Source organism: Acipenser ruthenus, chromosome 28 (genome assembly GCF_902713425.1).
Source record: "Acipenser ruthenus chromosome 28, fAciRut3.2 maternal haplotype, whole genome shotgun sequence".
NCBI classification, from domain to species: Eukaryota; Metazoa; Chordata; class Actinopteri; order Acipenseriformes; family Acipenseridae; genus Acipenser; species Acipenser ruthenus.
This window is the reverse complement of record NC_081216.1, coordinates 23,342,658-23,474,045: the sequence shown is the minus strand read 5'-3', so window position 1 is coordinate 23,474,045 and position 131,388 is coordinate 23,342,658. Positions and strand designations below refer to the sequence as shown.

Sequence of the window (131,388 nt, the reverse complement as noted above, 5' to 3'; positions counted from 1 at the left end):
ATAAAGGCTACAAGTACGGTAAGTATGGAAGAAGTATTTTGTGATATTTAGCTTTATTGCACCTGGAATTTACAGGTTAGGAGCAATTCGCACTTATGCTAAACATCTAAGCCCATGTCTTAGACATACAGGGTGATTACATTGGCAGTCTGCATGCTGCTAAAGAAGACATCAATAAATATATATTGTTTGATTAGTTCTTAGTTGTGTTTTCGTTACGCTTCTTATCGTTAAAATAGCCTTTTTTCTGATGTGGCTCTCTGCTCACTGTAAAAAGAAGAGAGATGCGCTGATTACAACCTGCAGCAGGTGTCCGTGTAACACATGTCCTTGCATGTGAGCGCTTCGGTGTCTCTAGGACTGTAGAAAGAAAACTAGGAAGATGCCGGGGATGACAGACTGTTGTTTTTCACCTCGGGCGCTAGGAAGCTGAATTGGGATTTAGACATTGTTCCAGCTTGCTGTCTTCTTGGTTATAGATTTTAAACTGATCGCCAGGATGCTCTTGCTGTAGCTGCTGCTTCTGTAGTCCAAACTAGCTTGCCAAATCACAGCAAAATGCAGGGTTTTGCTGGACTTGTACCATAGAGAGGGGAGGGGAGGGGAGGGGAGGGTGGGGAGGTTTGTCTATTTACACGTTCAAATATGTGTAACCTTTAAACACTTTGAGTGGTAACTGGTGAGAGAAACCGTTATCATTATTTAACAGGCACTTAAATACAAGCACTCATTCAATACATTTCCAATAACGCAACCCTTGAATTGTGGAACTTTATGAGCACACCAAACAAATACGGTACTGTGCATAACTGGGTGACATTCTTATTCATGTCAGTGTGGGATAGCCAATGAAATCAAATGTATTTCATATTAAAATATTCACTTGCACACCTTTTGCTGTGTTGAAGACTGTTTGGTTATTTGTATAATGTTTTTTAGGATGTGGATACTGTAAACAGCACAATAGATTCCTGGTACCTAGTCACTTCCTGTCCTGTGAGTCACATGACCTGGTTGCAGTCCGACTATTGGATGAAGTCAGACTCAACAGCATGTGAAGTGATTAGGTATCAGAAAGCAACTTTTAAAGATGTGTTGTATAAAAAAACGAATCTGCTGATCTGCAGAACAAATATACAGACAAAGAACCAAGCAATCTCCAATGCAAGCAACGCCAGTGATAATGTTGCAGAGAGAACTGCCACCCCTTTAAGTGGCAACAGCTATGCAAAGTATATGGATGGTTGCTTGTTTGCTGAATGGTGTTGACTCAGTATTGAGGTTATAAACTGTATGTGATAGAGCATATTCATCCTGGGTCCTGTTCAGAGGCATATCTGTGTAAATATCTTAGCATTTGATTGAGGATTGACATGTATTTTTATTTGTTTAAACAGATTTTATTTGCAGCTTAACTGTTTGCACTGTATATGCTGTTTAGTTTTCAAAATACATTTTCATTTTATTACAGAATTATTATTATTATTATTATTATTATTATTATTATTATTATTATTATTATTATTATTATTATGTACCCTAAAGCTGTTGATTTCTGTATAAGCTTTTTCTCCTTCTATTGTACTGTGTATTAAAAATGTTGAATACAGTATGTGCTTCCTAAGATTTGAATGATATTTGCTCCAAGGGATATGTATACAAAATAAGCTAATAATTTGCACAAATATAGTTATGGTATACTTTTTGTAGTTTGTATTTTATGGGGCATATCATAAGAAAACCCATCCTTTTCTGTGTAAGTGCTAAGATAATTAATAGAACAGGTATGCTTGACCATAACTGGGTGGAGTATTGCAGTGGGGTTTTAGATGGGTTCATGTGTTCTTTATACAAGTGGCTGTATCGTCATTAAGAGCTCTTCTTAAAGCTTGTTAACTTTGTATCTAAAGTGTAATGTTTAAAAAATGCTGGCATATCAGGGCTGTGCCACTGATCTGATTTCTTCTACATGATGATAGGTTAGGGCTGGTGTATGTTGGCTGTGCACACATTTTTTGAAAAGACTGCTAATTGCAGATTTATTACAAATAGATACTTTGGCAATTGATAGAAAAGCTATAATCCTTTTTGATATTTACGTTGAGACTATATCATTTCCTATATAAAGACTTATGATGAGCAGACTTTTGTGTTGTGTATTCGCAAGATTTTTTTTTTCCTCCTTTTTATTTTGTGAAATGACAAATCCTGAACCTGTATTATTTCTTTAAATACTGTAGTATGTTGATTCTGTCCCATGGTGTTCCAGCTGTACAGTTATTGATTATAAAGGCAGTGATATCCCCCTGAAATGGCGGATTAGTGTCAGGGAAATGGAAAATTCACTGCTCTTATGTCACAACCGTGAATTATGACTTTGGGGTTCTCTTTTTGCATGAGCTAGGCTGCAAATGTAGATATTTCAGAATCTTCTTGAAAATAAATGGGTCAGTTACATTTTATGACTGTTTTGTATGAATGATATGAAGCTTCCATTTCTAACCTGTTACATATTCTCAGAATATCTTCGATTTATAAGAGGAGCAATGTTTGTATGAACTCTTTAAAATGTACGTGCATTTGCTGACTGCGCTTTATAGTACCTGTGTGTAAAGAAACTAAGCATTTAACACTGGAGACGTATAGAGCTATATTGATTATATAATTATATACAAATATATATATATATAAAAAAAGTATGACTGCAAAAATTACATTGCTATATTATCCCTTATGAAATCAATGATTTGTATAATAAAAAAATAATAAAAAAATTATACAATTTGTGTGTTTTTTAAAGGGAATGCCAAAATCTAATGTGTGTGTGTGTTTTTTTTTTTTTTTTAATGATTTATGAATTTCTATGAAAATGAATAACCTGTTTTGCATTATTCTGTCATGTAACGTCAATGCCCCAAGATACTGGTAGCTCTTCATTAGTCAGAATATTGAATCCCACCCAAACTGGCATTGCAGTTCTGTTTGAGAGTGACGTCAATTGTGTCATGAAGAGGCATTCATGTGTTACAGTTTAGGAGCTATTGCCTTAGTCATCACCTGTAACATCATTCTTGCCTCGAGTTCTTTACAATCTGAACCAAGACAAAAGATATTTTCCATTACTGGATGACAGATGGATGTTGCTGTCGGCGGAAATATCCGAAAGCCAAACAGCATAGATGAAAGGTAGACTTGAAGAGAACGTTGTATTTGTGTTCGTTCTAAATAAGGGCTTGTTAATTCAAAACAAAGCAGCACAATTACAATGGCACTGTTAATAGTAGGACTGTAATCTGTGAAGAGTGCTGTGAACAGCCCTGTCCTGCAGCCTCTCTCTGAATCCATTCTCCCCAAGGTTAATTCCAGTTTAATAAGTGGCACAGATACAGGCCGACACTGATTGATGGGATGCAGACAAGAGCAAGCCAGAAACATTTATTGTCTTAATTAAAAAAAAAAAAATGACAAGCACTTGCAGATCCTATAGGAAGGGATGTACTCTGTATGTATGTATGTATGTAGTTATGTATGTAGGTAGGTAGGTAAAATAATAGTCTTGTTAAAATATGTAGATAACAGCAGTACTGTCACATTCAAATATAAATAATCACATCTTAAAGGGAAAGTGGTTTTAGCCACAGTGTGGTTTCATTTAATTATATAATAAATCTGGAACTGGTAGTGCTCAAAACCAACTCCAGACATATATTATTGAGTGGTAATATATTCGCGCCATATCTATCTATAGATACACACACAAACCGGTACACCACTTTTCTGCTTATATAAAATGTGTACTCTATTTCTGAATTTCAATTTAATCCTTTCAGCACCACAGAGGCACAGACATCTCATCTGAAATCTCTAATCTTTAGATCCTCTGCTTCATTCTTTGCCCGCCTGCACACATTCACTTCATTTAAACCATTCATTTAATTAGTGAGTGAATAAATTACGATAATACAGCAGGTCAACAAACGCGCCCTTTCATTAGGAGCTCTGATGCTCCTTTCCTTCCAGGAGTAATAAGGCTTGCTGTTGTCCCTTCAACACACTCTGCTGTCCTTGGCTGGTGACTAATGAGAGAAAGTGTTCTTGACGGTTACCCGGGAAACGTACTTTTCTTCCTGTCCCTGGCTAATGACTTACAAAGCAATGCGCAAGGCTGCAGGAAACAAACAAATTCTAATAATTTCCAAACAGGCAGCAATAACCTTTTTAAAAACATTTATCTGCTTCAAATGTCATTTAGCAGCAGTGTGAGGTGGATAGGTGATCTTAAAACACTCCAGCATATTGCAATGTGCAATTATATATCAATCTGTATTGTAAATCTATATTTACTTTGTGGTAATGCAATAAAATCGGTGATGAATGCTCATTTTCCTAATAACATGAATCACTTGGAGTTGGAATTATTGTTATAAGTGCAGAATAAATGAACCATTCAGCCCATCAATGTGCACTGGGTTCCTAATGGCATCGATCAGGTCTTAAAGGATCCCAGTGCTTCAGCATAGACTACACGGCTAGGTAACCCATTCCATAGCCTCACCGCTCTCTGTGTGAAGAAGTGTCTCCTACCCTCTGTCTCCACTGCATTTCCAACTGTGTCCTCTGGTCCTGGTTTCTGTGCTGCAGCCAGAACGCAGTTTGGTTAGTTTATTGTGTGTTGGAGTACACCTTCTAAACGATAAAGCAGCTTTCATAGTGTGCACAGAATTTAGGAATGCATAATGTTTCACTTTGTAAGACGTTGTATCCCACAAGTTTTATTGAATATGCTAGTCATTAAAAAAAATAAGACCTTCCTTAATTAAAAAAAAAACAAAACATCATTTATTGGAATGACAGTAGCACTGCTTACGTCTGTATTATACAGTAGTTGTAATGTTATCAAGCTAACAGTTTTCAAAAGTGCATGCAGTTTCAGTTTTAAACATACATATATTGTGCTTTGTCTTTAGAATGTGATATACATTTTGCATGGCATTGTACAATATCCACCTAGCAATGGGTACCAGTATTTATTTACCTGGATCATTGTGCTATATGCATACCAGGAGTGGAAGAATTATTATTATCCAAGCTGTAGTAAAAACACTGCTTTCAATTGAGTCTCCTTGAAATGTTACCAGCCCTTCAATCAAGGTTAGTGCTTCAAGGGTGAAGGTGAACGATGGGGTGATTCTGTGCACTCAGTTGCTAATTTAAAGATCTGGTCTTGGTCTGGAGAGGAATGCTTTGGGTAAAACTCAGCCTGATTTATATGCACAGAATAAACCCTGGATGAGGCTAAAGCCTGTTCTGATAAATTACTTTTTATTACTTTTTAGTAGCACGTAGGAGGTCACTGTAGATAAAATATGTTTTTTTTTCTGCATTACACATCCAAATTCCATATTATTGTCAGAAATCTTGTGGAATTTTGAAGAATCTTTGTGAATTTACACATTATACAGGTATAGTGACTTCATTTCCTCTCACAGTATTCATTATGTACGGTGCTGTATGTGTTTAGCCTTTTCTGCTACATTGCTTTAACTGGTTCAGTCTGCACAGGAAATTACAATATTCTCATGGAAGCCTGGCTGTGCTTACAGTGCTGTACGTGGATTGAGATTCATTTTCTATTGAAGTTGCTTTTGCTTCTTATATATGTCTGCCTTCTTTATAAATCTTGCCCATGCATTCCTTTATGGGGTTGTGTTTGGAAAAAAATACAGCATGGTAAACAGTATTCACAATTTCATCCATTTTACAGATGTGGATACAAGACTGTACGTAATACACACACACACACACTATATATATATAGATTATTATTTGTGTTTATATTTAGTTTGATTTGGGATCATGTGAATGATATAATTTCACTGCTATGAATGTTCATTGTGGTTTCGCAGTAGTGCGAGTCTCTGCTGGGGCTCTTCCTGGGTGCTCTCACTCATACAGAGGGTGCCACATGGCAAGTTGTTTCCTGGGGTTATTCAGCATTTGCTGCCAGTGCTGGAGCCCGGTACCTGTCGATTGCATCCCGACAGCACAGCGCCCCAGGGACTGGACGTCCCCCACACAGGCCTGGTTCAGCACCTCCAGATCCAGGCTGGACTGGGACAGCAGCTTGTGGGGAACCTCGAACATCATCATCTCGTTCCAGACGGGGTTCATCTTGTGCTTCACCCTCCTCGTCTGCTTCTTCTTCAGCTTCGTGGCCTGATGCTTTAAAGCCAGCTTCACAGACAAATCTGTAAAACCCAACAGGGCGTGTTTTGAGCATTATTAGACAACACAGCTGGGTTAATTCTGCAGGTAAATATTGTCATAAAATAGGGTTAAACATCCCAACCAATAGTAATGCTGGCCAATTGTTCATGGTCTGTGCTGCTTTGTTAATAAAGTTGTTTCTTTTGATCTCCAACCTTGGCCTGAGCTGTATACATATCAAGGCATGGTGTCAACTGTGGGATGCGTAACCCTATATTATTACAACGCTAATGTCTGAAGATCTTAAGTCAATACCTACGATGTAAACTATTTTACTGCGCGGGTCCAAATAGAAATGCGTCATGTGAATTCCTGCTCTGTATGCGAACAGTTTCTGGATGCACAATGGCAAACTGGATGTACAATGCTCCAGTATGTAATAGGGTAAAGTTTGAAGAAACTATTTGAAATATTAGTGTATCCTATTGCAATAGATAACATCCTTTATGCAAACTTCACCCTTACCAAACTGGAGCGATGACTTTCATATGGTCCATCAGTTACAATGGCAGTGTATCTCCTGCCCACCACTACACTGATTAAGGCAGTAGTCGAATCATTTGTGTACTTGACTCTACCTTATAGTTTTGATCGAGTGTCCACACAAAACCCAATATTGTTCAGATTTTTAGCAAGATCTCCTTTGACCGAACACCTCTTAATTCCTGCCCAGCAAAAACACTTATCCGCCTTACAAAGGCATGAGTCACATCAGAGAGCAGGACACTGCGCACTTGGACTCACCGATGACATCCTTCAGCTTATCTGACTGCAAGCTCCTCGCTTTCATGACCACGACACCCAGTCTGTTTGCAGCAGGGAGGTAGCTGATGGAGAGGAGAATCTCGCCCACGGAAATGGCAGGATCCTAGAAACAGGACACCAGAGAAGTTGCTATTAACCAATTAGCCTGCAGTCTGATGCTGTGTGTGTGTGAGAGAGAGATAAAGAACATTATTCAGAAGCCAGGCCAATTGGATGCACTGTCCAAAATCAGAATCCATGGAAAATCAAACCACATTTCACACATTTTTTACTCAAAAACGGTGACATCACACCTTCCAATTCCATTGAATTTGTGATATTCCCATTTTACTACTGTGGGAATGGGAGGGGTACTTTGCTTCGTATATTCTGCATTTTCCTAATTCTTGTTCTACTGTTGTTTCTGCTCAGGATCATTCCTAGCCCTGCTTATTAACTATTCCAGCAAAAACAGCATCTGAAAAGATTCCTCGAGGCTGATTGTGTGGAAGTACAGTAAGGTCGGGAAGCCACTCCTACTGACATTGTTTTTAATTAAAATCCAAGAAAAGAAAGTTCAGATCTCTTGTCCTGTAATATCTATAGCTAAAGGGTGCATATACAACAGCCTTCCTTGCTAGTACAACATCCCTGACTTAGAAGACTGTTATCTAATCCTACACTGTAGTTCATAATTGGCACATCATTATGCATCAAGAGTATTTTGCCACCTCTGAACAAAAGCAAACATTTGTTAAATCCAGTGGACAATGCATGCAAATTCAGTGCTGCCACCTTGACAACAGGGCACCCCATTTGGAGATCAAGGAGCTGAACCTTTGTGTTATTCAGGCTTATTACAGTTCAGTACTAAGTGCACATATTCCGTTTAATTTTTGTGGTGACAGAACAAGGTGAAAAGATTCACCCTGACAGCCCTCTGGTGCTTAAAACCTGGTAGATTTTTTTTTTTCTGACAGCCATCCGTGACCTCTCAAGCACCGAGGGAAATGTCTTCAGATCTAGGATGAAGAAATCACGCTCCAAGAGCAGACTAAAGAGCAAGACGCAGCATGAACCCTCTCATTCTGTTTTTAGGGCACTCCATCGATTTCCACATCCCAAGTAGGTTTTTATTGAATTCATATCTAAGAGCTGGGCTATACATATTTCAGTAGGAGATTCACGCTAATGGGCTTTGATGAGAATTGAGTTGTACATCGGCAGCGAAGAGCAAATCAATGCTCTAGGGAAAAACAGCAGAGTGACGATGGCTGCTCGTATCAATATCTGTCTTTGAGAATTAGTCAGGAAAGAAGCAAGCCAATTCATTTGTGTTTTTTGTGTGGCCCCCGTTGAGCTCTGTGAACACACACTTGGCATCTGTACAACGATTGAGTTTCTAGATCCGTGGTCCTTACTGCAATGGAGGCTGACACAGTACTAATTACAAAACCTGCGTGATTTGTAAGCTGTGGAAGGTAAATAATGACAGTGAGTGTTAATATTGCAGAAAAATGCTTTTTTTATTAGAACACCTTTGCAAACATGAATGCATAATTTATAAGGTATCATCAGCTAGCTTACAAGCCATTAGTCGCTATATGATTAATTTGATGGGATTGATCGGATTGCTGTATCATGTGTCAACATATTGCTGCTGTTTTAACTTTGCTACACACCCTAATAATAAGGGAAGCTTGCTGGGCTGAGCAGTGAAGATTCTCTCTGAGGTGGATGGCATTTTTTATGAAACAAAAAAAACACCAAGTGCGTATTTGCTCCTACTGTATGTAGGGCTAGCTTTTATCTATTTAGTGGGAAAGCACATTCTGTAAATATAGAAAGGAATATTTTTTGTATAGAGCCCTGTACATTATTGATATCCTCTCTCTCTCTCTCTCTCTCTTTCTCTCACTCTCTCTGCCTCACCCCCTTCACCCCTCCCCCTCTCCCGACTCTCATGACGCAGGTTCCTCTCCCTCACAGCAGCCCTGCCCGCTGGAAATACAACGTGGTTCTAACTCAGGTATTGCAGGCTGCTGGGTGCATTAACGATGATGTATCCTTTTTCTAATATTTGTTAAAGATTCCATCCCTCTAAAGCGCGGGAGCTCCTACCTCAAGTGTTATAATTAAATAGCCTTGGAAGCAGAAGGCAGCTGAAGCTGTTCGATCCAAGCGTCCCCCAAAGCATCTGTGAAAGTCTGTGATTCTGAATACTGATCTCGTCTGAAAGAAATGTTTTTAACCCTTTCCCTTTTCTTACAGTACACTCCCTCCAACAAAATGGCAATTTCTGCATCTCCTATAATAATATAAAGAATAATGTACACCCAACTGTGCGTAATAAGGCTGTAATTCTATCGAGGGTCTCTGGTGGCATCACGTTAGCTCTCCTGTTTTATCAATGTCACCAGAAACCCTCAATAGAATTACAGCCTTATATGTACAGTTTTGGTGTATATTATTTTATGTAAATAATAATAATAATAATAATAACAAGCTTTATTTCTGTATCAAACATTTTAAATGCATTGCATATCATTCAATATGTTACCATCACATTATTCAGCTGGTTTTCATTGGACTTTATGAAGCAAAATTAGTTCAATCTATAGGGTGATGCAAGACTTTTAGCCACAGCTGTATTCCTACACTGTATAAATGAATAGATACACAATGCTAATGAACAGCGCACCTGTTTGGGAGGCTGCAGGTCCACCCAGCAGTCTGCGTCTGATAGCATGCCCACATCAGCCAGTTTGAACCTCATCACTCCCGTACTGGTGTGTCGGGAGAACTTGTCACAGTTGAAGAGGGACAGGGAGATCTCTCCCTCTATCCCGTAGCCCTCTGGCAGCGGAAACACCAGGGTTTCCTCCCACAGCAGGTGGGGTGTCACGCGGCGGATTGACGTCAGGGCCTCCCTCTTTCCAGACTTGGTGGTCAGGTGTCCAGTGATGTAGCAATCGTGGCCCTGGGTTGCACTGACGTTCTCAGCTGTAAAAAGAATCAGCATAGAAATAAGCCCAATTAGTAATGCATTTCTTTCACGGTGTGGTTATTTCCCAGCATTTCACAGTCGAAAAATATTTCAAGATATTCCATGATTAAACATAATATTTATTAAAGCAGAAAAAAATGCTTTTCACTAGAGTTATTATACAACATTCCTAAATATTTAAATGCTTACCTGAAAAACAATAAATGCTAATTTGTGGAATATTTCCTTTTTTTATGCTGTATTTATTTTTAAGTGATAAAATATGTACATTTACACTATTCTTTCAGAAATTGGAATACTCACAGACAACTACATATTACACAACAACGGGTAAATGTTACAGATGTTGTGAAATCTGTGATAACTGTTACCAGGATTCAGCCTCCCCTTAATTAACTGAAGAACAAAACTTGCAAATAATGAACACTTTGTAGTTGGTCTCTCGTGTAGATGTATGTATTTATTGCTTTACCTTCGATGACTGTGACATGCAGCTCTAATGTCTGGGTGTCGTATCGGAGAGAGAAGTGGAGCTTTGGGTTTGGGGTTGTGTTGCCGCCTGCTGTTTCTTTCTTCAGATCCCCAGAGATGGCAAAGGCTGCCTTAGAATCTGCAACGTTCCAATGTTGAAAGACAACACTAGTACCTTAAACCCATGGGTTTGCAATCCCGGTCCTGGAGGGCTATTCCACTCCAGGTTTAACAGGTAGAATGCTATAATGATATAGTTTAAGGTCTGGATGGAGTTTTAATTGGGTTCAATTAAACAATTTTGAACCGGGTTGGAACAAAGACCAGGAGTGGAAGAGCCAGCTTTGGACACCCCTGTTTGAACCCTCAAGGTGATGATATTTCTTGAAACCGCTGTTTTAAAATCGTGACCTGTAAAACAGAATAGCACTCCATCACTGCATTATTAAATTGCACTACAATTACACCTACAAGTCTGGAGCCACTGGAAAAAAAGAATTCCCAGCATAGAAAAGAGTGATTGATAATAGGCTTTTGAAGGACTCACAGTAGAGTATATGTAAGCCATGACCTCGCTCTCAAATGAGGGATGTTGAGATATTAGCCCAGCCAGGGGCTGGAGGACTATTGATCTCTGAAAGAGAGGAAGCTGACAATCAGGATATTGGTTGAAGAAACACCGTCCCTGGATTTAATTGTACTTCTTGTTGTTAGCCTAACTGATGCAGTGACTGTACACCTAGCTGTTTCCCCAACGATGTCTGTACTGAAATAATAGGGATAGAGGTAGGATTACCAAATGACTCCATGTACACCAGTCTATGAATTAAGACTTTCAACACCCTTTGAATGGAGAAGAGCATTGACCCGTAACATGTTCTGCTGGTAACCTTTATACTGCTTATGACTTGCAGCTGCCTTTTACTCCAATTAGAATGATAAAACATAGCAATGGTAGGCCCTGTTCTTACGTCGTAAGGTTTTTAGTTTTGTAGGGCGCGCGCGTTTTAATCACCAGTGGAATGAACCGTGCTGTATATCAACCCCAATCTGCTTTACCTTGCCTGGGGATGATAAAGACCTCTTCAGAGCCATCGGTTGCTAGGCAACTGTCATCAGGCTCTGCAGTGTTTTCAGCTGAAGGCTCGTCTGTTGTTTCCAAGGTGTAGTCTGTGGAGTTGATCACCTCCGGTGATGTCACCAAGGGTTTGGGCCTGTAGATTCTGGGAAACTTTAACAGAGTCCTGGGCTGGATGGGCTCAGTGGATTTCTTAACGCTGAACTGAGAATGAAAATGAAAAGAAAAAATCACAATTAAAGGATGAATCAATTCAATAAAACAGCAACTGCAATAACAACGCAAGATAAGTGTTCTTTTTCAGTGCTGTTATTTATAGCTGGATGACATCACTCCGTTGTCAGAAAATACAATCTATAACAACGACACCAGTCACTTTGTCCTGGAGACCAATGGAGACAGGACTTCCTGAATGAATGTATTACAATGTGCTTGCATTCATTATCAAGCCCTATGGGGGGGGAGGGGTTTGACAATCCTCACACTGCAGACAAATTGCACAGCTTTAGCAATCTTCGAAGTTCACCAAGTGCAATGCATGTGTCTTCTTGTGCAGCATTTGACACGTACCTGCAGCTCCCTGTTATATTATCACGAGAGCATTCTTCACTCAGATTCATGTCATACACCCGACAGATTTGGAACTAGCCTTTCTTCTCAGCCACTGATTTATTGTGCTGGGACATGTCAGGATTCTTAGTGACTTTGTCCACCCAGCTGGTAAATTAAGAACAAAGAGCTCTGTAACGCTTTTTAAATAGAACCATTTAAAAAAAAATTACTTTGATAGCATTGTCTGTGAGGTGGCATTTGTTTCAGCAAATTTATTATTATTGTTATTTGTTTATTTAGCAGACGCCTTTATCCAAGGCAACTTACAGAGACTAGGGTGTGTGAACTATGCATCAGCTGCAGAGTCACTTACAATTACGTCTCACCCGAAAGACGGAGCACAAGGAGGTTAAGTGACTTGCTCAGGGTCACACAATGAGTCAGTGGCTGAGGTGGGATTTGAACTGGGGACCTCTTGGTTACAAGCCCGTTTCTTTAACCACTGGACCACACAGCCTATTTTTGGGAACTCACAACCCCAAAAATAAAAACAGCCCTTGAGTCCTATTTATCTGTCTGTCTATGTATCTATCTAATAATTTCAAACAAACAAAAGCAAAAGATAAGGGCATCTAAGTGAAAGGTGCATAGCATACAAAGTACTTTTTCACAAGTGCTAAATCAGAAAGGCTGATATTATGGAAAATGCAAATAATGTTCTTCTTTCTATAAATATTGAATGCTGGATCTTTGCCCTTTGCAGACAGTGCTAATACAGGTGCTTGTATAGTTTTCTATAACACTGTGTGTCCATACAGAATACTGTTTGCTCACATAGTAGCTTCTTCACTTCCAGACCCTTTGAGTGGGCCAGTGTTTGCATTGCTGATCAGAATCGTGCTTCATCAGTAATAACAGCTGCAGTCCTAGCAGGGGAAAAGGCTAGCCTTAAAAACCATAACAAGTGCATAGTCATAAGGTACATCATTTTAATGATGCCTTGAATTAATGCATCATTAAAACACCACTGTATTATGTTGGGTAATTTCTTACACATGGTATATAAACTGATTGATAATATGAAATATGCAAACATGCATATTTGATCTTTTTCAAATCCGATTATAGGGACAAATTTATGAATAATGTATTCATTCAAAAAATAAAATGTTATCCAGGAGAAAGCCTTTGAGATGCAACATTTTGTTCATGAATTCACACCATCTTCACGTGTTTAAAAGAAAACACATTACCACTTCCAAAATCTAATTTATAATATACATTAAAGGGACGCAAGAATGAAATGTGAGATTTTAAAATAGAGCTAAGCAGAGCCAGGCATTTTGCTTTGAAAGAAACTGATTGAAAATCCCTTAAAGGCCACAGCGTTTACAACAGGAGTACTTTTAGAGTGGGGCTGTGCACCCCACACCAACAAAATCCAAGCAACAGCATTGGTTTACAGTGAAACAAACCAGGCAGGGCACTCTGCAATATAGCGTGTGTCTTTTCCTGCTCCTGAAAGGTCAGGACAGATATAAGAATGTCTTAAATTCAATCTGTACTGGCAATCTCTTGTTTTTTTCATTTTGTAATAATCTGCAGTGCTGATCTGCAACAATGGAGTTTCTTCATACAAGTGGATTCAGGAGAATGGAAGGTGTACAATATGGCTACTGGTATAGCCACAAGGACATGCATTCTGGTAGCCAAAATAATGCATCAGTAGCCATTTGTGGACTCGGATCAATGGGATTAACAGTTCCAATTTGAATTTGTTTCAGCTGTCAGGTCACTAACAAACAACTTGTAGTTTTTCTCTACATTGTCAAATAATATATATTTTTATAGCTCAGTGTTGTCTAGATTCTGGTGTGTCCACTGGCTTATCACATCAATACAGTATATCAGCTCACCACTTGACTTCCACATCTCGCAATGAAACAACTGGCAGAAATATAAAGGATGGAGGGTTTTCTGTTCGATTTACCAGGGTTATAATCGTCTAAAGCTCTTAATGGTAATGATATAGCAGCTGATACTAATGACTGTTTACACATGCATTGCTGTGTTGTAATTCTCTGTATTCACAGTTTCCTTATTTAAGGACTAAGAAGCAAAAGCTGTTGATCGGTAATTATACTCAGAACTGTTCAGATTGAGACAGGGGGCTTCCATCATTCTGCAGCTAAATAGAGACCATTCCTAGAACTGGTAAGATCCAGACAGAAGCATGAGCAGTTTTGTTAATGATGTGACATCTGTAAGTGTTCACTAAAACAGGCAGCTCTTTCAGAGAAGCTACGCTGCTGATTCCACTATTAGGGAATTGAATCTACTTTGCTAATGCATTCTGCGTATTGTAATGAAATGATTAATTACATCAGTTTTAATAATGATGTCCAACAGAAATATGACAAGATGAACTATTGATTATTACATTAGACTCCAGATCATGTTCTTCGGAACATCACTTCTGGTGACAGACATTAAAGCACACACTGATTGAAATGATTTAGACATGCAAAAACTTTAACTTACATTAAATTTGACCCACTTAGAAACTTGAGATGTAAACTGCTTTTCTAAGTGCCATTGTCCTCATTTTACTAAATGCTGCTTTGTAATTGTTTTGGAGCATTTTAAACTGGCATCTTAACTGTTATTTTGGTTTTCTCTTTAACTATATTGTTATGATAACAATAGTGAAGTCTAAATGTAATGCATCAAATTACACAAATACAGCTTGTGTTCTGATTTTTTTTCAAAGAAACATTAGTTTGGTTCTTAATTCTTAACTCGAAATGAATTCAAGCTGAACATATACACTTGCAGTCATTTTCTTAGAGTGTTACTGTACTAAAGCACATTTTTTTGGCTAAAATGCACCTACCCTTTAAGGTGATATTTCACTTGAATCGGATTTTCACTAAGTTGTGAAGAGTGTCACCTGGTGGATGTCATAATTAAAAGGAGTCCCATTTCTTAAACAGAAACTACATTCTGAAGTATCTGCCACAATTTCTTAATGGTAAGCCTGATTTATGAACCCAGAACAGCTATATAGCAACTAGATCAATTTATATTATAATGAATGCATGGTTTGTAATATAGACCAGTCATTTGACTGGAGAATGTTACTGCAAAATGGGAGTTTAAATTTAGTAAAATGTATGTAACCTGCTTCTCTAGTTTTTGAACCAGCATAGCCCCATACCCTCAGAGACTATTCCTAATAGTGCAATGTGCATATTTCCCATGCTAAATTCAGTTCACACACACACATCATTCTCTATGTTTCATTATAACCTTGTTCTCAAAATTATTCTAGAATACTGCATTATTTGGAATGCCGTGAAACAGGGTTATAATCGTCTAAAGCTCTTAATGGTAATGATATTTCAAATATGAGATTTTGCCAATGTTTTACTTTTTAATACGGATTTTTGATGCTATATCATACAGTACTGCTAAAATAAATAATACACAGCATAGATCAATGCCACTATGCTAGTAACAGTTTTGCAGGATATTAAATAGAAAGAAAAAGAACAAAAACACAACAAAGTTTAGTTTTCAGTGTTTTTTGTTTTTTTTTACCTGCTGTGCAGAATGAAACACACTAGGCTGGGTCTTTTCCAAATCCAATTCCTGGTCTTTTTCTGAGATTCCTTTTTTGCAAGACTTGCAGAGGAGCGAGAGTCCACAGATGGCAAGGATGCCCAATGCCGTCCCCAAAGTGGCTCCAAGGGCAATGACAGGGGCTGAGAAAATCATGTTAGAAAGGCTCTTAAAATAGATCTCTCTCCTTAATGCTTCAACCACATTATATAATGAGCCCCTGCCGTCCCAGAAAGACCAGTCCTTTCCAAAATGATTTTGTACAGGAATACAAACCCAGCTTTATAATACTATGGGAGTCAGATATACCATTGCATGCAGATTGAGTCTGAACCCAAGCAGCTCTCCTGGTCTGCTTGACTAAATGTTTTTTACAAGCCTGAGCTGCTTGGAGGCTGTGACGCTGCTGGAACAGAATGGAGGCAGTTTCATTGATGCTTTCCTTCCTCACTCTACCCCTTCCCTCTTTCTCTGTGCATCCCTGGGGATAGTGATGTGTAAGAGCCTAGTGATGTCATAAGGGAGGCAGGTCTTTACACTCAAAATGTTAACCCTTAAAAAGCCTACGCTAATAAAATAAGGAAGGAGTAGGAAGGAACACACACACGTTATGTTAACCTCACACACTTTGAAGCGTTTGACTCAAAGGAAGGGTAAAGCAGGTGGAATGAGGGTTGGGTGAATCAGCCTTACCTGTTGTCTTTCTGTACACTGTGTGGTGCTCCTGCCCAGCTGCCTGAAGCCCTGCTCAGAATATTAAGCATCTCTGTTCTGTTCTATTCTATTACACCACTTCCATTATACTGCTGATAGTTTCTCTCTGTTCTGACAACTGGCTTATAGAGTGTCCTTATCATATCATTAGAGTACAATAACCAACAGCAGCATGCTGAACATTGCCACACAAAACTAGCTCCATTGTTAACCCTGTGTTACGGATAAAGCATTAAGTCAGTGTTATTAAATCCACTGTTTAGCTCATTAAAATATAGACTATTGCATTTTTGTCCCATTAAGTATTTTTCTATAACATACTTGCCAACAACTGGAAACTGTTCAGCATGACGCTCGTCTCTAGGGGGGCGGGGACGGTGGGGGCATGGGGGGGGGTCATATGCATCATACACTAATTATCATATAGACGTATACTCCCCCAACTTAACACGACACGACCATCATGACAGTAAAAATAGACATAATGAAGCGTTCTTACCTTTGTATAAGTTAGTGATCAGCAGATGTGTTAGCCGCATGAAGAGCACAGCGTGTGGTTTTCACGAACTCTTCTGTGCAGAATAAATGATTTTTTTTTCTATGGGTAAATATCGGGACTTTCTTCCTATGCATCGGAACGCGGGACATTTGCTAGGAAATCGGGACTGTCCCGACCGTATAGGGACTGTTGGCATGTATGCTATAACTGTGCTATATAAATTTTAAATCTAAAAAACCCTATGCACCTGGTTAAGCTCTAGTTAAACCACATAGGTCATGTTCTGCAGTGCAAAGTCGAGAGCATTTTGTTGCAAGAAGACTCTTTAAATAAACACATAAACAATGTCTGATCGTTCCTGAACTTCTACGTAGCGTGAAAATCTTAACACGGTCACCTTTTACTATCACTATCGCCACCTGGTGGTAACAGGGCAACATAACTGGACATGCAGATACAGTTAAGCAGAGCAACTATACAGTCTTATTCCTGACTGCTCAAGATGTGAGGAGATGCCCTGTGGGCTTGTGGCTAGGCATAGCATTGTTTGATTGGATTGAGGTATGTGCCAAGGTAGGTGACTGAACAAACATAACCACTGGACCCCTACAATAAAAAGGCACATATTGCTAGTATTGCTTATTGCTAATACAGTATTAGCGTCCAAATATCATAGTATATTTGACTTTATATAATTATTACTCGCTGGAAAGAATAAACCGAGGGCGTTTCTATTTCTTACAAAACTCGTAAACAGTTTCCAAGTAACGTCACCCTGCACATTTAATAGCACGGTACCCCATTTATCAACAGCAGCACCAGCCCCGGCTCTCCATGTGCGGTGTATTTGATAACAAAGCAGCGTGGTGCTGCCCCTCCCGATGACGTCACGGCGGGGTGGGGGTGGCTAGAGTGCGCCAGGTTCCAAGATGGCGACGTCCACGGAGCTCAGCTTGGAGATTCTACCTTCAGATCCTTTGCTGTTGATTTTGTCGTTTCTCGATTTTAAAGATTTAATCAGGTAGGTTTCAAAGCAGAGACACTAAGGGAAAAATATACAAACTAAAACCATAGGAACATATTGGTGTGGGAGACAGAGACGGACACCCCACAGCAGAACATATTATTGTTTTGTTGTGCTTGTTTTTTTTCTTTTTTTTTTATTTACAGCTGACAGATTTATGTGTTTGATTTTTACACGGCCTGGCATATGTCATATAGTCATTATTGTAAATATATCATATTTATATCGTTCACGACCTGTTACACTTTTGTTTATGAGCACAAAACGTATAGAGTACACCATACGAGTACGTTATCTTTATAAAGTTCAGATTTAGAAATCTTCCTGTTTTGTGTCTGTCATTAATAAACGAAAGTTAGATTTACTGTATTGGAAACACATTGGCATTGATTTAGCACTGTATTAAATCTTATTTCAGCGGATCTATTATTTTGTTGACATTTTATTTCCGCTGTGCAGATCCCATTCAAAATGCGAACGTGGTTAATTAACATGAAGTCCTTAGAGAGATCGTGACAGGATATCGGTACGATATATACAGTGTGTGTAAATGCATTGTGTGGCCATGGTAAAAGCATGGGGGATTACTGTAGTACATTTTTCTAAGGGTTTTCTAACTGTGTTTCTGTCTCCAGCTGCAGTTATGTCAGTCGAAGGCTACAGGAACTCTCGAATCACAACCCGCTGTGGAAGAGGCATTGTCAGAAATACTGGCTGCTGTCTGAGTAAGAGGGTTATTGAGTTTGTTTTGTGTACTGTTTTTCATTCACATCATAAGCTAACCCAAATGTTTGTTCAACAGGAATGCTCAAGGTTATCTGTTTATAAAGGCTATCTGTTTATAAAAGCTGATTTTCGGTTTAAAATCCTTGTTTGAATGAACAGTTACAATACTAAAAACATTGTTGCAGTGGACCATAACCAATGTTTCTGTTTAAGGGTAAATGCTTTTTAAATTACCTATATATATATACACAACATATATGACAGAATGCTTTATCTTGGTGCAGTACATAATTGCATATGCATTGGCATACTACAAGAATTTTACAATCTGTAGGGGAAATGAGCCATTAATCATTTGAATGCTTTTTGATTGCAACTTGTGATAATGGACCAGGAGGATTTATTTTGAAAGACAGTATTGAAGATAATTGTAGTTAATACAATGTGTGTATATCATCATCTTCAGTCTTTTTCAATCCGCTGCTGGATGAAGGCCTCCCCAAGATTCTTCCACGTTGCTCCAGCATGTTTCCTAATTTCATCTTGCCATCTTCATGGAGGTCATCTTCTTGGTCGCTTTATATCTCTTGGGATCCAGTCTAGTATCTCCTTGGTCCAGCGATGGTCTGTTCTTCTTGCTACACGTCCGGCCCACACTGCCATTTCAGTTTTTTTGCTCTTATAATAACATCGCATACTTTTTTTTGCGCTCTTATCCATTCCTTCCTTTTCCTGTCTCTTCTTGTTATTCCCAGCATGCATCTTTCCATACTCCGTTGAGTCGTTTATAATTTGAGTCATTTTTGCATTGAGGGTCCAGGTTTCACATCCGTAAGTTAGTACTGGCAGCACACATTGGTCTAAGACTTTCCTCTTGAGGCATAAGGGTAGTTTCCCTTTCAGAACCATGCTTATCTTCCAAAGGCACTTCAACCCCATTTTGGTCTTCTGTTGATTTCGCACATTTGGTTCTTCATTGCCAAAACTAACTGTCCTAAGTATACGTAGTTATTGACTTATTCAAGATTGATCCCATTGACTTCAATTGCCTGTGGAGTGTTAGATTTATTAAATGTATACTGTGTGTGTGTCTATATATCTATCTATATATATATATATAGATATACTGTATATATATATATATATATATATATATATATATATATAGATATAGATATACTGTATATACTGTGTATATAGATATACTGTATATACTGTATATATATATATATATCGATATAGATATATATACTGTATATAGCGCCCAAAATATGTTGCTTTTGCATGCTTCTCAGGTCAGATAAAGCCCAGAGGAATCAGAGCTGGAAGGACTTGTTCAGAGAGTTTTACTCTGATTTAGGACGTTATATAGAGCACTATGCAACCCTGAAACGAGCCTGGGATGATCTGAAGAGATACCTGGACCAGGAATGCCCCAGGATGATCGTCTCACTGAAAGGTACTGCACTCCACTCCCTTCCTGAACCCCTTGTGGTTTTAAACAGCTGCTTATTGTATATAAAATATCTATAGGATTCAAATAACATACCAGAATATACTCAGCCCCCTTTATAAGGCTGTTTGTCAGTAGTTTTATATCTAGTGGAATAGCATTATGGTCCGCCTTATAACGAGGGAGCACTTGAAAACAGTACCTTAAATAAAACAATTAACATACTTCAGCTGTTTTTAAACTCTTCTGTCACAATCTGTTTGTAATGGAAATACTGAAAATAAAGTTTAAAAAGAGCGCACTGAGATGCAGAGAAGCTGCTTCTCAACCCTGTTTTCTTCAGTTACATTACGACATATATCTGGTGTTCCAGTAATTCTGTGGTAACATGCCTGTCTATTTTGTTCAGATGGTGTGAAAGAGGATGAACTGAACGCTATCGAAGCGCAGATTGGCTGCAAACTCCCTCATGATTACCGCTGCTCGTTTCGAATACACAACGGGCAGAAACTGGTCGTACCCGGGTATGGATATGTGCAGTCATTGGATTAGAGAAACAGTATTATTATTTACTTTTTGACTTTAAGTCGTGCACTTTCTACGTCACTTCACGTGGAAGGAGAAATTGGGAAATGTATCCCACCCGTTCAACACCCGCCTGTCCTGTCATTAACCAACCAGCTGTTTCCCCTTAATGACTGACATTCTTTAACCCAATCACACCGCTCAAGTGAAATGACCCAGAAAGTTAAACAGATCATCTAAAATTTTGAAAACATAGTCGGATTCAAAAAAAAAAGTACTTGCTTACTGTAACTTGTGCTTCTTTCAGAATGTAAGTGCACTGGGATAGGAGCACACAAAGCAGTTGAGAGGGGGAGGGAGGTTGTGAGTGATGAGAATGTGCCCTGATGTCTTCTCATCTGAAACAGGGTCGGGGGCAATTCCTGTTTTTCAATTCTGATTCCATTTCCAAGTCCTTTTTAAAATCAATTCGAAGGAACTGGAATTCATATTTTAGAGATATAATAATTGTTGTGATTTATTCAACTGATTTCATTTGAAGTCAATTTTAATTGACAAAACAGTGACTTCAATTTAATTCATTTATGCTGCCACTGTGAGAAGCTCGTTTTGAACAGAATATTGCTAATGATGTGTTTGCAACTGATTAAAAGGGAATGGGAATTGGAAAAAGATGGCTTGACTCCAGCCCTGATCTGAAGCAGTGTACTCCTATCTGACTGTGTGTCTCTGTTGGGTGGGGGGGGGCGGCAGGCTGATGGGGAGCATGGCCCTGTCCAATCACTACCGCTCGGAGGACCTGCTGGACATCGAGACGGCAGCAGGGGGGTTCCAGCAGAGGAAGGGGCTCCGGCAGTGCCTCCCCCTCACCTTCTGCTTCCACACCGGCCTGAGCCAGTACATGGCGCTGGAGAGCGTGGAGGGACGCCACCGATACGAGATCTTCTACCACTGCCCGGTCAGACAGCAGCATCGTGCCTTTATGTAGTGGATTTGATTTAATACTGCATCTTTATTTGATGCAAGTTTTTAACAAATTGTGTAGAACTAGAAGGAAACTAATCAGTATAATAATTAAACTTCACCTGTTCTGGTACAGTATCATTAAGTAAAACAGGCTTTTTTGCATTTGCACTTCTTGCAAAATTGTTACTTTTAGGGTTTTTTGGGTCATTCAGTGGTATCGGTTTGTCCTGCACAGTGGGATGCTGTAAAAAGTGTGCTAACCATTCTTGCAGTGCTGCAAGATTTCTCATGCTTTTAGTGTGGTACTTATTTTAAATGGTACAGCAGCACAGAGGTTTGGCAGTGAACACGGCCATACAAGGCTACTATAACTACAGATACCTGCAGAAATGTAGTACAGTATTTACTAAATATTGTCCCCTTGCATAGTGTTGGTGATCTAATGTAGTTAATTACAGAAGCTCTACTTTACCAGAAGATGGCACACTATGCAGCATATTGTACAGCTGTTACTGCACAAACAATAGCTTTTCTTGGCCAGTATGAGCTTTTTGTTCTGGTAAAACAAATCGTTTTTTCTCCCAAAAAAATCTGTTTAAAAAAATATTTTAATATTATTATTATTTTCCCTCTCATAGGACCAAATGGCCCGTGACCCTTCTGCTATTGACATGTTTATAACAGGTACATAACTGTTTTTTACTTTTTTATGTATAGAGTTCCAGTAAAATATTGAAGTAATAGTTTTGGAATATTTCTGTTACATTGCAAGCCCATTTTAGGGTATGTTGTGCTACTTGAGCTCCAATAAAATATTGTATTTTATGTATATATGTATATAGGTATGTGTGTATATGTATATAGGTATGTGTGTATATATATAAGTGTAAATATAAACATGTGACACTTTAGCCTTCATACAGTAAAACCTGACAGTTTAGCATTTGTAATATTTAGCGTTTGTGCTATAACTAACAATTGAGTGTTTTTCATTTCATGTCCGCTTTGTCATGTTTATTGACCAGTTGCAACTTTAAATTAACTTAAATGGATAGGTAATCATTTCAGTTTTTTTCTGTAGAGTCAAGGTTAACTGTATTGCTTTTCTGTACTCAAATGCATCCCTTTCATTGACTGCCTGGGCAGGGTCTTACTTCACTGAGTGGTTTACTTCGTACGTGCACAGTGTGGTAACCGGGGGCTATCCAATAATCCGAGACCAGATCTTCAGGTAGGTTACTGTCTGGCTTGACCACTCCGATCAGCCTAATGCATTGCGTCCTTTTCTGTATAATGAATGTAGACTAGCAGTACATGCTAGTCCAGTGATGGACATACGACTCCTATTGCATAGCAGTTTCCCCTATTTAACGTTTTGCTACGTGCTTGATTAGCCACAGTGTATAGTTAACATGCTCAGGAGTGTCTTGTTAAACTCATAGCGAACCCAGGATTGGATCAAACTGCTGTGCAACGGGAGTCTTATTCCCATCCCTTTAGTCTCGTAGGGTTATTTCTGTCTGATTTTAATGACATTGGTATTTAGATCTCCTGATGTTTAGATTAATTGAATAGAGCAAGTTGTCTTGGTCTTATAATATTGATAGTGACAAAACTTGTTGAAAAAAAAAAGAAGAGAAAAGTACCGGAGGCAATGCTACACCATATGGGTGTTATTTGTGCAATGTAGTAAAAATCCTGTACGTATGGAATACATGTAAACAAAGACCATGGACATGTTGTAAAACACTGCTGTCAAAGCAACAAACGGTGACTCTCTTTCACTTTTCTGAAGTCCTGTATAGATTCCCATTCCATAGCAGTTTGATCCATTCCTGGTTTGAGTTTAACTAGACACACCTGAGCATGTTACTTCCACACTGTGGCTAATCAAGCTCCTAGGGAAACCTGGATTGGGTGAAAATGCTATGCAATAGCAGTCTTATTACCTTCCCTGGTCTGATATCCCTTAACATCCTCCCTCAGGTATGTCCATGACAAGGAGTGTGTGGCCACAACGGGGGATATCACAGTTTCAGTGTCTACCTCATTCCTCCCTGAACTCAGCTCTGTGCACCCGCCTCACTTCTTCTTCACATACAGAATCAGGTAGGACAAGCTGCGTGACTAACACTGCGAGTCATGTTCTGATGGTAGCTCTAAGGTGCAGCGAAGCTGTCAAATGTCGTACAATCTGTGACTCAGGCCTTTGAGACAGACACACCTCGGCAGGATAGAAACACCTTAACTTCAAGTGCTGCTAAGAAAGATAAGAAAATAAACAAATTATCAACCTGCTGAACTGGTCAGAATAGTCTAGTGAGGTCAAGCGGAAAGCGACAGATTTGTTTGTTTTTGTTCAGGGTGTTTTTTCTCAAAAACGTTTAATCTTTTTATTAAGTAGTAATATTTAATGCCTCGTAAATGAATTAGCAGAAGAAACTATAATGCAGTATTTATTATCAGTTGTAGTCTTTTTGATTTAGGCTGTAGACCAGCGGTGTAGTCCAAGGTATACGCAGGTAAACAGCGTTTACGCACTTTTAATTTGGGCAATATAGAGTTTACCTACTTCTCATATAAGGGATACACAGTTTACTCACTTCTACTCTCCTGTGGTATGCAAATCATGGAATCTGCACATGCAAATCATATTATTTGCATACCACATGCTTTGCATAAAGAGATTTGCATAATAAGATATATTAATGGTGACCGTCTTTGTTGTGTTCAGAGAATGTGATAGCAGTGGAGTGGTGACAAAATTCTGCTCACCACTCATAATGTCCTCGCTCCACTCTTTTTTTCATTCCGCTCCACTGCTTGCAATTCACGCGCCGCTACCCCGCTCCAGACAAAATAGGCATGCTCCGCTCCACTCACATTGGATTAAAAAATATATATAGTAATAAATAAATAAACTAGCTGTTTTTTCTCACACTGTGTTGCAGATGAAAAGATGTAATGTACATTCAGAAATAAATACGATTATAATCGCGTAGCTTGACCCAAGAAAAAAATTTAATAAATCCCCAGCTATAATCAGCAAAGAAAAAAATCAACATAAAGTGCTCAGAGAAGTTATATAATTCAATTCAAAGACGCTTTGTCATTATTCTTGATTGGTACTGAAAAAATGCGTACATTGAAAATAGATAATAACTAGAAATAGAAATATTATCTTAAAATGAACAGGTTTTTAACAGGCTCCTATGATGATTTGTGTCAAATTAGCTTTATAATGGGTTTTTTTGCTCTAAGCAACCCACGAACACATATGAGTGAGTCTCAACGGGGCTAACGGCCCACCCTGTAGTGTATGAACTATCCTTAAGAGCGCAGAAAATGTAAACCGTGTTCACAGCGCTGTATTGGGGCAGAACTGTATAAGAACAATATAGGCTATGTGATAACCGCAGACTGATGGACACATGATGACGTTGCTCACATTTTTATATGGCAGCACCACAATCGGGAGGATATATATTTTTCCCTGCATAATGAATTATAAAGTGCAACACCAATCACATTGAATTTGTGTGTGTGTGTGTGTGTGTGTGTGTGCGTGCGTGTGAGTTTTCTGCGATTGGTTGTTTATATTCTGTTAATGTTCTGTTGTTAGGCACACTGCATCTGCAGGGCGATGCTAGTAGCCTTCACCCTAGCCTGGAAAAGGATGCAACTGTTCATGTGAAGCGCACTGCAGGGTCTGTGACTGTTCCCATGTGAACATCACCTGAGAGGGGAAATGACTGTATGTGGGGGGCTCTGGTTGGCTGGTGGCCATTAACAATGTATCATGTTTATCTGTTCAATGTATCTGTTCAACTCCACCAAACAGGGGCGTACACCCACTTTTTTATTTACCACTACATCACTGCTGTAGACAGGTCTGTTTTAAGGAAAAGTGTTGCAGAGGTGGTAGAAAGCCAGAAGGGCTCCAGTAAATTGGTTTCATGTTTCGCTATTTTTCTCAAACGCACATAAGTCAGACCAACAGTGAAAACGCCTTGGTTACACAACATGCCCTGAAAAAAGGGTTAAAATAATCCCAGGTCTTGACATCACAAGGCTCCAAAGAGTACATCATTTAAAATTCCTTTGTGGGAGTTACTCAGTTCAGTGTGGTTTGGTTTGTTAGAATACAATTCCATATATTCACAGTTAGTCATCAATCAAGATATTAAAATCCAGTGAAATCACCTACATGACCTCATTTGGAACTATCCTTAAGAGCGCAGAAAATGTAAACCGTGTTCACAGCGCTGTATTGGGGCAGAACTGTATAAGAACAATATAGGCTATGTGATAACCGCAGACTGATGGACACATGATGACGTTGCTCACATTTTTATATGGCAGCACCACAATCGGGAGGATATATATTTTTCCCTGCATAATGAATTATAAAGTGCAACACCAATCACATTGAATTTGTGTGTGTGTGTGTGTGTGTGTGTGTGCGTGCGTGTGAGTTTTCTGCGATTGGTTGTTTATATTCTGTTAATGTTCTGTTGTTAGGCACACTGCATCTGCAGGGCGATGCTAGTAGCCTTCACCCTAGCCTGGAAAAGGATGCAACTGTTCATGTGAAGCGCACTGCAGGGTCTGTGACTGTTCCCATGTGAACATCACCTGAGAGGGGAAATGACTGTATGTGGGGGGCTCTGGTTGGCTGGGGGCCATTAACAATGTATCATGTTTATCTGTTCAATGTATCTGTTCAACTCCACCAAACAGGGGCGTACACCCACTTTTTTATTTACCACTACATCACTGCTGTAGACAGGTCTGTTTTAAGGAAAAGTGTTGCAGAGGTGGTAGAAAGCCAGAAGGGCTCCAGTAAATTGGTTTCATGTTTCGCTATTTTTCTCAAACGCACATAAGTCAGACCAACAGTGAAAACGCCTTGGTTACACAACATGCCCTGAAAAAAGGGTTAAAATAATCCCAGGTCTTGACATCACAAGGCTCCAAAGAGTACATCATTTAAAATTCCTTTGTGGGAGTTACTCAATTCAGTGTGGTTTGGTTTGTTAGAATACAATTCCATATATTCACAGTTAGTCATCAATCAAGATATTAAAATCCAGTGAAATCACCTACATGACCTCATTTGGAATATATGAATTAACAGTTTTTTGTTTTTTTTGCAAACTCGTTAAACAGTTGTACAGGTCTGTATACTATAAGACCTTTGCCATTCAAACTGTATTATTCAAAATGAGATCACTATATCTTACTGTGTACCCAGTTTGAAAAACACCTTCTTATTACGTCTACACATATAAGCTAGGATGTCTTTTTTTTGGTTTGTTTAGAATCGAGATGTCGAAGGATGCCTTGCCAGAGAATGCATGCCAGCTGGATAGCAGATACTGGAAAATAACAAATGCAAATGGAAACGTGGAAGAGGTCCAGGGTCCAGGTGTTGTGGGTACGTAGAGGGATGTTCCCCTTCCACTACCTTCTCCTCAGGAAGGAAGTGGCAGCTCACATGAAAATGGCTGTATTGTGGGTGGACTAGTCATTGCTTCATTCAGAATAAATTACTTGTTCATTATTATTATCATTCAAAGAGGAAATAGGAAGGGTGTCTGCTAAGAAATAAAATCAATAAAGGAAGGAAATCAAGATTGCCTAGATAGCTGAAACATACATGCAGCAGTATGGGGTAGTGGTTAGGGCTCTGGACTCTTGACCGGAGGGTTGTGGGTTCAATCCCAGGTGGGGGACACTGCTGCTGTACCCTTGAGCAAGGTACTTAACCTTGATTGCTCCAGTAAAAACCCAACTGAATAAATGGGTAATTGTATGTAAAAATAATGAGTAAAAAATAATGTAATTGTATGTAAAAATAATGTGATATCTTGTAACAGTTGTAAGTCGCCCTGGATAAGGGCGTCTGCTAAGAAATAAATAATAATAAGCAAGATACTGGCTAGCAGACCTGGCTCACTTATAATTATAATTACAATGACAGCAGCAGTGTTTGCACAGGCATAGCTACAGCTTCAGAACGCTCAATGTGATTTCTAAGGTGAGTAAGAAGAAACTAGTGAACTTGGCAAGCGTTTCTGCTAGTGCTTTCTTCAGTCTGAAGAAGACAGCGGCCCAAACATCTGTCTATGCGACGTAGGCAAGCTAAAAGCTTTCTGTAAAGTGCTCTGGTGTCCAGGTGTGTTTCAGTGAGCAGGGTTGTGTTCCTTTTCCAGGCGAGTTTCCTGTGATGCAGCCTGGGAAGGTGCATGAGTATGCCAGCTGCACCACCTTCTCTACCACCTCTGGGCACATGGAAGGGCATTACACCTTCCACCAGCTCAAGAACAAGGAGGTGGTGTTCAACATCACCATCCCTCGCTTCCACATGGTCTGCCCTCCCTTCCGCAAGTCTGTGGTGCGGACGGTAGGTGCCCCTCACTGCTCCCCCTCCTGGAGGGTTGACATTCAACTAGATGGGGATACTGCATTCGTATTAGCACGTTTTTCAATCAATGTACTTCAACTTCTTCAAATTTGTGTTCCAGGGATCAGCAAGTGACGTCTCCCACACCTCGTGGAACGACGAAGAGAACTCGACAGACACGGATGATTATGAAGACGCAGAGCAGGGGGGGCTTGGTTTCCCTGCCCCCAGCGGTCACTGTCCACGGCGTATCTGATGCACTTTTATACCACAGGACTTTGGGAGTGGGGGGTGGGATCTTGAGACTACAGGGTGGCTGACAGAGTCTGTGATGCAGCTTTATACCTGCCTCTGTAACCTTTTCGTGTGTGTGTGAGTGTGTGTGTGTGTGTGTGTGTGAAAACTAGATTCCTTCAATACCTTTGGCCCAATTTCCCACTATGGGCAAAATTCCCATGTTATTCGATTAGTGTTGCCATTATTGTCACCATTCACCAAGATTGCAGAGTGTACAGTTTTGTTGTGGCTGGTAGGAAGATACTGCAACATTTAATAGTTTATTTATACCTCCAGTTTGAATGATACAGGTATGCCTGTGTTATCACTGCTTTGTTCAAAATGAATATAGCACAGCATCTCTGTGATCGCTATGGAGTGTTCCCCCTTTATAAGGCGTTCCTTTTATACTGCGGTACTGGTTATAAGGCAGCATTGTCCTGTCTTCCATTAGCAGTAGCACTCTTGTACTCATTATAAGGCGGAACACAGATAGCACAATCTTGTAACTGTGGCTCCCCATGGTAGCGTTATAAAGGGGAGCACTGTACTGCTTTTAAGACTTTACTGTGGATTTAAAAGAAACAGTAATTCTAAAATTGCTCATAAAGTTGTTTAACTTGATCTAAGCTGTTGTGAAAGACGTGCATTTCCTGGCACAGCCACAGTGGAAATTATAAAATATTTCTATGTAATTAGCGCTGTTTTTGAAAACGCTGTAGATACTTGCTTCAAATTAAATGGGGAGGGGAAATGATGGAAGGATTTGAGTCAAATGCTCCGGCTCTTCTTTCAACCCTCAAAGCCCACAAGACTTTAGACAGATCTTTTTTAAATTGAATTAAAAATAAAAATTCCTCATAGATAATTAATTATATACAAAAAGGTATTGCATTGATTAACTTTTGCATTCAACGCTGCTGGGAAAATTCAAATGACCAGGCGAAACACGCTTGATGTAGGAAAGGAAGTCTATGAATTGAGCTGTTTAATTTAGGGTTAAACGTAAACGTTTCCTTTCCATACAGCGCTCTTGTAATATAGATCGAATAGTCCAGAAACATTCCCCTTCGTGGATGTACATGAACAGTGGTGGTGTTCCTTTTATCTGTACAATCCATCTGAGCAGACTTGAAAATATACATATTCTTTGGTAATAGAGCCCACCATCTTGGTTAGTGATCTCTCTTTAGTATTACTATAGAAAGAAAACCTCCAGGTAATCTCTAGTATGGGAACTGGTGACCTTCTTAGAGGTATGTGTGCTCATAGCAACATTCAGTATGCAGTAATAGAGAATCTTTTTTTTTTTTTAAGTAGCAGTGTTGGAAATACATTTTTTCCAATACATGATATTTAAAATAAAAAAACACTGCAGGGAATTCCTTTTTCATTTTAAAGCCTTTTTTTATTACTCCTGTAAATATTTCATTCGAATGTTTCCTCCTGCCCCCACGTTTATCAAAGTGATATTGGTGTCGCTTTGTATAAAAACAACTAGCGCTATCACTGTAATGCAATTAATCTTTGAATCGAGTGATCAAGTGATATTCCCCAGTGTTGCCCAATAATAAATATCTACAATTCCCCTTAATGTTTATTTAATTTTTTTGCTAAGTGATGCATTTGTATTTGATTCATGTTATTGAAATGAATTGATGTTTTCTATGTATTTCCCTGCAGAGTTTAAATGGTGTGGTTGTGAAGTTTTCTTAGAAGGAATACAGTGCCACACCTAAAGCTTTCACATTAAGAGCTGTACAGCAGAGAGCAGTTGTTTCTTTAAAATATCTTACAATAGGAACCAGGCGTAAACTATTTTACCAGAAACACCTGCACACTACAATCTTTATTCTGGGTTTGTTATTGTACGATAATTAATCCTAAAAAGAGTAGTGGCTCATATTGTTAACCAGGCAGCAACAATACAATGCATCTTGTTCCCCAGGTCTTGCACAGACTACTGACCGTGTGCGTTTGCTATTGTACAGTGGGTTTGGAGGGAATAAGGTGCTGTATTTAAACAAATCCAGATGCACATAGGTATTGGAAATGTTATTCCAGACTCCAAGGGTTACTCCTGTGATAGGACTAATTAGTTTGATCCATTCCTGGTTTTACACCTGAGCTTGTAATCTATACACTGGAGCTAGTCAAGCTCGTAATGGGTGAAACTGCTATGCAATAGGAGTCTTATTTAGATCCTTGTAGTTGATTCTTGTGCAGTTTTTTGCAGACACACCAGGTCGTCCCTCTTTACTGTCTGTTTGCGTGTTGCTGAAACACTGGTGGAGCTTTCAGTGTTTGCAAAATAATAGCTGTGCTGGGAATCAAATCCCAATTTCCCCTTAAAGAATCCAGCTACTGTGTTTAAGATTTGAGTCAGGATTATTAGAACGGTAGAGCAGTGTTCTGGGCGTGTCTGTGATCCACCATTATACAATCACTGTAAGGTTCTTAAGAGGCAGGAATCCACAGCTCGGCACGTCTTGATTGCTGGATTTATTGATGGACTGGCGTCATCAGGTTTTTTCCAGTATCCAGCAATTTCAGTTTGTAAATAGAAAGTGCCATACTGGCATTAATACCCTTTTCTTTAAAAAAAAAAAAAATATTATAAGATTTGGATTTTATTATAAAATATTATCTGTGCTTCGAGAGCCGTCTCACAAAACTGAAAAATGAACTTTTGATGAACTCGCACTGGGGAAAACTTCCAGTAATTATTATTTATATCTGGAAAGATAAATTGCTTTTTTCAAAATAATATTTTCACTTGTTGTAGCATGACTGCTGTCAGTTACTCTTGTGATCTCTGTAGCCTAATGGAAGGGGATACTCTGATTTTTGAATTGTTTTTATAAAGCCTTTTCGTTTTCCTTTATGTACATTTGTGCAATGGTGTTAGAGTGAAGTTTGATTTAGGCATTTTGTTCATTATCACTGTTTTATAAAGTGTTCCTGTTTTGTTTTTCTATGTTGGGGTGGGAAATAAATCCTCTTGACGTTTCAATCTTTTGTGAGCAATGTTTTTTTTGAGAGAAATTAAATGGCACAAAACTATTCATCGGCGTAATTAAAATAACATGCAGAACTATAGCAGGTGTTGACTTAGAGTTACTGAGTTCGCTTTAAACATAAGGGGTATGTCAGCCTATACCCCTGCGGAGATGAGCCAAAGCTAACCCTAAATAAACCAGCTTGTCAGCATTTTAGGGTGTGTAAGTTTGACGCTGTTCAAACAGTTCCCTAGGATTTCATGGCAGGACAAACAACATCAAAACTACAGTTCATGAACAACAACAATAACCCTATGGTGCAGCTTTTGTAAAAAAAAAAATAAAGATACAGACGTGCTTTTTTTGCTTATTTGCAACTTTTGATTAATGACATCTTTTTGCTGGGAACCTAGAGGTTGTTAATAAGCAGCATCTACTCTGTGTGTGTGTGTATGTATGTATGTGTGTATATATATATATATAATACAGTGTGTGTCTATATATATATATATATATATATATATATATATATATACAGACGTGCTCAAATTTGTTGGTACCCCTCCACAAAAAACAAAGAATGCACAATTTTCTCTGAAATAACTTGAAACTGACAAAAGTAATTGGCATCCACCATTGTTTATTCCATATTTAATAGAAATCAGACTTTGCTTTTGATTTTTTATTCAACATAATATTGTAAATAAGAAAACAAATGAAAATGGCATGGACAAAAATGATGGGACCGCTAACCTAATATTTTGTTGCACAACCTTTAGAAGCAATCACTGCAATCAAACGTTTTCTGTAGCTCTCAATGAGACTTCTGCACCTGTTAACAGGTAGTTTGGCCTACTCTTCCTGAGCAAACTGCTCCAGCTGTCTCAGGTTTGATGGGTGCCTTCTCCAGACTGCAAGTTTCAGCTCTTTCCATAGATGTTCGATAGGATTCAGATCAGGACTCATAGAAGGCCACTTCAGAATAGTCCAATGTTTTGTTCTTATCCATTCTTGGGTGCTATTAGCTGTGTGTTTTGGGTCATTATCCTGTTGAAGGACCCATGACCTGCGACTGAGACAGAGCTTTCTGACACTGGGCAGTATGTTTCGCTCCAGAATGCCTTGATAGTCTTGAGATTTCATTGTGCCCTGCACAGATTCAAGGCACCCTGTGCCAGGCGCAGCAAAGCAGCCCCAAAACATAACCGAGCCTCCTCCATGTTTCACTGTAGGTATGGTGTTCTTTTCTTTGAAAGCTTCATTTTTTCGTCTGTGAACATAGAGCTGATGTGACTTGCCAAGACTTGACTAGTTATTCAAGGATCACTTCAATTTAAATGAATTATAAATGATACTGGGAAACCCTGGAGTTTTGCTTGGATTTGGTGTTCCATGCTCGTTGGATGAGCTTCATTGAAAGTAATTCCTATATGTCACATATTTACATAGTTAACAACTAGCGGTTTAAAATTAATGCATGTTTAAAATGCCTGTATGGGTGGCGTGAATGTAAAGTGGTGAGGGGTTGCTTTACAGTGCAGTACATCCATCAGCTACAAGTGTTTCATTGTGTTTCGAGAGATGAGGCCAGCGACAATAGAGTTCTTTCAAAGCTGACTTAAATTCATAACAACTGCAGTCCGATGTTGACAACAAGGGTGTTTATTTTGGGCAGAACAATCTTGCTATTGAGATCGAGCCTGGCTAAACAGCAGACCCTGTTGTTATCAAGTCTGTTACACCATGCACTAGCACAATGCCTGTAGCTCTGTACTTTGTCATGGGATCGCAGGTGTCCAGTGGCTGAACGTCTGGAACTGACCTGCTGTCTTGTTAACGGGGGCAGCTTCACGGCAGATTTCCACAGATATCACGCATCACGCTATAGAATTAACTAATTTTGCTTCATACGTTAACATATTGAATTACATGCCGCTTTGTAGTTTTTTCATACACTTTAAACTGACAAAAATGTGACATTTCTAAATCTAACTCGAAATACTGTACTGCTATTATGACTTCTGGTAGACTTGTGCGGTATCATTTTAGTAGTTTCTTTCATTACGTGGTGTTAAATAAAAGATGACTCAATCCTAAAATGCTAGGTGATGACAAACTTTTTGGCTATAGCTGTACACGTGACTAGGCAAAGGTGTGTTTAATCCACAACGTTTTAAACCGTTGTATGTGAACATTGTTTTTGTGTTTTACATATATAGGGAGTGGGGTGTAAACTGATGTTGAAAACAGTAAGAGACCTGATGACGGATGAATGCAAGGAATAAAAACACCCTAATGGTAATCGACTGACAAGAAGCAGCTTGTTTGAAGCAGGCAGTTTGTTGTTCTAAGCAGTTCTGTGTTAGTCTTGCACTGCATTCTTCTAATGCTTTCCGTTATTGCGTTTGACTTAGTCATCCTGAGCTATAATGAATCTCGAACCGTGTGAAAACTACAGCTTGCTGTCTGACACGTGATTGTGGCACACCTTCAAGATCCTTTTTTCGTTACTGAATACAATATAAATATAGAAAGTGCATCTGCCCCTCAAACTTTGGTATGTACTACATCAGTATGTTATTATACAGGGGGAAAGGTGTGTCATTTTTTTTTTCTCACAATCTTGCGTTGGCTGACGTACAAAGACAACCCAGTGCCCTGGGCAGGTTCTCCTTTTTTGAGGATATAAATTCACTGGATTCTGACTAACTGCAGAAGAGTAAACACGATTGGAAGTCTCCACTCCATAGCAAATATCATAGGTATCACAATGAAGATTTTATTCTGTTTGGCTATCCTTCTGCACACAGCTACCTCTGAAATATATGACATTGGTAAGATTATCTATCTATCTATGTATCTATCTATCTATCTTATCTATCTATCAGTCTCTACTATATAATGAGATTGAATTTATACCTTCAAGGGATAAAATGTCTGTATTTTTTAATCCTATTATACAGTAGTGTGCCAATTGATTAGAACAACTCGATTTGTCATTTTATATCCTTTATATACCTACCTGCATGAAAACCTCTGGATGTGAGAATCAGTGATATAGAAACACTCTTGTGAAAATGTTAGATCATTTTGTGCTTTAATAGGCATTTCAAACCACATTTAAAAAGTCACCATTTGTGTCTATGTTTCTTTTCTTTTATTAGTTTTAATTAATTCCATGCATGGCCTATTAAAATCATCAATTAAATTAGACACATTTGCCTAGTTTGACCATTTTCCAAGATTTCCAGTTCCAGTGGTTTGGATTTCATGTGCACAACAAATCACTTTTGTGCCAGCAGGGCCAGCACAAGTACAGCTCAATAGTGTGAGCATCATAAATACAAAGAGAGACCTAAATAAATATAACTGGAAAAAAAAAATAGTTTCATCACAGCATAAACAAACACAGATGCCACTGCTGCAAATTTAAAGCCAGGGAGGCATGGCTTGGTTTTTCGAAACACCAAGTGTGAAGCAACACAGAGCTTCTCCACCTCCCTTTCATCCACATTGCTCCAGGGTGGTTTAATTCTGTACATGTTGGCTTGTTCTTTATTTCCATTAAGAAAGCTTTCTTTTTTTTCACCAGTTGTTTCAGGAGTTTTCGAGTCTAATTCTACTACATATAATTACACCCAATCCAGAGAGTACTGTCTGTCACAGAATGCAACTTTAGCAACCTTAGAGCAGGTGACCAGAGCTCAGAACACCAGCTTCCAGACCTGCAGGTAACGTAAGCACTGAGTATGGTTAGAAATTAACACATTCAGTACCTATTAACACTTTCACAGTGTTTCATTTAACTTCTTTTCATTTCTTATTTTGTATCATTCTCTTTTGCTATTCATGTTTGCACCTGCTTACCAAATATTCCAGCTTTCGAAAAGCTGAACTTCTGAAGTGTGGCACGCTTTCGAAATGGCCACTGGGGTGTGTGTGTGTGAGTCATTTCAGCCACACCTCTGCAACTGTGATCTGTGAAGTCACTGGAAAAAATCTTTCACAACAGAACATTACAGATGCACACCATCCTGGTGGGTCAGAGTTCTCACTTCAGAAATTCAGCCTTCAGAGACAGCTTGAAAAGGTTTGAAACTGTTTTTGCTGGAATAGTTGGTAATCCTGGAAAATAATAATAATCTAAACAGAAGAAACAATAGAGAATGATAGAGGACACAGATAATGGGATATTAAAACAGAAATAAACACAGTACTTTGAATCATGTTTTAATAAAATCTTAAATACAAATAATCCAGCCTCTTACAGGAGGGTCTATTTCACCTTGATTACCATACATTATCTTGGTTAAATCAATTGAAAATAACCCAGAATATCTGCACAACCCACATACCAATGCACTTGCTCAACACTGTAATCAAATATCAATCAGAGACAAAAAACATGTTTTTGAAGGACCCTTCTATATTACAATTTAAATACATTGCTCTGTAATATCCACCTGTCATGTAAACTTAATTCTTAAGCATGAGTTGTTGGAGAACATGAATTAACCATTAAATAAATAACATGTAGCAGATTGCTATGCATGCGGATTGGCATAGCGAGCTAACATCCTAAATAACAAGTTGGAAAACAGTAAGTTTATGCTGACAAGCAATTTTCAAAGCTACCTCAGCACATGACACTAGTCCCATCTTTAGCACACAACACAAAAACATTACACACACAATACTAAGAAAGAGCTATAACCACAAAACGCTGTCCCTGTACTATTGGTTAAGTGCCAGGAACAGGGGAGTACAATGGGGTATCTAGTGTCCTGTAACCTGAAAAAACTTTGAATGTGCTTGAAGAAATGGAGTTTGTGCATTTTCTTAAATCTACTTACTCACTTTCTAAATTACATTGTGAGTGATTTTGTACTACACTATTTCTGAACCACATTCAGTTCAACTGACTTTGGCTCACCCTTCATTTTCATGACGTAACTTTTCTGTGGCAGGTTTGGATGGGTGGAAGAGCAGCAGATTATTCTTGCCCGTACCACAGCGAACAAGAGTTGTGGCAGCAATCATATAGGCATTATTAAACAACAGCCCTGTGGATACTACATTGCACCCAGTGCCTACTGCTACAAAATCAAAGGTAAGAGTCTGGCAGACTCTGAGTTCAGGGCCTGGTGTGTTCTGCTGGAAGCAGCTGGTTATTTGATTTTTAAGCTGGTTAATTTAGTTTGTGTGCTTTACTGTACTGCTGCACATGTTTTTAAAACCATTCTTTCAAACTTTTGTTTCTTAAAAGTCTCATTGCATACTCGTCAATTTCCATTGAAGGCCTTGAAAAAGACATTTGAGTTAGTTTTTCAGTCCGTATTTCTAAATTTAGCACCATTGTGTTTTATACGTATGGATGACGAACCAACTTTAAAAAAAAACAAAAAAAACAAAACATTCTTGGCACCTTTTCTAATTTTGTATTTTAATTTTTTCATACATTGTTTTCCAGTGGTGAGAGGAGTATTTCATGTAGATTCTCCGAGTGTTAAATACAGTCTCACTTTTGCGGAAGCCAACTCTACCTGTGCACGCCTCAATGCAACCATGGCAACGGAGAATCAGCTTCTAATCGCGCATGGTGCCGGGTTCGAGACCTGCAGGTATTTGGAGTTCAGTTATTGCAATAATGGCATCAACAAAAATACCAAAAGATAGAACAGAAGAGGACTAGTACAATATGGATACTTCTTAATCTGAATTCAGTTTCTTATAGTTTTTCCCCCATTTGTTTAGCCCTCAGCTGGACGCATCGTTGGTTTTTAATGCAACGTGTTCTGCCTTTCAGGGCTGGTTGGGTAGCTGAGCAGAAGATCTTCATTTCTCGGATAACGTCAACTAAATCTTGCGCAAATGGAATAACAGGGATACAAGAGTACCCAGGAACAAATATGACATCAGACGTGTTTTGCTACAGAAGCGACTGTAAGCATATATTTATGTATTTATGCTGCTCTTTTATTGTTGTTCAATGTTATGTGCACATCAGTAAGTGCCACAAAACACCATAAAACTCTCAAATAAATATTGTAAAGCTGGTTGAGATTGGCATCATAAGACGTACAATAATACAATGTTGCTTTACAGTTACTTTACAACTTTTTCATTTCCCCACCGTCCACACAGAGAGATGTCTCTGCGCATCTTTCTGATCCAGTTAACTGTTACAACCATTACCATGTATAACGTCTATTCAGAATCAGAACAGAACAGCACAGGAGATGACAACACTGAAGATGTTTTGGAATACAGTGGTATAAATCATTTGGGCTCTGTTTCTTCACACAGTGTATTTTACTGATGTATACGTGGTCTATCCTCCATTTGGGAACAGTACCATGACATACAGTGAAGCTATGCAACAATGTCTGTCCCTTGGGGATAGCTTGGCATCAAAGGAGCAACTGAGAAGTGCACCCACACCCATCTCTGACGGCATGTAAGTACTAAAACTGCTTTGCACTGCAGTGTGGGGGGAAAAGCACAGAAACTCCCTAATGGCCTTATGAGCTCAGTGGCACTCTGCAGTGCTGAAAGAGTTAACTTTTTCTTTGGAACTAGACTCACACCTAGTGGTATAAGTAGCAAAACACAACCATGTACAAAAACAAACAAAAAAATACTGTACAATTCATGGTAAATGTACCTCTGTTTGACAAACAGGCAAACACCCATCAGATCGCAATTGATTGCACCTGTACCAAAATCTGACAGCCTACCACTTTCAGACGTTACACAGGTCAAGTTCTGGTATGCGTACCACATTCTGACGATGTACCACTTTCTAACAGTACACCGGGATTTGTTTTGTTTCTTGTATTGATCTAAACCAGGGTTGGCCAAAGTTGTCACTTCCACTCCTGGTCTTTGTTCTAACTGTTCTAAATTTTTTAACCCTTTAAGGTACACAGGGAATTCAGCAGTTGTTCAAATGGTTTCTTCTTAAAATACATTCGAGAGCGACAGAGGAAACTGGATGACCAGATCCAACCTGTCACTAAATTTTAAACCTTGTTTCATACACCTCGTTGTAAAAAAAAAAAGAAAGAAAAAAGAAAGTTAGCATAATTTTATTTGTGGGAAACATGTGTCCCTTATAACCTAAATAGTTCATTGAGCCAATTAAACCCCATCCAGACCCTGAAGTAGTTTTATTCTATAATTGTACGTGTTAAACCTGGAGTGAAATGGTCTTCGAGGACAGTGATTGCCCACCCCTGATTTAAACCGGGGAGGATCTCATCTTGAATGTGGTCTATGACAGTCCAGCATACCAGTATTGCCTGATGCTAATAAGGAGGGAGGGAATCTGTGGGATAACTATAGAGTTGAAGGTGGATCCATCAGTATATTGCATTGTCTTTCCCCATGCAGACCCGGGTGGAGCAAAGACAATGACGTGGTTCAGTTCTCCAGTGGCAATCTGACAGTCACTCCCTGTGTCAATGAACCCAGCCAGCTTGCTTCAGCCTACTGTTTCAACCCTAACAGTAAGATTTATCTGTCCTACTTCCAATAACTATATGAAACCCTATTGGATATAGTATGAGCTGTTTAAAAGTTGCATAAGACAGTTGGATTTTAAATAATTGTCTTTCTTTTTTTTTTTTTTGGCAGGCACATATTTTATTCCAGTAAGCACCAACGATGACAAATGTAAGCAGTCACTACGCACTCAAATATAATACAATATACTCTCAAAGTGATTTCCCTATGTGAAGTGAACTTTTGTTTTCTGATGTTGTTATTTTAGTGTGGCTCAAGATTACCATAGGGTGCATTATCGCCGCTATATGTATCATCTTCATCGTGGTCGCCGCCGCCTACATAGGAATGTAAGAAAACACATTTCTAACAAATTTTAAGCATCTGTGTGAGTGTGTGTCTGTGTGTGCGTGTTATTTTTCAATTTTAAACACACTGATAAATGCACCTGCTACTTCTCCTGTAAGGTATACATTTTATTGTACAATCTGCTGTATTAAGTTACATATGATGTACGAATTGATATGATACTCGTATACTGTATGTATAACAGTCAGTAACGCATTTTATTTGTTTTTTTTTTGTTTCCAGGAATAAGTGCATCTGCTGTACCCGACGTAAAAAGCAAGCGCAAGATTCTACCCTAGAGAGAGACCAAGGCTATGACACAGCCAAAGGACTGTACCTTCCCAGATGGAACAAAGCAGGCATGTTCACCCCCAAAGATGACATGTTCCATCAGATTCCGTCATACCAAGACGCAGGAACCAAGCTATCTGTACGGAGCAAGGCCTTAAACACTGCCTACCGCACTCATCACTTCACTAACCACGGCTTTGAATCCACACCTGAGGACAGCAAGCAGAGCTTCGACAAAACTCACCTGGACAGCAGCCCTGCTGGTGTGAATCCTCAGGACACGAGCCCCGGTAACTCTCACGAGTACATCAACACTGCCTTTGACGGTACTTTTTAAGATGTCAAGTGTGACTCGACTCCGCGGTTAAGCAGTGATGACTTTGACAAATCAGCGACCTCTGGAATTGAACGGACTTCCCCCCACTGTAAATTATTTTTTTAAATGTATCCTACATACATTTGAAAGACTAGTCAAAATAGTCAAATTGAATTTTTTGTAGTTTGTTTTAGTATTTCGTGCTTCTTGAACGACACTTAAACCCTCTTGATTAAATCGGAGAAATGGTACCACTAATAGCAGCTAAGTACTAAATAACATTCATCTTCATCTGAGTTGTTGTACTTTTTAAAAGCCACTAATATTGAATGGTGTTCCAGGTTTTGCGATGAGCGGAGTCAGACACATTGTTTGTAAATAACGAGCAATGGCTCAAAATCCCATGTAATTGTAACCTTAATTCCAGCTGACATTTATGTTTGCTATGATGTACAGGAAATATGTGGAGTTCTATTACTAGGGTGTTTAAAACTAAATTAACTTGACAGACTATTAAGCTTTTTGGTTTTAGTTATGAATAATAATAATAATAATAATAATAATAATAATAATAATAATAATAATAATAATAATAATAATAACATGTGTTGTTTAAATACACTCAGAGAATGTAAATGAACAGAAACTGGTGTAATTTGCAGGCTGCTTTGTAATTTATTGTTTTTTGTATTTTTGTAAATCTTGGGCAATATGGAATAAAATGTGTGCATTGTTTGTTTCATACCTAATTTCCCGTGGTTTAAGTTCTGTACCTGGGTGTGTGTTGCAGAACCGTGCTTCACCCAAACCCTTCAAAATGTACAACAACACAGCTACTGAAGAAAAGGATGGTGTACATTACTGGTGTCATTCAGTCCTTATTAAAATAGTAACTACTGGTCACAGCAGTAAATACCACAAAACACCAGCAAAATGCTGTCATGCACAGTAATTGTGCTTTACTGTCAAACAGTTTAATAGGCAAATACTATGCAAGGCCACTTCAATTACACACTGTTAGACACACAAGTGGAAGACAGTTCTTTTAGGTCAGGCGAGATCAAAGTTGTTCCTTCCATTCCTGGTCTTCGTTCCAACCCTGTTCTAAATTGTTTAATTGAACCAATTGAAGCTGCAGCCACTGAAGTAGTTCTTTATAATGATCATTTTACCTGTTAACCCTGGAGTGGAACAGCCCCCCAGGTCCGTGACTGGACACCTCTGCTATAAATCCAGCCAGGATTTACTGGAATTGTAACTAAATACACACATGTGACACTGATTCTCTGCCCAAGCGATTTATTTATTTATTGATTGATTTGCAAGATGGATGTTTTGCTAAAGCTTTGCATGCGAACATAACATACGCCGAATGGCATGCAACAAAAAAATTTGTACTGTGGTGGAATTTTCTGCATACAACCGAGCAGGCACCGGTCCCGTACCGAGAGAACGATTGAGACAGAGACAAGTCGGAGCAACTCACATTTTATTAGTCTGCAGACTGGAGCATTCAACAAAGTAACACAGACTCTGCAAGCAACCGCAAAGAAAGCTCAAAAAACACTTAGTCAAACAGTACCTTATATAATCAGTTTTTGCACAGAGTTCATGACTTGTGGTAATTCTTATCTTCCTTATTCAGCTCAAACCAACCTTGTGGGTTTTCTTGTTACTGTTGTCTACCGACCTCTCTGATTGGTTGATTTTTCTAGTTGCTAGGGAGAGAGTGTCTGTGAGGTCCCACAAAGTTGATTCCCCTAATATGAGAATACTAACTAAGTGACTGGGGAGAAAAGAGGAATGATCGCTGTCTCAAAATATTATCTTTTGAGACAGTGTCCTTTTCTCATGTCGCTGACTCATGCACTTCTCGGAAAACAGGGCTGCTGACCCTTGGCAATATTCCAATGTGTTAGTTCAACATTTGTAAATCTAATACTGTGTTAACATCAAACTTCATATAATATCATTATTCAGGTTATACAAGTCACAGAAATCATCAAAACACATTGAATTAAAACTCTTAGTATGATTAGTCTAAATTACTACAATTAATCTGAATTTTTCTAACACAGTACACAAAAGATTCATAACGCACAGGTACAGAAGAAGGATCTGAGCGCAGGAGATGAAGTGACTTGCTCAGGATCACACAATGAGTTACTGGCTGAGGTGGGATTTAAACCCGGGACCTCCTGGTTACAAGCCCTTTTTTTAACCACTGGACCACACAGCCTCCTATCAATGTACTTGAGAAAATACAAAGACTTAGCAAGAACCAAAGTCATTGTATTTTATCTTGCTCTTAATTGTATTAATACTTGTACTGTGATTCTTCAAAATGTATTTTTGTTTACGACTGTAAGTCGCCCCGGATAAGGGTGTCTGCTAAGAAATAAATAATAAAAAAAAAAACCAATGCGCTTACCAAATACAAAGCATAGTCTCTTCCATTTCCACCTGTTTTGCGGTGTGAGTCGGTCTGGAAAAGTCCGTTCCTACCAAATAAAGGGGGTCTACTGCTTACTAATATGATGTGTTTGTAACGTTTTAAATAGTAAAAAGGGATTACATGAGTGACAGTGGAGATTTCTCTGTATTTGGATGAGTTATCTACACAATACTGTACTACAGTTAGACATAGTTAGGCTTGTCTTATGAATTTGCAATCTGTTTACCCCCGGGCTGGGAGGAGTTTTGAACCGACGCTCAAAAGCTTTTCACAGTCGGCAGACAGCTGAAGTTCGTGACGACCACAGTAGAGGAGCTGCTGGAGAGGCTGGTTAAGAGGCACTGTTTGGTAAGAATTTTTATTTCCCTATATTATATTAATTATAGGGCAGTCTAGATATGAAAAAAAAACATTGCGCTATATACAGTGTGGTATAATGTCAATGCTTTTTTTTTTTTTTTTTTTTACTAGCACAAACTACGGTAAGCGGTCTTCTGCTCACAATAATATAAACTAAGCCGTTCTCTAACAAAGATAACACTTATCTAGCCTTTTCTATTTACTATCAGTCGCACAGAAATGGACTTACTGACAGTGTATTATTTTACTGACTCGCCCTTATACAGTCTGTCTGCTCGTTTATTTATAGTGTACTTACTGTGTTCTCTCAGAATGCAGTGCTCAGTGACAGAATAATAGTAGTAACAAACGCGCACATGATTCAGCATGGTAGAGAAGTGTCCAGAAACACTTCACCTCACAGTATCCAGGGTTCTGAATTTATTATGCTTTAATTTATTTTCTTTTTACGCTTTTAGTGTTAGAAAAGGTGGACATATTATTGTCATATTTCACGATAGTCTTCACAAATAAATAATAATAAGCTTTACAGTTTATTATACTTCCATTTATTGCATATGTTAAAGTGGCGGGCTTAAATAAATGTGTTGTATAGAAATTCATCATTCCCGATCACTGTTTTTTTTTTTTTTTTTAAATCCTTTTACTAGCTGTACGAACAGATTGGCATCTCTTCAACTAAATGCGCTGCATTAGTAACGGTACTTCGCGGTGACAGCCCCCTATCCATTGTGCATTGCCACACCAGACCGACTACAAAGAAGTACGCTACAGCTACAGTACAAGTGCCTCATTAATAAAACATGTACAGTGTTAGCTGATTAAATAAAATAATAATAAAAAAGTATTCACTTTGCTGCCATTATTCTTTTGTGTACAACTTGCTTACGATTGTAAGTCGCCCTGGATAAGGGCGTGTGCTAAGAAATAAATAATAATAATAATAATACAATGCCTTCAGTGTTGGTAGACTTTACAATAGTTAATTAATCAATTAAAATAAATGATCAGTATTTGCTATTTTTTTTTTGCAGTTCTGTTGCTGTTATAAAATGTATGGTAGTAAGTATTAATAAATTCCGTGTACAGATGAATACAAGCGCTTTTCTGTTTGCACGATTATACTCATTATTGAGGGTGTAACTAATCTCGTTTTCTGACTGTGCCGAGTTAATTATTCTCCATAGGTGTCGCTCAAATACGGGTACCCTGTATTGGCATGTATACTTTTAAGCGCACTGCACACAGAGTCTGCCCCCTGCTTTTAAACAACATTACTTTAACACAAATGTCAGGTCCCTTATGAAAGTTTACCATGGTAAATCTGCACAGTAATTGTGAAGTTTTCCCACTTTCCCCATAGTTTACCATGTATATGCTTTACCATAGGCTTTACAGTGCTTACAGATGCTATGGTTAAATTTGAAGAGGGTTATCAAACGACCTCCAGTCCATTACACTGGTATGTTTGTTGCCAGGGTGTGATATAACTAGTCTTTATCGTGACTTTATCACACTGTATGACACATTAAACACCGTCTTCTAGTGCAGGAAAAGGAATTGGTCTGACAACAAAGTTCAGGAACACAGGGTGATGCCTGTGTGTTTTATTTTTACAAAGTAAATACAAAATAAACAAACAACAGGAGTACTAATCTAAACTTTTATCAGTTTTTAACTATAACCGGACAGCTACACTGTTTACCAGTGACCAAACCATATATACTTTCCAAGTATTGCAATACAGTACATTCTCTTAAGGTTCCCACACAGGTCTCTCCCCAGGCCTTAGCCTTCACATAGACACACCTGCTTTTATATACCTGCCTCCTTTATTACTGGCAGGTTTCCAATTAAACTAGAGCCAGGTGATTCTGATCCTGGCTAATTTCAACCCTGAGGCATTCTGGGGGATGTAGTCTTGAACTTCAAGGACTACACCTTTCCACCCCCCCTATTCTGCCTCAAGGGGTATAATGAGTCATCACTACAGTGAATGGCTTGCTATGCGAAGGTTCGGAAAGACAGCCAGCCTACACATGATTGTTAAATTAATAATCACACAATAGATTTGGGTGTTAAATGTGGATAAAGAAAGTGGTTTGTAATTTGTGCTTTAACAAAGGAGCTTATTCTCAATGCAATTGCAGCGTATTTGGTTTGCACCTGTTTCTTTCATTATATTCCAGGTAAAGACTATCTGAGCAGAATGAAGAACGTGGTGATCTGCATAGTTTTGTGTGTTTCCTTCTTCAGTGTTGGTAAGTTGGGTTGTTGTTTTTTTTACATGCTTAGCTAACCTGTTAAATACGTTCTTTCCACAAACTTCAGTATTGAAAAATAACATGTTAGACATGAATAACATGTCCGATGTATCTATTTCTTTTTCATTGTTTTTGAAGGATTTGCTCTGCAGTGTTATAGCTGCCAAGAATCCGTGGCATCCTGTATGCAGACTTGTGGAAACATGGAAGATTCTTGTTTGAAATTAAGTGATAAAGGTATTTCTTTTAAATGACTGCTTCTACAGTTAATGATAACACTTAACTAGTTGAAACTGAGGCCAGTATAACAATTTTGGTTTTTTTAGAGGTCGTATTTTTAATCAATGCAAACAGTTACATTTGAATTTACAATGTAATAAATCATTTGAAATATTCTATAACTGGTAATTGTTATCTACCACAACCTTATATATATTTATATATATATATATATATATATATATATATATATATATATATATATATAAAATTTATATAGAAATATAAAATATAGACACACACACATACAGTAGAATCAATTATCCAAACTAATTGGGACCAATACTAGTTTGCATAATCGATTTATACGGATAATTTAACAAGTATTAATAACAATTACTGTAAAACCATAAATATTTTAGATCAAAATATTTGGCGAATCACACCCATAAAAGCTATTTTGCTCCAGAAATGTTGGCGACCTATTACAATACACAGAGTATGTATTGTTAGTGGAATTTGATATTCGTGCCAAAATTTTATTTTATTTTTTTCATACACCAAAAACACAAGGAAAGGCTTGCAAATATTTATGGATTTACAGTACTCTGCCTTTAATAATGTAATACAAGTTCTTAGCTGAGAGTGCGATGCGATGTAAACAGACAAAGAATCAATGAAATTAATTATGTGCACATACTCATTTGTGCTCAATGTGTTTTTTTTGCATGTGTTCTGCTTTTCTATTACTTTCTTTATTGTTTTGTTAAAGGTGGAAATGTGCTTCGTCAGCAGTGTATCCGGTATGTGGATTGTGACTTTTCCAGACTTAACCAGCTGTTCCCCGGATATTCTAACTTCAGGTTCCATTGCTGCAATACCAATCTCTGCAATAGTGGCACGGTTACAGCCATGAGCAAGTCTCTTCTCAGCCTGATCACCGTACTCACTGTCTTTTGGATGTACTTGATGTAAATGTGGGGATTCCCGTAATGGCTTTTTTAATTTCATAACATTTGTTACTTTTTTTTTGTTCGGGAAAAGGATTAAGGATAATACAGCATGTCTGGCTATTTGATACTGGTTAAACAAAATGCGGAATAACAAACCTGCTTTTGACACGGCAATATTTTTTTTTTAATAAATAATTTCCACACGAATTAAATGTGATGGGATACTGTACCTTTCTGTTGTATTTAATATTAATTTATGTCACGCATTATAAAGTGTTACCCATATTCTTTACTCCTTCTTACTGGCTTTTATTACTTTTTGAAAACGAACAAATATCCGTGCGAATATTTAAATTGAGCGAATATCCGAACAATCCCGTGTTCGTCCCAGCACTACTATCATTTTAAATGACCATTTAAAAGTGTTTAACGTTGCACAGGATTTTATTTATTTTTACATGTCAACAATATAATTTGGGGAGTGAAATCTAAATTTGTATTGCAGTAAGCAACACTAAGGTCCATTTTACCAGGATAAAAACAAATAAACTGCTATAGTACATATAACAAATTGGTTCTTCAGGAGTGTATGGAAGGCCAACTGATAATCAAATATCAACCCACTATTGTCATGTGCTTAAAGCAAATAAATAAACAGCTTTTTAAAATAAAACAGTGTTGGTTTCATTATTTCAGCTGTCAGGCCACTTACATTTCAAGGAAGTCCATTCTGTTGTTTTGAAGACACTGATAGCAGGGAATTTGCCATGATGAAAAATCAGGACTTGCAAGCTACAGTAGCCAACATAAAGGTATATTGATTCCAAAAAGGGGGCTCATTTCTAAAAGTCTGATTGCAAAAACAGGGATACTTTCCAAAAAAAGGGCTATCGATAACAAAAACTGGGTTAATTCCCAAAAAAGGGGTTATCGAATTAATAGTTTTTGCACTACAGCGGTTTAATAATCAGATAAGGATGTGTATGTATCCCAGTCTGATATGCAAGAAATTTGCACTTTTCTGGTTTCATTTCCTCCTTGGAACACATTTTGTGTTTCTGTTCTAGGAATTCCCTTTCAAGAGTTAAACAGTGACACTTCTACCACATTTCCATAAACCACATGACCCGGGTATGTGCTCGAGTTGCACCCCCACACCTCCATTTCCATGTTTTTAAATTACTCGAGTTGGCTCCCAATTTGGGTGGGAGCCCCAATTCTCTGGTCCGATTTCACTCCTCGGGCTGGCCTGAATTACATAGCTAAATGTCAATCAAAAATATTGTAGGGGGCGGGAAAATTGAGATGTGAGACATGGAGGAGGCTCTGGGGACAGAACAGTCCAGCTGTAAGAATAGCCATTGTTGGAAGTACTAAACTTGGAAAACGTTTATACTGTGTTTCTTTCAAAACTGCACATTATTATTATTTATTTCTTAGCAGATGCCATTATTCAGGGCGACTTATACAGTTGTTAGAAAATATCACAATACAAAGTATCACATTACAAAATATCATTATAAAATATCAGCAGTTATAAAGTACAGTAAAATCAGTAGAAAATAAGGTCAAAATAAAGAACACAGTAAATAATTACATTTAAGAGTGAGTCTGACTAAGAGCAGTTAAACTTATAAGAGTAAAATCCATTAAGAGCATGTAGTAAGTACGATAAGTGGATGAGAACGATGTCAAATAAGAGCAATTACAAAAAACGTGAATACGGATACCTAGAAGAGGAGAATCAAATACAAGATACAGGAAGTAGTTAGAATTAAGAGCAGTAGTAGAATACGGGCAGTGCTGAAAAGTCAAAACTACTGAAATGATCTCCTGGCACAATTACTGTATGTTAAAAAAGAAAGGATAACATTTCACATGAAGCATCTCTAACTACTGTGTATTTACACAGTAGTTACACAGCAAATACATAGTTAGAATGTACTTAATGTGTAAATCTTTTTGCACGCTATAACCCTAACCATTACCCTTTTCTGATACAATTCTGTACTTGCATATATTGTGCATGCATTGTAACTATGCATAAACATTGTACCTGTTACTGCTATTGATTATTAGAGCAGGGCGGCTCTTCAAACGGTAATAATGAAGGTCATTTAAATTCTTACCTGGTATTCTTGAGACAGTCAGGTCTGGGATGAAAGCGACTACTGGGCCTTAGGGATAACTGGCAAATATTTACTTGTTTCAGTGACTTATCAGCAGGGAATATTCTCACATGACATGGATTTTTGTAAAAGTGGAGGGAGGCTTCAGGGTTTTCTGACTCTTTCGTTGATCTCTGCCTCTCTGTGTATCAATCCCCCTTTTCCTTCCCTTAGCTGATTGTTAATTTCCACTGCGGTGCGCCTCAATACGGTATCACTGAGATCTTTTTTTTTTTCCCCATAGATGCTTTCTAGATGGAATATTACATGTTGGTCAGCTCAGAGGCTAAATTAAAGTAAATATATATATATATATATATATATATATATATATATATATATATATATATATATATATAAAGTTCAGAAGTTAATGCGGTCCATGGCTGAGCTCCACAGCTCTCTATAATGAGAATTTAACATTAAAAAACATTAGTGTTGTTTGTGCCACTTCAAAGAATACCAGACTCATGTGGTGACACTTTAATTGTGTGGCCAAGAAAAATCACCTCACTGCTTCACTAATGAGGCAATTACTCAGAAGGTGCACGTCCTCAAATAAACAAGTTTGACTGGGTTAAAAGAAATTCAGTTACCTAAAATAGAGGTGCTACAGGCTAACTGAGCATTCTCTGTGTATGTACTGCGGTGCTTGCTCTTTCAGAACTAAGTTAGAGTTTTACTACAGGCTAACTGAGCATCCTCTGTGTATGTACTGCGGTGCTAGCTCTTTCAGAACTAAGTTAGAGTTTTACTACAGGCTAATTGAGCATCCTCTGTGTATGTACTGCGGTGCTAGCTCTTTCAGAACTAAGTTAGAGTTTTATTATCCCTTACAAACCACAACACAGATTCGTAGTAGTATTCAGGACAGCAACATTGTATTGTTACTTTGTTCTGGATAGAGGAACTGGTTGGGAGGTTCCTCCATAGCTTTAACACACCAGTCACTAAATGTTGATGTTTAACTGTGATAAAGAAGGCATTGGTTTTGCTACCGCAGCCCCACATATAAATGTGTGTCAAGTGTTTCACACGTCCTGCACCTGCCTCTTTGCCTGGGGGCGTTCTGGTCTGCTTCCAAATCCTCAGTGTGGAGCCAGCATGCTCTGAGAGGGGGGGGGGGGGGGGCTGTATGCTATGGTCAGTTTTTTATTAATACTTTATGCAGAATGTCATCTCCTACACAGGCCTGTGTCCGCACATTAGATTCGACATGATACCCAACATGATATTTTAGCTATTTGTGACGTGCTGTTTTTTTCTTTTATTTAAATGTTATGTTATATTACATAATTTTGCACGTTGCCATTTTAGAAAATGAAGTAACTAAATTGGGAGTTGTGTTTATTGGGTAACACTTTGTTTTGCGTGTCATAAATAAGTTTAGATTTGAGCTCATATTTCATATATATGTTGAGTATGTTTTTTGACTGAGACTTGATAGTTTCCTGCTACACTAAAAAAAAAAAATGAAACTGCAGGATCAATAATTCTTCCTCTTCTTCTTGTTCCTCACATTATATGAGTAGACTTTATAAATGTTGCACACATACCATTTTCTGAGGTTCCACTGTCTGTCAGATAATTAATTCCACAGTTTATCTGATCTGTTTTCACACAGAAAGCAACATCATGCTGACAGAGGGCGACATTGCACACCAAATGTCCAGGAGTGTTATAAAATGCAAAAACGGCCGCTGCTTTTGGCCAAAAACCTCTATTGGACTGGTGTAAGCGCCTTACATTATCGACACTTACTACGGTATGGACTTTTAAAGGGTATTACTATATTACTTACTACACCCCAGAGGTTGTAATCTTTTCTAGCTTTTTTTTTATTATTAGGTATGTATAGCAATAAAACAAACCAAGTATTATAAGTGCATTGCATTGCTTTTTCAAGATCAGATTTAATGATTTATGCTGCAGATCCCATCTGATGAGGAAGGCTGTGGTTTCTCAGATACTGTACAATATTATTTACTGCAGTGGCGCAGGGCTCTGTTAATACATTGTGCAGAAACTCAATTTGTTATTACATAGCACGTTTTCATATTTGTCCCAGTTGATGAGGACATACAAGTCATGAACAACGCCATAATCTGATTCCCAAACCTGCATCCGCTTCGTACCGAGGAAGGATGAAATTGACTATCTCTCTATTAAATCAAAGATCGGGTAAGTCTGTTACACCTTTCTGTATATAATTTTGCAGTTCCTGCGTTTGTTTCATAACAACCAGGGCCGTTGCTAGGAATGGAATTTTGGGTGGAGGTCTGACATCACAGGAAACAGTTTACATTACAAACATGATTTAACAGAGGTCGCCTTTAAAATGTGCATTTTTAAAAAGCATACCACCTCAATCTGCGTTTTCAACCATAACACCTGTGTAGACATTTTAAACCAGGTTGTGTGAACTCTGTGGAGTTTGAGAAGTTACCCTGCCAAAACTTTGAAAAATATGCACTAGATACACATATATGCACTAGATACACGGATAGGAATCCTAATGTGGTAGAATTATTCATACAGTGACTAAGGGGATATACAGGAAAGGAACATGGTTGCTGTGTGGCACAAAGTACCATTTATGTATTTATTTTTCCAGGTTTAATGACGTTTGATGTATTTGACATCCAGGACTCTGTATATTGTGCCTCTGACTATATTAGAGTTTATGATGGTGAAACTATAAAGTCCCCAGTCTTACTGGAGATTCCTCCACTAATTGCCAGTGGTAACGTCAGCGATCAGTTGCTAAAACTGGCTTCAAAGCTACTTATAGCACTGGTAAGTGCATTTAACATCAGACCTGTTGAACATTAAACTAAACTAGGAACCTCAGAACTTTCATCCACCAATCAGAAAGCTACATTGCAGGGCACAATCACACATTTAGATAGAATGTCTAGATTTAATAAAATGAAAGGGAAGGAGAGGACAAGATTGAAAAGGTAAATACAATATAAAAAGGTACAACAGTAAAAGGCACTCTTTACCACATTCTACTTTGATTCCAGGGAAATCTGTTTATCCTGCCACCACACTGTGGATTCACTTCCTGTGCAGCAGGTATTTGGGTCCCCATCTAAGTGCAACAAAGAGAGGGCGAAGATTCAGCCTCCGAAGCTTCGGAACTTTAGAATAGGTTTTAAGAAGGGGGCGAATACTGAATGGCTTTGTACTTAGCAGTATGACGATCGTTTTAAGATTTTTTTCTTTTCCGTTTCATTGCAGGTCTACATAACCATCACATCTTTTGATGTGGAGTATATGCCCGATTGCCACCACGACTCTCTGGTGTTTAAAGATGGGTCCACATCCCCCGTGGCAGGGAAGTACTGTGGTCCGGTTGGGTGGGCGTAGCACTCAAACTAGTCAAACGAGGTTTAAACTACCCTTTGATTGTTTTTCTACTTCTAGTTTACAATCATCAATATGTAATATTGTATCTTATCAAAGTTATTGTTTCTTTTTTATTTGCTAAGTCAACTTGCTTCTTTCTTACAGCTGCATGGAATTCCGTAGACGCTGGAATGTTTGTTTTTTTTTTTATAGTATTAGATCCTGTGTTTTTATATGTAATGTCGATCGTTGTACACGAAGGAGTGCGTACTGTCACCAAAAATGTCATTTCTAAGTGAATTCCAAGCCACTTCTGTATTTAAGTATTGCGTCAGCTACTTATTATTGTTATTTTGTAACCCCAAAGATAAGAACCCCTCTTGCCAAATCACAGTGATTATTTTGTCTCTCCTTTGTGAGCTGAGATATACAAGGTTGCATGCCTGACAACAATCCCATTTTGCATACCTGGCCCCAGGAATGTGGAATAAGCAGCCCTGTCTTATCTTAGCGCTGTATGTTAACAAATGCCCTCGGAAATCACGTTGGAACCTCACGGGACTCCTAGGCCCCAGTCCGAGGTAGTGTAGAAATATATGTTAAAAAAAAAAAAAAATGTTCCTGTTCTCATGTATGTATACTCAATAAAGGAGTTTATTCTTCAGCTCGACAAAAATAATTCAGGACTGAAAAGGTTAGCATACATTTTACATTTGGCAATTTACATTTGGTTTTACAAAAGACTGTGGCATCTGATGGATTTAAACATGATTATTTTTATTTATTTATTTTTCATCACATTAGATATGACATAAGCATAGCACACATTTGTACTCCAATGAGCAGAATCTAAGCTGTACTGTATATCTTTTTTTAATGGTTAGGGTTTATTCAAGTTGATTGGTCTGACACAAAAACTGCATAGGAACCTAACAGGGTGGTTATACAGTATAGTCAAACAGTGATGGGGGAGAAAAGGTACTGGCCAATGAGAAAGCACTGCCGTTTGGTAGCTTGAAGTGCCACTCAACATGCTCTCCATTGTCTCTGTGGGCCAATAGGAGCTGAGCGCCTCCTACAGTCCAAATGATGTCATTGATTAAAACCTCCCACCAATGCTTCTCCTTCAGTCCACAGTATATATACATACTGCTGTGCAAAAGTCTTAGACATGTTGCATTTTTCTACTCTGATGCATTATGAGCATCAGCAATTTACTCAAAGCCTCCACTAGTGTTTTCTACTATTATAACAGCCTTGACTCGCATAAAGAAGGAAAAACATTGAGTGAAATAGCTTGCATCACTTGATTTTCAAGGTGTGGTATCCGAAGCATAATCAACAAGTACAGAGAAACATCATCTGTAATTAACAAACCCAGGACTGGAAGACCCCAAAAAGCTGTCTAACAAGGATGAGAAATACTTGAAGATAATATCCTTAAGGAATAGAAAGAAGACAAGCATTGAATTGACAACAACTGGCAGAAGGCACAGGTGTTATTATGTTTTAATTGTTTTTTAAAATAAATAAAAGTGCTCCATATATTCTCTGTTGTGTGTAATAATATTTTTTCCAAAATTGACTGGAACATTTTTGTGAAGGGAAGCAAGCGCTATCTATCAACCAAGGTACAAGGCACATATGTGTCCCACAAATAAAATAATTTACTGACAAGTTGGATCTGGTCATCCAAATTGTCACTTTCCTCCTCATGATACTTGTTGAGTCTCTCTCAATTTTAAGAAGAAACCATTTGAACAGCCACTCAATTCCTTGTGTACCTTAAGGGGTTAAGAGACCACCTGTTCAAAGCAAGTCAGCTGCCAAAGATTGTACAACACCATATCAAATATAAAGGGGTGCATGCAGAGAATGAAAATCTATTAACATAAATGCTAAGACAACACAATTCAGTTTTGAATTGTGAGAAAGGTATTTTAGACGATAAATTATTCATAATAGGTTTTCTTTGTTTAAACATTATGAAAATATAAAAACTGAAAAACTAAATAAAATAGAATATTGATCATATTTTAAACCACATACTATAGAGGTCGTCTTGTACCAGAAATAACCCAAACCATACAGTTCATTATCAACAATATTTAAAATGAACACAATTATCAATGTTTTTTTAGAGATGTTTTATAAAATGGAACAACAAAAACAACAGATCAGTCTCATCAACATCTAATTGTTCTGAAGGAACTGCTTTATATATTTACACATTCAGTAACATCAAATCCAAAGTATGCTAATTATAATTAGTCCTGCTGTACCTAACGACTGTAAAAAGACAAAACCACATCTAAGAGGATTCAAAAGGAGTAGTTGTATCTTATGGGTCATTTTTTTCACGTTTACAGAGACCATCAATAAAATAAATAACCCCATCCCGTGTTTTCCTTTGTAAAACATGTGTGTTTGCATGTTTACTGTAGCCATGTTACAGTAAAGGCGTCCATTCTGAAATGAAATCTGTGCTACTCAATCCGGCGTGAGAATCTGGGAATGTGAAGTCGAGAAACAATGTTTCTCCCACCCCTGTAGATCACACTGTCCGGCAAAACGAGTCGAACCATCTTTTAAATCAAATACACAATAAAACATAGACATGCTGTCCCAAAGCTTTATCCCCCTTTGAACACTGATCCCAACTGCTAGAACATACGATAAAACTTTTTTTTTTGAATTCCAGTGTAGTCACAGCTGTCTGGTTGTTGTTTATGCTCTGCTTCCATCTTGTAATTGAATTCTCTGTTTGCCTTGGAAAGAAGACGCCCCTCTTTTGCCATCACAGAGCCTGTTTACCTGTACGGCTCCGTTCTTCCAGTTCAATCGAGAGTCAGCGTCCGAGTCCTGCCCAATCAGAGGGCCTTCAGTCTCGTGTGTCCGCAGCCCAGGGAGCACGACCCCATCACACATAGCCGGGTTTCACAGACGATCGCCGACAGTTTGGGCAGCCCCGTGTCCCGTTGGACTGTAGGCATCTGCAAAGAGGAAGACGCCTGTCAGATTACATGCAATTCTCAAAGAGGATCAGCCGTTCTGGAGAAGAAACTCTGCTTCAGATGTCCACCTCCAACTCTTCTAAAGGTTTATCAAGTTCAATTAATCCAGTCCTGGCAGCCCATGGTGGTTTTACACCCTATAACCATATGGCTCCATGTACACTAGGACCGTTTTGGGACAGTTTATGCTTTTCACACCCACAATGCACTCAATGTGTAGCCCTGTTGTGAAAGGTACCTGAGACAGGTCAAACGACCAGAATGCACTGCAACGTGAATTGAAAAGCCTGTCCAAACTGTCCTCGTGTACACAGTCATATGGTAACCTTAGTTTTCCCTATTCAATTACAAGCAGACAAAGCAGGTCACCCTTCTTACACACCACAGCGTTAGTAACGAGCCCTTTATTTAAAAGTTTCACTGAATATCACTATAGAATGGGGGAATAACAAGCTGGCTGATGTGCCTTTGGAAAGACATAGGAAACTGGTTTCCAATCAGTCTACCCTTGGATCACCCAACAGGAACCCTCTCCTGTTCGGTGGAGCCCCTACTTTAAGTGGAAGACGTGTGAGCAGGGCAGCGCCTGAAGCTGGTGGTTCTTCTCCCCAATGGACTCCCCGCACATCCCGCAGTACAGCTCCATCTCCTCCACGCACTCGTGGAACTTCACCACCTGCTCCCGCAGCAATGTCTGCTGCTCCTTGGAGCGGAAGATGCCCTCGTTCAGGCAGTGAGCCTTCAGGATGCACAGCTGAGGAGATACAGGGATAACAGACAAGGTTGGGGTCCTTCTTGCGCTGATTGCATCCGTGTGTCACACTTCTAGTCTCCCGTAGACGATTCAGTCTCTGAACGTTAATCTAAACTCATCTTGTTGCTTCAGTTTTACATATCAGTGCTCACTGAATGTGGCGCACTGCAGCAATGTTGAATTGCAATGTAGTTGATTGCAGTTGGTCTACAGGTTTGCCTACATGTAAAAACCCTGTAGGCTGTGCCTTCCTCCTGCAAGAGCATCATGCACAAAGCGTGTTGCTTGCAACCTTAAAGTTGTGTTATATGCAATAATAGAGCTCCTGGGCTGTTGAGAATGCATAACATACTTTACCTTATTTCCCAAACCTTCTGCTAACTCTTGTGCCCTCTGAACAGTGTCTAGAGCCTAGCAGAAGAAAAGAGATATAATATATTGATCCAACATTGTTAGTACAAAGCACAATACAGTACAATACAGTATCTCCTTAGCTCACTGAGGGGTAGATTCAACCAAATATAAAGTGTAATTCAGTGTGCACAGCTACAATGCTCTCTATGACTCCCCTTATAAAAGCTTTTCCCAGTAAAAGCACAGCAAAGTGTAATAAAGCATAGCGAAAGCATAGTAAAGCATTGTAAAACCCGGCAAACTATGGTAAATGCATAGCATAACCACGGGAAGGAGCATGGGAAAACTGCAACTTTTCTAAAGGCGGTGGTATCAGTTCTCCAGAGATACAGACCCTGTCGTGAACATCCTCGGCCTCACCTTGTCCAGCTCCTTCTGTATAAGCCAGCACTTCGCCACGCCCAGGTAGACGTGCACCTGTCCAAGCCGATTGCCGGTTTCAGTCATTATACACATGGAAGACTCATAGCGAGGGAATGCTTTCTAAAAAAAAACCAGACAGGTGCGTTATAACATTGCTATGGACAACTGGCATTCAATTCAGCCCACAAAAAAAAGCATGGCACACAAAATAAAGCAGCTGGGTTATTGAATCCCTTTTTAAAAAGACCTGCTCATAGGAGGTGAACACTGATGGTCTAACGCTATTTAAGTGCCATGATCACGTGCTGGAAATAGTACAACTTCAATGCGCCTCTTCATTCCCCATAATCACCCAGCAACGGTTTCTGTTTGGCATCCTAATTCCCAGGTGCTCAATCAAAATCACAAACCAGGACCTCCTTGTAAAGGGAGATCTAGTGAATATAAAGCACTCTTGAAAATGGATTGACAGTAAGTTTGGTCCCGTCTGCTTTGCGTCTTAGCCTAGCTGTGAACATTTGGAACAGCTCTTGATAAATCATATAGGAGGCTGTGTGGTCCAGTGGTTAAAGAAAAGGGCTTGTAACCAGGAGGTCCCCGGTTCAAATCCCAGCTCACTCACAGACTCACTGTGTGACCCTGAGCAAGTCACTTAACCTCCTTGTGCTCCGTCTTTCCGGTGAGATGTAGTTGTAAGTGACTCTGCAGCTGATGCTTAGTTCACACACCCTAGTCTCTGTAAGTCGCCTTGGATAAAGGCGTCTGCTAAATAAACAAATAATCTATTAATCTCAAAACGCTCAATAACGCACAGAATTCCAAGGTAGTGAAGAAGACAAACATTTGTCTGTCCCCCTGCACAGCCCTTGTAAGAAAGCATTGCGGTGTCAGTGGAGGGAAGCGAAGCGGCCATGTGGCTAGAGTGTGGACGCTGTACCTCCACATCGTTTCTGCTCCGGTGTATGTCAGCGAAGCACAACAAGCAAAGAGACTGGAGTGGCCGATCACCATGCTGCAGGGCGATCTTCATTGATTCCTGCAAGCACAGAATAGATGATCATACACTACTATTCTCTAGGTTAGGGGTGGCAATTCAGACTTGACATTATTAACCTGCAACTGACGACATGTGAATGCTTTTTTTTGGTTATAACACATATCATGTCTTTACCATTAAAAAGATGAATGTGTCGCTCCTAAATGTTTGTGTGGCAGTGTGACATACCACAATATATTGCACTATATATTGGTAAAATCACGAATACATTTTTTACAATTTTGTCATTGCAAATGGCATATGCATTTTTTGGTAAAAAAAAAACAAACAAAAAAAAAAAAACGAAAGAAATGAAAGAAAGAATGACTGAATAAATAAATAAATACACACACATACATACAGGGATATGAAATGTAATACTGATTGAAGCTCCATGAGATTGTAATGTACTTGTATTGCTTTTTTCAAATAATGCCTGCTGGGAAGTGATTAGATATACCAGCCTCACACTGAAAACAGTAGAATGTAATTCATTTAGCATTTTATTTCATGTTCACAGTTTCGCATGTTTTCTATCATGGTGTAACAGACAAAATTCTAGGTAATTTAATCAAATAAAATTATTATTATTATTGGGGTTTTTTTTGAAGCACACGACACATAATGTGAACAAATCAAAGAGAAATTGCCTGGTTGTTAGGTAAAGCGTATCCTGGAAAGGATTTCAGAACAACTTTTAACTAGTTTTTGAAACTTTTTTCACTTTGGGTCTGGTGAAGTCCTTCCCCAACAATGAAGATTCCATTCCTGTGCAGCAGGTATCGATGTGTACACACAACAAAGGAAGTCTGAGATTCAGGTGGGGCCCTAATATGTGCTGCACAGGAAATTATTCCATAGTGTGGTAGCAGGATGAATGGACTTTCCCAGAGTCAAAGTGAAAAAGACATCAGGGGCTGTACATAGCATCTACTGCAGAAGAAATGGTTGTCATGTTGAGTTTGAAAATAGGTTTTACAGCCATAGCAACAGCTGCTTAAAGGGTTGTCACTGAAATGTAAGGACACTGAAGTAATAAAAACAAACATAAATTCAAATCTAAATATTTTGAGGAGTATCCAAGCCTTTTCTGATAGTATTCTCCTGATAAGAGACATCAATTTCTGAATGCTAACTTGTTCCAGAGATACAGACGATTTCAATTGGAAATCTCAAGCACTTACAGTGTGAAGAATTAGTACTGTAAACGAATTGCTTTAATGGGAAGCTCTAGGGTAGGCAGAAGGGGGAATATTTTAAACCCATTTGTAATGAGATCTGACCTGCTCTCCAATGACTCTATTATTAGGCTGCTGTGGTTTTCAAAACTACCAGTATGACCCTTTTGCACAGCAGCTAACAGTTCTGCTACAGTGTTACCTGAGATGGAATTACATTATTATTTTTTTTATAATGCACACTGTTTTACCTTGCAAACAGCATACAGCAAAAATGTGGTCATGCAGTGATATGTATTATAATCACAGACCGTTGTTTTTTTTATTGTGTAATTTTTCTGTAAAGCTGAGGGAACACAAAGCGTGGCTTGGAACTTGGTTTCAGGAGATTGGGTTTCAGGCCACTGCATGGCACACCGGGGGAGGCTTGGGGCTTGATACAACAAGGTTGCCTCGAACTAGGTCTCCCACTCTCCTAGAACCAGGTTTCAAGGCACTGTTCCTGAAAAAGTGGCTTCGTGTTCCCTCAGATTAAGGGCAAAAATGGATTGGAGCCCCTGAATTGACCTATTTTTCAAACATCAATAAAATGGCACAGCTGATCGTCCCTGTGCTGTATAAGTCAGAGTGCCGTGAGAAAACACCTTCAAATGTATTCAAAGCGCGCTGTCTAGTAACACCGTAACGAAGCAGCTGTACCTCACAGCAGTCCATCGCGTCCGGCAGGCGTCCCAGCTTCCTGTAAGCCACTGCCATGTGATACTGGCTCATCGCCCGATACTTCAAACTCCAGCCCTTTCCGTAGTCATTCACGAGCTCTGCAGCTTTACAAGGGAAGAACAGCGCCTTTTCATAGTCCTGCAAAGCACAGCACACAGGATATAAAACTCATTGCCAATACGATCCAGTTCGTTCACTCTGCAAAGGTTTTACACCTGTGTGGAGACAATGCACAATTGGAAGTGTCTGGATTTTCTCATATAAGCGCACACTTTTAAGGACTGTTAATGTTTTGTTCAGGAAGGGCTGTTTTTTTAAAGCCCCTTTTTTTATATAAATTTAGTCGTTGCCAATTAATTTTTATTATTTTCTCCCCAATTTGAAATTCCCAATTATTTTTAGGCTCAGTTCACCGCTACCACTTCTGCGCTGACTCGGGAGTGGCGAAGACGAACACACGCTGTCCTCCGAAGCGTGTTCCGTCAGCCGACCGCTTTTTTACACTCTGCAGACTCACCGTGCAGCCTCCTCAGAGCTACAGCGTCGGAGGATAACGCAGCTCTGGGCATCTTACAGGCAAGCCCGCAGGCGCCCGGCCAGACTACAGGGGTCGCTGGTGTGCGGTGAGCCGAGGACACCCCGGGCGACGCTCGGCCAATTGAGCACCGCCCCCTGGGAGCTCCCGTCCACGGTCGGCTGTGGAATAGCCTGGGCTTGAACCGGCGACGTCCAGGTTATAGAGCGCATCCTGCACTCTAGCGAGTGCTTTTACTGGATGCACCACTCGGAAGCCCCTTAAAGCCCATTTTTGAATTATTATTTTATTGTCAGTACCCTGAAAGCCAGGTTTACTAATGACTTCTTTAAGACCGATAATAGGCCATAACGCCTTTTCCTAAAAATAAAACAAAAAACTGCCAATATAATTTAGCAAGGTAGCAAATGAATTACTGAAGAGGAAAAAAAAGTCAGGTAACTCTCATCTGTGTCTGTGTCTCAGGAATGTGTCTGGTACCTTGAGCTGGGTGTAGAAGTTCCCCAGGCTGCAGCAGACCCTGCACTCCAGCATCTTGTCATCGTTGTTGTGTGCGTAGCGCAGGCCCTTCTCGTAGTTCTCCAGCGCTTTTTGGAAGACACTCATTCCCAGGAAGGCGTTGCCCATGCTGAGGCACACCTGCCCGTTGAGCAGCAGGCTGGTGGTGGTGCCCTGCATGTTCAGACAGGTCTTGCAGTAGGAGATGGTCTTCTGGAAGTCACAGAGCTTCTCGTTGCTGCGTGCCAGGTTCAGGTAGCCCTCGGTCAGGTAGTCTGGGTCCTCCATCTCACGGGCCGTGTCTATCTGGGTCAACGCGTACTGGAACACACAAAGCAGCGCCTCTCAAACATAACTGCGTATCATGTAAAACAGCAACCAAAAAGCTTGAAACAGTCCGATCGACACAATAACAACAATAAGAAGAATAATAATACATAGGTCCCAAGTTTTATCAACTAGAATGCTGGTCCAGACTATTTGCTGTTAATGAGAGGAGGGGGGGGGGGAGGGGGGGGGACATAAAAGGCCATGCAGCTACAACAGTCAAGACAGGACTGCAGGATTATAAAGTGCAATAAAAAAGGGAGGATGTGGGGGTGGGCATTTTCCTTTCTGGGTTCCTCTGACTCCACCCCTCCCCAGCAGACAGAACGGGTGAACAATACCACTGTAGTGCTGTGCTGTTATAGGAATCCTGTAAAAGTCTGCTGTCTCTGTTTAGAATCTGCCATATACAAGTGAATGCCTCCTCCCGGCACTAACACACCGTCCTTGTGACGATTCCTGATATCCTGCACGCTGGCGGAGCAGTATTCCTCACTCTGAAAACCATTGCCGTTCTATTTAAAGTGCTCCTCCGGGAGGCTTTGAGTGGCCCTCGCTTTTGAAGATTATGCCCTCAGGGTCATTTCTAAATATTCCTTCTGAGAATATTTATAGCTGGGCCATAGTTTATACAGTATGGTGACTGACAATCTACATGTGGGTGCACAGAGCTTTCAGTTAGTCTGTCTGTCAGACTTTCTCTGAGAATAATTGGAGAAAATCCCTACTAGCTTTATTAACATAAATCCAACACAAGAAGTGCTGTAATGTTGCTAATGTTCATAAGAGGTAAGAAAATGCATGTTTGTACAGTTTCGTGTTGATGCCTATTACATGGGGTAATATACAGCAGTGGTCTGCTACACCTTGTCTTGTTCAAGTCTTGTCAGTGTCTAGCAGTGAAGCAAACAAATTACTGGACAGAAAACCATTACACAAGACACACATTGTGAGAAAAAAAAGAAGAAACAGTAGAAATGAGCTGGTATTGTTTCAGACAGCATCATGCTGGATATTGTTTGTTTGGAGTGGATGTCGTTGATCAATAATGGTTTTGGAAACATGACTAGGCTTTCTGAGGGGGCTGCATACGTTTCGGGCATTCTAAACCACTTAAGGCTAGATTCTCAAAGCTATATTACTCCAAAATGTCATTAGCACATTTCTGAATGGAAAAAAAACACCAATTAAACATCTAAAACAAATAATAAACAACAGAATACTTCATTCAAGCCCCTGAATTAAAAACATTAGTTGTTTATTTCTGGTTGGGTAAAGTTATTCGGTGTGTTTCTCCTTTCTGAAAAAAAAAGTGTGCCAATGATAAATTGGAATAAAGAGTTTGAGAATCTGGCCCTCAGTGTTTTTTATTACATGGATCAGTACTTAAAGAGATTTGAACACAGTGTAGTGTTACAACAAGAAAATGGTTTACTGTCGATGTTCCCAGTGCCATGTGCTCTACCTGTCACGCCAGTATCTTTTTCAACACAGTCCCGATTGTTTTGAGATTTTTCTGAACTGGGGAATAAAACCAAAGATTAATTTTTGGTTTGATAAAAAGCCTCTGCGTTGCTGGAGGAAGGTTTAAATTTGGACACACGAAGGACACCTGCCAGTGTGCTGAAGATTTGGTCTCTCTGTCTGTACTCTTGCAGAAACATATTGTATAACAGATTCTGCTTTATGTCCTGCTTGATTTAAGCCCTGGGTTATGTAAATAGAAATGTCAAAATAAATCGTGTTGAAAAAGGTATTGATGTGACATGTACAAGATCAATGCAACCGGTGATGAGAATGCATTTGCAGGTCACCCAGTTCTCCTGAGCATGTATCTTCCAGCACATCAAGATCAGCTATTTTTCATTCTGGATGGAGTTCAGGTTTTTGTCAGGGCTATGGAGAGAGCAGCAAGACAAGGCAGCAGGAAACTTGGAAACAGTGTTGTATTTGTGTTGAGGGCAAGCCAATCCTCTAAAGTTCTAACTCCTGAACTCTCAGGCAGACTGCAAGGGCCTCGCTCCCTCTGAGACTTCGATGGAAAGGACACCAAACGCATGGAAACACAGATTCCTAAATCCCTCTAAAGCACAGCACCGGACCTGCTCTTTCTGGGTGGTCTAAAAGCTTAACATTATGTCCAGTTCTGAACAAACTGAGTGTTATGAGATTGCAGTTTAATAGACCACAATAGTGTTTTTTTTTATTTGGTGTGTTTTTATAGATTGACAAAGATCAGGGTGGATATTAACCTTAGATTGACGGGTTATTTCTATCAATCAAAGGTACTGTTCTAAAGGAATTCTATAAATGCTCAAATCAAATAACCGCACAGACTGGAATCTTGGTTCTCGCTGTACCTCTGTTGCAGTACAACAGAGTACTGCCCCATGAACACGGCTAAGTGATGGAACACACAGCGAGCACTAGGGTTCTGGGGTTTCTGTGTATATAAGAGAAACTTTGTTTTCTTACGGGAGTGTTTCAACAGGGTACATTGTTTGCGATTTTCATTTTCTATAAAGCAAGGTTTTTTGTGTTTTTTTTTAAATATATTTTTGCAACAAAAATAAAATCAGTCATGGCCAGCCAATGACGCCAGGTGACAGACAACACAGCAGCCAGGCTGTGCAAATCACCCACTTTCTGATTAATAAAAAGGCACATTTAGTAAACTGCCAATGTGTCCGGTAGAACTGAAGCACGTGTGTTCCCTGTAAACAGCTTTAATATCTGCTAAACTGAAAAACTATCTGTCCAGAAAGTTAGCAGGCCCAGTTGGCACATCTTTCTGTGCCTCCCACACTCAGTACAGCCTTTGGCAGTAATACCATAACAGACAGCAGAGAACAGTAACCAAGTTTTTTTCTTGGTTTTAAAATGGGCTTCATGCTACTATAACGTATCACTACCCAAACCAGACTTGTATTGTGGCACAGGCTACTTTTTAGGGATTTGATGTGTTGGATTAATTTAAGGCACAGAGAGGTATGGTAAAGCATAGGCAAGCATTGTAAAGCCCAGAGAGGTCTGGTAAAGCATATTCAAACAGACATGGAAACCCATTTTAAACAATGCTAAATGCAAAGCATAACCATTGGAAAAGCATGGGAAAACTGCAAAATTGCCTTGCAAATGTACTGTGCCAAACTTTTATAAGGGAACCAATGGAATGGTTCTCATCTAGCTTTCCAGTCTCTATCCACCTCGTTTCTACTGTAGTAATTTACATTTAGTGAGAAGATGACACCATTAAAGTTTATTAAAATTAGGGTCTCTTCTGATTATATTAACTCGTTTAGAATGCATTTTGACAATGTTAATATAGCTAATTATAATAAATGAATGAATTAGGTATAACTGTAAGAAACCAAGTACAGTAGACAAAATATTTTGGCTAGTGCTTTCATCAGTGTACTAATGTAGAAGACGGCTCCATCTAGCTGAAACGTTTGTTTAGCTATGGCCAAAAGGTTTTGCATCAACCTATAGAATTAACTAATTTTGCTTCATAAAGTCGAATGAAACCTGCTGAATAATGTTACATTAACACATTGAATTACATACCGCTTTGTAGTTTTCCATATAACTGACAAAAATGGAAAAATTTGACCTTTCGAAATCTAAAATGAATTACTATTATGGCTTCCGGTAGACTTTTGCAGCATCAGTTTATAGCTTCTTTGATTACAAGATGTTAAATGAAAAATATCTAAATTATATATGTAAATGTCTCAATCCTAAAATTCTAGGTGTACATCATTTCGTTTTACTTTGGGACTCTGACTGAGCGTTCTGAAGTATTGAAGCATTACCTTGAGCATATCCTTGTATTTGCCCATCTCGGAGTGGGCAGTGATCAGACAGCCCAGGACCCTGAACTTCCCTCCGGGGTCCGAGGTCTTTTCCAGCACCTTGAACCAGATGTGGAGTGCCTTGTCGGTATGGTTGGACTGGTAGAGACGGAGCCCCTTCTCAATCTGCTGCTTGGTTTGGTCCTGGCCCATTTCCACTCCAAAGCGCCTCATAAAACTCCTCGCAAGATACAGAATTCCGTTTGCATCAAAACTTTCAGCTGCGTACAGCACACATTCCTTCAAGCTCCAGGGACATTCCAAGTAAAAACTACTGAAAATAAAATAACCACCCCCTGTCCACTACATGACTTCAAAACGCATGATTTGAAAGTATAAAAACAAAGGGGTAAAAAAGTATTAAAAAGAAAGTCCCAAAAAAAACATGTGTGCAACTCGTTCAAGATCTTCAAAAACAAACGTTATACACAGATCAGGAAAACTACCATGGAGTGAGAGAGAGAGAGAGAGAGGAGAGGCAGTGCTCTTGTAGAAACAATACTAAATAAACAGATCAATAAATATACATCAAAAAGCTGTAGAAAAAGAAATAAATGGTGAAAGCTGTTTAAATCCTTTCAGCTCCTGACTGAAATCCATGGATCTGAGACTGGGGGGCCTGAAAGCACATCGTATCCCAAATTGAAACCCTGAAACTGGAGAGGTGGACGGCTGCTCTTTGGCTCTCGCTCACAAGAGACGCTTCCTTAATGACTGGCCCCAGCTGTCCCTGCCACTCCAGCCCATGTGGCCTGACAGACTTTGCAGCATGCCCTTTGCGATTCCCAAGGTCACACCCTCCCCCACCCCACCCCAATACCTACCCACATGGCACCTAAAACATGAGAGTTAAGAATTACAGTGTTTGTGGGGGGGGGGGGGGGTAATAACTGCTTTTAATAGGTCACAAAGGACTTCAGCTTTCCTGTTGTGTGTTATCCAGTTCTGGTTTCGTGTTCTGAAGCGATCAGAATGTATCACCTTATCTTTCAAGATTTGTTACCAGTGAGAAAATGTATGTATCTGTTTCCACTCGTCATTGTCGTACCTAGGTCTGTATATCTCAAATCAGCGGCTTAGGAATTAATAAAGAAAGTTAAACATCACTACTAATGCATCTTCTTTCGTAATTTGTGTTCTTTGTTTTTGTACCATGCCATAGCATCTATTATGTTGGTGCGTATCTATAGGACTCCCCCCTGTGCTTTATAAATATGGATCTCTGACTTACAAGGGTTCGAAAAGGGTTCTGAAGTTGCGCATGAGGTTTGCTCTACTGAGACTTTTCAAAGAGAAGAACCTCATTTATTAGAAAATGAAACTTCACCATCATAAGAGGTGCCCTTGACTTATGCAGAATGGATTGTAAAACCCTGCCTGCTATACCTTCCATATCAGTGCAAGAAGTTATCCCCTAGATTTAACAGCAGGAGCATAATCCATAACCCGCTGGCAGCCTACAGTTGTGTCACAAAGATAACTAGTTCTCCCCAGAGGAGCGAGTCAATGGCTCAGAATCTCAAGCGCTTCATTTTTTCACAAAGCCACTGATCCGTACTGCCTCTTTCAACACCAGTCTCTTATTAAACCAGCTAAGAATTTGTATATGTTTTCAATAAATCTCAGGAAACCAGCGCTTTATATTAATAGCTGGCAAACCAGTAAGAATTTGCAGCAACAAATTAAATGTCCTTTCTTGAGCACAACTTTCTGTATAGTAAAAGGACAGCGATGTATCAGAAATGCATCCTGTCTTCTTGTTTAGCCTGTAACGTCTCAGAATCTAGAAAGAATCTGTCCACCAGCTGCTTACTCTAATAGCAGCCCGTGCCTGGATGACAACTACTGACAAATGGTCAGGGATGTGGCAAACAGCCTGGAATGCTTGGAGATGTGTTCTGTAATAGCTAGGTGCTCTGCAATGAAACAGGAAGCGCCCCCCTCCCAACGATTTCTGAAAGCAATGCAGGCATCAGCAAGCTAAATAAATAAATAAAACAGCATAAAAACAAATGCAGTAGAAATGCTTCCATTGTTTCTTCTCTGGTTGCAGTGGGCTTGATATAAACACTTGATTTTATGTATTTATTTATTTCAACAAAATCTACAAGCATTTTTCATGTTTTAGGATATTGTTTGTTGCGTAGATCAAGCTCCAAATTTAAACACAAAATGTACAGAATGTTAAGCTCCAACTGATCATTGATCAGCTTTAAATACTTGTCATGTATACGAGGTATTATTAGAACTGCTGTAACCCATTGCTTCTTAGAAACAAATGATACGGCCACAGGCTCAGGCTCTACTCACTCTGCTTAAATTATGGCTGAAGGTTATTTGTGTGTTGTATGCACTTGTATCAAATACCACTTTGATTAAGTTGCAGGGTGCATTGAGCTCAGTATAAAATAAAATACTAAGCTCATTCTCGAAAGATACCAACAAATCCTGTACAGTTCCTGCTGGTGTTCTTTTGAGCAGTGTTTCATCAGAACGAAATGTTAGAACACATAAAACACCCGCACTATACAGACAAGTGTCCCTGGCCTGTTAACAGGCTGGATTTTGGGAGGTAAACACACGTTACTTTTTCTTACGTTGTCTGTACTATTCATTGTTGTTGTAATATTATTTTTCTAAATGTAGATTTTAGAAACTTTTTCACAGGTACAGTAATAAGGGCCAAAAAAACATGGCAGAAGTAAGGTTCAAAGATTGACTATAAATGTACACTGTTGTGAAGATTCCTTAAAGTACCTTAAATATTGGTCCATCATACTTAGGGAAATGGGTCCCAATATTTATAGTGTGGAATAAATAAAGTGCTGTACAGGGTACCATCCTTAAGATGATAACGTCACTGTTCATTTTGAATTTTGCCTTTGGATAACTCGATACAATGCAATACCATTTTGCTTTGGAATGAATACCCTTTTCCTTTTTTTTGTAAAACTCGGGAGTGTGATATGTGTACGTATATCTCCATTGCCAAGGCAACAAGGGAAGATTGACCGCTCTGAGTAAACTGGGCTTGAAAGAACCACTTTCACTTGTAGTGCCGAGAGGTAAAAAGGTTAATATAGAAAAGTAACGCATCAAGAATAAGAACGTTGAATATCAACCCAAAGCCAATTACATCCAATGTCTGGCACGTTGGGACAAACCATTCAATAAAGTATGAGACAATAGCGAGCGTAGGCTGCCATCTGCCATCTATGCCAATTAATTGTGATGGTGCACCAAGTCCCTGGGAGTACTGATATGAAACTAACAGAGAGCAAGGCAAGAGATCTGGAGAAAAACTGCTTTTGTTATATATTAAAAAAAAAAAAAATTAAAAAAATGGTTAAAAGGCGTGCTCAGTTTCTGTGCCTGTTTTATACAAGGCTACTTCGTTATAATGCAACCTTTTATAATGCAGAACCAGTAGCTACTTTAGGTTGTATTATGTTTGGCTGTGAATGTGTCACTATAGTAGCTTTGTGTGTGGTACTGTACTTTTCAGCAACTGTCTTCTACGCAGCTGTCCTCAAAAGTATTATTTTTAGGTTGCAACTTGATCTCTAAGAGAGGATGAGGATTATAAAAAAAACAAAACACACCTTCTGATATACATTTCACTCAATCTGTGGAATATTTGGGCACCTGTGTTCTAATCTCTGTTAATGTACAGCAAGTCAACATGGCACAGATTGTTTTTTTTTCTACGTCTGAATATACAGGAGCCTCTGTGAAACAAATGAACATGATGATGTGCATTGACAAAACCAGAACACAAGCCGACTTTCTCTCATGTATTTTTTTACTGTGTTTTAATGTTCTTAGAAACTTGTCTGTGGGGGTAGAAAGAAGGATCACAGACACAAAGCACGTGAATCTTCTCAAACAGTTTAATTGTAAATAAACAATAGGTACCACACTTGGCATACAAAAGGACTGCTTGTTGCATGTGCAATTAAAACAGTTTAGTACCCCAGTCTAGACAAAGGTAGGAAAATCATTAAACAAATACTTGCTGTTCCAAACTTGTAACATTTGTTTTATTTTTATTCAGCTACACAAAAAAGTATTTTTTTAGCCGTTTTAATAAATCATATGTTTCTAAATTTTACATCAAAACCACACAATGACTTTCAAAAAAGAAAAGCTTTTTTTTTGTTGTTGCCAGAAGTAATGAAGACTTCAGATTAATTACTTTTAATTATTTTTTAATCTTACTGCAGTACAGACTGATAAGTTTGGTCATAGTGACAAATTCTACAAGGTTTTTATTTTTTTTATTTCAATTTCACATTGTGAAATTGCTTTTTTCTAGTAGAAAAAGGCAAAAACTGTACAAAACCTAGTGTTAAATACAATCACTTTGTACCAATAAAAAAAAAAATCCCACAGGTTTCTTTCAAAAGATTACATTTTAATTCACACAAAAAAAACAAAAAAAAACCACACACACAAATAAAACGCAGCTGGAAAAAAAATGGAGTCAGTCACTTAAGAATCTCAAATCAATGAAACAACCACAGTTTAACATATGATGAAACATTTTGGCATTTTAGTTTTGAACATTTCCACAGGATTAGGGAGATGCTTCTGAAACTGAAATCTGCAAACACAAATGCTTGGCAACACTGTTTAAATCGGACCCAGAAAACGAACTCCTGGTGGGCATGTGTTCACTTAACGCTAATTCAGAATGTAGTTTCCTGCGCGATCATCAAGTTATCAATAGCAAAGGGGACCTTTTCTGGCTCCGCATGAATGTATCAGTGGTGAAAAATAAAAATAAAACCAATCTGGTGAAGAGTGTATTTAGACTATTGCACTAGCACTAAAAACATATTTTAGACCCAAACGCTTTTAATATGATTAAAAATGAGACATTTTTAGACCTTTCACATAAAGCAGGGCCATTAACCTGCAGTTGTATCTCTATTATGTTTTTCAGTCCACAGCTCCCCAATACACAGAACAACAATACAATGCTTTACAAGGCATGTCCTGGAGAAATCTTGGTTTTCAGAATATGTGTCTAAATGAAAAGGAAATGTGCAGCTATGCTGAAGAACGCCATGGAAAGATACCTGAAAAATCTTAGAACGCTGATGTTCTCTGGGACACTTCTAAGAAAGCTTAATTTGGTAGATAATTCAGGACAGTAAGATTACAACAATGCAATATTTATTATAAAAAAGAAACAAAAATGTGCACATGCAGACAAACAATTCTTCGCAATGTCCCCCCCAAAATGAAAGGTTTTTGTGTTTTCCTCCAATTATCTGTCAAAATACTTTAAAGCAAGATTTCATTTGTAGTTTATTTCTGTAGAACTGTGCTTTTGTTGGAAATTGCCTATCCGTTCTTTCTCATCTTTCAAAAAGAGCAGAGATACTTCAGATTAAGTGGTCTAGTTTTGGATAAACTGCATTTGTTTTCTGATCATTAAAATCAGGGCTTCTGCAGACGTATTTCACTGAAAACAACATACAAATAAAAAAGGTAGGAGAGGGAACAATCTTAAAATGAACATTAAATTTCACAGAAAGCCTTTAATTACATTATGCAGTGCCACCCAATTCTGTAACTTAATTTATTTTATGAGAATGTTGAAGTATAATCGATACTTCAGTGCGTAAATTTCTCTCAATTCTCTGTAGAAATGTTGTTAAACCTTATAGAATTTGTGCACACGGACACAAAGCACTTTTATACTCCTAGATCCTGTCGCACACAGTGTGAGTAATTATATATTATATATATATATATATATATATATATATATATATATATATATATATATAATGAAGAAGCATCATAATCTAAACACAGTGGTAATGAGTAAGATGGCAATAAGCTATAAGATTTGCCACACCAACACTTAAATAACCCATTAAACCAAAACTTATTGGGGTTTTTCTGGGGGGGGTTTTGCGCTGTTTAACCATAGAGAAAGGTAGGTAAAAGATGTACAGAAAAGATGTGACCAACAGCAACATGCAAAAATTTTGGCACTATGATTTCTTTAAACAAAATTAAATCACATTTTGCTGAGGATTTCAGTGCAGTTACGAAAAACATGCATGCAAGATATATATATTAAACTAATTATTGTGACAAAGATCTACTTTATTTTTTTGCTTGTTTTAGAATATTTTCACTACAGACAAATGCTGATAACCCCACAAGGTAAAGAAATAATTAGCAGAAAAAATGACACACTAAAGAAAGACAATCCAAGTATTTATAATTCTAATAATATTAATAATAAATGACAGCACTCTTAATAGAGAACTCCCAAAAAAGACGTCATGCTAACTAACCTAGCACAAAATTACAAATTCATCCTTGGTTTCAGCAAAATGTGACCATCATCCCTAAAAAGGTTTAGAACTAACAAGAAAGAAGAACACACACACACACAGTAGCTTCTACAAACTGATTGGCTGCTTGAGGACAAATACAAATACTACATGTGACATGCTAGGAAGACTGCTATTTAAAAAAAAAAAAAAAAAAAAAAGAAGAAACAAAAAACAAAATTAAAATAAAAAAAATTAGAAGTAGGTTTTTTTGTTGCAAAATCTAGTGGTTATTTTAGGAAGTTCTAGAAAAATAGACTCTTTGTAACAATACTCAAAGATAACTTCAAATATATTTTTTTTGTTTAGCAGTCTTTCTAGCATAACTGATTGGCAGCACAAACTGAAATGAAAAAAACTTTAATAAACGTCAAAAGTTAACACAAGGTCAAAGGTGAGAGGTCAAGCATCAGAGAAGCTCAGAAGACAAGGGCTGGACGATGAACTTTTGACGTCACATCGACATGCTAGGCAAACGATGCACAAACGGGTACGAAGATATCTAGAATAAAAACAAAACAAAAAAGGGAGAACAACCTAGTTAAAGCAACAACTAAAAAAAGGAAAGGAAAAAAGAAAATCAGAAATGATCATCTTTGCATGGGTTTCTTAATTTTTAATATAAAACACTCTAAACATTGAACAATTAATGCAACGTATGGGAGAGAAGAAAGGAGGGGAGGGAACTGAGCACATGCAAACAGTAACAGATGGGACTGGAACACATACAACACTGAGACGTTACAACAACGGCCCACTTGTAGAGCGGAAACTGTGACCTAGCCTTTCTAGGGAGGTTATTAGAAGTACATCTGAGACAGTTGGAAGGAAGGAAGGTTTAGCAGATATTACAGCCTGTAGTCGTCATATCACTGAAGGTAAAGGATGTGTCAATAATGCCTACAGCTGTTCTGAAGTCAATTGAGAAGCAAAATAGAAAATAACCCTTTGATGCTCATCTAGCAAAAGAGCCTTACTTATATTTATTTTCTTATTAATAAAAATGGCAAGAAACCTTTAGCTACTGTTAAATCTCAATATAGTATTCACACAACTCATTTATTTCCATATTTAAAACTTATACACCTTGTATCACAGACCCTGAATTGTGCCAATCTTGGTCTACCTTACCCAATAGGGGCTCATAAAACCAGCCTGCCAGTGTCTGTTTCAATTATCTAAAGAATGGCAGGTCAAGCCTAATACACTTCCTGCACATCAAAAAGGTTGGTGCAGTTCTACAAGGCATCAGGGTGCTTTACTTAATACCTACAGTAGCCAAATATCCACAAGAGAAAAACCCAGACCCCTTGCATGTCACCATACGAAGCACTGGGCTGTTTTTAGAGGTATGCTTTGTCTGGTTTAGTTCATTCAGAAGGAAAACATAAAAGGCAGAGTGCTTTAATGAAAGACGAGCTTTCACAGTAGCAACAGGAACAAAAATTAAATGGTTAACCTGTTTGAAAAGCTTTACATGGAAGAAGGGAAATAAAAATACTTATTATTATGAATAATAATAATAATAATAATAATAATAATAATAATAATAATAATAATAAATGAAAACCTGGCATTTAGTTACAAAAGTTCTCAAGTCATAGCTCTAATTAAGACTAGATTAGCCCCTTTCACACTGTAAACAAATCTGTTAGACAACTAAACATTTGGCACATGTTTGTGTTAATTATGTTTTCATGAAAGATTCACAATAATTCACATTAAGGCCTCCAGTCAACACCTTAGAATCTTTACATTATGTAGAATATATACGAATGTGACTGGTCACATTGTTACAATAATCTTGAGTTTATTACCATTTATGTTTTGAGCATTGTTAACTGAATATACCTTACAAAGTTACTGTTCAATTTGATGTTTCATCAATAATCAAATCAATAATATTTAAAACTGCCACATAGAACTAAATAGGAGGTAACCAGGACTGCCATACGCCATTCAGGTAATGCGTGGGCTACCTGCATTTGAAATCTCTCAGTTCCTATCAGAGAAAGATGTCTGCTAGCAGCTCTTAATAGATTGAGACGACCCTGGGAGGATTAAGGCTACCATAGTGTACAATCTGGTAGTACTGTTGAATCACTGACAGTCTCTGATTGTCAGACATCCCATTAATTTGATTCCTTTCATGCTGCATGGGTTCACAGAGCGGTGCTATAAACACGCAGACAGCTGTTCAGAGAAGACAGCGGCTGCGAATTCCATTCAAGATTATAGCGCAAACCAGGACGAGATATTTAGCAGCGCTGGTAAAAAAAAATCCTTCAGAAAAATGGCAGAAAGGTGACACATAGCACGGTGTATGTCAACCTTACACAACATTCAGTGATAAGGGTTACATAAGTCAGTAGTTTAAAACCTCATATTTGAATATATTAAACCACCTTAAGAGATTTCTACAAGATAGTGCTTGTTTCTTTTTCAGTTTAATAATTTAGGCAATAAATAGACTCCAACCACAGAGGAGCAGTATAAAACCTCTATAAAAATAGAAAAACCATTAGTTTTGTAATATACATTATCTAGACACCTTTTGATTTTTGCATGTATATAAAAATCTCATTGATTATGACCCTGGAAGCCTCAATATCTTTTTTTTGTTCTTTTAAAAGTCCCCAATTTGAAAAATACTGTAATAAATAAACACACACTTGGAAATCTACGGTATCTGAAAGCCAACACATCTAGGGTTAAACTGTCATTCTAAATGATGAAACCCTTTGTCAAACGCATTCATTGTGTACCTACTTTAAACAAAACACCACAAGATATTTCAGAGTTTGAGTAAGGTGTGCCATCAAAACCTTTATAAATTTTGTGGAGGAAAGAGGTAGTATAAACATTTACTGAGGGCATTGGGAATTACTATAAAACTGCAGCACACATGGACTGTGTGCCTCGTTAATAAACCAACTCGTTAGACTAAAATCATCAATGTGCTGAGCGGTCAATTTGCAAGAGACTGTATTAAGCCATTTTTGATACACTTGTATTTCTGTACTCTTTGTAACTCCGTTTACCATTGACATTCAAGTGCTTCTATCCAAACAACTGGAAACTCAAACAGATGTAGCTTAACTCTTTCAGCCCCAAGTAACTATACAGAAAGATGAACCTAGGATAATCAAATAGATTTCAGGGTCTTGTACTGAAAATGCAATACAAAAACAGGCTTGGATATACACACTGGTATATTAGATTAGTTTGTTGTTTTGCATGTAGTTATCTTTCTCAGACCTGTATACAAGTCTGCAGTGATAAAGAGTTAAAGCTGATTTTTTTTTTCTTTGTTGCAGTAACAATTTAATTCAGTATTGGGACTGCTTTCTATTTATTGTGCCTTCAGCAAAAAAAACAAACAGAAGTGCTTTGATTTCAGTAGAGGTTTCATTGGATTTGACTGCCTCAAATTAATGGGATCACAGCAGTAAGCATGTATGGCTACTGGCTTTCTTTTTTGTGCAAACATTTCTATGAATGTATCTGTTACATAGCAAAACCTCATTTTTTATGAAACGGCACCTTAACTCAAATACAGCTTTCTTCAAAATAAAAGTTTAAAAACCACAACAGAAAAAACTAAAAATCTGTACCCATAATTTTCAGCAGAACACAAAATCTTCAATATCACATTTTGTTTAGTTAATACAGAGGATTAAATAATAGCCCCAGTAGGTGGTTCCGATAATATGCAAGGGGGGGTTGCCTATTTGTTTTGTTTTTCCACTCTCAACTTACCAGAAAACATTTTTTAACTCAAGTCCATTTGAGAGAAAAGCTCAGTATGGCTTGCTGTCGTTTTTGGATCGCTTGAGCTGAACTTTCAGTCGCTTCATGCCAATCTGGAAACCGTTCATGGACTGAATGGCTGCCTGAGATGAGACTGGATTGTCATAACTTACAAAACCTGTACGGAAAATTCAGACTGGTTACATTATATTATTACCATGCTTTTACATACATACATGCATGCATGCATGTCCTGGCAACATACATATACTAACAATATGCAATATGTCCCCATTGCCTTCTGACAGCTTATGTAATAATTCACTATAATATTTTATTTTACTTGTATGTGAGGTTAATATTAGGTTCACCACCACATGAATAACTCTTTGTACACATGACAAAGCCAGGCGATACAACAATTGTCATTTTTGTGAAATATACACTGCAGTCAATGGATCCACCAATGTGGGAAAGGAAATGGAAAATGTTTCAATAAATAACAGCCCCAGTGGCTGCTGCAGAAATGCAGTCATTTGTATAGTAAAGTAAAAGGTTCTTTTTTCCCACTGAACGTTAACTTAGATGAATAACGTGACAGTTTTTGATATTGAAAAATACTGTTCATATAAACAAAACATATATCCATTAACCTACCGAAACACTTGCTGAGGTTGGTCTGCTTGTCAATGAAAACCTTGGCCGAGATGACATTCCCGAATGGCATGAACATTTGGAGCAGATCCTGATCCCCAAACTCCTGGGGAAGATGGTAAATGAAGAGATTCGCTCCTTCGGGACCTTAGAAAACAAAAACACATTCAAAACTTAATAGAAAATAATAAGAAACAATGAAGTCTCGCGTGGGTTTATGTTTCTGCATCTCTTTAAGCAGGCACGTCACACAAACATTTAAGCGTATGGACCATGCTCCTACAAAGAGCTTTAATCTTGCCTTCTTTCTGGCTCCCCGCAGCCCCGAGGCTCTGTTGTGTTAGCAGACTCTGGTTATAAAGTGTAGGTAATGCAGCTGCAGCGTACTGCTGGATTCCCGAACATGCCTGAGTCAATGCTTCCATCGTACTGCCTGTGCCGTTCGAAAGACTTCCACTCCCTAATCCTCCGTTTAAAGCAGCCATTCCTTAAAAATGAAAACAATAAATAAACAGGGGCATGGCAACACAGGACAGAGACTTTTGATCCAAGGTGTCTTTAGAAAAGCTCTGTCTGACATGAGCTCAAAAGATATTTGAGGAAGGGACCAGACAAACACAACCACTGCAGGCACAATCGAATTTATAATAAAACGCGAAAATGATCAGATTATAGCCAAACGCAATTCAAAGCGTGAAGGTAGTTATCGTGTCGTATGACGAACGGATGGACAGACAGACGGATGGACATGATCAGCGCATAAGGGTCCCCAATTATAGTGGGTGAAAAACACAACATAAAAACATCAGCTAAGCTAGAGTCTGATTTAACAATGCCAGATGTATTTATTTAATAGAAACATAGAACTGCCAGGGATTGTCAGGAATGGAAGAGCTGCAAGTATACCTAGAAAGCTTATCCAAGGAGTCTCCCTGGTTCAATACTGTGGTATGTATGGACTTTCACAGTGCAGGACATCTCTATTTTATATTGTCCTCCCCTGCTGAGGTGTGTGTGAAGTCAGTAACAGCAGAGCTGCACAGTTCAAGAGGACTTGTCCAAGCTCTGCACCCTTGTTGTTTACCTGCTAAAGACCCAACGTTTAGTCCTGCAGTTGCACCTGCAAGGGACTGCAGAGCTCCAAGAGAAGCCATAGGATTTAGTGAAGAGTTGCCACTTGAGTTGGAGGAGGAACCTGCAAAAAAGAGACACAAAAAGGGAGTTACTAGGGTCCCCAAACAAAAGCATACAAATGTGTGTCAGAAATCTTGGGAGTCACTTAAATCATTATATTTAACAAAGTGGGTTACAATGACCATCCTAACCTATATATACACACTTACATCTTTTTACATGTTTTTTTTTTATTTATATATAAAATAACCAGCACCGGACAGCTCTAAAAGGCATTGAAGGATGCATTTAATGTAACATCATGTCATTATAATTACCATCTATGTTTCCTTAAGCTTAAACACTCATTGTAAAAATGTAAAGATTGTGTTGGAGGTGTTGTTTCATATTCATATATATATATATATATATATATATTCATATATATATATATATATATATATATATATATATAATAATAAAAAAAAGAGATTACAAACCCTTGTATGTGTCCCAGGTAGAATGTGCCTGCTGTCCCGCGCCTGCACTGGTGAGGAGACCGAGGGGACTGCTGGAGTTGGTAAGAGAATTTGTGCCAGACATGCTATTCTGAGAGGCACCGGCAGCAGCCGCCAATGCAGCCAGGTTCTGTAACTGCACTGCATTTAGCCCTGCAACACAAAGACCAAGATACTATTATCTTGGGGCAGCAGTGTGGAGTAGTGGTTAGGGCTCTGGACTCTTGACCGGAGGGTCGTGGGTTCAATCCCTGGTTGGGGACACTGCTGCTGTACCCTTGAGCAAGGTGCTTAATCTAGATTGCTCTAGTAATAACCCACCTGTATAAATGGGTAATTGTATGTAAAAAATAAATAAATAATGCAATATCTGTATAATGAGAAATAATGTATAATGTGCTATCTTGTAACAATTGTAAGTCGCCCTGGATAAGGGCGTCTGCTAAGAAATAAATAATAATAATAAATAATAATAATAATTATTCCCACCCCTCACAAAACATGCCAATTCATAAGCAAAGGAAATCAATCCATCTTTGCATGGCTTTTGGAGAACATGCTACCAGTTAAATGTGACTAATGCAAAATAATAACAATAAATTCTATATATATATATATATATATATATATATATATATATATATATATATATATATATAAAAAATCAATCCAAGACAACGAATGGTTCTTAAAGAGACCTGTGAGAATGGGCTTGTTTAACACATCGATATATCATAGCGTCTTTCTCCATTAGCAGAGAAGAAAATTAACTTTAAGTCGATGAGGCCAGTGTGCCCAGGTGGTCTACCAAGTCACTCACAGAAATAAAAATATGTTAATAAATATGTATATGTATTTATCTATGCACTGTTTGATTTCTCTTGATGAAGGGCGTCCCACAGCAGCAGCACAGTGGAGTCACAAACAGCTTCTAAGCACAAACATCTGGCTAATACATGCATTAACAAGAATAATATCTGTGGATGTTCAGCTCACACATTATCAAATTATTCTGAAAACTTCAAATCAACAGAGGGACCTAATGCACTCTCTAACTTTATTACTGTTGGGTAATGTTCTGGAGAAAAATGAGCAGCCTCTGTAATTCACAAGCTGAAAAGGATGATGATAAACCAGGGAACCAACACACTGAAAACAAAGCATGGCATTTATTTTTTGTAATAAATGCTTGCGTTTAACAGAAAGAATAGTTTTACAGGGGTGCTCTTCAGACAGCTATATTGTACATATTATAGTTAACTGCATATCTGTGATGGGAATTATTTTAAAGCATTTCTGTCACTTGAGTAGAAATTGAACATTAGCCTTTTTAGGTAGACAAAGTAATGATGAATAACGTAATTCTGCTAGCTTGGAATTAACACAGATCTTTCCTACAATAAACCAATGCCTATTGAAAAAAAAAAAAAACAATGCCTAACTTATTACATCCTGTTCACACTTGAGCAAGTCAAAGACTTTGTCTTACTAGAGCAGATCACTAGGATTTTCACATTGTTTTTAAAAGACTGCCGATCAGCTAAAACGAGTTTACTTGTGCACCACATGTGCTGTACTGCACAGAAGTTATTTGGTTCATCTTAAGAAAGGCACAGTATCGTTCTGGTCTGTCCGAATCATGACTTACCCGTCATGGGGTGAAGGTTGCTAAGTGCATTCATATTCCCCGTCGAGGCGGTCTGTTGAAGAAGCTGCAAATAAAGCTAGACATTACACCAAAACAGAAAACAGAGAGGGTCAGGTCTGCGTCCACGCTGGTGAATACTGGAGAAAGAGAGAAACTTCAGAAGGGAGAAAGAGAAGAGAAGAGAAGAGAGAGAAGAAAGAAAGAAAGAAAGAAAGAAAGAAAGAAAGAAAGAAAGAAAAAGGATTCACAGCACACCATGGAGCAGCACTAAGATCATTTGGACCAGATGAGCCATGTTTGGGTTCATTTTGTAATCAGGTTTTTTTTTATTGTTGTTTGACAGAACTGTCTGCAGTCATCCAACATAGCTGAATGGCCCAAGTGAACAACAATGTATCAGTCAAACACGCCATAGCAAACCAAAAGCAACAAGATATTTAGTAGCAAACTGACCATTTCACTTCTCGATTGATTCTGCACTTGGCACTAAGCCAACCAAATAATCAGATATACAATATTGAAAAAATACCTTGCATTGTTGTAACAATTAGTTTAAATCAACTACGCACCTTGAAAAACTTTACCTACAGCAAATTACCAACTTATGGGAATACAGTAAATAAATATTGGTACTACCAGGAAACCCATGGGAAAAAAAAGTGTTGCTGTCAAAAAGCATTCAACTAGGTTCTAAATCAAACAAAACTGGGTTTTACCCTTTTCCTCATCCAGATTAAAAAATAAATATCACACAAAAAAGCAGCAAACAGCCCACACTTACTGCCAAGTACTGGGGCCCGAGTGTGTTCAGCCCTGTAAGATTCCCCCACATGGAGGCAGCATTGAGCTGCTGCATCTGCTGTTGTAGCTGCTGTGCAATCCGTTTCTGCTCTTTATCTTTCTGCGTATCTGCAAACTTCACGACAATCGGAGAGGAGCAGCCCTGGAAGAAGAGAAGATAGCGGCACATGAATGCATGGACATTCATCCATAAAGAATAGTGAGGCTTGCAGCCAAATGCACAATTTCATTTCTCACTACTGGACAGAATCCTATTTCATGTTCATGGGTGCATATAGGTCATTAGGAGTACAAAAATCAACTTTTTTTTTTTTAAATGAACCATTTCACTGTAGCGGAGGTTCTCGCATGATTTGTTTTCCTGTAACAAAAGGGTACCTGAATCTTTCTATTACCATTACTAATTACTAGGGCTGTGTTCAAAGGTTCGTTCGCTAGCCAGGAATTCGAAGGTTCGTTAGGCAGCACACACACACTGTCAGATTTTTTTTCCCCCTCTGTTAACAGAAACCGTTTGACAATGTGCGAATACTATAAATATAAAATTGTATAATACCTATTACTTAAACAAAAGTTATTGTATTAAAATCCACTACCAGATTGATATATGTAGCAGCTCTTTATCAATGACACTGTCACCGTGAATTGGAGCAGGGTATAAAACACTGGAGGAGTACCTATAGTGGCAGTACTGCTTCAATAAAATATGTACTGAATACCTAGCGTACAAGACGTAAGAGAAGCGTTATGGTAGAAAAAGTATGAAACATAAAATATTCGCTAACACAAATCATTTTTATTTCGAAAACTGAGCAATAAGTAGGCTAAAGCACCGCCCCTTTAAAAAATAAACAAACCACAGTTGAAAGGTCACAGCACAGGCAGACGGTGTCCAATAAACGGGTTCCATAAAGATAGAAAACAGAAAAAGACAAAAAACAGAGAAACCTCTCGTTTATCTACAGTTTGCAAAAAGATGCTCACCCAGTCAATGTTACATTTTCAACAGACTAGGGTGGTACTAAGGGAATAAATGTCATAAAGATACATCGGGGTACCCTACATTGCAAAAAAAAAAAAAAAAAAAGTTTCCAAGTAATAAAGTGTAAGTATTAATTATGTTATAAAGGTTGTAAGCCTACTTTTGGGGTTCAAAAATAAATTAGCAAGAACTTTATATGAAGATCCCAACAAGGGGTAACATCCGATCTGTGTTTGGAAAGTGAAACTGTTCAACAGCTGATATAATCGCAATTTACTGGAAACTGGAAAACATTTAACACTTTTTCTTTTTTATTTTGAAAAGTTAGCAATAACAAGACATGTTACAAGAAATGTTATATAATTTATTCAGCCGATAATCATGATTATTACAGCCAATAATAGACAACAGAAAATTGCACTATTGTCCAACACTACTGTATATGTAAGAGTATTGCAAGTAGCATCAATTAGGTGTACATAAACGTGGAATTCTATTTATTTAAATGATAAAAACATGACTACTGTTCTATGTAACATTTATTAAACTATATGTTAATGTTTTATACAGATTAAAACATTAATAAGATAATAGGATTTTCAACCAAATATACACTAGTAGCTATGGTGACGTCACCAGTAAGTTATGCAAATTACTACCATCAAAAGTCAAAAAAGAAATGTGTTCCAAGCCTTTGAAGGTCAAAATGTACCCTTCGTTACTGCCCTACTCATTACACTACAAAAACAGACACATGGAAACTATCTGACACATCATGCAAAGCGTTTTAATGGACTCAGCTGCACACAATGCCTTTTAGTGGTAGGAAGGCTTATAAAAAGTGCTGTACGCCACCAAGACAAACACCATCAGTCTTGTCATCTCCCAAGTCTTTCCTTTCTCATTAAAACGTCTGTCTTACCAGTCTGTAAACTGACTAAACCGGGAGGCTATGTTAAAAATGTATTTTTAGAACACACTGCCTGCCTCCCTCTCAAACACAAACGGAGCAGCCTGGCTCTTTGTGGAACCCCGTGACCCCTTATTGCTGAAAGCACAGCTGGAATCACCAGCAGCTCTGCTACGATCAATAGACTCCTCAGTGCTGGGATCCTGACTAGCAGCGAAATGTACTGTTGAACTTGGTGCATCATTATGTGAGCTCCGTTTCCAACACGACCAGCTGTGCTGGGAAAGTTAACTTCCCATCTCCGGTCTTCCGAGGTTTGGACTACCGACCCAGCTATTGCTATAATGAGTTACTGATGTAAATGCCATGTGAAGTGTTTCACTTGCCAGGAAGAAAATCTGCCATTTAGCTTGAGATAAAAAATGTAAAAAAAAAATAAATAAATAAAAAAACACCCATACTACAGAAAAAGTCACTTTTCCTTTGCTCATTTAGTGAGCAGGCAAGAGCGATAAAAATAGAAGTGGTCTCTCGATTCCAGCTAGCGATGAATATTGCAGCAGACTCGAGGAATCGGGTGCACGTTTTGGGTGTGAACGTTGTCAAACAAAGCCGTACATACCTCCATAGTTTGCGACTGGTGCATTGCTTTGATAGCCGACTGTGCCATCTGTCTTGCCGTGAAAGTAACAAAAGCACAACCTATTTGTTGGGGGTGAAGAAAAGAAAATTATAAAATGACACTGAAATGTTGAATGCTTACCTGCTACAGCAGGAACACATCTGTGTCCCTCCCAGTCCTTCTGCATTGTTAGTAAACAAGTTTCATTTGGGGTCCCTCAGCACTTGCAGGACAGATTTGTTTTAATTTGAAGAGGGGACACCAAAATACGTAAAAGTGTGATGACATTTTTTTTTTTATCCCAGCTCTATTATATATATATTGTTAACATGGTTTACTCACCTCGACTCAAACCATCCGGTCCGCGTAATATTCGACTTTCCTCAATCTGTCCGTACGGCGAAAACATGAGCCTGATATCGTTTTCATTACACTGCTTCGAAACCATTCCTATGAACAGCTTTCTGTCTTCTATAGCTGGAACAGAACAATTGTAGGATAATTCTATTAGCCCAGCCAATTTACTGGCTGCTAAATGATCCAAGTTTTGAAAATGTATTCCTAAGTCCTGGTAAAAAAATTAAAAATAAACACAGATTCCTGGCAGGCTGCCAAAGGCTTTTTAGTTAGAAGAAAACATCAGTCACACACACACAGAGACAAAAAAAAGAAAACAAAAGGCTTGTGTTGTTTGAAGGACATTGAAATTGATTATTTCCAATTCACTGACGGGACACACCAAATGTGCAAATCCATTAAAGCCAATTTTGAATATTTCACTTTGAAAGAGATAGAACCGCTGAATGTCAGTCTCTAACCTGATCTGGCAGAAACTATAAAAGCAATGCAGCTATTCTGATTCAAATATCATTTGGAGGGCCTGTGGCAGCACTACAAGGAGCTGAAGACATTTACTTTAATGAGAGTTCCCGGCAGTTACTAGTAAGACCAAAGTTAATGCAGACACCTGAACAGGTTGTAAATAGTGTAAACATAAGGTACTTAAAACATATGTACCTTAAAAAAGTAGGGTGATGTAAACAACGCTACTTTTGTAACAGGCCCCATGATCTTTCCCCCAGTGCTAAAAGATACCACCTTTAAAAGGACCGGGATCGTGTTAACACGATCATACTGAAGTGGGCTTCTAGGACCGCGATCGTGTTAACACGATAACAAACACACTTCGTTTTGATGACTTACAGGCCACTGTACTTTGCAGTACAGGCTTGAAACACATATCATTGGATAGGGGAGGGATTAAATTTCATCACTGGGAGGGGCATTTAGGGGTAGGTGTACTAAAGTGTGGCGTCTGTCGTGATAGTTGCAAACAAGTCGGAAGTCTCGGGTAAAATGTACTAAACAAGTGCAATGCTATTTGCGACTTTTTTAGGGAATGCTTGCGGCAGCAGTTTCTGTTTGCGGTTCAAGCGTAGATGAATATGCAATTATGAATATGTATTATTCGCAAAAAAGGGGGCGGAGATAGTGCAAATGAGGGTTTTCAAATATTATAATGAGATGTACGAAGGCTGCAGAAAATTGCGACACTTACAATTGCATCAATTTGTTAAGAACTTTTGAAAGCATGCTTTAAAACAGTCGCAATTGTTGCTGGCATTTCCTAGTCCGCTTTTTCTTGTGCGTTGCCAGTTGTGCTCAATGCATTTGAGGCGAACAGCCAAATACCTACTTTTACCTAAGTTGGGTGTACTTACAAGCCTTTAAAACACATTTCTATGACATTTCTGGCTTCCCCAACGTGCTGGGAGCAATAGACTGCACACGTGACGCTAACCTCTCCAGCTCCTTCTGAACATATATATAGGAATAGGAAACACACCTATTCTATTAATGTCCAGGTGGTTTATACTTGTGCACAATTTAGCACTGCACCCCTGACTAACTTAAATAAAAACGGACAGTATACATTTGGCTTATAGGCTACTAATGATGATACGAATTAGTGGTATAATGCAAAATGTGTTGTTGGTCCTTTGAAATTTGTATTGACTGTCGTTCTGTAAGTATAGTAACTTGTCAATGCTTGTTATTTCAGCGCAATGATTTATACATTTAAAATACATTAAGCACTATAAATGTGTGTGCGATTTTATTGTATTTTTTTAAAACTCGACTCCTCCTAATGGTCAGACAAACATATCCGGTTTTGCGAGGGGCTACTGTATGATTATGAAACTTTTTGATAGAAACACATTTTTTATTTGGGGGTATTAAAATAGGTAAAATGAAGAGGAAACAGAATGAATTGTACATATTATGTTTAAATTTAACAAAAAAAAAATATGTTATTTTGATTTTTGCACCCTTGCATGTATCGTTATCCTTTGGGCACCCTCTGCTGCAGCAAAACACAACTCAACTACCCGCTATTTATCTGAACAATCTCTCCAAGATTATATTTTATAAAATATCAAGAAACGAGTGGATATAAGCAGATACTATTTCATTAACTACAATTGTCAGGTACTTTTTTTCCCTTATTACTGATAATAATGGAATGAATGACTAACCATTTTACTTATAAACATTTATTTTGAGAAAATAAAATCGAGAGTAGTGTCCATTATTGCTTGTAAAGACCCCGGGAATAAATGTGTATTATTTCAGGTGTTACAATGTCTTGTAATTTGCCCAAACATCAATTGTAATTTTCAACAAACTTTCAGGAAGTATTGTAAGGTCCCTCAGGTCATAGAATAACACTTTTTTATACATGTATCTCTAAGCAGAATACATAATAAAAAATACTTAACTTTATTTAAAAAAAAAAAAAAAGTACTTTATAATGTTTCCCAGAGTGTTCTGAATAAAAGCACACCATTTCCAAGATGCCATTGTAAAAAAGAAAGAGTGATTTTTTTTATAATAAGAGAGTCAAATGCAGCCAAAAAATGCCTGGTCCCAGGGGAGCATCCCACTGAAAAATGCTTGGTCCTGAAGTGTTAAAGAGCTGGGGTTATCGCTCCTGTTTGATAACTTTCATGAGCTGCTTCATTCCTACCCACCGCAAAACGACAGGTCTTGTCTGGAAATGAGCATTAATGTTTAAAATCTTTACAGATTTATGTTAAGCGACTCTAGCCTGAAGTCATACTGTTCTCATATCCCATCTTAAAAACTACCCGTCAGAGTGGTAAAAGTGAATTTGTATACAATTATTAATGTTCTTCTGTTTTACATACCCCCACACCAACACCCCCCCCCGCTTCCTCTGCATAAGATTATGCAATAGCCAGTCATACATTAGGCATTTACCATTATTCTTCTCACTGTCTGCAGGTTTCATTTGAATAGGATGATGCATCTGTAAGAGGAATGAAAAAGCATTAAGCTTTTTATGAAAACCGCTGAAGGAAAACATTAAATGCTATATTGTATTTTGTATAAAAAGGTACAATGGTTCATATTATTCACTGCATTTGAGTAGGACTCAAAAGGAAAAACATCAATACATAAAACAGCTTAATTCAACTCCTAACCTGAACCAAAAAAGAAAACAACTTAACCTTCAAAAACTATTACGTCACATCCGTATTGGAAACTATTAGAAGCAACGATACTTCTTATGTCGAGTGTAGATCTTGCACGTCAATGACATTCTTCTCTTGCACTCTTTCTATAACAGAATGTGGCAGAGTGAAAACCCTGCCAGTATAAGGTGTGTGCGTGTGTGTAGAAAACACATAGGAATGGAGGCGTAAATTGAATAAATGATTCATGCTTAATTAGTCACAGGTGTATAAAAAGGGCGATCACGGGTGTTAAATATATTAAGGATTATCGTTGGGGTTTAGGGGACTTTGTGAAGCCGTGTTTATTTGAAAGCGACGGCTCAGTCTAAAAGCCGCAGAATTTAAAAGTGTATATTGTTTTTGGTATAACTTCTCGTTTTGGCCCTTGTCTGTTTGTTTATTTCTTTTTTGCAAATATGTGTGCATTAGTGCTTTACTGCAGCTTTCTGTGTCTGAGTCTCTTGTCCCCCTCCCCCCCCCAAAACCCCCAACCCACGGGAGAGTCAAGGACTACATTTCCTGAATCACGCAGGCAAAGAAATTGTCAATCTATAAAATGTAAGCTTTTAAGCTCTTCAAAATGAATACACTCTTCATGCTCTTCTATTTTACAAACGGTGAATACATGAATAAGGATTCTTTCTTACCGCTGGTAGGATCTTCATGTTGTGAAGGGCATTTTGTGCTTCTAATGCTGCTTTACGAGTGTAATAGGTTACAAAACAACAACCTGGAGAAACAAAACAAGTTATAATCTTGAGTTACAATTTATTAGAGGCATGATCAATTCCCAGATGCAGGCTTCACTGAAATGTTATGCATATACGGATCAGCTGAGAACTTTCAAATTGTTGGAACAAGAAAAAGACATATATGAAACATCTGATGGCTTTAAAACATTCACACCTCTATTCATCACACAATGTATTAGTTATAATTTTGCTGCAGCCAATAACTGATCTGCATGTACTACATTTCCTGTGGCACTGCACTATTGCAGCTTAGTAGAACAGCTAGAGGTATGCAGTACGCTCTACATTATTTTTTGTAACAACGAACTGCAAGACCAAAAACAGGGAAGATTAAGCAGTTATGACTTCTGCTTTCCGTACACCAACGTGACAAAGTCAATTGAGCTTGGGGGCATTTATTGATCCAATTACAATAAAGGTAATGGGAAAGCCACAAGCAGTCTATAGTGAAGTGCAGTTTTCCATTTAATTTATCATCTCTGAAATTAGATAATGTCATTTTATGGGAATGTATATTATTGTTTTTTTTGTATTTGTATTCTTATTAGCATCTTTGTCGTACATTGACAAAGCTATTATATACACCAATGGTATAAATACTGAATTTGTGTTTTTACTTGAAATGTATTTGCTTACGATTGTAAGTCGCCCTGGATAAGGGCGTCTGCTAAGAAATAAATAATAATAATAATAATAATAATAATAATAATAATAACACATCAGTTTCACGGAAGTCACATGGAATGCCCTTCACCACAGTGTTATGTAATTATATCAGGTTAAAAAATAGACAGTCAATTTCTATGGAAGTAATTAACATTTAATAGCAAGATATATTGGCACTTATTACGAAAAAACTTACTATAGTAGAATAAGACTATTTATGCCCTGTCATCGAAAATTGTACGCAAAATTCTTTACATACTCTGTGTAAAAATCTCTATTTGGCAGTCCATTTCAATAAGACACCACAACTGCCTTTCATGTCCCACACAGCCACGTCCCCTCCCATCAGGAACGCGTTTGCTCCCTCCTCGCTATGATGCTCACCTTTGCTCTGGGGGGGTGTTTGACTTCTGTCTCTGAGGATGTTGATTTCATACACGCTGCCATACGGTTCAAACAGCTCTCTCAGCTCCTTCTCAGACCAAGTTCGCGGAATCTGTCCCACAAACATCTTTATGGTATCGATGTCGGGCTGGTCTGGGTGGTCCAGAGTCCCGTTCATTTTCTTAGATCTGTGGGGAACAGAAACACACAAAGGTATTGTTTATTGCATTGCTTTAAATTCAGAATAGAATAGAGCTTTGTGTGTGTGAAGTCGCACACTCTGGCCAGGTGCGTTTACACTGGGCTCCACAAATTCAGAGTGTGCATTTCTAAAAGGGGATATTGATTAGCATGTCTAGACGGTTGGTCCAAGAAAGAAAGGTAGAAGGCTGTGTGGTCCAGTGGTTAAAGAAAAGGGCTTGTAACCAGGAGGTTCCCGGTTCAAATCCCACCTCAGCCACTGACTCATTGTGTGACCCTGAGCAAGTCACTTAACCTCCTTGTGCTCCGTCTTTCGGGTGAGACGTAATTGTAAGTGACTCTGTAGCTGATGCATAGTTCACACACCCTAGTCTCTGTAAGTTGCCTTGGATAAAGGCGTCTGCTAAATAAACAAATAATAATAATAATAAAGTATTGCATGCTAAACAAAATAAAAGGCTGTACAAATAATGATCAGAAATGGATACAGTATAGAGGGTAAAAATAAAGACATTAAGTCATTCATTTTAAATGTAATTGAAATGAATGGGATGTGCAAGGAGCTGGCTAGCAACACAAACACTTCACAATCAGCTGTTCTAGCTGTCCTGTAATTCACACAGAGGTGAAAACAGTTGCTTAAACCATGAGAAACTCAGCGTGGAATGCGGGTCGAACTTCCCTGCAGTAGATTGGCACAGGAACAGAGAAGCAGACAGAGAGAGCGTTGCCAGGATTGACATGTTGACTGCTGGGTATGTCTCGCCAGCAGCAGAAATCATCTAGTGTAGCACCTCAAACCCCACACTCCCAGTCGTCTGCCTCCTGTTCCGGCAGGGATAGAGATTGAGCATTTGACAAGAAAGAAAGCATGCAGTGCATTTCCAGCTAAAGAAGTGAGAACTTGAGAAATCCGACTGTGCTTTCAATACTGCCCTTCGGTTTAACAAGCAGAAAAGGCTTTGTTATATGCCCTAACTCGGTTGCATTTATTAAACTCTACACATTTTTTCATGCTGTACAGTAATGCCTTTTCAAATACATGTTTTTATTTTGAATATAACCTACAATATTCTATTATTTTTTAAATACATATACAAGCCTGTTATCTCTACTGGACCTGGCAGCCATCAATTCCTTCGTTTTGTACAAGGAATGCACCGGGGAAAATATCAGTAGGAGAGATTTCATCTTGAAGCTAGCCACGGCTATGTAGATGTTTGATATGACGTGCTTGAATAAAACTTGAATCCAGTTGTATCAAATAGTTGTCTTTCATTTTAATATTGATGTTGTTTAAAATGTACCGTCATAATGACTGCTGGCGGTGGTTTTAGGTATGAGTATAACCGCGGCGGTTCTAGTGGTCATTTTTGTGGTGCATATGTAGAATAATATTGTCTGGCATTAGGTTCAAGTACTCGAGCCCTAAATTACTCAAAAAATGCATGACCTACTGTAGTCACATCGGAACGGACAGCATAGAGAATAGATGATACAACCACAACGTTGGTCTTTTAATGTTTCTATTTCACACAGTATGTGTTCTGTATTAGTAGTATAGTATTCCAGTTTAGTGAACTGAGAAGAAGAAGACGACCAATCAATGGTACTTTATTGTACTTGCATATTAGTACATTACAGATAAAACGGTGATATAAAAGGGTTATACACTTATTCCATTCAACAGATTTACAGCCTTCATTTTCATCTTTGTAACAAGAACCTTTAACAACAACAACAACAACCACCACCACCACAGAATGACCAGTACACGTCAAAGTATTCTATAGTCTGGAAACACTGATCAGCTACATTAAATCAGGATAGCTGAGCAGCCCCGTCACATCCTATTCAACAACTAAATGGGCATAATTTACTGCTGAGAGAGAAAACTGTTAAGACCTGATTCATTGCATTTAGTTATTGTCCTCGACTGCTCAAAAAGCGGTTTTTGCAAAAATGATTAAGTAAATATTAACTGGGTCAAAAGTTCACATCTACAGCATGAATCACATTTAAATGACGCTTTCAGAAACCTGTACAGATCCATCTGCTTTACGAATACCTTGTCCTCAAATGACTACAATTAAAATGAATTATGTGGCCATAAAAGCTAGCCAAAGCTTCCAGATTTTACTGCACATAAGAGACACAGCTCTTTCCAACTTGGAGCACACACAGGTGCTCTTGTCCAGAGGGGAAATCCTTTGACTGGAACCAGAGCTACCCCTCTGTTCCGCACACAGACAGGCACCTCCAGCTGCATACATCATCCCTCCAAACCCATTTGTTCGCCAGCCAGTGTGATGGGAATTGACAAAGCTGCTTGCTCATGCAATACACTAATTACCTCTTTACAGCTTTAACATTTCAGGTGCATTGTTGTTCTAAATATTGTTAGAACTGCAGAAAATGATATAGCACGCACGCACGCTTGTATTTAAAATATTTGAGTGCAATAATACCTATTGAGATGCATTAAATTACTAAGGGTACCCTGGTATTTTATTTGTTTTATCCCACATAAAACAAGCTCATGAAGATGGCTTCAAATATATAAATAAACACAAACAGACCATTTGGCTTTAAAACACACAGAGATTGTCATACGCATACCCTTTAGAACAGGGGTGTCCAAAGCTGGCCCTTCCACTCCTGGTCTTTGTTCCAACCCTGTTCTAAATTGTTTAATTGAACCAATGAAAACTTCATTCAGACCTTGAAGTAGTTAATGATATCATTTTTACCTGTTAAACCTGGAGTGGAATAGCCCTCCAGGACCGTGATTGGACACCCATGCATTAGAAGTACTCCTGACAACACAGAATTTATGGGGTTTAAAACACTGAGACCTGCACACAAGTTCAGACATCTAACAAAGCTCAGCTGAATGAAGTGACAAGCCAGGAAAATAAGGAACCATGACCAGGTTACAGTACTGTGAGTCACTGAATTCCCCCTTGGCATCCAATAAGCCAAAACCTTCTACTGAAACATTTCCAGACCCACTTAATAAAACACTTTCAACGATGCAGTCCAGAAAAACACAGGAGTAGCTATCGTTCCAGGTTTCAGCTGAAACAGACTGCACCTCATTTGTTACCGTTACAATTCTCTCTTGTAATTTATGCCGTATACTGTGAATCAAGTTGTTAGTTTTTTTGTTTTTTTTTTGGGAGGGGGGGATAAATACAAAATAAAATATAAAAAGATATGATTCATGCAAGACAAACTATTCACAGTACAGAAATAACAAGAGCAGTGAAACCGTACAGTGAGGTAAATGGTGGCGAACCACTTTAACTCATTAAAAATACAGCTTTGAAACAAAAAGATACATCAATTCTAAGCATCATTTGTAAGGGAGTCCCTGCTATTTTATTTTATGTATTATAGGATTTTTAAATCATTTAATTCTTCACTGTGATAATATCTCAGCAACTGTACATAGAGTCACACACAGTTTAAGTTTCGACTGGTAGGCTCTACTGATTTCTACAGGAAAAGTGTGAAAACCTTCATGTGCCATGAACCAAATCCCAATGCCCGTTTAAGTCAAGAAATCAGCGAGTCTCTCAGACAAACACTAGCATTATCAAAACCATCCAAACAGCAGTAATGTTGTAAATATGCTCGTGGGGATTCTACATTCTTACACAACACACTAGTAACTAAAGCCCAACTGAAAAATAACCAGAATATTTTATCCTCACGTTTTTCGGCTACAGTGACAGCAAATAAAATTGTCCATTAAATAGGAATGATTGTCCTAAAAAGTTATTATCTCAGGATGTATAAATTGTTTGTATACTTACACAGGACGGGGATTTAAGGTACAATGCTCCACCATCATTTCAGGCAAAAAATCCAGTTTAAAAGAAGCCATTTTCCCACATCAACAACACACTCGCAAACCTACGGCACTAAAATAAAAAAACTCTTAGGTTTAAATAAAAATAATTACAAAAAACAAAATTAAGAAAAAAACCCACCACACAACTGTATGACACAAAAACAAAAAAGGTAAAGTCAACAGCTCACAATCTAGCGAGTCAAAGGTTAAAACTTTTTTTATATACAAGATTTTAGGAGGGGGAAAGAAAGAAACAAAACAATGAACAGAAGTTGGTGAAAAACAAGCGAAGGACACAACAGTACACTTCGGACTGGGAGGACTCTACACTCCGTCCCAGACTTGTACTGGATTAAAAAGGGGATGCTAGCCACTAAATGCGATTGCTATAGTTTACAAAGAAAACTGCTGATGTGTTTTATTTTTTTTTTGTGAACATTTTACTACCAAAGCAGTACTGGGTGCAGAGTCAGATAAATAGACTGTCAGATTGATGTTGATAAGAGCGTGTGACAGGCTGAAATGAATGAAGACTGTGACTGGTTTCTAATGCAATGTTAATGCGCAGTGCTACAGACAATCACACTCGAATCAGCAGGACCCCAGTTATTCCTATCAATTTGGGGGCTGGGGTTGAGGGTCGCATGTCATAGGTCATGTTTAAGCAGTTTCAGTCAAGTGAAAATTTACGAAAGAAAAAACAGAAAGCCATAAAATGTTTTATAGTGCTTACTAAATGGGGGAAAAAAAGCTTAAATGATTTGGTTTTAGATTTAAAAAAAAAAAAAAAAAAACTTTGTAACCTGTAGTGGTCATACACCAAGGAATACATTTTAATCACAGTCACACTATTTATTTATTTATTTTTTTACCAGATTTTAGTACCAAATACTGCAACGAAAGCTGTGTGCAATTATCTTATGTTAACGCTGCAGAAAATTAAAAAAGCCATCATTGCCGTTGTTTGTTTATTTTTTTTTGGTACTTTAAAAGATGCTACTGTATAGATAGGACAGCAGCTCCATAATGAAGATGCCAAGGTTATTTAAACAAAAAGCTATTTCTCATAACGTGCCATAAAAAGACCTTCCATTGATTCACTGTGTGTATTTCATAGCTTGCTCCCTCATCTTAACATAAAGGGCACACTTATTAGAAGAGGTTTTGAAGAGATCAAGTTTCCTCCAAGGTACACTTTGAAAAGCCCCCACCCCACCCCTGTAACTCTCAGCTCTATCACCCCCATACCATCAGTAGCAGTGGGAGCGTTCTTTGTAATATTCTAGGGTGGGTCTTCTGGTACTGTACATTATATAAGGGATTGCCAGCAGTAAGCTTTATTTTTTATTTCCAATCATGTGAAGCATGTGGTGTAACAGGAATGCCTATGCTTTAGTGCTGGCAACAGTTTTCTTACTCTCCCTCGGCAAACAAACATTTTAAATCCCTGCAGTACACAACACAAACACATTTCCGTGTTGGGAAGGAAGCATGGGAAAAGAGAAAGAAACCCCAAATCCCCACGGGAAAATGTTCCACAGGATTTGCTGAAAATCCCCAGGATGCTACTAAAGATAACTGAAGCAGACAATGCAGCCAAGAGAAAGAATAAAAAGGACCGAACAAACATTTCAAACCAAACTGACGAAAAATGCTGTTTTCATTTGAGGTTTGTTGTTAAATGGATCTCAAAACAGCTGCAGAAATCCCTTGTATAACTATTAAATATGTTACTTGATGCACTGAAATATGCAGGTTTATTTTATCTCCCAACAGTTTAATGTATTTAAAATCCTGCATCTGCATTTATTTTTTAGATGTGCTGAATAGGAAAGATGATGTCTAAAGGACATTAAAACCCACACTGCAGGTATGCATTCTTTGTAAATCCTCACTTATTTTTTAATCCATTAAGTGCTTGTACAGCAGGGGTGCAGAAATCAGGTCCTCGATTTGCAGAGTCGTCCAGGTTTTAGGCATCTTTAAATAATTAATAACAGGAAGGAGGATAAATGGGTTAAAATAAGTGATTTACAGCTATGGCCAAAAGTTTTGAATCACCCTATAGAATGAACTAAATCGAATGGAACCTGTTGAATCATGTTATATTAACATATTGTATTGCATACCGCTTTGTAGTTTGCATATACAAAATGGGAGCTTTAATGCATTATCAGATTTTTTTTTTTTTTTTTAAAAAGGTCATGGAAAATAACGTTGCTTATTAAACACATCATTGCTCTGGTTGCTGTATTGCAGCGTCTAGTAAATCTTTGTGTCAATCTGTATGTTCCAATGTTATATTACTATCACAAAGCTTGTGTACAGATTGTGATTATTGATCCAAGTATACCTAGTTACAAATGCAGTCAGTGAGGTGATGGGGGCCCAATCAAGAGGAAGTTTTGCCAGGCACTCCAGGATCTGATCAATACTCCCTTGATCCAGTCAAGTGGAGTACACACACCCCTCTTTGGATGTCTGTAGGTCACAAAGTTTACAGCATTGATATTGGCGCAGGCTTAAAAACCCAAGGTACTGCATAGGACCGTGATGCATTGGTTAGGAAGAGCAGTCTATTTTAAAGCTTTCAATTTGCAGACGCAATACGTACCAAAGCAATGCACTACTATCTATAGTCAGTATTCATATTCTCAAGGCCAAGCCCTGCATTTATTGTATGAAAGAAAGGAGAAAAAAAACTCCATCATTCATGTCTGAAAAATGCTTATAAAGCAGTTTTAAATGCAGAATCCATACCTGTGCGATCATAGTCCAGTGCAAATTCAGCTTAGCTAGTATTTTACTTGACAGGCATGCCAGAAAGAGCATAAAATAAGAATTTAAAACCTTGATTTGTCCCCCCCACCATCGCTCATGTGGGTTTTAAGCTTCCCATTTGAAAATAAGTCAGTTTTGCTGTCCCTGAAAAATTCATGTGAAATAAACAGCTTTTTCCTTTTCGTTTCTACCACGAGTTGAAACCACTAGAGGTAGGCAAGAAACAAAAGACAGGGCTCAGGGGAACAAGGATAAGACATTTCTGGATTACAGATGTAAGATTGGTCATCCTAGAAAAGCCTACAATGAGTACTGTGCCTCAAATAATGCAACTGTCTCAAAGCTTACACAGCATTACATACACCTTATGGTACAGTACAACCCTCACCCCATAGAATTGGTTTCATTTCATAAACCAAGATTGTCATTCAAAAGTAAGGCTTAATTAACATTTATTCAACTGATTAACCAAATACAAGGGATTGTAAAAAGTAAAATTGGCAATGTCTTTAAAAATAGCCACTGTATAATAGAATCTATTTTGTAGGCTACTTTGGTTTAGTAGTCAGAAATATCACCAGTAATTGGGGCAGATTCACAGGTTGACAAGCTCTACCATGAAGTGTTGCAACAGCTCATCCTGGCGTACAGCAAATCAAAAGTGTAAAATGAGTAAGAAAGACCCAAACTCCTGCAGACGTCCAGCTGTCAACGACAAAAAGCCTTTGCAATTTTTGCTGGAATGTAAGCACTGCATTTGTCCCATCACAGGCATCATACAGGATTTGAATAATATGTTCACAACAGCTGCCACTTGTGATTCATGATTACAAAAGCCTTCATTCCAGCAAACAGCACAATAGCCCACTAATCTTATTCAGTATTTTTAAATAAATAGGCCTATTTTATAATTAGACCAGCTATTCAACACTTATTAAAAAATGGACCCATTACAAATACTCAAATGGTCTTATCCAGTGTGACCCCTTTGCTTAGCTATGTGACTGTGCAAAACTAGTATTTGCATATGTGTAAACACAGAAAAAATCCAGCAGGGAATTTGTAAAACAGAATTATTTCATCCAGACTGCAAAATATTTGTAATGCTTTTTGCTGTGTAAATCTTGACAAATTCTCTAACCTCCATCCCTACTTGCTGGAAGGTTCACTGAGTGGCATTCCCCTTTGAAAGCCACTTCTTGCACCTGTCCATGCAGAAAATTGTAGAAAAACAAACCTGTTTCAAATCCACTGCAGTCGGTATTAGTGGTTAAAATAGGATATTGCGCCAAACTGGGCATCAGTTGAATAATTGCTTTGGGTCAACATGTGCGAGTGGCTTGCAAGATCAGACACAAGGTAAAGCATGCACAGGAAGGTCCTGATGATCATGTATGGTAATGACTATACAATAGACAATGCATAAAATCGAGTTTATCATATTTTAGCCTAATCCAACACACTTATAGGAGGCTAGGAATGTATGATAAAAATCGGAGTGGCAGTTGGTGCAATATCAAGGCAGTTATCGTGTTTGTCATGTAGACTCTGACAGACAGACAGACGAACGGACAGGGTCAGCACACAGGTATTCCCAATTTTTTGAACAAGGACCCTAAAAATGAAAGCTTGTAACGATGCACAAGTGAGCTCTTGTGTTCTGTATTCCACACACCCTGAAAAGGAGTACTGTACCGCCATTACTCACTTCCCTTTTAAACTGGAAATCAGCATGCAAATCCAGATCTATCAGTCCAGACAAAAGAGGTTTAGCAAATTAGTGATCTAATTGAAACAATAACATCTCCAAGTCTCATTTTATAGACCATTACAATTTTAATGTGCCTAATTAGCCCATTTTCTTTGACTTATTAGCAGAATTTTAAAATGATTATGTTCATTGCCTACAGTATTTGACGGCCATCTGTTTAATAAAAAAATAAACATTTTTATATTATATATATATATATATATATATATATATATATATATATATATATATATACACACACACACACACACACACATACATACACACACACACACACAGACAAGTCAGCACTCGGTTATATGTTACCCAGATACATGTCAGTCGCGTTTTACTGTATATACCGTATATATTTCCGACTCAGTCACCAGTTTTCTGATACAAAGCCCATCTCTTCAATGTTACAATTTATTTGAATAACCGTCACAGCCTGCGTTTTATATAAAAATAAATAAAATAAAATAAAAAAATTTTGTAATGCCAAATCGGTCTGTCATATTGTGCAGTTACACAGCTCTTCTCCCAGTTTCACCTGACGAAAATGCAGCCAAAACAAAGCGAACGAGACAAGCTAGGTTAATGTAACAGTTAATCATTAAACAGTTCTAGATACTGTGATGTATTTTTTTTTATATCTCTGATCTTTAGTTGTTTTTGTGCATTTTCATTTGCAAGTGAACTGTACTGTACATTAGGGCTTTATCGTGCACTATATTCTGCAATTTTGAATACTGAATTTGGATACTGTTTTAATTCTGGAAACTTGTTTTTTTATCAATCTTTTGGTTTTGCTAAATTGCATTGCTTTTTATGTTTTACGCAGTTCTGTGCATGAAGAACATTTAGATTTCATTTTGCTGTTAAGTCATTAACAGGAAATTTTACATACAATTTTACAATACGTACTGGATTTAAAAGTATGTACTGTATTACAGTTAATGTGTCGTCTATAGTTTTGGCAACGAATAGTTTCAGAATCATATCGTTCTGAATTAATACTGTACTTATTCTGTTAAATATAGTACTGTACCAACAAAACCAATACAGTACATCTAAATGGAAACCTACAATCTCAACAAAACCAATACAGTCCATATTTAAGATATACAAATTATAGTAACAAAACAGTCACACCTACACAAAATGTTCAGGGAAACTGCTAAGCATTTAACTGAAACATGTACATGTTTAAAGTATTTCAGTAGCCAAGTGATACAGTACAGGTTAGGCTAATAACAGAACTAGTGAGGAAGTCACCAGTAAACTAGGGGCAATTCACTGAGAGAGGTATTTTAGACCCAATTCACACACAGACAACAAAGAGTTAAGATAACTGACTGTTTCTCACTTTCAGAAGGCGTCTGTACCTACAATTCAAGTCATGTGCCTGCCACAAACCCAGAAATGCTATGTGCTGGCTGGCACTTTATCATACGACAACTGCTGCAAGTAGAGAGACAGACGAGGGCACCATGAGGTGACATTACAGCAGAATTATTGCCATCAGCAACTCATTTCTTTAACAGAGCCAAGCCATGCTGTGTTCAGATAGTCGTTAGGGAAGAATATTATACCTCAGGCACAGACCCCTGCGCCACACATCAACCTTGGTCTACTGTGTGCACAAGCCACAGCTTTCTAAAGCAAGACAGCACAATTGACAAGTCCCAAAACAACAGCACGACAATTAAAAGGCTTGTTTGATAAAGCTCTTGGAAATAGGCGGCATTGAAGAAGCCCCCTCCCCCTCCTTTTTCAATATAATTAAAAGGGCAAAAACAAAGCCAAATACGCAGTATCTGATGCTTTTCATCAAACAGTGCTCTCATTTTTGATGAATAATTGTACTTTTCTTGGTGGCAAGAAACTCGATTTTAACAGGATGTGAATGTTGTCACTGGACACAAGCCCTAAAGTCCTGCTGTGGGGGTTTCCTTTCTATTTCATTTTTTATTTTATTTTTTATTTTTTTTACAGACAGTAACGAGCTGGCGCTGTGCAGTAATGGATTTGCTCAGTTGGTGCCTCACAGCAGTGGGTCGCCAATTTCAACATTCACTGTAGAATCTCTTGTAAAAAAAGACCTTTGCCTGTATGTACTGAGGCATGTACAAAGTGTTAAATATTGTCTAGGCTCCTCTAAAGCCATCCCCCATTCGTAGGCATCAGTATATTATTGCACGATTTTAAGAGTTTATGGAATTCCATAACCCTTTTATCGCCTTTTGCCTGGGAGCAATGTTCCAGCTCCTTCTACAGGGAGCACCTAATGCCAAAATGAGAAGATCTACGGATGAAACAAAAGCCTCAGATTCTCCTTCGGTCTTCTGGTTAGAAGAATACCAACTGAGAAACTTCAAGGAAGCAGTGTGCAATTCCATTATTATAAAAGTACGATTGTGTTTTAAAACTATTTAAAAAAATTGTATCAAACTAAATCCAAATGTGGCACTGCAATCGAACAAGCTTCTCAACACACAGAACAGTGGTTTAATTAGGAACCGGCGATAATATTTTAGTCCAGATTCTGAAGCAACTACAGTAAATCAGGACAGGGCACATGTATCTTCATTTGCTTTAAACCACCTCTTGTAAGACACCAGCTACAAAAAATAAATAAATAAAACAATAGTTTATATCCAGAACAGTAAACAAATCTGTCACCTGACAAGCTTGTTTGAATTCTACAGAAATTAGGCAAGGCTTTTCTCCCTTATACTGATGCTGTCGCCACCACCCTAAAAAAAAAAAGTTCATTGCATTTATTTAAGTGCAAGGCTGTTGACATACTAACATGGTATGCCTCCTAAGACAGGATTCACATTTCACATATATTATTCTATATCCATGATTTACAGCCCATCAAGGGCTCATCACATGCATCACGAACCAGAATGTCTGACCCCTACCCACACCTTGTTTAAATTGCTCTATTTATACCACAGCCAAGAATGATACAGTAGTTATTGAAGCGCTTTCTGACTTTTCTGAATGTCACAGGTCAGGCATTTGTGCTCTGCAAATTAAACACAATGAAGAAAAAAAAAATCATATTCAATCTAAAATCCTGTACATTAAAAAAATAATAATTGAAACACATTTTGAATTTATAAATAGATGAATAAAAATGCAAAAACTCTGTGGCATGCATATATATATATATATATATATATATATATATACACACACACACACACACACACACACAAAAAACAAAACAAGCGACACCCAGTGTTATGTTTCCAGATGAAAAATAAATCCTCTGGGACTGAAGAGAGGAGGCAGCGTTTCAAGTCATGAATGGATCCCTGCCAGTTTGGGCACAGCATTCAGCAGATTAAACCGGGTTTACGGTACAAAAGGATTTATTGACCCTCTCAGTGGTGATGATTTAAAAGGAAAAGTGGACAGAAATGGAGTACTGCTCAATAAAGTACACTCACCCAATTTCATTCTCAATCACCAACCCCTGAGAGAGACTGTCCACCCGATTAACATCACAATTGTCAGCAGACGTTGTCATCACCAAACCCTCGGAGGAGACCACAAAGGGGTGAAAAAATAGAACAAAGATTCTGTGACTCTTCTACGCACAAATTATTATTATTTCTTTTTTTTTTTTTTTTAAACAAAGATTACCATTTAACATTTAAATCCAAGTCTCTTCAGTTCCTAAAGTGCCGCTCTCTATCCCTGCTTTTTACCACACAGAGCTGCCCGGAGCTTCAAAGTGTTAAGCTGCTGCAGCCTCTAACCTGCTCTGCGATTCTGCTTTTGTCTGAAACTCTCAGCCCAGTCTGACAGCTGTGTCTGCATCAGGACCCCAAACACAGGAGCCTGCTGCACGCCTGAGTGAAGATATTTAAAAGCAAAAGCATATTTCACTTCTCTCTCTCAAGATCAGAAAACATTCATCATTAAGTTTCACAACAATTTTCTATAATTCAAAACAATACTTTTTTTACACACACACTGCAAGTGCAGAAGGCTAACGGTACATACTGTACAGGGTAGGTAGGGATAAAGGATTTCCAGCCTTGGTTCTGTAGTGGGTCTAATAAAAAATAATCAGTCAGTGTGGCAACTGGATTTTCTTTTAGAAGAGTGGAGTATTGAAGGCTGCAACTTGTCTCATCTCCCTCTACTGCTTTTCTAGTGACATTACATTAACAGAAAAAATTGACAAACTTGTGCTTTCACGTTATGCCCCAGAGAGCCATCTGGTTTCACAGTGGGGTCCTGCTTCTACCCATCTTCCTGGCATAAAAAAGGGTTATTAACCAGGTGACCACAGAAAGCCAATTGGCATATGAAACCCTGAACACTCAGCCCTCAGTTTAAACTGCCACGCCTTTTCAGCAAAGAAAGAAAGTACTGTAGACTGTTAAATACATGAATTCACCCACAAGCTCACAAATTACAGGGCTGTGGGCTTTAACCGTCAGGGGATGTGCGCTTATACAGCAATTTATCTCTGCTAACACCATTCACTGGTTACACATACTACTTGACATAAAACACACTGTTCAGTAAAATACACTATCATTCTCTATTTACATCACAGATTCTCGCAACAGCTTCTGCACAAAAGTATGCAGTGTAAAAAAATTATTGCTAAAATCTGCACCAGGATATAATATAAATCTGCATGCAAACAGTGCTGTACATACTGTAGTTCCTGCAAAATGTAGACATGTCTGGTAAGGAACGACCCAGTGAATTGCAATGTAGATAAACAGGAAATTGTAAAAGCTCTTACAAATTGTACAATTTCAGTATCTGTGTACTGAAGTAAAATTGATAGCCAGAGACCTCTCAACAAATGAAAAAGGTCACAATATATTCCACACAGACACTGTGTTAAATTAGGTTGTAACAGCACTTGTCTGCGTGATGCATCATACTAAATAATGCAGATTTAAAAAGCCAGAAAATCTGCAGGAAGGTGCCTTGGGCAGAGCTCTTATAGCAGATGAAATAAAAGCTTTAAAAATATCAAGGACGTTACTAGAGTGCTTTAGCAACAGTAATACAGTTACCAGTGTGTACCATTAAGGTGTGGCAAAATAAGGTCTGCAGAAATATAGGATGTAACACTAGCCTACATTTACCATTGGAAAACATTACAGGACATTCAGAGATGATTGATTTCCATTACTGGCACTCATCTCTAATACTGATAGATACCAGACAATCTTCATGTTTTAATAGGTTTCACAAATAGATGGATTGTGCATGTCCAATAAATAACTAATATCACTTTTGTTCAAATCTAGTAAGTTTTTTTTGTTTCGTTTAATGTGGCATTTAAATAAAATAAAAAAATGTAAATATGATACATAGCAAACTAGGTTTGCAACACTAAAATCGAAAGAAAAAATCATTAGGTACATATTTTGCCAGGGAAAGTTTGTCTTGAAATGCTTCTAAACAGTAAACTTTAGTTTATTTATTTTATTTATATATATATATATATATATTTTTTTTTAAACATCCTTACAAGATTTTCAAGATTTCTTTTTTTGTAACTTTTCTAGATCGCTGCATTTAAATGCCAGTTTGTGGTCATGTATTAAGAAAGCTGAATTAATTGCCAATTTAAAAAAAAAAGTAAATACCTTAAGTTTAAAAGATTAGTCTGCACCTTGACAGAGGCTCTCAGGCTGCCATTCCTGTGGTTCTTTGTAACCATCAGAAGATCAGCTTCTTACACAGCTAGCCAATCAAAAGAAGTGATAGGGGTGGAACATAACCACTGTTTAAAATGTCTGTGTGCAGGTGCTAGACTTCCGCAATTCAGTTTTCAGAAACTTGCGTGGCTCTCTATAAATATACCCGGAGTGTCCTTCTAGCAACAGAACGAACATAGAAAATAAATAAATAAAAACTATTTTTCCGACGGGCAAAGTATTTAACAGTAAATCTTGTTGTGGTGGAGGAAAAGCCAATGCAGCTGCACAGGGGCCCATGCACTCAGAGGGCCCCGGAGGAGTCGGAATGCTTGGAAAAAAATATTTAACAGTGATAACATCCTTCACATTTAGATTTGCAGATGTTACAACCTTCATGTTTGTATCATAGTAGCTACCGGTGCCAGTAATTCACTTTTTATCCTCCCTTTTTCCAACTGCACCATTCTCAAAAAAAAAAAAAAAAAAAACACACCACAACATTGAAAATGTATTGGAGATTTCCAGAAGGTCCCCGGTTCAAATCCCACCTCAGCCACTGACTCATTGTGTGACCCTGAGCAAGTCACTTAACCTCCTTGTGCTCCGTCTTTCGGGTGAGACGTAGTTGTAAGTGACTCTGCAGCTGATGCATAGTTCACACACCCTAGTCTCTAAGTCGCCTTGGATAAAGGCGTCTGCTAAATAAGCAAATAAATAAGCAAATAATAATAAGTTAATTAAAATGAGTTTCCTTGAAGGGACTGGTGATTACACTTGTTAGCTTGTGATTAAACCTAGTGTAGTGTTGGGTGTAAAGATGCATGCAAAATGCAATGCAAGTAGGTGATAAAAATCATTATTACATGTAGGCCTAAACTGTGTAATGCATGCTAACAGTCTGAGAATTAAAATACTATATTATTGTTAAAATACTGAACACTTGGCATGTGTTACATTCACGTTTGAAAGGGCTCACAATAAGGTCCTGCACCAGACCCTGTCTTTCTCTTCCTCCGCCACTGGAGTGAACAATACCTTACGTACCACCCTTACCAGTAGAGACTGGTTGAGGTCATATAACCATTTGGTGGACTACAAACAGCTATTGTATGTAGTCCTTTCGTCACATAAGGCAGCAAAAACATAATGTATATGGAAGTATCACGTTTCAGTGATGCACAATGGTTTCACTCATTTACGGTAGGTTATGAAATGGATTTTGCTCAGAAGGCATCAATCTTGGATGGAGCTACTATTACAAAACTTTCCATCTTAGGTGACAGGATTACAAAATAGAACTTTCCTTTCAAATTAACATATCATGTAGTGTTTATTTACACTGTGCTCTTAAATCAATGCACACTCTAGGATTAGCAAGTCACACTGATCAAAGAACAGTGTCAGGAGGGGGGCTGTTGAAAAAGATGTCCAGTAAAAAAACGTATTAAAAAAAGCTGTTGAGCAGAGGAAACAAATACAAAAGAAAAAAACCCCAAACACCACAGGGAAATGCACCAGTGAGCAAGCTTTACTCCAAGCTCAAAATGCATGATGGGGGGTGTACTGTAGCAGCTTTTATAAAAAATAACCTAAAAAAAGTGCATAAGTACATGAATAGTGCAAAAAATAAAAAATAAAAAAAATAATAATAATAATGATTTAGACAAGGACACCTTACAGCAGCGGTACTCAACCTGGTCCTGGAGGGCCGCTGTCCCTCCTAGTTTTTGTTCCAACTGTACCCTAAATTACTTAATTTGACCAATTAAGTGCTTATTAGAAGCTTAATTGGTCCAATTAATCAATTTAGAGTACAGTTAGAACAAAAACCAGGAGGGACACCTACCTTCCAGGACCAGGGTTGAGTAGCCCTGCCTTACAGCAAAGAATGTGCCACACACCAGAACCCAATTTCCAGATAGCTGATAAACTCTGAAATTTCTGCACACTTTGAACCACCAATGACAGCATTAAGTGCATTCAAATGTTCTGTAATTCTGGTGATGCAAATAGAGCTCAGTGATAATGCAATACATTAGAATATTAATAATTACACACTGCCACTAAAACCACCTTCACATTTACTGTTTTTAAAAGACAGTGTCATGTAAGTTATTGAACTATTATTATATTAGTCTTGCATGCTTTTGTGCAGCACCTGCTGTGACACATGCTTTTATACATCACTGGTAAGCAAATGCTCCTTATAAGTGCTTCTTTTATGTTGAGTTTCATTCTTTGTCAGTGTCAGTGAAAGCAGGAAGAACGCACAGGGAGGGACTGTATCGCACCTCACAACAAGAGTGAAAGCTCAACAAGCAATCACTTCCATTATCTGAAAAGTAGTAACTATACATTAAAATTAAAAAGAATGTAAAACTTTCCAACAGTTCATTGCCAGTAGTTGGATAAGCCATGGCATGTGTATACACCAAGCAACTTAAAATGGTAATTTTATACTACAGTAATAATTTACTGTACTGTGCTAAATATTAACACTTACGCATGAATATTGAGAGGAAATGTCAATTTTTTTCCCCCCATTGCTTTAATGGGGAATCCCATAGCAGGTCCCCAATAAAGACCAGAGTGTTTTTTTTTTTTTCAAATCGTCCCCATGCATGAAAGGGTTGGGTCCATAGAATCACTATAGTTGATACTTACTGTAATGTGTCACAGAAGACAAGAGGCCTTGTGCACGAACACCAACATAATCTTCCATCAAGGAGAGCCTCTTACCCTATTCCATTAAATCAGCCAGCCAGCCTTCCTTTTCTTTGTCTTATGGAAGGAAGTGGGATCACAAAGCAGTAGGAGGCCCTGCTGCAGAACCACACTTAAGACTTGACATTTATATGCTCTTACAGTACTTTACCAAACAGCAAAGCCACATGTGCCAATGAAAATATCTCAAATATGACCATGTGCTTGTATTTGCATCAAATAGCAGAATGAACATGCTGCATGGGAGCTGCACACATGCTGTTTCAAGTATTACAACTACACAATTAAAAGGTGTGGCCATCAGTTCCACACAGTCTTCCAGTCTTGTATGCTTCAAAAGTATTTTTTCTTCTTGTTGCTCTTACCTTGCTGTGAGCAGTGCTGAAATAAAGCTCCTTCATTGCACTAATGGAGTAATTTGTCAGACACTACAAGCAGACCACTACTAGTCTAGCACCTAGTCAGCTTAAACCATGCAAAAAAGCGCCAGAATGCTACTTGCCACGATGAGATCAGTGCCCCCTATTAACTCGTAAATGCTACATACCTTAAAACGTATTGAAAACCCTGCATATGTAGTTCCAGTTACTGGTGGCTTCTACTGCCATTGCGTGAAGCTGTCATGCAGGAAGATGTTTCAAGTTGAACCTTTTTCCCTTAGATGCCTTTTGCCGGTTAGCAACCAAAATGACAGCTTTTGGCGAATCAATGCAAACAAGTGCATTATCAACGCCAGGTTTTATGGAAAGGCAGTCCTAATAAGCCAAGTTATTATTGTGGAACTGGCAATGACAACCTCAATGTGTTGTTTTTTGTAAATAAATAACATTTTCAGAGAGAATAGACTAATATTAACCATTCTAGAAAATGTGCAACTGTGAAAATTAGGGCTGCAACGAAGGGTACATTTTGACCTTCAAAGGTTCGGAACCCATTACCGAAGGAAGGTTTGAACCTTCGATGGTACTAATTTGCATAACGTACTGGTGACGTCGCCATAGCTACTTCTTTATATTTGATTGAAAATCCTATTATTTTTACAGGTAAGCCATTCATATGTAGTTTAAAAATACATTATACAGAACAGTAATCATTTTTTTTATAATTTAAATAAAAACACATTATTTACACGTAATTGATGCTGCTTGAGAGTAAGCTTGCATTGCAGCAGCAGCGAACTGAGGCAAAACAAACAGTCATCTTTTCAAGCAGGTCACAGTCACATTTTACTACTACAACAATAATAATAACAATAACAACAATAACAAGAACATGAACTTACGATTGTAAAGTGACCGCAGAGATTGGCTGTGCCTCCATGATACATCAGTCGCCTGCACAGTTTGCATTCAACTGTTTTTGGTTGCCTGAGCATTTAACAAAAAAAACTCTCACACAGCAGAGAGGTTTCAAGACGTTTCTTCCAATACAGCTTACGCTGTACAGCGCTTTGCTGTCGAGATGGCGAATGAAGAAATTTGCCTCTGGTTAACACGAGCTCGTGAGGGGAGGGACGGACATTGCTCAGTTTTGTCAAAATTAAAATGATTAGTGTTAGCGTATATTTTGTATGTTTCAAACATATTCTACCATAGCACTTCTTACATTGTCTTGTACACTAGGTATTCAGTACATATTTTACCGAAGAACTACAACCGATACTATACCCTGCTCCATACACAGCAGCGGCACCATATAGAGTTGCGACGTATAACAATTTGGTTGGATTTTAATACAACAACTTTATGCATCATACCAATAAAAAGATTGAATTTTGCATGCGAGTGACATTTAATGTGTGATTTATAGTATTCATACATTGTCAAACAATTTCTGTTAACAGAAAAAAAAGGCTTCCGACGAACCTTCTAATACAGCCCTAGTGAAAATCTACTCAATACCTTGCAACACAAAAAAGCCCATAATGTCAAAATGAAAAATAAAATCTACAAATTGCTCCAAATTAATTACAAATACAAAACAGAAAATAATTGATTGCAACAATGGCTTTCTTTTTGCCACTCTCCCATAAAGGCCAGTTTTGTGAAGCACCCGGGCTATTGTTGCCGTATGCACAGTGTCTCCCAGCTCAGCCGTGGAAGAATGAAACTCCTTTAGAGTTGCCATAGGCCTCTTGGTGGCCTCCCTGACTAGTGCCCTTCTCGCCCGGATACTCTTGGACGGCCTGTTCTAGACAGATTCACAGTTGTGCCATATTCACTCCATTTCTTAATAATGGACTACTGTGTTCCGGGGGATATTCAATGCCAAGGAAATGTTCTTATATCCTACCCGATTGGTGCTTTTGAAGAACCTTATTCCGGATTTGCTTTGAATGTTCCTTCGTCTTCATGATGTATTTTTGTTAGGAAATGTACTAACCAATTGTGGGACCTCCCAGAGACAGGTGTATTTAACCTGAAATCATGTGAAACACCTTAATTGCACACAAGTGGACTCCATTCAAGTAATTATGTGACTTCTAAAGACAATTGGTTGCACCAGAGCTTATTTAGGTGTGTCATAGCAAAGGGGGTGAATACTTATGCAATCAATTATTTTCTGTTTTGTATTTGTAATTAATTTAGAACAATTTGTAGATTTTATTTTTCACTTTGACATTATGGACTTTTTTTGTTTTGATCAGTGGCAAAAACTCCTAATTCAATCCATTTTGATTCCATGCTGTAACACAATAAAATCTGGAAAAGTCCAAGGGGGGTGAATACTTTTGAGAGCCGCTGTAGTGTCATGCAACATGACTGGTGCAAAACACAGCTTCATGTTAAACCCAATGGCAATTCACAACGCAGTTGTTCCAAAAGTTTAATATTTATGCAACCTGTGGGGCAATAAAAGGACTTTTAATAAATTGATTTTCTGAGGGGAAAAAAAAAAAAACCTTGATTACATAACATGAACTAATCTTTCTGCACTGAAAGGCTTCACAATTTGAAGAGACAAGTGAGTCAGCCTTGGCAAACAACTGCAAACACTGTCGCCGCCGCCACTAAAAGCTCTTCCTTTTACATTTCAGGGAGCAGGCAGTTTGAAGATGAGCAACATCAAGGCTGCACAGTTTCTGTTTCTCCCTTTCTTTATATATCAGTCTCTGGAGATGGACAGAACACAAACATGGAGATATAAAAGTAGTGAAGCATTGCTGTGAGAAGTGTACTGCAAGAGAAGCACTGAAAACCTTGCAATGCGTAGGTAGAGTACCACTGTTACCATGGCAATGGCATGCCATCATGTTTCAGATGGATCTCAGCAAGCAAGGGGAACAAAAAGCCAAAATGTTTTCACCTTACTCAAGGTGCCTAAGAAGGCAACTTTGGTGGAATAAATTAAAGTTCATACGGTAAACATTTCTAGACTCCTTCAAGTCAATAAACAAACTGATAAGCACGGCTAAGGTTTTGATCCCTTATGAAAGCAAGCCCCTATTCTGTCAGGAGCAGCTGCAAGTGGGCCACAGAATTTGGTGAGTGGGCACAGCAGGTGTTGTACTCTGAAGTAAAACCAAACTCAGATTTGTCAGGTCCAGTGGAATCCTCAAAAGTTCCCCACTTTTGCTTTTTATTTAAAATATATATTCAGATAGCGTGGGAATGAAAATTCTTACCGCCTGTGTTCTTCTCAAATACACTTTTACTTTCTTTTCCTTGTCTCCTGCAAAAAATTATAAAAACGAATTTAGTAAGCAAAACATTTCGGCATTTGCAGTAGTTCTGTTCCATTTTTAACAGTAAAACAGCTAAACAAGTAAAGAGAATGTGGGGAAACTCTGCTAACCTAAGCATGTTTATTTATTTATTTATTTTTAATACTGTACCAAAAATAAATAAATAAATAAATAAATAAATAAATAAATAAAACCACACACACATAGGGCACAGCAGAATCACAATTTATACTGAGTACAAACACACTAAAGAAACCTGTATTAACAGCTATTTCACTATGTTTTGCACAAGGTCTTAAGTCTGCAATCAGCTGACCTTGAAAAATGTAAAACGCTTGTCAATGACTTTCCAGAGGCTAGCTGCACAAAGATCTGCATGAATAATAAAAGTACAAAGCGTCAGAGGTCAGGCTGTTCAGGGAGGTGCGCTAGTCTTTCATCTTTAAAGGCTGTGTCTGAATTCAGCTGAAGTGAAGCGAGTATGGTGACAAGATAGCCAAGAGGATCTCAAAACCACCAAGCTTGATTCATCTCAACTGGCACAGATATCTTTAACCTTTTGCGGTCCTATGTCGGACCAGGACCAATATTACAACTTTTCCTTCCTGGTCCGATGTATCATCAATAATATGTCAAGCACAGGTCCCTACTCGTTTTTTCTCTGGAAAAAGCGAAGCCAGAGACAGAAAATTACTTTTAAACAACGCATGTCAAATAAATAGCTTGTGTGAAAATAAATTGGACCTGATGCGTCTGACAGGCGCTGAATAAATGGACCGCAAAGGGTTAAGGAAGCCTCAAAGAGACACTAAACGTCAAGCAACAGCACAGCAGTAAAAATGAAAATCAAGGGTCACAAAGAGGGCTTGCATGTAATTGCACTGAAGTCATTCAATGTTAATGTTGCTGGTAATGTTAATGGGAATGTTGTTGAAGCTGACACCCTGGGATCCTTCAAGAAGCTGCTTGATGAGATTCTGGGATCAATAAGCTACTAACAACCAAACGAGCAAGATGGGCTGAATGGCCTCTTCTCATTTGTAAACTTTCTTATGTTCTTATGTTCTACTGACAGCTACACCAACATGCAGTATCCAGCAGAGTTTGGTTACCTAACCACAAAACATAGACGATTCAAGTGCAAGACTTCTGGCATTACTATAAACCTAATTCTTGCAACCCATGTTATTGATTTATTTTGGGTATCTTTAAAACACCTGAAGGGGGTTGGTCAGAGAAGATGAAACACAAGGCAATGCACAGACTTTAAAGGGCTGAACGTGCATCTCTCTTATCCAAACATGGTGTTAAGGTGAAGGATGTGGAAAGGGTCGAATCACAAAAAAGATCCATTATAAAGTATTTTGCAAAACTTGTAAAAATGCTATTTTAGAGATTGATACAATCATTTTAAAGAAGCTGAAAAGAAAAGAGACACATACCAGCAGTGCTGAACTGCATCTCTGAACATTTCCAATTCTACAGTATATTTTGCAGTCACATACCTTAAGATTTTTCGGATCTATGTTTATTTAATTTCAAGTGACGTAAGTGATGCAAAGAAATAACACTGGCACACAACTCGACAAAGCATGCAGTATTTGAATGCAAATGACTTAGCATGGCAATCTACAAAAGGTAGCGATGCATATTAAGAAGGCACTTTAGGCACAAGTTACTGTAGGCGCTTGCAAGGTTGCCTTAATAAAGTCATACTGTATTTCAGGAAATCAATCAGACCTGCCATTATTTCTTCAAACAAAAACATAATTAGCTTATGATGAGATACCTTGAACTAATGCATTATTTTTTTTCTACTTGTACCTTGTTCTTAAGATGCTGTTATGCAATTCTTAACTTAATAGCTGGAACATTTGCATTTTAGTGCTTCTAGTGACAAATGCTCACAATTTTCTTTACGTGCCTCGTGCTCTTAGTGCTGAGGCTGCTTTCAGCATGTTGATAAGAGCTGCAGGCTTGCGTCGAGTTGTGCAACAAAAATAATAGGATAAATGAGGAGGGTTAGTGCTGGGAATTTTAACCTAGTAATCATTCCCGAGAGAGAGAGAGAGGAGAAGAGAGGATTCTCTCACTTGATTCTATCCAGAGACACTGCAGTTACCAAGGCAACAGCACAGAAGTAAAAAAATAAAATAAAAAAAGTCAGGGGTCAAGGAGGAGGGCTTATTAAAACAAGACTTTAGGGTAGCAAGCAGTGCTACATTACTCCTCTACGTGTTACAGCAGAAGGCAGGATGTGTCTGGTCATATGACTTAGTCTCGTTTAGTCTTTCAGCTCGTTTTCACTGCCTAAAAAAAAATCTCCCAGGAAAAAATTAAAATAAAAAGAGAAACATTCCACGAGTAGTCATTTGCTGGTTTTATTGTTTAGGTTTTTCCTTACGTTTCGATTTGTTTTTATTACTTCTCTTATATGAAGCCTTGAGAAACCACATTAAGCCATGGAACATGTTCAGCCAATCGAGAGTCCTGTTGATAACATTATATTACTGTATAGCATAGTATTAATCTACAGTACTGTACTGAAAATGACTGTATTAAAACATTTTGGAAAGTGTTTAAAGAGCCTGAACTGCTCTATTAAAAATATCATAAACATCTGTCTTCAACTAAAACAGTAACCACTACTACACTCATGACACTTATTATGGTCATTCAATTGAAAGCACAATGATTTGTACTTTACAGACACGCACATAAAAAGGATTCAAACATCTCTCAAAGCTTTTTAGCCTTAATAGGCACTAATAAGAAACATGCAGACACTTTCCTGGAAGTAGTTCTGAAAGGTTTCTTCAAAATCAGGTTCAAAGAAACACACAAATACAGTTACAAGGCAAATCCTTTCATATGACTTCTTCTAAACAGTCCTGCTTGGCTCTACGCCTAGCTGTACACAGAAAACACTTGCAGCAGTCATTTTTAGGGTACTTGTTCCCAATGTAAACCCTTATTTACTATAACACAGTAAGCACAACAACTGCACTGAATTTCCATAAATCCTCTCCAAACTATTAAGCTCCGATAGAGGCGATTGGGGTATCCAATGATGGTTTTCATACAAGTTTTACGAGATTACAATGGTTGTTCGAATGGGAGCACTTGTACTGGAGCAACTGATGCAAGCACACACACACACACACACACACAAGTAGCAGCTCCTGAAAAGCATACTGGCATAGCCCTACAACACAGACATTAGGCAAGCAGAAGTCATTCTGTGGTACTGTACTGCATGCATCACACGGCTTTTATCTTGGTTGAATCTTCTGTAACGCTGGCAGCTGTTAATTAGGATTTCTGTTCTCTGTGCTGTCCAGTCTTCAAGAAGCAATTACACGTTTACAGCATAATTATTTTCTTGATTCAGAAGGGACCTGGTATGAATATGGAAACTGAATAGCTAATAATTGCTTCTCGTTTTAGGCTTGCACCTTTGGGACAATATCACAGAACTACGCAGTAGGCGTCCACACCATTCATAGTCTAATGGTCAATTAAGTGCTTTTGTGGCAGGGGTAAAATATGTTTATTGCAGTAATATTCAATATCTACTGTCTACCATTTTCTCACAGTATAATGAAGACATCCACTTCTTCCTCCATTAGACCATGTGTGAGCTCTTTGTTACCAAGACCCAAAAATAGAGAGACCCTTGCACAGCGAAGGCACAGTTCCATGGCAACAATCACACTCACATAACCCCATGATGTCTCCATGCCACTGCTTGAAAAACAACTCTGCTTATTAAGAAAAAACTATTTCTTGTTGTAAATTATACTGTTGTTTTCTTTTAAGATTTTGCTGCTTTGCGATAACCCTGAAGCTAAATAAAGATTGAAAATCGGTGTTTCTTAATTTCCTCTGCTCTGTATAAACAGAAATGTTTCAAGATTATTTGGTTACAGTAGCAGCAGGCCTTTTCCAATCTGTAACCGAGTTCACCTTACAGCAATGCAGATCAATTATCCACATGATGAGCAAGCTGAACTATATGGCAGGGCTACATGATGACACTGTGTGCCATGAACTTTACTAGTTTTACTGACCTGAACTTCTGAAGGAAACTCAATCCTGAACTACTTGTACCAATTCCTACTAAAGCAGTTACAACAAGGTGTTCATTACTACACACTTAAAATATATATATATATATATAATACATACAAGCAATGTTATGGAAAGTGGAATGTTCATAGACAGTACATAAAACACAGTGTAAGCTATATTATAGTTTAATATGAATTGCAAGGTTTAAAAGTACTGACATACAAATAAATGTAAAGTGATAATGTATTGTATATCACACAGTAAAAGGAAGGCAGAAAAGAGGAAGTAAAAACAGTTCCTTTTTAGCTTTCGGTGGAATAGTACTAAAAATGAAACCCAAGCAGCATGATCTTTTCTCTTCATTTAAGTTCTGCTTTTAATATTTACTGTGTGAAGTTTGAAAATTCCTAATTGTGTGTGTGTGTGTGTGTGTGTGTGTGTGTGTGTGTATATATATATATATATATATATATATATATATATATACACACACACACACACACACACAATTAGGAATTTTCAAACTTCACACAGTAAATATTAAAAGCAGAATTTAATTATTAAATATTACTTAATATAGCTTACACTGTGTGTGTATATATATATATATATATATATACACACATATATACACACACACACAGAGTATATTATAAATGTATTACCACCTAACCCCCTCAAAAATACAATTTACAAGTTTAATGCAAATCTGACAAGCATGCATGCACAGGGTTGAAAATAAGACTCCCGCTGCATAGCACTTTGATCCATTTCTCTTTTTACTATGTGTTTAAGACAGCCATGAGCTTGTTAATGTTACCTCTACACTGTGGCTAATCAAGCTCGTTGTAAAATCTGGATTGGGCGAAGCTGCTATGCAATAGGAGTCTTATTCCACCCATGCCGTCTAACCTTTCTACAGTATGACCGCTAGATGAGCAATCTGTTCAGGGTTTTTTAAGTGCCTGTATCGAACCAGGTCTTCCATATAGTCCACCGAGATTTAATAGTTTTGTTCTGGTTATAAACACAGGTCACCAATGTGTGTTCGCTTGGTTCGTATTGTGTCCTTGTCGTACTAACTACTGTACAGACGTTACCCGCCACATTGAGTTTTGTGCTGTTGTTTACTCTGTAACACACACCTCAATCCATATATGCTTTTAACTCATGCGATGCACAAATGCACAAACTGCGATACTGATAAATAGAAAGTGTGTAACCGTAAGGGGGAGGGGCGGGGCAAATAAAACCGCAATTGCATTATCAATAACACTGACATAGGCCTCAATCGTCCACACCTCGTAACTAAACTTTTGCAAAACTGGGTTCCCTTCCCCGTGTTGAATTTAAATTAAACACGCAAAAATCGTAACAAAAACGCGGGGCGATGTCAGTAACTAGACACATTTTGACAAAATCATTAACCGATAATAATGTAAAATATATCTAACGCGGCCACAAAACACAGACGGGTAACACTTTCGTGGACCGTAACATATGGTGCTGGAGGAGGGAAAAAACACCGCTAACTAAAAGAAAACGCCAGATCACCACATTGCAAACCACGGCATAAACTGTTAAGATGAACAATCAAGCTGTTTTACAAAACACTTTAAAATCTAAAACGAGATTTAAATAAGGGGTTAGGTTCATTGTTCAATTGTAAAACTTAAGAACATCATCATGTGGCTTTCACGACATACACGCCAGAGAAGTACTGCAAGTCATGCCTGGGAGTTAATGCAATACGTAAACTAACATCCACTATGCTGACACTTCAGTGGAATTCCTTAATTAATAAACACAACGTCATAAAAACTTGGAAATGCATAAAAACACACTTATATTATAAGTACACGCCGTATAACACTGAGGTTTATTTTGCAATCCGGTAAACAATCGTTAATCAAAAACTAAGTTACAAAAACAATAAGCATACCTGATAAGCTGATGTTTCACGAACCCCACAATTAATATTTAAGTCCAGTCGGCGTCTTTCGCTCACTTCTTTTTTCAATTTCTTTCGACAGTATCACACCCTCTGCAACACAACCAGCAAGGAGACTCTCACTTTGCAAAATGGCTGCTTTTCCTGCATTTACCAAACGATTCTTACAGCGGGGTGAAACTGAATCTTTTTTTTTTTTTTCAACAAAACGTCATATAAACTGCCCACTCAAAAAACTAAAGTCTGAAAGATCTTTATTAGATAAATAAATAATTTCTAATAATTTATTCACGCCTTGAGTTCAGTTTCAGATAACTTTTTATAACATACCCATTTAAAGACCGAACTCCCCTCGGTTGTACATCATGGTAGCGACCAAACTTTTTTTTTTTTTTTTTTTTTTTTTTTTTTTTTTTTTATATATAATAAATATATGGTGTTTCATTTCATTTGTGCTGTTTTGCCTGTTTATCTTTATTAATTTCAGATGCAAAATTAAGGGTAGACGCCGTGGTTCATAGACTGTTTATTTAAAAAATGTAAACATTAGAAGTAGCTAGCATTCCAAAGCAAGGTTTTGGCACGTTATCGTGTCGACACGTGACTTATGAGAGTCATTAAATTTAATTGTTAGTTTATTTTTACTGCCTGAGAAATTAGGTCAAAAGTGATACAGTAATAATTGTCTGCTAAGAAATAAATAATAATGTTACACTAATGACACAGACACATCCTCAGCTGGTTTGGCATTGAGTTCTGGACCCTTTGCTAGACAGTACGGGTGGTTGGCAATGCATTACAATTTCTGACCAATGTCAAAAATGATGCAGGTTTTTTGAAGGAATACTGTTTTCTGTTTATATTTATATGGGGAAGCTTTGTAAATTATGTGTAAATGTCCAGTTGCATGGTATGGTGAAACAATAGTTTTGACACATGTTCTGTCTGTCTGTCTTTTAGGGGTTGTTTTAACCAACCTATACCCCGCTGGGATTGTTAGAGCATTTTACAGGACCAGGGAATTCCCTTGGATTGCATCAACACCTCTGTTTAGGGGTTATGCACAGGATAACTAAAGATAGGCGGGTGGTACAATCAAGGGTGATTCTCCAGTGCTGTAAAATGCTCTAAAAGAAATTCCTAAAATCTGCAACTGTGGCATATCCTGGCTGTGTTGTATTATTATTATTATTATTTTTATTATTATTATTTTATTTATCTGGCAGACGCCTTTATCCTTTTTTATCAGACTACTAGGCCTACGTTTGATATTGATTACTTATTATCAGTGCAATCCATTTTTATGAATTGGCCTGGCAGACTTCATTTTCTGATTTGTTGAACCCTCTATTCTGTATTTTCATTGGAAATGTTAATGCTCATTTCATAAGTAAGGTATTTTGCTAAAGTCAAGGAGGTTTGGCCACATTGTAATTCCCAGTCAACCACAGCTTCACCCATTGTGGCTGCTGGGTGTCTGCAGCACTGGAACAGCATAATAATCTCACATCTCAAGCCTGGGGCGATATGAAAGTGCTCTTGATGGATCTCTGCGCATTTTGATTTGACGTAATAACCAAAGCTTTAAAATACGTTTTCAGGCTTCTCATTAGCATAGTAACTTCCTTCCAAGTCCCCTTTATCATTCTTTAGATTTAGTTTGTCCAAACCCCATCTATCCTTCACTTTCTAGTGAAGCTCATTTATCCTGATACCACACTATAGATTCACTGCCTGTGCAGCAAGTATTAACATCCCACCTGAGCTTCACACCCTCCTTCAGGTGGGGTCCTAATACCTGCTGCACAGGAAGCCCATCTAGTGTGGCAGCAGGATATAAGGGCTTCACCAGCTTCTAAAATAAAGTCTGGAGGACCTAACGATATGTAGAAAAAAAGTTTGCCTTGGTTATTACCCCTGCGAATCATTTGGATATGAAAACCACCATTTTTGACTTTGTGGTGTGCCAGTTACTCTGTTGCTATGGCTACCATTTAGTATTGCTTTCCCTATCGATGTGTGAGCTGGTTGAGTTTTGCTTAAACTTATCTGCATGTTTAGCTAAGAGTGAGTCATAGGTAGTAAAAAAAACAAATAAAGAAATAAAGAAATGACGACCTTCCACCAGTGCTGTGTCTGTGTGTGCGCGCTGGGCATTTCAGATGCGGGAATGTGAATATTATACAGTATAAAAGTAACCAGTCCTGTCAGCGAACAGGCAACAGGTTTAAGTTGAGGTGAACTATGTTCAGTCCTGCCTGGATCTATTGCAGCAGGCAATCAAAACCTGTCCTATTTACAGCTTCTAGGTTTAAATAGCATCGCAGTCTTGCTTTTTTTGGAGGCCATAAAACTCAACAGAAGAAATACCATAGCATCTGAACACTTGCTGCCAGTCCACTAAACAAGCTAGCATTCTTACAGCTGTCATAAGTCCCCCTATACACAAGAGGGAGCACTTTAAAAAAAAAATCACTGCTAGATTTCACTCTGCCACTAGACGTGGCTCCTGTGAATCTTCCGAAGTTGTGGTCTTAGTTTTTTTTTTAATATATATTTTTAGACGGTAAGGCGTTGAAATGGCAGGTGTGGCGGCGAGATTTCTGTTTTATCCGACCCTCGCTTACAATGTTTGTATGGAGAAAATATCGTCGAGGAGATGGTTTGACAGAATAGATCAAACGGTGCTTCTCGGAGCGTTGCCTTTTAAATCAATGACTCAAGAGGTATTGACTTTGGGGTGAATTGACATTGTGTACGCTGTAAAGTGCTTTGATCGTCATTGTTTAAGAACAGGTTTGTTTGTTTTTTGAGGGGGGAACTATATTTCAAAATTAGAAAAGATTCAGTTAAGTAGATAAAAGTGAATGGATTGTGAAAGTTGTCGGAATAGTCGATGTGCTACGTTTCGTTTTTGAAACTCAGAAGTGAAAGTGAGAGACGTTTAGCTGCAGGAAAATACTACGTTTGCTGTCAATTGGGTGCTGCCCACCCAATTTTATGATCCAGTTTATTGAATGGTGATTATCAGCGATAAGAAGTAAACTAGCACCGTGCTATTTTTTCTCATTTCTAAATCTTCAATTTCCCGTAGCTGGTGGAGAAAGAGAACGTGAAAGGCGTTATTACCATGAATGAAGAATATGAGACTAAATACTTTTGCAATACTGCTCAGGTAAGATACTGCTCGCCTTTGGATTAATTTGAAATATCCATTGCCATTCTTCTTTCCCATAAGGTTCATGAGACCCTGCAGTAGTTAATGATGTCATTTTACCTGTTAAACCTGGAGTGGAATAGCCCTCCAGGACTGTGATTAGACACCCCTGGCTTAAGGGGTGTTCATTCTGATAGACCTTAGAGTTTAATAAGACACACTTGACCTGGTTGCCTATACAGTGTGGCTAATCAAGCTTGTATTAAAACATGGAATGGGTGGAACTGCTGTGCAATTGGAGTCTTATTTCCACCCCTGATGTGCATATCTCTCTCTCTCTCTGTGTTTCAGGAGTGGAAGTCTGTGGGAGTGGAGCAGCTGTGTCTGAGCACAGTGGACTTCACCGGAGTCCCCAGTCTGGAAAATCTACACAAAGGAGTCGACTTTGCCCTGAAGCACAAGGAGCAGGGAGACAGTGTGTACGTTCACTGCAAGGCTGGCCGGTCGCGCAGTGCCACTTTAGTAGCTGCGTATCTAATAAGGGTGAGTACAGAGCACAGAACACATCAGCTACTACAGCCCAGCTTTCCATACAGCGAGATGAGGCTTTTCAGCACATTGATGCTCGTCCGGTTCCTAGAGCCTGGTAGATCAGACTTTTGTCAAGGATCTCAATGGTACAGTATCAATAACATGGCTTGGTAACCCATTCCGTAGCCTCACCACTCTCTGTGTAAATAAGTGTCTGCACTGACTCTTAAGTTACAACTGTGTGCCCGATATTCCATAGCAGGCAATTTGCTTAGGGGGGAGGTTATAGGCCTGTGTCCTCTGGTTCTCGTTTCTGTGTTGTGCTGTGCTTGCAGTATTGGCCAGGGTTTGTCAACTGCTTTTAAGGATTGTAAAGACTTCAGTCAAGCCCCCCTTGTTCTCCAGTCTTTACAGCTGTAAGCATTTGAATTGTGATGAACAGTAAGACGCAGCTTCATTGTCTGTCTGTCTTCCCCCTGCAGCTGCACTGCTGGAGCCCCGAGCAGGCGTGCAGTTTCATGGCGTCCGTCCGTCCTCACATCCTCGTTCGACAGGGACAACTGGAGGTCCTGCGCCGGTACCATGAGCAAGTCTGTACCGCGAAACCTACGTGACGCTGGACTTATCCTCCGTCAGAGAAATATACAAGAGTTGAGCAAAAACAAAGGAGAAACGCCTGCCATTGCAATCAACATAGGATGTAGGGTAACAGCGACCGGGCAGGTCAGTCAGCAAATGGTTTAAATGACCATTCCTCAGTGATTACAATCACTCATGTCTATATCTCCGTATCCCACAATATACCCCTGGTGTTTCTAATGCTTTGTATATTCTATTTAATATATATATATATATATATATATATATATATATATATATATATATATATTGAAAACCACAGTGATTCTGTGCATGTTTAAGGGTGAGGGTGGGGGTACAATCGGTTTAATGGCAGCTTCTTAACATGAAATCTGATGGGCAGATTTCTCAGGCAAGTCATTCTCTTTTGCCTTGTGCTGAACATTCTTCATACAGAACTATACTGGTAATTAATACTCGACAGACAGGTTTTTGACAGCAAGGAGGGTTTATTTGCCAGACTGGGCGTAACCAATAGGAACTGAAATAGGAAGTTAAAATAAATCAGCCTGCAGGTGGTAATGCAAAAATCCATAATACACTGGAAGTATATAATGAAAGACAGAGTTATGTAGACTTGCTTTAACATTGTGGCTTGTTTCTGACATAATTGTGCAGGACAAGGCATCTCTGTCAAAGCTAAGCAAGTATGGCAAAAATGTATCCAATTGTTCTCAAGGCAGGTTTGTGCAGGATTGTTATTGAACACACCTAGCATCTTCCCCGCTGCGTGGAGAAAATGGGTTCTGGTTTTCATGCCGGTGGCAACTTTTGTTTGTACAGCCTAAGCCTCAGGCATGTGCACCCTATTCTGTACCATGCCTTGTACATTTAATAAGTTATTAGAGCAGGAGAATACACATCAGGAGTGGTCTGACTTCTAAATGAACTTTTTAAAATCTTTAATGTAGGTAAAGTCCTAATTATTTTGTGATATATAATATATTCTGGCCAATAAGTTATTTTATTAATTTTGTGTTTAATCTGGGCAAAGGCAGTCTTCATGACTTGGTTTACAGTAAATAATCTGTCCATGCATTATCACAAGTACAATAGAAATGCAAGTAACTCATGAATGCATGCAAATACGTTATTGTGCAGTTGTGTACCTAGCCAGTGGAGGTTCTACCTATTCTTTACAGTTGCCCTTCTCTTAGAAACCTGCTTTTTAAATTCCTGTTATGTCTGTCCATGTTTGTTTAATTTATCATCTCAATCTGTTGTTGCTTTAGTCTGTATAACCGTTAAATCTTCAGCTGCCGACACACGTTTCATTTATGAGTAACTGTGCTTGAGTGTCACTATGCTGTATGTGTGCATGTAAACTATGCTAACACTCCTTTCAATGTGATATAGTAAATGGGTATTGCCTTACTAATTGGGGCTGTGCTGCTGGCTCAGTATTTTAAGTACAACATAAACTGTATAGCAGAGATTCACTTTATCGTCTGTCTCTGGCTTTTGCTTTGTTTGTTCTTCTGTGAATTTTGTTGGGAAGAATATCCTATTTTAAGAAGCTGACCTAGTACATAGGAGCCTCCTGGCTGAATCAAGCACATCTCATTTCTGGTAAAAGTAGTGTTTCTCTGATAAGAGAGTTCTGATCTTCAGTAAGTGTTCACAGATTTCCATGCTGCAATCTGGGATATTAAGCATATTCCTGAGCAGTGCTTTTCATAAAAAAGAAATAAAAAAAGCACAGTTTAAGTCTTGCCAATTTGGCCACTTGATTCTCAAGTGTCACTTTTGTGTAATATCCCTGCTGTTGGAGAGGCTTTAAAATGATTAATGTAATTGAACCACGTACAACAAAACTACTTAAGAATGTCAGGAGAGTTCTTGTATCTGCTCATCATACCTCTGTTTACTGTACATCTGTAGTGATATGAAAATAGTTATATAATCTCTTATCCGCCAGGTGCCTCGTATCCTAATCAACATCTGAAAGGGAACGTATAATCGTATGCGCTCTCAATTATATCACCTGCCAAAAGTCTCTTATCCAAACCACAACCAGCAGCACTGCTTCAAACAGAAGTTCAACTGTGGCTTGGAGATTCCGCGCCACGGTTCTCATCGGAACACATCTTTGTATACAGTCTTGATGCTCTGAAATAGAAAGTTAAAATGCCACTAAAGTTACTGTAAATCTATAACCTGCCAAAATACGCTTATCCAAAACACAACCAACAGCACACGAAAAAAGTAAGTTAAAATATCTCTTACTGTAAATCTCTAACCTGCCAAAATACTCTTATCCAAAACAGTAAGTTAAAATATCTCTTACTGTAAATCTGTAACCTGCCAAAATACTCTTATCCAAAACACAACCAACAGCACACGAAAAAAGTACGTTAAAATTACTCATCTGCCAAAAGAATCTAATCCAAGCTGAGATTTAAATTAAACAGGAAAGTATGCTCTTGTTTTAATCTTGATCTGATCTGACAATCCTCCTAAAAAGGTTCGTCCCTCCTCCAGTCAATTTGTGATCTAGACGGAATAAAATAGGATCCTAGGGCAAAGGGGATACTAACCAGTGGCATTGTAGGGATAGTTAACTAGTCTGCCTTGAGCCTGTCTACAGAATAGTCCCTTAACTGAAAGCTGCTAATTTCTACAAATTTCAGAACTGCCATTTGTACTATTTTATAAGGAATAACTGACTTTACTTCTGTATGCATTTTAATTACAATGTTCTTTTTTGTATTCTGTAAATTGAACATTGGAACTCAATGTGATGCTGTTACTGACACCTCTGGCATCTTTGAAACAGGATAACTTGGTTAATGATCTATTCCTTCTGGATCCTTTTTCTAAAACTAAGATCTGTATACCCATGTTGTATTGCTCATAAATAAAAATTTTATATATATATATATATAAGTTACTGGCTAATTTTATTTTTTAATTATATGTACACTTTAAGTGCTTTCTGAGGGTGGTCCACTATGAAAGGCGCTATATAAAAACAATTGATTGATTGATTGATTGATTGATACACACTATCAGTGGGTTTGGCTAAATTCCAACATAACCTAAACAAAACATGCTTCACTTCCAGTTCAACGCCTTACACAAGGAATTGAGCAGTTGTTCAAACATTTTCTTCAAATACATTTGAGAGATACTCAATTATCAAGAGTAAACTGACCATTTGGATGACCAGATGCAACCTGTCTAAATTGTAAACATGTTTGGTCCACCTTACTGCAAAAATAAGAAAGTTAGCATCATTTTTATGTGTGCTTTCTACTCTGACGGGTTAAGATATAAAAACAACATTTCTTGTAATGTCGTGAACTGAAAAAAAAAAAAAAAAAAAAAAAATAGCATAATGAGAGAAACAAACCAGGGATATATATTTATTAAGCATGGGGAAGCAGAATGACTTTCTATCGCACACATGAAGGTAACTAATTATAGTATTTTTTTTTTTACTATGAGACTCGCATGTCACACACACTCCATGATAATAAAAAAAAAAGATTCCATCTTCTCCCATTTAAATATTTCTCAGAATGGAAAGACAAAAACTGTATTTATTCCTAAGTTAACACATTACACGATACATGTTCTTTCAAGGCCTACAGCTTGATTAGGGGGAACAAATAAAATAAACACCTTTAACATAAAACACGCCCTTTTAAACATTTAGACAAGCGTTTCGATGTGATGTCAAAGCCTTTCTCTCTCCTATTACATAAAGAACGTGACAAAGAACTCAAAATGCTTCTCTAAATATGCAGCAGGAACGCCTGTGGAAATGGACTGTCCCTCACATGACTATTTCATTATCCCACACCCATGTGTGTTCTGTGATTCATAAAAGCTCCATCTCCTTGTTGCAAATCAGTTTCAGTAGGATGGGCAACTGTAGCTCTTAGAAGGTGGAGCTCGTGTCTACAAACCTGCATGAATTACTCACACCAGGAAATTAGGTTACTGCAAGCGGCCATTCTAGATGCTAGAGAACAGAGTCAATCCCCTCTCAATTGAAAGCAATCATGCGATTCATCCATTAACTATCTAATGACTGTGTTATGTCAGGCATTTTTTTTGTTGTCCAGCTCCAGTATATTAACTATAATTTCACTGCGTGGCTTCTGAGGCTACGGATAGTGAGTCGCTTCACAGAAGCCATTAAAAGAATAAAGAGAATTGTTTTCTGCTTGGTTTCAAGTGAAACCAGCTGTGTCCGAAGTGCTTCTTTATTGTAATCCCACTTGTTTGTCTTTAGCTCTAATGATGCATTAGGCAGTCATGAAAGAGAAAACAGAAAAAAATATATATACTGTGTATATATATATATATATATATATTACAGGGTCTGCCTTGGGTACTTTGACATAAAGTACCTAATGATGCGTACAAAAGAAGAGACGTCATGAAAATTGGTAAATTATAAATATCACATGAATTACAAGCCTCAGATTTTAGTGTTGATGGATTACCATAATAGACAGAAGTATTATGGTAATCCAAGCATCAAAAAGTGTTGAGGTTGTATGTACTTAATTAGTCACCCCAGACAAGCACAGCTACCAACAGGGATGGAAATAAATGATCTATACTCAATAGTAAGCAAACTTGGAATGGCTAAAATTACTCTGCAATGGGAGACTTCTTTCCATCTACGTGTCATGATGCTTGCAGTAAAAACTGCTAGAACTAAGCTATGGAAAGGCAAATAAGGCAAAGATCAAGGTGTCTGACCATATTTGGGAATCAAGAGTGGTGACTTTACTGCGCACCAGAGACAGAGCGCATCAGCAGGATTGCACAGACAAAAGCAGTGAGACACACTGTTCCCCACCAAATCACACTAAGCTCCCAGATTCAGGAAAACAGCTTGGTGGCGTAACAATTAAGATGGGGTCAAGCCAACACAAACTGCCAGTTCGTCAGGAGGATTTTGATACCCCTGATAACAGAGACGACAGAGGTGGCGGGGTTGAACTTAAGCGTGTTGGCATCTCCCTTCTTGCACTTGTCCCTGAAGACGTAGATGCAGCCGTTGCAGCTTGCCACCTTCCAGAAGGAGGGTATGCAGCTCCACACCTCCGGGAAGCGCAGCCGGGTGAAGCTCTCCAGCAGGGGGTTGTAGCACACCAGTGAGTCGCCCTCGGCCACGATAAAAATCAGGTCCTTGTGGGCGGTGGCGTGCATGCAGCCGGCAAAGGGGAGCATGTAGGGCTTGATGTGGCACTTCTGCTTTGCCGTGTCAAAGCACTGGATAAGCCGTGATGGCTTAGTGAAGAAGTCCATGTCATTCTCCTCTCCACCTAGCAGGTAGATGGTGCCACCCAGGTTAACCCCAGCTGCTCCGGACACAGATGTGTCCAGCTGGCAGGTTTCGGTCCACATGTTGTCCTGTACGGTGTAATAGATCACTGCGTTGGACAGGATGTCCTGCAGCGTCTTGCCGCCCAGGGAGTAGATGGCATCCTCCCCCGGCACAGAAACCAGGGTGTGCTGCAGCCGGTCGCGGGGCAGCGGGGCGCAGCGCTCCCAGTCCATGGTCTGCATGTTGCACTTCCACATGCGGCGAGGGATGGAGCCCCCAACCACGTACAGGTCGCCCCCGTGCTTGCAGGCTGCAGTGATCTGGTGGCACAGGCTGTTCTGCCCACTGATGCTGATGACATCATCTTCCGTGCAGTGCAGGGACATGGCCAGGGAGTGCGTGCGCGTCTCCTCCTTCCCGATCAGGTAGATGTGCACATTTTCACCAATCTCCTGTTTTAAAAATAAAATGAAACACAGTTTACTTGAATACACATTACATGCAGTAGTTTACCCATTTTAAGCATGTAGATACTGTACCTTAAGGCTGTCCAGCAGCATGACAGAGTAACCCTCTCTTTCCTCTTTGCTGTGGTTTATCCATGTCTCTATTGCAACGGTCGGGTTCTGTGAGCTTGGAACACCATCTGTAGGTTTAAAGAAAAAAAAAAAAAAAAGCAGCAATTAGACTTTTCTAAATCAGACTTTTTTTCAACAAGTTTCACGTACCCTTACTACCATACTACATCAGCACTTATGTTGCACTACACACAGTAACATTAGTAAGTCCAAGATTTGTTCCAATTGGACCCTCTGAAACTAGTTCTTTGAGACCTAAACTTAAAGATTCAAGAGAGACATAAAATTATATCAATAAACTTTCAATATGAGTCCCATTCGTCAGCATTGATGCAATCCAACTGCCACTTAAGTAAATAAATAAATCATCATGAAAATATTAAGAGAAGTAGCGTGTAAACTCTGTTTAGTCGTTAAGGATTTTTTTTTTAAATATATATCTATCTATCTATCTATCTTAGGGATGGGTTGAATACAGCGGTTCCGAATAATTTTACTTTAAGGTCTCACTGAACCGACACATTTCAATTGAAAGCCAGTTAAACTTTTAAATCACACAGTTAGGTTGTGCTGTGGGTAGGGTTTAAAAAAAAAAAAAGACATTTACTTTGAACATGGCGATGCTCTTAAACGATGTCATGAGGTTCTGCAGAGTGCTTTTGATTCAAAGGGAATTGTTGGCATTTAACTTGCCAGTTATCATCATGTATGTTTTGCCTCATCTCAATTTAAAACTTTTAAACCTCAACATCAATAGATCGAAGAATTGTAACAAGAGGGATTTTTTTAAAAACCTACCTGAAGACATTACACACTGTTCTTATGCTTATGTGTTTATAATGTGGATCTGCATCGCGAAACTCACCTGTTTACAGATTAAAAGGCGACAATTTGTTTTTAATTGAAAGCACTTGGGAGATTATACACGCAGCACAACCTAATTGTGTGACTTAAAAGTTTAACCAGCTTTCAATTGAAATGTGTCGGTTCAGATGAGACAAAGGAAAATTATTTGGAGCAGCTGTATTGGTCCCATCCCTAATGTGTGTGTGTTTATATATATATATATATATATATATATATTAACATGCTTCAAGTGCTAACCCTTGATGATGTCGATGAGCAGGCGGAGAGGCAGGTTGAGGAACTCCTCTGTCTGGTGGAGCTGCACCAGATGGATCTTGGCACAGTGCTTGGCTGTGGTGTACAGCTCCTGATCGCTGTGCTGATCAGCCAGCCACATCACCTGCAGGCAGCTCCTCACCTCCACCGTGCGGGCCAGGAACCGGGAGCACTCCTTGAACAGCGCGGTCAGCTGGTACATATCGGCCATCTCATAGGTGTCCTGCAAGTCCTCCACCCTCAGCTTGATGGTCCCGTGGTAGATATAATCCACCAGCAGCTGGAAGACAGGGGCGCTGACGTCCTTCAGCTCGATGCTGCGGTTGTACGCCTCCTTCAGGTTGGAGGTGAACATGGAGCGGAAGAAGCAGCTCTGAGCCGACAGCACCAGCCTGTGCAGCTGGAACTCCTTCCCGTCCACCGAGACGGTGACATCAGCAAAGAGCCCGTCCTCCAGGCACAGGTCCATGATGCTCTTCACCACCCGGCCCGAGTGGGTCCGGTCCGTGAAGGTGTAGCTGAGGAAGTAGTTTTCCTCGGCAGAGCCACCGACGTTCAGCACCCCACTGTCATCATTCAACTCCATCTGTAAATTCAGAGATGATAATAATAATAATAATAATAATACCCAGCTCCCCCTTTAAGTAATCCAGTGCTCCCTCAATATTTCAAAATTAACAATTTTTGTATGTGTAAGTAAAATAGGAGAGTACTGTACATATTTGCATTACTAAAATATTCATATCTTATACATTATTAGCTCTATGGTAAATCTGATAAATCCTTGGATATAAAATGCTACATCAATTTCTTTATATATTAAACTGATTTCTTCATCATTACTAAAATAACTTATTTACAGTCACACATTCTGAACCAATTTCTTTTTTGTTGTTATTGTTAGAATGACCACAATTTACAGAAGGATTCAGTACATGTACACAAATATCAAAATAAAGCATCATGATGTTTACATTCTTTGATGTCAGTGGAAAAACAACTCAGGCAAAACCAGTAATGTTTACATGTCAAGAGAGGTGTTTTAGAATATATCGGATTTCAAACAAAGCACTGCATTTTGTATTAGTATTTAATATTTGCTAGTACATACCAGCCAATGTGCGTCTCAAAAACCCTGACGTACTAATTTAAATGAAGATACTTGGATTCAGAATGTCATCAGAAGTTTAATGCTATTGACATTTTCTTTCTAGGCCGTAATGATTCTTCTTTTTTTTTTTCAGTTATTCGCTTGACAACAAAACGCAAAACGAGTTTGTAAGTTTAGTAGTATGGTATGCCTAAATTACCTGGACTTTCCAAACCTAGCTGTTTTCTTAATGTGTGTGTATTTTAACGTTGTGGTCCTTCTCCGTTAATAAGAGTCAAGCCTAGTTATTACTACTGGACGAGTGCTTACAACAACAAACACTGCACTGGCGCACAACTGTGTGAAAAACTAGAAAACGAGCCTTTTCCTGGCATAACCGTGTGTGCAACTGAAAACGAGTCCGGTGCGAAACACCCTCGATAGACCGAAGCACGTCAGGAGTTATAATAGTCGATTAAATATGGAGGAGGTAACGTCCTCTGCTGGGGGGACGGTGGAGCCATCATGTCAAACACAGGCTTGCAGTTTTCACTGTCTTTGTTTGTGTCTGGATCTATTCCATTTCCTCTCTGCTTAGGTTTCTATGACATCACCGTGGACGCCGAGTTCCGGCAAAGATGGCGGCCTCTCTGTGTCGATTTGTCCGCGGAGGATTCGGCAGGAATTTTGGTTGTAAGTTAAAACAACAAGGTAGATTGGTAAATATAAAAACAACGCGCTGTTGTTTTTTTTTTTGCAACTGCCTTTCGCTAAACTGGCACAGTATTGTGAAGCGGTTATTTCTTTGTGTCAAGGTATAGTTTCAATAATTCGTGGTGCGGGTGACCTTTCTTGTCTTTTAATCGTTGATCCCGCTTTTTTCTACAAACACATTTTAATTTGTGTCTGGACGTAGCCTCTTCCAATTGATTAAAACATATCCAGATATATTAAGTGGGTCCACTACTTACATTTGAACAATTACCTGCGAGTGGATAAAGGTATTCAGATCTTCTTTATATGAATCTCAAGAGCTGAATGCTGCATTCTTAATACTTTCTCCCAGTAAACCCAGTTAGTTATTGAATGCATTTTCTTTTTATATATGTTTCAGTTGTCAGTCGCAGTCCTGCGCTGGTCCATGCCAGGTTTGACAGCACAATCACAGAGACCAGACGTGAGTATCACAAACAATTTCGCTTGTATTGTTTTTTGTGTATGCTGCTTTTTAAATGGACCCCATTTATTTTTAAGTGATTTAATATATATATGACTTAACATTGACCACAAAACAGTAATAACAATAAAATGTCATTGTATTTGTATTTTTGAAATACAGCTGATTTATGAAATTGGCTCAACTATACCCCCCTCAGACACTGGGTGCATAATTGTACCATGCTAAGTTTCCTATCTACATCTATTTTAAAATGCATATAGAGTTCACACAAACTGTTTTAAAATTTCTAAATATTTTATGTAAAAAAAAAAGTGATTAAAAGCAGGCTATAAAACAGTTACCCTTTTAAATGTTTGAGAAGTGTGGGTCCCAATCAAATTAACTGAACGCAGAGAAAAATTATACAAAATTCTGTTTAATGCTTTTACTCATTTTTGTTTCTTTCCTTTTATCTTGAATTGTCTATGTGCAAAACAACACAATCCTCTACTGCCATATTTTATTTCTAAAAAATAAATTGTGCAGAAAGCTGCATGCACACAACAGCCTAGCATGCATGATGTTTTTTAATCGAACATGTCACTTCGCATCATTGGCTTTGCTGCTTTGTGGATTGTTTTATTACATGAAAAAAAAAAAAAATACCTGTGTTTTCAGCTACTGTCAGGCCCAAGGATGAAGTGACCCATAACCAGCTGTCAGCGTTTGGAGAATATATCGCAGAGATCCTTCCCAAATATGTCCAGCAAGTGCAGGTATGTTTCCAGCTCCTCATTCACAGCACAGAAAGTGGAGTGCTCACCATACAAGAATCTCTAAGTGTACCAGTCAAGTTCTGTATCGATGTTAAGATCCTTGAATTTACTTGCAAGCCTTCCATGGATTTGTCCCTTATGTAAACAGCTTCGCAGTGCTGTTGTCTTTAGTCCACTAGAGGGGGCTGTGTTGCTTGATGCTGTTACTGAGGGAAATTAGTTTGACATTTAATACAACACACAGCGATTGCATTACCTGGTATAACAACACCTGTATGCAATTGTGAGGACAAGGAACTAAATGGTAGTGAAGAACAAAAGGTGTGTGTTTGTGTTGCATGTATAGATGCTTACCTTGTGTTTCTTTCCAGGTGACCTGTTTTAATGAGCTGGAGGTTATGATCCACCCTGATGGGGTGGTTCCAGTTCTCCTCTTCCTGAGAGATCACACCAATGCGCAGTTTAAAAACTTGACTGACCAGACAGCAGTGGATGTTCCCTCTCGCCAGAACAGGTTTGAGGTAAAGCACTACAAACCTTTTCGCTACCTTGTCTAAGTTCTGCGCTTTGGCCATTCCTTGTGTGCAGTTTCTACCTCTTATGTTTTAATCTCCCCGCTGATTAAATACCATGGGCATGTGGGTCAAACATCAAACCATAGTTATGGTTTTTATTTATGTTATTTTTTTTTTTTAAAGCCACACAGGAGTCGGTAACAGCAGACAGGTGTTAAATGCAGATTAATCCCATCTGACTTGACTTTGTTCACTTTCTCGCAGCTCGTATACAATCTCCTGTCTCTGCGCTTTAACTCCAGAATTCGCATTAAGACCTACACTGATGAGCTGACTCCCGTGGACTCTGCAGTACCAGTCCACCTCGCAGCCAACTGGTACGAGAGAGAGGTGAGAATCACAGGGATCTAGACAGCTATCTAAACAGCGGCAGATCTGACCAATCATTTAGATCTGTATTATTCCTGCTTGTAGCTCCAAGTAAGTGGTGATTCATTGAACCCCCTTTACAGTGTCATGTGTCCCATTCAATATATGTATAGTATACGAGAGAGATGGGTGCATTTTATTCTGAAATAGTTAAGGGAAAGCATTGTGTGTTTCGGTTTCAGGTCACTCTGTTTGGCCAGTCAGTACAATGTGTAAAACTTGATTGAATCTGTCGCCATAGAGCAGTGAAAAAAAAATAGTGGCATTGTGTTTTATTTTTTTTATTGAATGTGCACCTTAATTACCAGTATTTAAACAAATACACATGTTAATTATGGATTGGCAACTGTTAATTATGGATTGACTGTTACGTCTTTCAACAGAAGAAATGCATATATAGACCACAAGGTTTTGTCCTCCAAATGGGAATCAGATTTACAGTATAACAAATGGCAGTACTGTGACACATTTAATAAGATAAAACTATGTCAAGCAGTAGTATCATTTATGTATATGAATAATTTACACAATGCCTTTTGAATTTATTGTAGTATTATTTATTTTTGTAATGGTTTATTAAGAATTGCATGGATGTAGTTGGATCTGTACCTAGTTAAGGGTTTGCTTCACAATCCATTTGGCTTCTTTGTTAGCAGATAAGAAGAGACTTTTTTTAAATGGCATTTTTGTGTGGTGTTTCTTGCTGTGATACAGCATTTCATGTTTTCATATCTTGTCTGTTTTCAGATCTGGGACATGTATGGTGTTTTCTTTGCAAACCACCCTGACCTGAGAAGGATTCTTACAGACTATGGTTTTGAGGGTCATCCATTTAGAAAGGACTTCCCTCTCTCTGGATATGTGGAAGTAAGAACAGTTTTATTCACTTTTTATTCAAGGCTGTAAATCTGTTTTTCTGCAGCCTCATGATCCTGTGTTGAAAATATTAGCTTTACAGAAAATATAGGACTAAACTATGGAATAATGTATAGCCCTATAAATCTATGTTTAACCGATTCAATGTTTATTCCTTTTGTGTAAAAGGTATTTTTTTCAATGAACAGGTAGACTTGATGGAGTTTTTTTAGTCATATTTTATTTTTATTTAAATGAGTTTGCAAGTATTCACATACAGTATTGAATTACAGAGGTTTATGGTGCATCCAGATACAAAAAATGATGGACCTTTCCGGTGATTCTGTTATAGTATAAAGTAAGCATGATAGTGGGGCTGTGGCTTTAATTGGAAATTGATTTAACAATAATGTCCTCCAAACACAACTGTGGGATGGAAATAAGCCTGCAGTGCTCTATAAAGGTTACAGGGCTGGTTATTGCTTTCCTTCCCTGGCAAGTCTCCAAGGAGCTTTGTTTCTCAGTAGTCTTGCAGCTCCATACAGTGGCTTTAGTACGGGTTAAATAAGACACAGTGTGGCTAATCAAGCTCATAATAAAACCTGGAATGGGTCCAACTGCTGTGCAATGGGAGTGTTATTCCCCCCCCCCCCCCCGGATCGTGTGTTCATGCCTCCCCTTCCATCTTCAGGTGCGTTATGATGATGAGGTGAAGCGTGTGGTGGCTGAGCCTGTCGAGCTGTCCCAGGAGTTCCGGAAATTCGACTTGAACAGTCCGTGGGAGGTGTTCCCTGCGCACCGCGAGTCCAAGGACACGCCAAAACTAGAATAAACCTGAGAGCAAATAGGAATCTCCTTGTGGCTGCAGAACCTCAGAGGAATCTGTGTGCTCCTTCCTGTTTTTCTGTCTCCAAAACACATATTTATGTAAATAAACCGAATTGAGATACCTACAGTGAAGTCAATGTTGTCTTTCTATTGCACATTACAATACGTGCTTGCAATGAGGCAGCGCTTTTCATCTTTTCACCCTTGCATGTGGTTTAGCTTCCATGGAAGTTGTTTCTCTTTGTTATTAGTAGTTCTTACTGACGTCACTACAATATTGTGTTTTTTTACTTTTTGATATTGTCTGAGCTGTGCTTCAGTTCTAGGTCAGCCAAAGCATGTTTATACAAGAAAGGGCCAGTGCCATCTAGTGCCCAGCAAATACACTGGGGAAAAAAAAAAAAATTAAACTTGATCCAAAGCAGTTGAGCACTAGATGGCGCTGGCACTTGCTTATGTAAAGATACCTTGGCTGATTTGGCCTGTTCAGATACTGTACATCTACGGCAGGCAGCTAATGCACAACTGAAGAGCAGCTCCTCAACCCACTAAGACACAGACTTGTCAACTGAGTAATTTACAATAAGTGCCCATTTATTTGTAAACATAATAAAATGGCTAGGGTACAATAAAAAAAAAAAACTACATTTTTGAAGATACTTTAACTTGCATTATAGTGTGCACAGTGGAAACAAAAACCTGTTCATTCAGGTACATGTGAGAACATCTAGTTAAGCATTCTCAATGCAGGCATCTTCTAACAAACACT

At 38.4% G+C, this 131,388-nt stretch overlaps 9 protein-coding genes across 19 annotated transcripts; 5 read left to right on the top strand and 4 right to left on the bottom strand.

The window, feature by feature from the left end:
* Positions 1-4,816: 4,816 nt before the first annotated feature.
* LOC117434675 (synaptotagmin-13-like) lies at positions 4,817-17,415 on the bottom strand. Its single transcript, XM_034057278.3, has 7 exons — positions 16,954-17,415; positions 15,720-15,883; positions 11,549-11,771; positions 10,491-10,628; positions 9,713-10,014; positions 7,012-7,135; positions 4,817-6,248 (listed from the first exon to the last, which is right to left on the bottom strand). Exons 1-7 carry the CDS (start codon positions 16,991-16,993, stop codon positions 5,944-5,946), a joined length of 1,296 nt encoding a protein of 431 aa, XP_033913169.3. The 5' UTR covers positions 16,994-17,415; the 3' UTR covers positions 4,817-5,943.
* Positions 17,416-17,814: 399 nt separating this feature from the next.
* LOC117434674 (F-box only protein 3-like) lies at positions 17,815-31,342 on the top strand. The gene is made up of 11 exons (XM_034057277.3): positions 17,815-17,974; positions 18,613-18,702; positions 19,999-20,162; positions 20,566-20,680; positions 21,435-21,639; positions 22,286-22,331; positions 22,794-22,878; positions 23,634-23,756; positions 26,969-27,084; positions 27,863-28,053; positions 28,175-31,342. Exons 1-11 carry the CDS (start codon positions 17,883-17,885, stop codon positions 28,307-28,309), a joined length of 1,362 nt encoding a protein of 453 aa, XP_033913168.1. The 5' UTR covers positions 17,815-17,882; the 3' UTR covers positions 28,310-31,342.
* Positions 31,343-34,008: 2,666 nt separating this feature from the next.
* LOC117434673 (aggrecan core protein-like) lies at positions 34,009-40,530 on the top strand. Its single transcript, XM_034057276.3, has 10 exons — positions 34,009-34,162; positions 34,921-35,059; positions 36,296-36,438; positions 36,799-36,949; positions 37,135-37,271; positions 37,635-37,785; positions 38,721-38,836; positions 38,964-39,002; positions 39,100-39,181; positions 39,423-40,530. The coding sequence occupies exons 1-10, from the start codon at positions 34,099-34,101 to the stop codon at positions 39,805-39,807; spliced, it is 1,407 nt and encodes a 468-aa protein (XP_033913167.3). The 5' UTR covers positions 34,009-34,098; the 3' UTR covers positions 39,808-40,530.
* A 1,965-nt stretch (positions 40,531-42,495) lies between these two features.
* LOC117434611 (CD59 glycoprotein-like) lies at positions 42,496-46,710 on the top strand. 2 transcript variants are annotated; one of them, XM_059003241.1, is made up of 6 exons: positions 42,496-42,589; positions 43,252-43,364; positions 43,636-43,663; positions 44,791-44,862; positions 45,004-45,102; positions 45,857-46,710. In XM_059003241.1, the coding sequence occupies exons 3-6, from the start codon at positions 43,654-43,656 to the stop codon at positions 46,057-46,059; spliced, it is 384 nt and encodes a 127-aa protein (XP_058859224.1). In that variant the 5' UTR covers positions 42,496-42,589; positions 43,252-43,364; positions 43,636-43,653; the 3' UTR covers positions 46,060-46,710. The 2 variants fall into 2 exon arrangements, with proteins under 2 accessions (XP_058859224.1, XP_033913088.3); XM_034057197.3 differs by lacking the exon at positions 43,252-43,364 and having other exon boundaries at positions 42,524-42,589.
* A 5,606-nt stretch (positions 46,711-52,316) lies between these two features.
* LOC117434818 (43 kDa receptor-associated protein of the synapse) lies at positions 52,317-64,969 on the bottom strand. Its single transcript, XM_034057481.3, has 8 exons — positions 64,211-64,969; positions 60,051-60,389; positions 59,015-59,173; positions 57,039-57,137; positions 56,099-56,221; positions 55,682-55,735; positions 55,125-55,324; positions 52,317-54,549 (listed from the first exon to the last, which is right to left on the bottom strand). The coding sequence occupies exons 1-8, from the start codon at positions 64,421-64,423 to the stop codon at positions 54,477-54,479; spliced, it is 1,260 nt and encodes a 419-aa protein (XP_033913372.1). The 5' UTR covers positions 64,424-64,969; the 3' UTR covers positions 52,317-54,476.
* Positions 64,970-68,121: 3,152 nt separating this feature from the next.
* On the bottom strand, positions 68,122-113,805 carry LOC117434686 (CUGBP Elav-like family member 1). Of its 9 annotated transcripts, XM_059003373.1 has the most exons (16): positions 113,645-113,805; positions 107,572-107,618; positions 98,994-99,082; positions 86,945-87,132; positions 85,790-85,872; positions 84,886-84,934; positions 81,946-82,107; positions 81,604-81,683; positions 79,070-79,231; positions 78,289-78,364; positions 76,623-76,793; positions 76,094-76,204; positions 75,311-75,496; positions 75,013-75,156; positions 74,365-74,533; positions 68,122-71,107 (listed from the first exon to the last, which is right to left on the bottom strand). In XM_059003373.1, the coding sequence occupies exons 3-15, from the start codon at positions 99,071-99,073 to the stop codon at positions 74,406-74,408; spliced, it is 1,620 nt and encodes a 539-aa protein (XP_058859356.1). In that variant the 5' UTR covers positions 99,074-99,082; positions 107,572-107,618; positions 113,645-113,805; the 3' UTR covers positions 68,122-71,107; positions 74,365-74,405. The 9 variants fall into 9 exon arrangements, with proteins under 9 accessions (XP_058859356.1, XP_033913184.1, XP_033913185.1 ...); XM_034057293.3 differs by lacking the exon at positions 98,994-99,082 and having other exon boundaries at positions 113,645-113,804; XM_034057294.3 differs by lacking the exons at positions 98,994-99,082; positions 107,572-107,618.
* Positions 113,806-116,132: 2,327 nt separating this feature from the next.
* Positions 116,133-119,687, top strand: LOC117434672 (phosphatidylglycerophosphatase and protein-tyrosine phosphatase 1-like). Its single transcript, XM_034057275.3, has 4 exons — positions 116,133-116,379; positions 116,748-116,828; positions 117,162-117,353; positions 117,824-119,687. Exons 1-4 carry the CDS (start codon positions 116,233-116,235, stop codon positions 117,953-117,955), a joined length of 552 nt encoding a protein of 183 aa, XP_033913166.2. The 5' UTR covers positions 116,133-116,232; the 3' UTR covers positions 117,956-119,687.
* A 1,314-nt stretch (positions 119,688-121,001) lies between these two features.
* LOC117435078 (kelch repeat and BTB domain-containing protein 4-like) lies at positions 121,002-126,452 on the bottom strand. Of its 2 annotated transcripts, none has more exons than XM_034058001.3 (4): positions 126,079-126,452; positions 124,950-125,553; positions 123,807-123,913; positions 121,002-123,719 (listed from the first exon to the last, which is right to left on the bottom strand). In XM_034058001.3, the coding sequence occupies exons 2-4, from the start codon at positions 125,551-125,553 to the stop codon at positions 122,859-122,861; spliced, it is 1,572 nt and encodes a 523-aa protein (XP_033913892.1). In that variant the 5' UTR covers positions 126,079-126,452; the 3' UTR covers positions 121,002-122,858. The 2 variants fall into 2 exon arrangements, with proteins under 2 accessions (XP_033913892.1, XP_033913893.1); XM_034058002.3 differs by having other exon boundaries at positions 126,278-126,452.
* Positions 126,453-126,617: 165 nt separating this feature from the next.
* LOC117435080 (NADH dehydrogenase [ubiquinone] iron-sulfur protein 3, mitochondrial) lies at positions 126,618-130,744 on the top strand. Its single transcript, XM_034058004.3, has 7 exons — positions 126,618-126,750; positions 127,172-127,234; positions 127,895-127,992; positions 128,364-128,513; positions 128,772-128,897; positions 129,684-129,803; positions 130,483-130,744. The coding sequence occupies exons 1-7, from the start codon at positions 126,696-126,698 to the stop codon at positions 130,621-130,623; spliced, it is 753 nt and encodes a 250-aa protein (XP_033913895.1). The 5' UTR covers positions 126,618-126,695; the 3' UTR covers positions 130,624-130,744.
* Positions 130,745-131,388: the final 644 nt, after the last annotated feature.

Excerpts from the sequence above, each read along its gene's own strand:
- LOC117434674 (XM_034057277.3), top strand. The coding sequence starts at position 17,883 with ATGGCGACGTCCACGGAGCTCAGCTTGGAGATTCTACCTTCAGATCCT. Across the intron at positions 21,640-22,285 it reads AGATCTTCTACCACTGCCCG|GACCAAATGGCCCGTGACCC; the intron begins GTCAGACAGCAG and ends TCCCTCTCATAG. Across the intron at positions 28,054-28,174 it reads GCAAGTCTGTGGTGCGGACG|GGATCAGCAAGTGACGTCTC; the intron begins GTAGGTGCCCCT and ends TTTGTGTTCCAG.
- LOC117434673 (XM_034057276.3), top strand. The coding sequence starts at position 34,099 with ATGAAGATTTTATTCTGTTTGGCTATCCTTCTGCACACAGCTACCTCT. Across the intron at positions 34,163-34,920 it reads CTCTGAAATATATGACATTG|TTGTTTCAGGAGTTTTCGAG; the intron begins GTAAGATTATCT and ends TTTTTTCACCAG. Across the intron at positions 39,182-39,422 it reads GCCGCCGCCTACATAGGAAT|GAATAAGTGCATCTGCTGTA; the intron begins GTAAGAAAACAC and ends TTTTGTTTCCAG.
- LOC117434672 (XM_034057275.3), top strand. The coding sequence starts at position 116,233 with ATGGCAGGTGTGGCGGCGAGATTTCTGTTTTATCCGACCCTCGCTTAC. Across the intron at positions 116,380-116,747 it reads TTAAATCAATGACTCAAGAG|CTGGTGGAGAAAGAGAACGT; the intron begins GTATTGACTTTG and ends AATTTCCCGTAG. Across the intron at positions 116,829-117,161 it reads ACTTTTGCAATACTGCTCAG|GAGTGGAAGTCTGTGGGAGT; the intron begins GTAAGATACTGC and ends TCTGTGTTTCAG.
- LOC117435078 (XM_034058001.3), bottom strand. The coding sequence starts at position 125,553 with ATGGAGTTGAATGATGACAGTGGGGTGCTGAACGTCGGTGGCTCTGCC. Across the intron at positions 123,914-124,949 it reads GCTCATCGACATCATCAAGG|ATGGTGTTCCAAGCTCACAG; the intron begins GTTAGCACTTGA and ends TTAAACCTACAG. Across the intron at positions 123,720-123,806 it reads TGCTGCTGGACAGCCTTAAG|GAGATTGGTGAAAATGTGCA; the intron begins GTACAGTATCTA and ends TTTTTAAAACAG.
- LOC117435080 (XM_034058004.3), top strand. The coding sequence starts at position 126,696 with ATGGCGGCCTCTCTGTGTCGATTTGTCCGCGGAGGATTCGGCAGGAAT. Across the intron at positions 127,235-127,894 it reads CACAATCACAGAGACCAGAC|CTACTGTCAGGCCCAAGGAT; the intron begins GTGAGTATCACA and ends CTGTGTTTTCAG. Across the intron at positions 128,898-129,683 it reads CCAACTGGTACGAGAGAGAG|ATCTGGGACATGTATGGTGT; the intron begins GTGAGAATCACA and ends GTCTGTTTTCAG.
- LOC117434818 (XM_034057481.3), bottom strand. The coding sequence starts at position 64,423 with ATGAGGCGCTTTGGAGTGGAAATGGGCCAGGACCAAACCAAGCAGCAG. Across the intron at positions 55,736-56,098 it reads TACAGAAGGAGCTGGACAAG|GCTCTAGACACTGTTCAGAG; the intron begins GTGAGGCCGAGG and ends TTCTTCTGCTAG. Across the intron at positions 54,550-55,124 it reads TCACACGTCTTCCACTTAAA|ATGCCTACAGTCCAACGGGA; the intron begins GTAGGGGCTCCA and ends TCCTCTTTGCAG.
- LOC117434611 (XM_059003241.1), top strand. Across the intron at positions 44,863-45,003 it reads TGTTTCCTTCTTCAGTGTTG|GATTTGCTCTGCAGTGTTAT; the intron begins GTAAGTTGGGTT and ends TTGTTTTTGAAG. Across the intron at positions 45,103-45,856 it reads TTTGAAATTAAGTGATAAAG|GTGGAAATGTGCTTCGTCAG; the intron begins GTATTTCTTTTA and ends GTTTTGTTAAAG.
- LOC117434686 (XM_059003373.1), bottom strand. The coding sequence starts at position 99,073 with ATGACAACGTCTGCTGACAATTGTGATGTTAATCGGGTGGACAGTCTC. Across the intron at positions 82,108-84,885 it reads AGACAGTGAGAAGAATAATG|AATTATCCTACAATTGTTCT; the intron begins GTAAATGCCTAA and ends CTGGGCTAATAG. Across the intron at positions 79,232-81,603 it reads ACCAGTCGCAAACTATGGAG|GGCTGCTCCTCTCCGATTGT; the intron begins GTATGTACGGCT and ends CTCTTCTTCCAG.
- LOC117434675 (XM_034057278.3), bottom strand. The coding sequence starts at position 16,993 with ATGCGGCTAACACATCTGCTGATCACTAACTTATACAAAG. Across the intron at positions 10,629-11,548 it reads CTTTATCATCCCCAGGCAAG|ATTCTAAGGCAGCCTTTGCC; the intron begins GTAAAGCAGATT and ends GGAACGTTGCAG. Across the intron at positions 10,015-10,490 it reads GCATGTCACAGTCATCGAAG|CTGAGAACGTCAGTGCAACC; the intron begins GTAAAGCAATAA and ends TTCTTTTTACAG.